Raw genomic sequence first — 144,179 nt, 5'->3', positions numbered from 1 at the left:
CAGAGTGCACTATTAAATGCCCCCTTAACGCCACTCCAGAAATGACCTATGCCCCCATTTAACACACACACACACACCCTATACCCCATTTAACTAACTAACACACACACACACACACACACACACACACCCTATACCCCCATTTAACTAACACACACACTCTCTCTCTCTCTCACCCCCCCTCTCTCACCCCCCTTCCCCCGCTCTCTTACCCCCCCTCTCTCACCCCCCTTCCCCCGCTCTCCCCCCCTCTCTTACCGGTGCTTCCAGCCGGGGCAGCGGGTTGACGTCGCCTTCTGCTGCAGCCGGAAGGAGGTGTGGCTAGCAGCGGGGGTTTTTATGCGTCCGTCGCGTATACTTTCCCCGGCTGTCAGAGATCTGAGTTCCCCGCACCGGAGCGGGGAACTCTGATCTCTGACAGTCGGGGAAGGTCTATGCGACGGACGCAGACAACCCCCGCTGCTAGCCACACCTCCTTCCGGCTGCAGCGGACGTTGTCTACGCAGATCGCGTAGACGTCAACCCGCTGCCCCGGCAACACTGCAGGAAGCACCGGTAAGTGTGTGTATGATGGGGGGGGTCGGGTGAGACAGGAGGATCCAGGTCCCCTGCAGCGGTGCGGGGGATCTGGATCTTAGTCTCCTAATCAGACCTCTATTTGAGGTCTGATTAGAAGACGACCCCGATTAGAAGACGAGGGGTATTTTTCAGAGCATTTGCTCTGAAAAAAACCTCGTCTTATAATCGAGCAAATACGGTATTTCATTTTAAAAAAATAGTTGAGGGTCTTCAAATGTCATTTGAAACTAAAAGGAGAACCCCCATTAAATATGTTTGGGTTAAAAATGCCATTATTTAATATTTGTGTTATTTGCTCTAAGAGCAAGGAGCAGTGCACTAGAGCAAGTACACCAGATCTCACTGGAGGTGGCACATTAACAAGGGGGGGGGCTGCCTTGGGAAAATAAAATACATAAAGATGGTGGCTGGCAGGCTGGGGACATAATTACACATCAGGGGGGGTTAATACACATTTGTATGGGGGCCATTATAATAACCATTACAAGGGGTTGGTGCATCAATACACAAGGGAGGGGGGCAGGCTTGGGGCATCAAATAAATCAATACACAAGGGAGGGGGGCTGGCTGGGGGCATCAAATAAATCAATACACAAGGGAGGGGGCTGGCTGGGGGCATCAAATAAATCAATACACAAGGGTGTATAGCAAAAATGCACAAAGGAGGGTGGCTGGGGGGGCACAAATACACAAGGGGCAATACACACAAACAGAGCAATGTGGAAAGCATTTTTATACTAGTAGTATAAATATATACTTAATAATATTAGTAGGTTATCCCATCCTGGTGTGGGGGTCCATGTGGCAGCAGAGCCTGCCCTGTCCTGATATGTGTTTGGTCATCTGTTTCCTGGCACTTTACTTGCTGTAGAGGGTTAAATAGAACTTTGTAATTTGTATTTATCCAGATTTTGTGGTCACTTCAGAGGACAAAACTTTCTAGGCCTAGAAATCAGTGAGAGGAAAAGTAAAGGTTTTGTGTTATTTACTCTTATTTCAGTCTGAATATATTATTAAAAGGAAACGTAGATGTTGGTTCAGAGTTTGTGAAACTCAGTTCTTGATTTCATTATACAGGACGCTATTCCCCTTTGGTTTCACAGGCCTTCTCAGACCAAGTGGTACTCAGCTTAGTTATATGCAGCTGCATGCATTGTGTTATCTGTAATGAGGTGTTCATTTGTTCATTTGGTGACGCAGTGCTAAGATGGTTGTGATGCATTAATGCATTAATATTGTTAAGAATAATGCTATCACTGTTTTGTTGCGCTGAATAAAACTGGACTTTTTCATCTAAAATTTTTTGCAGTAGCAAATGTTTGATTCCATTATGTCTAATCTTAATTTGTTTGGGCCTTTTAACTTTTTTGATTTCTGGGATTTTAATAATGTGATAAAAATGATTTATAGTTGTTTGGATGTCAAATAGTGTGTATAATTCTGTTGATCTGTATCTGCTATGTTTCCATACATTATTTATGTATACATGCAAATACAGGGTTTTTTTTGTCTAATTCAGTTGCATGTGTTGTTTCCATGTGTTGTTTATTTGATCTATACCTGAACTACAGGGTGTAAGTAAAAGAGCGGTATGCTTTAGTGAATGAGGGGACAAAGGGACTCTGGGGATGATTACAGGATAGAGGACCTCTCAATGTCCCGGTGCAGTCAGAAGGAGGGAACACTGCACTGACTCTCACTGTCTTCCCCTGATCTGCAGTCAGTGTGGCAAATATATTTTTTTCGGTGTGGTAGCGGAGGGAGTGATTGCATGCAAGGGAGCGCTGAGCAGGACCCAAGGAAATGCTTGGGTAGGGTCCAATTTTTTCACTATAAAATATATTGGCAACAGGGTCTAATGTTTATATATATGTATATATATGTATTGGCAGCAGGGGCTAATATTTATTTATATATTGGCAGCAGGGTCTAATATTTATATATTGACAGCAGGGTTTAATATTTATATATATTGGCAGCAGGGGCTAATATTAATATATATCGGAAGCCGGGACTAATAATATATACCGGCAGCAGGGTCTAATATTAATATATATCAGCAGCAGGAGCTAATATTAATATATATCGGAAGCAGGGGGTAATAAGTGCATATTATGTAGTTAAAAATGCACGTCTAACGTGTATATATATATATATATATATATATATAGTGTATATGTACCATTTTATAATTGGCCCCCCTACTTTGGTCCCTGGCCCCCCATGTGCCCCCCCTAAATATGAAAGCTGGAGACGCCACTGCTACAAATCTCAAGATCATTGGTCTGTATGATCTGTTGCACACATTACTTTAAAATCTAGCACTAAAAGTGCAAATGGCAAGGCATGATTCAAGCTCAAGTACAAGTTATCAAATGAAGTGTCATTGATTACAAGTAAGACAGCCAAGACAACTCGCAGGGCATTTTACACTAAATTTATAGCCTTGTCAACACTATGATTCTCACCATTCTAACATGTTATGTTAATACCAAGGATTGCACCTCCAACTCATGCAATGTAATGTAAGTTTGTCCAAATAAGAACATGAATGTTTGTGGTCTGCACTTTCAGGTGAAGTCACAAATGACATGCCTTACCCCTCAAATGAATTTGAACAAAGTCTTACTGAAAATGACTAATGACCACTCGGCAATAAACTACACACAACCCAGTTAATTCATTAATAACAAGATAGAACGGAGTGCCCTGACTGTGAAGGGCCATAGACTTGTGATTGCATGTCTGTCATTTACCAGTATATACATTTACAAAGAACAAACTTATTGACAGATATTTGCAAGGAAGTTTGATTTTTGGTCTTAGAATCAATAGGCCAGCAAAGTGGAATTAAGGATGTTTGCACAGTTTCAGAAGCATTCTCCATCCAGAACCATCTTGTCCTTTATATTTTTGCTAGCTCCCAACAAAGTCTAGCATGTAGAAAAAACTCCAATTACATGGACTCACCAGCCATCATATGAACTTTAAAGCATAATATAGCTGTGTGGTCCTTTTTAAATTCTCATGTTGCATGTATTCTCCCTTTCCCTTCTCCCACTCCCAGCTATATGCCATTCAGGAGATGTGTAGCCAGCTCCAACCCTGGTTTAGAAAATGCTGCAGGTGCATGTGGGGAAAAGCACACCTATTGATTCTAATTAAAGCACTTTCTTGACAGTTATTGACTGCTTCAAGCAGCCAAAAGTTGCAGGAATAGTCAGACCACGGACGAGTGCAGCTGCAGAAGCTTCTGTGCCAGGTGTACTCACAGAATACTTTATTATGCATTCGTCTATAGTGGGCATAGACATTAAAATATCCATTTAAATCATGTTTTGGGTCAGTCAAAAGTTATACTATTGGAGCAGAGAACCACAAAACCACAGGAGCTACAAAGGGGTTCCACGGTGGTTCCACAGCTGACAGTTGGTCATGAGGTGACATCTCAAGAGAAGATGTCCTTTGTACACAATTTCCAAACATGGATATGAGGATTTGTTGTAGGAGGTAGGACAGATGCAAAAGTAACCATGAGCACACAGCACCCTGCAACCTTTAAGGTAAGTTCTAAAACAAAGTAGGCCTACTCATTCCTAGTTAGAAGACTGGAGAGACCACCACTGGACCCCGGAGAACTAGAAATGTGTTCTCTGGAGTAATACATTAAGCCTCACCATCTGAAATCTGATGGACAAATCTGGGTTTGGTGGATGCCAAGAGAATGCTACCTAATAGAATTCATAGTGTCTACTGCATACTTTGGCGGAGGAGGTATGATGGCCTGGGGCCGTTTTGCAGGGGTTGGGCTAGGTCCCTTAGTTCTGGTAAAGGGTAATGTTAATGCTACAGCATACCAAGACATTTTAGACACTTGTATGCTTACAACTTTGTTGGAGAAGGCCCTTTTCTATTTCAGCACAACTGTGCCACTCTGTACAAAAGCAAAGTCCAAAAAGAGATGGTTGGATGAGTTTGGTGTGGAAGAACTTGACTGACCCACACAGAGCCATGACCTCAACCCCCAACTGGAATGGAGATTGCGAGCCAGGCCTTCTCATCCAACATCAGTGCCTGACCTCACAAATGCTCTTCTGGATGAATGGGCAAAAATTCCTACAATTCTTCTACATATTAATATCTATGTATTTAGAATGCAATGTCATAAACGTAATGGTCAGATGTCCCAATACTTTTGTCCATATAGTGCATATGAGATTGTTGGTCATCCCATTCCAAAACCATGGAAATTAATATGGAGTAAGTTCCTTTTAGCAGCAATAACAGCCTCTTTTATGGGAAAGCTTTCCACAACATTTTGGAGGTTGTGATTGTCAGGATTTGTGCCCATTCCATCAAAAGAGCATTCATGAAGTCAGGCACTGATGTTGAATGAGAAAGCATGGCTCATAAAAGGCATTTTAATTATCCCAATCATGTTCAGTGGGTTTAAGGTCAGAGCTCTGTGATAAATGTGGAGTTCCTCCACACCAAACTTGTCAAACCATGTCTCTGGAACCTGCTTGGGCACAGGGTCACAGTCATGCTGAAATGGGAACGAGCCTTCCATAAACTTATGCCGCAAAGTTGGAAGCATGCAATTGTCTAAGGAATGTTTGTATGCTGTAACATAACCCTTCCCTGGAGCTAAGGGGCATAGCTCAAACTCTGAAAAACAGCCCCAGACCACTATCCTTCTTCCACCACTGTGCATTTTGCTTGATAGCATTTTCCTGGCATCCACCAAACCCAGATTCGCCCACCAGACAGGAGAACGCTGATACTGTATAGGCAGGTCTATAGTGACATGGGGTTTATAGGACTCTTTTTCAGTCCACTTTTTATTTTTCTTGACCAGGTCTTTAGACATTTGAAAAATGTAAGATATTTTTTGATTGACACCATTTATTTATTGTTGAAAGTTGAAAACATCAGAGTAAATGAGAATACATACTTTATATTCAGATGATGGGGTAAAAAACTAAAAACTATGCGATTATTGCCAACGAGGTTGGGGTACTATGACAAATTGTTGGAGTTTTGTCATTAGTTTCTAAATGATGGAGACCTTTACTTGCAATGGGCTCCAATATGGCCCCCACATATGTGAATATTTGTCAGACTTTGAGGAGAAATGTATCTATGCCATGCTATTGTATCTTTTATTGGTATTTTTATATCAATGATGTGTTTGCTGTGTGTGTGGGGGGATACATTGGAGAACCTCCAGGAGTTCTTTGCAATTCTGAGGAAATTAAATTGACACACAGTCTATCTGCTACCGGTTTTATGGATACTATGATAATAGAATGTGAGGAGACTCGAACCATGGAACTGGATATGAAGCCTACCAAAAAGAATAATCTTTTGAGATGTGATCCTTCACATACTAAAAGACTCTTTCATTCTTTACTCAAAAGCTGTTTTTTGCAGATAAAATTTATTGTCCCAGATGGTCAAGTATAAATTCATACATTACATGATATGCCTAAGATATTTAGTGTAAGCAGTTATCCAAATGAATTGATTGATGAAGTAAATGAAACAGTTACTACATTGGGTAGAGATTGTCTATTACGTAAAAAGTGAATCCCCTGATAATATGTTGGTATATATATGTCTGATTATAGTACCCATAGCGTACTCTATAAATACTGTCCCCAATTCACTAATGCATAAAGCACTTTCGAATCCAAAGCCAAATTCACAGTAGTGGATTCAAGAGTCACTTAAATTGGCTTCCAAGTACCTACATAGGTTACCTGAAAACCGGACATCTCTTCTAGTGAATTGGTTTTTGTCCATCAGTTGTGGGCTTGCCCACCTGATACAATGTTAGACGTCTTTCAATAGATGTCTTGTGGATGATAATGGCTTGTAAGTATCAGAAATAGTAAGGTAAAATGTTGGTCCTTTGTGAGGCTTTGTGTAAAATGTTTTTCCTGAAATCATTCATGTGGTACATTTGTGATTCTCAGCTAACTTTATACATGCCTCAGGTTGAGACCTGAGAAACACTGCACTATTGTGAAAATAGCAATGTATTGTATTTAAGCTAAAGGCATCATGTAATGTTCTTCGTAGATATTATAGACCCATATGTGTCTTTTTACACCCTTTTAATGAATGCAAAAAAACAGAATGTTGCAGAATCTTGTAATACCTTTTTTATTGGACTAACAGTATTTAAAATAATAGACGAGCTTTCGGGAGTCCTCCCTTTGTCAAGTCAAAAGCATTTCTGACCAAGCAAGTGAAAAACACAGTTTAAAACAGTTTAAAACTGACCAGTACATGTTCTGATACAGGGTTAAAACAGGGGTTAAAATAACAAGATAGAGAATTTGCAGACAAAAAACTAAGAGGGTCGTAAATAGTAAATAGTGGCATATACTGCACAGATAAGGCTGGGGGGGGAGCAGGGGTGAGCATGTAGGAGAGAGAGGGAGAAGGGAAAAAAAAAAAAAGGCACAGGTTATAGGAAGTTTTGATAATGAGCTAAGAAGCTCAAATCCACATTAAGTCCTCTGTTTTTACAATCATAAAAATGTATCATTTTGGCTTCAAATGTCTTTCTTTCTTGGGTGTTTTTGAAATGACCTCTCAGTGTTTTGATTTTGAGGTCATGTATGGAGTGACCGGTTTGGGTAAAGTGGTGCCCAACTGGGGTGCAAAAGTTTTCTTCATCATGATGGTTGATGGAGTATCTGTGCAGATTCATCCTTTTATTAAGTTGCTGGCAGGTTTCACCGATGTAACACCCTATAGTACATTTGGTGCATTGAATCATGTATACAACATTCTGTGAAGTGCATGAGTATGATCCTTTAATATTGTGTGTCTTGTTGTTGTGGGTGGCTGTGTTGCTGGTACAGATGTGTTGACAAAGTTTGCATCTAGCTTTGTTGCATGGTTTGCTTCCATTATCTGTGTGTGTTGTTTCAGTATGTAGTTTGCTACTCACCAGCTTTTGTTTGAGATTCGCTGGTTGTCTGAAGGCCAAGATGGGGGGTTCAGGGAAAATTTCTTTTAACACCTCATCCTCTGCTAGCATTGGTTGCAGATCCTTGATGATTTTTCGGATTTCTTCTAGGGCAGGATTGTATGTGGCTACCAAAGGTATGCGTGAGGATGTTTGTTTGTCTCTGTATTGCAACAGGTGTTCACGTGGGGTTTGTAGCGCAGAGTTAATTTTCTTATTGATTATCCTGGGTTTGTATCCCTTTTGTTTGAATGTCTCAGACAGTGTTTTAAGATGCATGTCTCTGTCATCAGTGTTGGAGCAGATGCGGTGGTACCTGGTGGCTTGGCTATGGATGATGCCTTGCTTTGTGTGGGATGGATGGAAGCTGGATTTGTGCAGGTAGTTGGATCGGTCTGTGGGTTTTCTGTACAGGGATGTATGTAGTGTGTCCTTGTTTATTGTGACAGTTGTATCCAAGAAGTTTACACTTTCTGTGGAGAAGTCCATTTTGAGTTTGATAGATGGGTGAAATGTATTGAATGCGTTATGGAACTTTTTGAGGTTTTCTTTTCCGTCCGTCCAGACAATGAAAATATCATCAATGTAGCGATAATATTTGTAGGGTTGGCCTTCAGACAACCAGCGAATCTCAAACAAAAGCTGGTGAGTAGCAAACTACATACTGAAACAACACACACAGATAATGGAAGCAAACCATGCAACAAAGCTAGATGCAAACTTTGTCAACACATCTGTACCAGCAACACAGCCACCCACAACAACAAGACACACAATATTAAAGGATCATACTCATGCACTTCACAGAATGTTGTATACATGATTCAATGCACCAAATGTACTATAGGGTGTTACATCGGTGAAACCTGCCAGCAACTTAATAAAAGGATGAATCTGCACAGATACTCCATCAACCATCATGATGAAGAAAACTTTTGCACCCCAGTTGGGCACCACTTTACCCAAACCGGTCACTCCATACATGACCTCAAAATCAAAACACTGAGAGGTCATTTCAAAAACACCCAAGAAAGAAAGACATTTGAAGCCAAAATGATACATTTTTATGATTGTAAAAACAGAGGACTTAATGTGGATTTGAGCTTCTTAGCTCATTATCAAAACTTCCTATAACCTGTGCCTTTTTTTTTTTTTTTTTTTTTTTCCCTTCTCCCTCTCTCTCCTACATGCTCACCCCTGCTCCCCCCCCCAGCCTTATCTGTGCAGTATATGCCACTATTTACTATTTACGACCCTCTTAGTTTTTTGTCTGCAAATTCTCTATCTTGTTATTTTAACCCCTGTTTTAACCCTGTATCAGAACATGTACTGGTCAGTTTTAAACTGTTTTAAACTGTGTTTTTCACTTGCTTGGTCAGAAATGCTTTTGACTTGACAAAGGGAGGACTCCCGAAAGCTCGTCTATTATTTTAAATACTGTTAGTCCAATAAAAAAGGTATTACAAGATTCTGCAACATTCTGTTTTTTTGCATTCGTATACACTGGACTAATACGGCTACCCCAAACTACAGTACACCCTTTTAAAGAACATCTAGCAATAAAAGAAAACAAAAAGGACAAGACATAGGTTCCAGCATATTTAATGAACAAATGCTATCAGGTCTTTGATTAAGTTTAAATTGGCATAGAATGCGTGAATGAATGAATAAAACAAAAAAAGGCATTTTAATCGAAACGCTAAGCCCTGTTTTCATCGGCATACTTGCTACCACTACAAGACTTGTTACCATATATATTTGGGGGGTTACACTTTTTGTATTTGTGGTTGCGTGGTTAAAGTTCTGTTAAAGCTAGCATGGGCTTGTGATTCATATCTTGAATGAGCCTGTCAACATCTTTGCATACTTAATTGCTATATTAAGCTTCAGTTTGGAAAGGTTGTTGGAATGTGTTAAGAAAAAGTCCAATCCTAGTTTTCTACTGAATGAGATGATTCTAAATCACACAGCACCACAGTAATGAAAATAGGAATAATCATGTAAAACAAAGTAGCTACGTTTGTGATTAGATTTCTAGAGGCTATCTCTATTTTTCTATTGTAATTATCTAAAAGAAAATGCATGAGATTAACATTATTCGTTCCAGAATTAGTCAACCATATCAATTTTAAAAGCTTGAAATTTCTGATCAAAAACCACAACCTAAATATGAGCATTAACACAGTAGAGCTAGATTTCTTTTTAGCATTCTTATGCTTTGATTCCTGCTGTATATGACTTCATGGGATCATTCTCCCACTCAGCTAGGGAGAACAGTTTGGTGCGGGTTTCATCATCAATAGGCCATCCCCAGGCCTCGAAAAATGGAACGAGGTTTTTATCCACAGCTTTTGAGAATGTCTCCACCCACAGATTCATCTTCTCATTTTTGTCCTTGGGGACATTCGAGAAAGTTTGATACTCTGAGAAAACACTTTTGAACGGGTCCCAGCCAAAGCCCTCTTGTAACTGGAAAAATAGACATAGATATTTATAGTTACATAAAAGTCTTGGATAAACCATGGAGTTCTCAAAACTGTTTCATATGATTGCAGTTGGGCAATACCCTCTGGAGGATATCCACTCCCAATATTTTAAACTAGAAGGCCTTAAAATACTACTTGAATTCATTGTGCTATGATGTACTTTAAGGATGTTTTAAAACTATTACATACTTTTTTTTTTATAATTTGAATGAAACATTTTACTAGTGGTAAATGTTATGCCAAAGGCATTTTCACTAAGACATTAACCATGTTGCAGCATGAGAAAAATTCTACTTTCTGATGCCGGGACAACTGACATTATTTAAACTAGCCACCTGTACCAAAATCAGGAGGCCAGAAAGCCAGTTCGCCAATATGACAATAAAAGAGAAAAAAGTCCTCGAGGAGCCAAACTGAATTCAATATGAGCTACAAAACTAGTTTTAATTGGGTCATTATTCAATTAATCAACATATTCTGCTCCACTAAAAGAAAAAGAAAACAAACCTACAAACCTATGCTTTTTAACAGCTAATGGAAATAACTATTGCTTGTACTTCATTGCAATGCTTGTGATAATTATGGACAACATTTTTTGTGTGGCTGTGACAAATGGCGTAACACGGTATAATAGTAATTTCATTTTTCTTTTATTCCAATACTCGTGATCCATTTAAAGTAATATTATGTATTCATGAATGTGTTACCTGAAGATAAGTTTCCAGTGCAGTCCACACAGACCATTGGTCTAAGATAGCTCCGTTTTTCAGATAGGCTTTGATTCGTTCATCCCTGCTTTTTGGCTGTAGGCTATTATGAGCTTGATCTCGTGGGATTCCCAGGACGGTTTCATGTACATAAACAGACCATAGGTTACATGTGGCCTCCGTGGTATGTGGGGGGAACTCCCAATACCCTTTCTGCTGATTGTGCCCAAGCTCATGTGCAGACCCCCATACTCCGGATTTCTGGATACTCTGAAGGTCAACCATTCCCTTTGCCGATTCAAAGTGACACATAATGGGGTAACCAGAATGCATAAAACCTGTAGTAATAAAAAAAATATCCAAAATACAATCTATTCCAGTCACAGAGGACAGGAATTTAACAGAAGCTGTTAAACATTATAGGCACACACTCAATACTGTATGACTTTAGATGGATCTGCCTTGAATCTGTATGCTCCTAGAAAGCTTACAGTAGAGTGATACTCAAAGAAGCATATCAGAACCATTTGGGCTATTTGGACTGTCCCTTTCTCTAGTTACTGAAAGTCCTCAAAACTCAGCATTGTGTTAAATATTATTCTCCCATGTATGTCTTGATTCCTTCACTGTATTAGTTTTCACCACTTCCGCTGGAAACTGAGTCAATTTATCTATGACTCTTCTTTGAATGAAAACCTTCTTACCTTAAATCTAAGCATCTGACCCTCTAATTGTAGACTATGACCTCTTATTCTAATATTTCTACTGTTCAAATCTCTTCTACCAATATAAGTTAAGATCAATCAGTCTTTCTTTGTCATTTGCATGACAACTAAGCTATGCAGCGCTTTAGTATCAGTACCGAGCTGTCCAATTATATTTGATTTTGATGAGTTACAGTTCCAGACCAGTTATTGTATTACCATAACCAACCATGTTTCTATCTCTATAATAAAACAGATCTGGGTAATCTGAGTAATGCAGTATGTCATAGCATTGCTTTCAAACAGAAGAGCTCAGTAATAGCTTCAACTGCTTTTTAAAGCTAAATTAACAGAAAAACGCCAAATTACCTTCAAAGTAAAATACGCTGTTGAATATAATATATTTTTGATTGAATATAATTGATTGATAACCAGTGTCATGCCTTAGAGGCAATTTTGCTGGAATTTTTCCCTTACATCCTTGAACCAATTTTACTGGCATTATACCGCGATTAGTCCTTTAGGCTAAAAAAAAAGTAAATACTGTGCATTACTGCAAATGTCAGGTAACCTACATGATACAGAACGCTGTTATTATTTTTTTTTTTTTACAGTAACATGGATGCCATGTCACATTGGTACCCTCCTGTACATTTAAGTTTTGCCATGAGCTGACTTTAAGTAAGGTTGGAATATATTTGTCCCAACCCGTACTTCGTCTGGAACAATCGCATGTCGGGTTTCCTAGAGCTACAGCTGAAAAGGCAGTCAGGGTGAAAATCTTCATATTCACATAGGATTCATTGCTTCCCTCAAGTAAAACAGTTTGTACCCCACAAACATTGTTTACAAGGAGATTTTTGAAATTTAAGAATTATCATTCTGTCCAATATGTCCACAGTACTGTTGGCTTTATTATCTAGAAAATAATAATTTAAAGCATTTTCAAAGATGTGGGTGTCAATCAACTTGTTTGTTTTGTCTTCTTCATATACTTTTATGGGAAGAAAAAACTAATAAATGTTGAGTTAGGTGACTGGATGTGGGTCACATCTTGTTTGTTACTAATAAATTAATTATTCTATATAGTTAATATTATTAGTTGATGAATAGCACTTGCACCAGACTCCCAGTGACCTATCTATAAGACATTCCATTTGCATGACATGTCTCTTTATGATAGATTGACATTGACAGTTGCACTTGTTTGTTGTGCTGTTTTATCTTAAAAAAAGTTAAATATGCAACCCAAGTAAGTGAAACGAAAGACTATATATCTTAAATGGATAAGTCAAGGTATTTACCAATTGAGATTTGCACATCTGCCACAATTCTCTCTGGGCGTAAAAACTTTAGAGGAGTCATTGCAAGCTCAGCAACCGCTTTCATGATCTTGTCCCACATAGACATAAGTGCTTCTGGGTCATCTAGTGAGCGGATTGAGTCCGAGGGCACTGTCAGAATCAGGTTTTCACCAATTAACTCAGCCCATGGAGCTGGGAGATTACGGATGTTTTGCTGCCAGTCTGAGAGGTTGGTCTGGCCTGAGAGAAAGTAAAAATCAGTTGGATTGATACTTCAACACAATAATGTATCTGGTAGTCATTTAAAGCAACAAGGCAACCACAATTAATTAGCATATATTGGATCTAGCATGAAACTAATACAGTATATTCCACCACGGTTCGAGAGAAAAAAAGAACACAGTTCAAGAGAAAAATTGGGCTCATCTACAAGTTTTTTCGAACTGATTTTGAGCATTATTGGTAAACCACATGTTTATATAACCAGGCTCATGTTCAGTGAGACTAAATCAAGAATACTCCCCCATTTGTTTCCATTTTAGATATACGGTAATTAATTTGTTAAACAATGTGTACACAACCTACTTTATAAGACCACTTTCTATGCACATTATTGTGACCCTTATGAGCTGTAAAACACTTAAACACATCCATTCCCATCAAGAAAAAAAGGGCACAAAGTTCCAGTTAGGCAATCTGCCCCAGCAATGCTCAGGAGCTATGGGAAAATGTGTTATAAAATAGCAACTTAAAGTCCTCATTCTGTCCATGCAATACAAATTGTTACATGTTTTAGTATGGAGAAGAGGTCTTTTGAAAATGTGACAAAAAAAGACTTCTCTTTAACCAATAAGAAGTGGATATTTTTACCATTGCACGCTATATGATATTGCAAGATTATCTGATATGGGCATGTACATAATCATCAGAAACTACGAGGCTTTAAAATACATGACAAGAAAATTGCAGATTTTAATTTGTCCTTAGAACAAACTATATTAAGAAATACAGTGCCACAAAAATTTCAAACTTACCTTTTATATATGTTGGAGCTGGTTCTGCTCCATACACTTTAATGGGAACAATACCCAGAGTGCACTTTGATTTCACAATGATGTAGAGGAGTCCACCCCAAACACAGGATGCTAAAACCTTCTCACTAAGCACAGATGTTTTGTTTACAACCACTGGGGCTCGACATAAATTGTTTGCAGAACTCAGGTCATCTGTTTGACAGCCAATCTGCACCTAGATGACACCACATGTATATAAAGCTGCATATGTGAACTGTGATTAACATTTGGTACATTCAGTGCCTATGGAAAGTCAAAAGGCATCATTCACAGACATCATCATAAATTTGATAAGTACAAGGTTGGATTTGCCTCTAGGTGTCTCTATGTACAAATACTGCTCCATGGCACAGTGAAGGCAAGTTTCTTTTCCTACTATTTTTGACCAGGCTTCCTGTATGTCAGGCACCCAAAATTCTTAGCAAGAAGTATGATTTTACAGTGGTTATGGAACAAAGGTAAATGATTCTGGTAATGACAAATAGAATATAGTCTATAGCTATAGAACAATTAAGATGTGTAGCAGGACCTCATCAATGGTTTCCTATCCATGCTTCCAAATGAACTTGAAGCATATGAAAAGTTAGAATAAAAATAAACATTTTTGGTCGGGTATATTTCTTCTACCCTACAATCTTATTTCTGCCTCTTTGCCTTTCTGCTCATTTCTTTGTTATTCCCTTAATCACTTCAACAGCTAGGCCTTTTGCAGTCTATCTCCCTTTCCAACCATCCAACTCCAGCCAGGCCCAGTCTTGGAGGTAGGATGGAGAAACAATAATTCTCCTGATCTGTCCATGTTTGGTTATTGATACAATGCACCCTTTGAGATTTTCAATTCAGTTTGGTATTGCTACCTGAAGACCTTTTCCCACAGCTGAAGCTGGAAACACAATTACTACTGTTTTTCCGGGAGGCAAGTACAGCCCAGTGCTTCTCCAGGCATCATCACCTGGGAGGGAAAAACAAGATTAGCAAATATGATACAGTCACATGTTCCATAGATATGTTTTATGTATATTGTGCATGCATTATATATGCTATGTGGCATTGTACAGATAATTATTTAGATGTAAATATACAATATATTGACTGAGAAACATAAAGATCAATCCCATGTAGAGTCTAAAAATGTCTGACACGACAACAGTGAAACACTTTTCTTGAGTACCTAGTGTTACCTGGATTTGTAGCATCTATCTGCACAGTAGTTGATGGCTGGTCTTGAACGTTGTCCAACCTCTGGCTGTTTTCTAGGCTTAGACAGGAGACATCTTGAGCCAAACTGAGGATCAAAGCTTCTTTGGAGTCACTTTTCACAGGACATTCTTTGCTAACATTGGGTATTGCACACCCCTGAACAAGACTTGCAAACCTTTGCTGTTGGCAAGAAATGAGAGGGCAAGCTGGCAGCTTCAAGTAACTTGAGATATCTTTTTGAAGGTTTTGCAACCAGGACTTCAGAGGAGGTTTTATTTCTACCCCACTTTCTAAGTCCTTCTGCAGCTGGCAGAATGCTTTGGGGAAGTGATAGCAGCTTGCAGCACCCTCAGGGTCTAATGTCTTATAGATACCTTGAGGGACAGTCCTCCCAAGGATACTAATTCCAAACTTATTCAGAATTTTATTTCCTGGGTAATTGGACAATACACTTTCTACTGATTTTCCATAAGACCAATACCAGGCATGGCCAGCAATTAGGAGGCCTCCACCCTCTGCTACAAACTGTTGGATGCTTGCTGCCTCATTATCACTGTAGGAATCACAACAGTAGATGCTGAGGTCAGGGACTAGGTTTGATATTTTACAACTGATGCTTTCTTGTTTCAAGATTTGGGCAAATTTTGCCAGTTTATTACGAACTCCGATGGTTCCCTTTTTGCCTGTGTCAAGCCATGATATGGCATTTAGGAGCAATTTTTTGAGTTCTGGTTTATTTAGGTAACTTTCATGTGTCCCCACAACCACACGTCCTCTTCCATAATATGCAGCAGCAAAAAAACATTGGTTTTTGTCACTCAATCCAATTGGAAATGTCAAAGGTCCATGAAGTAGAAGCTCTGAGGGGACAGCTGAACCACTGATGTCCACATTGGACACACCTTGAAAAAGATGCTTCAAATCCAGTGAAAAGTTCAAACTGTAAGAGAAAACACTTAAATGTTGATTAGCACTTTATACACTGTGTATAGATAGTTCGAAAGAACAGAACTTCATAAGAGATCTCACAGCTGTGCATAGTACATTCATTGCTGAGGTGAAACCTATAGTGGTCATACCTCGTAAAACATTTCACCTCCTACAAATACCAGAGCAAATCAAATATGGATTAAGTTGGAGTAATGTGCGATTTAATGGAAAAATTGTGCAGACAATGTGATGGAGAATTAGCAGAGTCACGCACCACTCCTCAACCAAAGAAAGGTCTGAGTGATTGTGGAACTGCATCAATATTCTATTTTTACTTTAAATTCATATTAAAGTATTTTTTTGCATGGATTCCAGTGCATTTCATTGCATTAAAATCTGGGAGCTATTCTTTACATTTGTGAAACTCTGTGTTCGGTAAATAGAGAGGCATATATGATGTATAAAGTATATATGTGTATTATTATTCTCAAAGTGTGTCTGGCTGAAATGTGCAATACTTATTTACATTAAAAAATATTATAAATAGTAAATTCCCTATTCAAGATTTATGTCAGAGGTGCAAATGAAGCTAGGAATAGTGCATATATACTCACTCTGTATAAATTGGGTTCCATGGTATATTTTCACTAACACTGAAGTTCCCTTTTTCTCCACATTTATCAGTGAAGTAAACACCAGACACCGATATTACTTGGTTTCCGGGAAATTTCTGCAAAATATTTTCATCTCTGTTGCTGTCTGCCCATTTTAAGGGCTCCGCTCCAATTAGTAGACCTCCACCCTCCCGCAGAAAGGATATAATGTCTTCAGTCTGGCTGTCATTATTGTGAATAGTGCATAGAACACCTAAGCCCTGCTTGAGATCATAGCTGGTTTGGACACTGCATCCTGATGCGGAAAGACTCTTTGCCAAAGTTTCTAGGCTATTGCCAACTCCAATTACTGCTCCAGGGGATGGATTCAACCAGGACACTGCATTCTGTAAGAAGTGTGCAAACTGGGGATTCTTCAAATACGACTCGTGGGCCAAAACCACTACCCGGCCCTTCCCATACCGAGATGCAGCTATTAGTACATCTCCTGCAGGAGTCACAAGCACAGGGAATGCAGAATCTCCGGTAAGAAGTAGTTTGCAGGGATCACTGTCTCCTGTGAAGTCCAGGCTTGTGATACCCCGAACCAATGAACGATAATCTTCATTAAATGCCATTTTCTCCTATTGTTATGAAACAAAGTGATTATATCAGTCAAAGGTAGCCGATAACATGGACGGAAGGGCAACAGCCCCATAGTTTAGTTTGATTTAAAAAAGCTTTTATGTGTGTTTTGCTTGCAGATTGTCTACCTTGACAAGGACTTAATGGATCACATTTTATCAGCTTTATTAGTTATGCACTAATGGAAATTTAGGAAAAAATGGTATCTTAACAAGCCTCTGATATTTGTTATTTGTCTTTTTTTAAGTCCTATCTACCATAATTCATTTTACTATTCCTGAAGAATTTTGAGAAAGCTGCTTGGAATTTACAACCTGCTTTTTTTTTTTTTGACCAGCACTGACAGCATAGAGTTATTGGATTGCTGACAGAGGGCTGGCGCTACCTATAGGTAGATGGCGGCCTAGAGCAATGTGAGGGCACCTCCTGTTTGGCGCAAAACACAGCAGATTCCGCTCAAGGGGAAAAAGAAAGGGGAGAGATAATGAGAATGGGGGATAAAAAAAAGAGTAGGGATAGGGAGAAAAGAAAGAAGAGAGATAAAGAGAAAGGGGAGAGATAAATAGAAAGAGAAAGAAAGATACATAGAAATGGAAGAGATAATGAGAAACAGGAGATTTAAAAAAAAAGGGGAGAGATAAAGGGGGTAATGAGAAACTGTTTGTATAATAGGGCACAGATGTCTAAAACAAGCAAGTGTGTTGATGTAAGGGACATTGTAAGCTAGGATGTTTATGTGTAGGGGCAAACATGAGTGTGCATGTGTATCTATGTGTTTATGTGCAGGAGTATGTTTTTATGGGCAGGTATCTTTAAGAGTAGAGTATATGTGTCTTCTCACAGTCTATCCATTACTGTTACTGTTTTGGGCCTAAAGGGTATATAATGAATAAAGAGTGCATATGAGCCAGTATGATAGGAGCCCTGACTGAGAGGAGACCTGAGACTGAGAGGAGGCCACTGTGGGTGCAATGTAAGTGGTGGGTAACTCTTGTTGATGCAATCTGGGCAAGTCCTTTGTGCAGTCTGGTTGCTGGGACACATTCTTCTGTGTACAATATGGGTGCTGGGGCAAGTCCTATTTGTTTAATCTGACTACTGGACAAGACCTGCGGATTTAACCTGGGTGCTAGGCAAGTCCTGTGGATGCAATCTGGCGTCTGGGGAAAATTAATGTGTATGTGTGTGTGTTAGAGAGTATGATTAAGTGTGTGTAATTTCTGTAAGTATGTTTACATATGTATGCCAGAGATTATGTTGGAAGGGGGGGCAAGGAGCAAAAAAAGCTAGGGGCAAAGATGGCACAAACATACTCTTTGGGGTTAGGATGGCACTGATAAGATGCTTGGGGGCAGAGGCACTCACAAGCTGTTTGGTACTGTGTGACAATTTGCTTGATGAAGTTGGGGGGCCCCAGGGCAATTTTTGCACCAGCGCCCTGTGGTTTCTAGTTATGCCCCTGGCTGGGACAAGTCCTACATGTGCAATCTGGGTGCTGGAGCAAATCCTTCAAATGTAATCTAGGGGCTAGGCAATTCCAGTTGATGCAGCCTGGGAGCTGGGGCAAGTCATATGTGTGCAATCTGCATGCTGGGCAAGTCCTGTGGATGCAATCTGAGTACTGGGCAAGTCCTATGTTTGCAATAAGAATGCCAGGGCTGTGCGACCTGTGATCTATGCCTACAGTTTTAGGTTTTCCATGTATTTTTTTATTTGATCTATGCCTTCAATGCTCAGTTTTCCTTGTGGTTTTCCAGTTATTCAGTTGCTCTATACCTGCAATGCTATGTTTACATGTGTTGTATATTTGATCTACACCTGAACTTCATGGGGGAGAAAAAGAGAGTTGTGAAACAGTAAAGGAGGGGACAAAGGTGGTGATGATGGGGGAGCAGCAGTACGAGGGTGGCCAGCACAGGGCACCTGAACACCTAAGCTGCTGCTTCCCAACATTAAGGAGAGAGGCAGCGGTGTAAGTGAGTGAGCTCCCAGAAATTATCCTGCTGGTTTTATATATATATAAGTCCTCCAGCATCCAGGCGCTCCATTTTGTAATAAAAAATGTCAATGCGGGGGGGGGGGCATGTGTATGATGTGTTCACATGACTCCGCCCCCAAGGGTGGTATACAAGGGGCTGGCAAAATGAGGTTTAGCCTAAGGAGGTAAAAATTTGTGCACCAAACCTACTGACAGTCACTATTCTAGCAATGTGATTTCCACCAAGACTGAAGGGAGATTTAAATGGATCTGGAACAATGAGAGGACATTGCTTCTTTGGCTTTCTGTTTCAGCTGACTTGGTCTTAGCCCATCAGCTGTTAGATGGCCAACTGCAGATTTTTTTATAACAGGTTAAATATCTCTTTAAGTTCCAAATGTTTACCTAAAAAGCCACTAATGACCATCCATACTGGAACTCTTTGCATACATGAGGCTCTTCAAGGAAACCAATGATATTCTATATATATATATAACGTGGCATTCATTGCTGGTTATTAATAAGATGACAAAAGTAGCCATCATTTTAGACATTCGGAGTAAACATTGACTACAACTAAAATTGCAATAGTCTGAAAGCTTAACAAGTACAATGATATGATTGTAAGAAATAATTACAGGAAACCTGCTATGCCAGCTAGCTAGATTTCTTTATATCCGAGAACAAAATATTTCATATGGTCTTAATTGCACATGGTGAAGTGCATTAATAACACAATACCAAAATATTAAGAATGTTAAGTATCTGAATAAACAAGTAATTTGACCAATTCAGTAGCATTTTTGTGTACAAGGTACAGCAATGTAAGAGGTAGACTGTCTGCCCTGTATATAAAGAGATATAAGCATATTAAACCCAGTGTCCCGACCTTCTTTAATATCCTTAGCATATGTTGATTATAACAATGTTAACTTCTGGCTCGTGCCCCTTAACCTCCTAATCAATCGTAAGCTCAGAAGAGCAGAACCCTCTTCTCCTCCTGTATCAGTATGTCTTAATGTATGTTAATGGAATTGTCAATTTAAACATCATTGTTATTTTCACTCATTCTATTGTAACAACACTCTATAAATAAAATCTACTAGTGAGTTTCCAGGAGAGTTGTGGTTCCAACTCACTAGCTTCATTATGCATTATGATGGGCCATCTCTGTCACGTTTCTCTTACAAGAATAGTTTTCTTGAAGGAGAATCTAACTTGAGTTAGTTTTCCTTAATGCATAGTGACCTTGTAGTGAACTCTTCTGCAAACCTTCTCTTTTAGGTGTAAGATAATGTATATGCTAAAACACATATAGCATTCAATATGATCCCTACCACAAAATCATGCAAGATCCCTCAATGGCTTGATAGCCCCAGCTACCTTCCAAACATACTAGTGTTATTTCCGTTCCCAGTTCTGGGGATACCCAGCTGTATTACGGAGGTCCATAGAGAGTAAGGTGAAAACAGCAGTGATGCAGACAGTGAAAGAGGTAACATGGGTTACATACCTGTTGCTGTGTGTCAGTAATGCAGAAGAGAAGAGGAGATGGAGCTGCAGTGAGCACTTTGAGAAACACAGAGACACAGGTGTTTTATAAAGAGATGGGATGTGACATTGACACCCAGTAGGGTGGTTATCTTCTTGCTGGAGGCATGTGGGAGGTAGTTAGGGAGGGAACAGGTAAACCAAATATTGAAATTAGGACAGGAGACAGCAGCACATACAGCAAGACAGCAAAAACGTACGTTGTTGGTAAATTCTGTTATGTTGTCTGGAACAAAGAGGCATTTAAAATCCTATTAGGTCGGTGCAATCAGTATATATGATTTCCTGAGGCAATTTTAAAAAAAAACCAGAAGCATTGTTATGTATGTATATGATATATACATAAGCGGCCCCAATGTTGTAAAAAATATGAAAAATGTAATTCACCAGATTTTTGTATTTAAAAATTGTTGTATTTAAACACACTATTTAAAATACACTAGCAACTTTGGAACACTTTTTTTCTATATTTCAGAAAATACATTACATACTTCGACAACGACTAGCGTGAGCAACTTGGGCATCAATAAGAACCTGTAAGGCAACTTGTCCCTACTTCATGGGGAAACTCAAACTGTACAAATTAGTAGCACTTTACTTTTCTTTATAATTTTTTTATTTATAATGGTAGGAAAAAAAATAATACTTCCCATTAAAACTGAATTTATGCATGAAATAATGTAGTATGATTACCTTGCTATGGTGTGAGCAGTGAAATACCAGCACATACAAGAGTTAAGCAAACATTATCTCATGTTTTATTCTACCGTAACCATATTTGCTGGATCATGAAAGTTGGGTCCTCATTAAAGGCACCATCCCTGGGAGCAAAATGTTATCTGAGGTAGAGTGACCTTCCCACTCAGGGCCGGCCTTTGGGGTGTGCGACCTGTGCGACCGCACAGGGCGCCACACTCCAGGGGGCGCCGCCGCGGGAGGAGCAGGCTCGCAAGGGAGCAGTATCGGAGGTCTTTAACAGACCTCCGATACCGCTCCCTTGTGATCCCCGCGGCAACAGCTGCTGTGCGCCGGGGTTTGCTGTCAGATCCCGGCGCACAGCACTGAAGCCGCGCCCACCGGTCTCCGTGCCCTCTGACCCGGAAGAAGAGAAGACAGAAGAACTAAGAAGAAGAGCGAAGAGGAGGCAAAGAAACTGAAAGAGGAAAGGTAGGAAAGCATAGAGTGACAGTGAGAGTGGATTGGTGTATATGTGTGGATTAGTATATATGTGTGGTTTGGTATATATGTGTGGTTTGGTATATATGTGTGGTTTGGTATATGTGTGGATTAGTATATATGTGTGGTTTGGTATATATGTGTGGTTTGGTGTATATGTGTGGTTTGGTGTATATGTGTGGATTGGTATATATGTGTGGATTGGTGTATATGTGTGGTTTGGTGTATATGTGTGGATTGGTGTATATGTGTGGATTGGTGTATATGTGTGGATTGGTATATATGTGTGGATTGGTGTATATGTGTGGATTGGTGTATACGTGTGTGGATTGGTATGCGTGTGGATTGGTATGCATGTGGATTGGTATGCGTGTGGATTGGTGTATATGTGTGGATTGGTAAATATGTGTGGATTGGTATATATGTGTGGATTGGTATATATGTGGATTGGTATATATGTGTGGATTGGTATATATGTGGATTGGTGTATATGTGTGGAGTGGTATATATGTGTGGATTGGTATATGTGTGGATTGGTATATGTGTGGATTGGTGTATATGTGTGGATTGGTATGTGTGTGTGGATTGGTGTATATGTGTGGAGTGGATTGGTGTATATGTGTGGATTGGTGTATATGTGTGGATTGGTGTATGTGTGTGGATTGGTGTATGTGTGTGGATTGGTGTATGTGTGTGGATTGGTATATATGTGTGGATTGGTGTATATGTGTGGATTGGTGTATGTGTGTGGATTGGTAAGGGTGTGAGAGTGATGGGTGTTATGCTGTACCATTTCCAATGTATTTTTCATTATATAATTATGCTCTAAAGTACATCATAACTCCCATCACTCTATACTGTTCCATACAGTGGCAGAGCTGGGAGGCAGAGGCCTTGCACCCTCACCGCAGGACTTCTGAAAGGTAAGTGAACTTCAAAGAGGGAGAGGGTAGATAGTAAGGAGGGGGTAGATAGGGAGAATGGAGTGAGACGGGGTACATAGGGCAATCATACTCCTATCATGCCAAGTAGTCTACGAGTACATCCTGGAATCTGCGGGCATGATAAGAATGTGATTGCTGTTAATCATATATATTTATATATATATATATATATATATAAATATTGTTATTTAATTGTTTTGTTATGTGTTATGGTGTGGGGGGGGTCATATTCGGTTTCGGACAGGTAAATGCTGCACTTTTGGTTTCAGTCCAGAATTCGTTTCGGTGCATCCCTACTACTAAGCCAGACAATGAAGTGGTAGGCCTACACAACATCAATGTTTGGCGTAGTATATAGTGATTGGGGTTTTGTTACAAGTTTTGATTCCTTTCTTTTTTTGGGATGGGGGGGGCGCCAGACGAGTAGTCCGCACAGGGCGCCAGAACACCTAAGGCCGGCTCTGTTCCCACTAAATTCCAGAAAGATCTTTATAAAATTTTCTTCCAACAGAAATACATGTAGAAAGTCTTGTGACTTTCTCTGTTCAAACACAACATTGAGCTAATGCTAATGTCCTACTTATCTAATAAAATAATTTCCTCTATAGACTTTTAGTGTGTCAGGCTGGATGATTGAGGCCGAGATATTTTATTGTAGGTATGATACGGTCAGTGAAAAATGTGTAAGCCCAATCAACCTCTCTACTGGACATACAGGTATATATATGAATATATATATATATATATATATATATAGGTATCCAACATTTTTCACTTAAGCAAGCTATATGAAATATTCCATAGAAACACTCTTTAGAATACTGAGGTAAGCCTGTATTTATTGCTACAAGAGAGCTACTACTTCCTCTTTTCAGCCCTCCTTTTGCTTTAATTACCCATACTATTCCTTTAGAATGTAAGGTCTCAAAAGCCCACTGTTCCTGACTGGAACTTTTTATAAGTACCAAACAGCTAGATGGCAAGCTCTCTGGATGTGTATGTATGCATTAATGTATATTTGCAATGTGTGTTAACTGCCCCACTAAACTTGTGCAGCGCTGTGTAATTTGTTGGCGCTTAATAAATAAAAAGATAATATACCGGTATATTCGACTTTTGTGACCCCTAGTGTAGAGAGATGTCTTCTAAAAGACATCCAGGCACACCCCATTGTAAGGACATTCAGCTTAAGGACACACTAGAGTAAGGACACAGTTGCAACACAACTATTCCCCTGTTTACGTATGCTCGCTTTGCAAGAATGAACATATGACAGCATGACACAAGCACGTCAGTTCATCTTTGGAAAAGTGGTGGAAATAAAAGGCAGAGCCTTACTCTAAGTATATTTTCTTTTACATACATGCTCTGGACCCCATTGTGTACTTTAATATGGGTTATGCCTTTATAACCACATTCAAAAGAGATGGAAAACTACAATATAATATAAATGTACTAATTAAATGCCTTGTTGATGTCAGAGGTCAGAGGAGAATGGGCAGACTGGTTAGAGTAGTAATTCAAATAACCACTCGTTACAACCAAGGTATGCAGAATACCATCTCTAAACGCACAGCACGTCAAACCTTGAAGCAGATGGGTTACAGCAGCAGAAGGCCACCCGGGGATGCCAATCCTGTCAGCTGAGAACAGGAAACTGAGGCTACAATTTGCACAGGCTCACCAAAATTGGACAATGGAAGACTGGAAGAACGTTGCCTGGTCTGATTCCAGCTGCGACATCCAGATGGCAGGGTCAGACTTTGGCATAAACAATATGAAAGCATGGATCCATCCTGCCTTGTATCAACGGTTCAGGCTAGTGGTGGTAGTGTAATGGTGTGGGGGACATTGTCTTGGCACACTTTGGGCCCCTTAGTACCATTCGAGCATTGTTTAAACACGACAGCCTACCTGAGTACTGTTGCTGACCATGTCCATCCCTTCCTACTTCCAGCAGGATAATGCACCATGTCACAAAGCTCATATCATCTCAAACTGGTTTCGTGAACATGACAATGAGTTCACGGTAACTCCAATGGCCTCCACAGTCACGCACATTTGGGGTACGGGTGATCCGCATCATGGATTTGCAGCCGACAAATCTGCAGCAACTGCGTGATGCCATCATGTCTACACGGAGCAAAATCTCTGACGAATGTTTCCAGCACCTTGTAGAAAGTATGCCACGAGGAATGAAGGCAGCTGTGAAGGCAAAAGGGGGTCCAACCTGTTACTACCAAGGTGTACCTAATAAAGTGGCCAGTTAGTGTAGATTTTGCTTTTGTGACACCTAGTGGCTAAATGATATATATTGGAATATTTATTCACTCAATATAAAGTAGCGTAAAGGGGTGCGGGACCAGCACGATATTTGTTTGAGATTCTCTGTATTCATTTTAACACTTGCATTTCAGTCAATACCATGAAAGTTTTGTTATAGGAATTTTAGCAAGACTTCTGTGAACTTAACTGCAACTTAATCATGGTTTTGAAACAAGAGTATTTAAAAAAACAATTGCTTTCTATGAGTTCAATTGAAATTATTATGGGAGTTATTTTGCTTTATTCTAAATTTAATATGAATATAGGCTACTATACATTATTATATTACATTATTATAAATGTAAGCAAAGCTGTAACTTTGGACTCCAGCGCTTACCGTTTGAGTCTCTGGAAATGCTCAGCGCTCCATTGTTTTTTCAGCCATCTTCCAGGCAACATTGGAGTTCAAGCAATGGTAAATAAATAAGTAAATATAGGTGGGAAGATTGCTAAGCACCAAGCATTTCTAGAGATATCAGACATGCCATGTGGATTGTTATGAATTATGTGGTCTTTCTGGCAATATGTTCTCCTTTGGCAACTGAAGGGCCCTCCCCACCTGAGAGATCACCTGGACATTGAGTGCATGTTTGGGCACTGCTGCTGAATACTGTTGTTTGTCACATAGGGTATTTGCTTACACACCGGGCATGAGCTGCGTTACTAAACAGTGTAAGTCGTTAGTGTAAGTCTTTAGTGTTAGAGCGAGTGCTAATTTATGGTGTTGGGGAGCGTGTATGTATGTATTAATGTATGTGTGTTAGAGTGAGTTTATGAGCATTAGTGTGTGATGTTAGCGTTAGCGTGTGGTGTATTAGTGTATAGTGTTAGAAGTGTGTGCTGATGTATGGTATTAGCATCAGTGTGTGAGTCAGCATATAGGGTCTGAATGAGTACATTAGCGTATGATGTTAAGAGTGTCAGGGATGAGCCTAGAGTTAGTGGTGCAGAGGAGTGTGTGTCTATGTCTAAGTGTATTTTGTGGTAAAGTGCTGCCGTATACTGTTGTGTGTGGGGTGGCAAGTGTTTGGGTGCTAGGTTGGGTGCATGTTGTGTGCATGGTGGGGGGAAAACTTTAAAAAAGACAGAGAGAGGGGAGACTATAAGGGGAAATAGGGTAGAGGGAAGAATAAAGGATAGAGAAAAGGGAGTGAGGGAAAAGAGAGAAGAGAAAAATGAGAGAGCAAAAATATGTTGCATGTGATTTCAATGATGGACACATACTGTATGGTGGTCTCATAATAGCACAGAGTACATTGATTCCACCTTTCAGCTACTGTGCATCCGATAACATCAAAGGAAACCTTCCAATTGATATTAATGTAGATTGTTGCCACAGCGGAAGCTCATTACAGCCAATGTGGTTTAGCTGGCAGAGTATTTCATGTGACAATTATTGTAATGAAAGGTAAAATATATGCTTGGATAAGCTATGCCCATGTAACTCCTAATTCAGTGCCATATATTTAGTAAAGGAGTAGTGTACAGGCTTTCTTATAGGCTATGGATTTAAGGTATTGATTTTTTATTGTTTGATCTGCACATTTCAGTGTAGACAGGCAAACCCTGCCTTTTCCAGGATGGTTAACGCTAGTTAATTGCTAATCTTAGATTCCAAATTGCCTGTGCCCTTTCTTGCTCTTGAAAACATAATATCTGGAAAAGCCATTGCTTCTTTGCTTCAGACCTACTCGGTGGAGGAGCCCAAAAGGTGTGGAGGCCGGGTGCATAGTACCAAGGTTCTCAAATGGCTAAAAACATTGATAGGGTGTATAAAGTAACAAGAAGGCTAGGCATTGTACAGTATACTTGCTGACTGGATGCGTTTTGCCCTTTTCATGTTTTTTTTTCTCTGCAGTCTGGTTTAGTATATATTTGTTGGGCAGGACTGGATAGTACATGTTGCCTCCCTGAAAGGATGCTTCATTTATGGGCCAATAGTAGAGGACTAGTAACATTCAGTACTGGGCAGTCCAATGAGAGACTGAAACAGGCAAAACACTATTTAACAAGTGAAAAGCACACCCCACGCAACCCACCTAGGAAGTGTACCTCTTGACCTCAAGGGACACTCTTTCTTAAGCCTTCTATTTATTTTTTTTGCTATTGAAAATTTTATTTTGAAGAATACCTTAAATTCCTTTTTAGCTTTTAATCAAAAAAAATTTGCAATTTATTTTTAAATGTACTACTAATGTAGTTGATTGACAATTTGTACTTGTTGATTAGCCAGTTGTATAATTTTACAAAGAATCAGAATATTGACTAAATGTATTGGCATTAGCTAGAGATATGTTTCTGTTTAGGCTTCTGTTTTTATGCTTTGATTCCTGCTGTGTACGTCTTCATGGGATCATTCTCCCACTCAATTAAGGAGGACAGTTTGTTGCGAGTTTTATCCTCAATAGGCCATCCCCAGGCCTGGAAAAACGGGACGAGGTTTCTATTCACTGCTCGTGAGAATGTCTCCACCCACAGATTCATCTTCTCATTTTTGTCCTTGCTGACATTCGAGAAAGTTTGATACTCTGAGAAAACACGTTTAAACGGGTCCCAGCCAAAGCCCTCTTGTAACTGAAATAAGACAAAAACAAATGACTTATAACAGAGTCTTCTGTAAATCATGGATTTATGACACCTTACAATCTACCACCAGGAACGAGCACGGCCACCTGTGATGATGCGAGGGATCCTAATTTATTTTACTCTGAGAACAACAAATATTATGGTGCAGTCCAGGGCCAGACTGGCAATGACAGGGCAGCCATGGCACTTTAAGGCCAGTGGCTGTCTGATGATGTAAGTGTGGCTGACGGCTGGATATGCGCAGCTGCATGCTATGTTTTTTGCTCATGCAGCCGCTGCATGCAGCACGTGCCCTGCCACTGGTTAAGCATAACAGGTTAGTGTGTGGCTTTTATCGGCCAGCAGCCCACAACGCATTTGCCTGGTGTGCCAGATGGCCAGCCTGGGCTTGATGCAGTCCATGAAGATATGCTGAAAATTATCTAAATTTGCATAGTAGATGATGCTGTCTGGTTGAGCAGTATAGTCATTTTTGGGGGTACGTTCTCACTGCTTTACTTTTTGCAGTATAACTCTAATGCCAAATACCAAGGTAAGGTTCTATTTTAAAATAAATACATGGTTTGTGAAAATGTATGTAATGTATTCATATGACTGACTGTGCTGCAAGTGCGTATAATGTAACATGGGACCAGTACTCGGGCAGTAAAAAAGTGAATATGGTATGTATAAATCCATGTTCTGCTGTTTCTGTGCACATTATTGTGATAACAGGGCTGCAGAACACTTGGGACACACAATATTTTTAATGAGGAAGTGGGCAGGGAGTGCAGTGACGCCGCTACAGTTTCCCCGTAGTGACCTGGAGACCCAGAGAAACGGTCCTTAGTCGAAACCTGGAGAGGTCCCAGGTATTCAGATATGTATCCTAAAAGTGGTCTGCTGTCTGACTTCCCTATGTGGTGATCACATAGTGTCAAATACTATCTGTGTAACAACACTCACACTGCACACTTTTACATTGTCTTAATGCTGACTCTTGCTGACAGATACCTGAAGATAAGTTTCCAGTGCAGTCCACACAGACCATTCGTCTAAGATAGTTCCATTTTTCAGATAGGCTTTGATTCGTTCATCCCTGTTGTTTGGCTGTAGGCTATTATGAGCTTGATCTCGTGGGATTCCCAGGACGGTCTCATGTACATAAACAGACCATAGGTTACATGTGGCTTCTGTGGTATGTGGGGGGAACTCCCAATAACCTCTCTGCTGATTATGACCAAGCTCATGTATGGGTCCCCATAGGCCTGATTTCTTGATGCTCTCAAGGTCAGTCAATGCCTTTGCAGATTCCATGTGGCACATGATGGGGTACCCAGCATGCATCCAACCTATACCAATAAAAAAAACAACACTCAAACTACAGTCTATTCCAGACACCCAACACAGGAGAGATGGTTAACTTAAGATAGCCCCTACAAAGCTGCTGTGCATCTAAGCATAAACAAAGGGTGCCATAGAACTCAATACAGTAGGAATACCCAAGCTTCAAATAAAGATGACAAACTAAATGTCCAAACTGCATTGCCAGTGCTCACACAGAAGAAATAATTGTCATGACAACACTGCTTGTGATTGTAATATATCTTTGAGAATCTATTAGAAGACATTTGGAAAAATATATTTTGCAGTGCATCTTATATATCTTTGCATTTAGACGTGGTATATAGTGGATTAAATGAGAACTTACCAGCTGAGATCTGTACATCTGTTACAATTCTCTCAGGGCGCAAACACTTTTTAGGAGTCGCTGCAAGCTCAGTTATAGCTTCCATAAAAGTATCCCAAAGGGACAATAGAGATTCTGGGTCATCTAATGCGCGTATTGACTCTGACGGTACTGTCAGTATGATATTTTCCGCAATTAACTCAGCCCATGGAGGTCGGAGATTACGGATGTTTTCTCTCCAGCATGTGAGGTTGGTCTTGCCTGAAAGAAAGAATAGGTTGGACTCTTATACCAACAGGCCAAGGTGACAGGAGGCATTTCATGATGCTTCCACAAAACAGAAACTTGTCAGGGACACCAAAAGATATTGTAGCCAACAAAAAAATGATATACTTTGCAACAAAGTAGAAGAAAGTTGTTATCAACAAAGTAGAAGAAAGTTGTTATCAACAAGTCTATACACTATCAATATGTCATGATTCACAAATACATGTATGTATTACTAATTGCTAATCCCCTCTGCATATTCTAGTTTCTCTTAGCTTTTGCAGTTCCCTATTTGAGGATGATGCACTGAATACTATAATACTCATTGGCATTCATTATTGGATGTTCTGGTATATAACATTGGCTTCTGGTATATAACATTGGCTGAACAAAACTCTAGAAAATGGCTTGCAAGCACCATTAAATAACAAAACGAATATTTCCCCCCAAAAAATAACATACAAAAAGAAAAATGCATAAAACAACATAACTCAGGAAGTTATAACACAAAATAAGTCCAATGAGTCATCCTCCCCTATAAATTGTTCACCACACAATAATGGAAGGTAATGATATGAGACTTAACTAAAAACAGTTTTCTCTTGATCTGGCAATGTTCAAGAGAGGAGAAGAACAAGTGGGTATTCACATGTATCTAAAAAAGCATATTACTTAGCATAAACTGTTTTGAAAACCCCTGCCATAAATGAGAAGCAGTTATACTAATTGTAATCAACTAGTGACATTAAGGCTTAATCGTTAGAACGAGACTTTTACCAACAAAATAACAGATGCTGTTTATAACCTAATTTGGATTTTTCTGGTTTATATACAATGCAACACATCATAGTTCCGGACTTACCTTTTATGTATGTTGCGGCTGGTTCTGCTCCATACACTGTAACAGGGATCATTCCCAGCTTGATCTTAGCATTGACAATGATGTACAGGAGTCCACCCCAAACACAAGATATCTTAATCTTCTCACCAAGAACACACATTTTGTTCACGACCATAGGGGCTCGACAAAACTTGTCTGCAGAGCTTAGGTCATCTGTTTGACAGCCAACCTGCACCTAGATAACACCACAATTATTAAGACAGGCACAATGTATTAGGGGGGACTAAAATTTAGCCAAAATAAACTCGTGCTCTATAAATATAAAAATATTTTCCAATAACGGAAAACTAAAAAAAAAACTCAACTAAATATTTTCAAGACCCTTGGCAAACACAGAACACCATAAACTTCTCAGGCCCTGTCCTTACTTATTGTTTCAACAATAAGCAAGGACAATTTAATGTTACAGGGTACTTTCTATTGATTAATTATCATGCTACAGAACAATTGTTAAAGGAAATTCACTTTAATTGTGGAGTAATAAAATGATCTTTTCAGGACCACTTTGACTTTTGATGTAAATCTATTGTATTGATCCAAGCATTAAAGATTGCTACCTACCCTTTGAACGTGATTGCAAATGAAAAATATCTATAAAACAAACTTTAGCTAGGAATATTTTTAATCTTGTACATCAATATTTTATCTGCCTCCCACCATTATCGTTTCATCTTTGCTTCCATGCCATCTTAAATCCCTTCCATTATACAAATTCTAGTCTAATACTAATCTTTTTACCCACAAAGATTTTTTAACTCCTCGACCCCAGGCTTTTGCAACCTTACTCCATCCTCCTCCCATTTCTTTCAAGTCTGTTTCCACTCCAGCTCCAATCCTCCTTTCTAGTCCTACAAGCTTTCATTACACTACATTCAAAAACTCAAGATGTTCCTTTCGTCTTCTTCACCATGCATTTATTTATACTACCATTTAAAAGTCTGGGGTCACTTAGAAATTTCCTTCGGTTTGAAAGAAACATAAATATTGTCCATTAGAAAAAATGGATCAGAAATACAGTGTAGACATTGTTCATGTTCTAAATTACTATTGTAGTTGGAAATGGCTGATTTTTAATGTACTCATAGGCATACAGAGGACCTTTATCAGAAGCCATCACTCCTGTGTTCCGATGGCAGGTTGTGTTCACTAATCTGAATTTAAGTTTAGATGGCTAAATGATCATTAGAAAGCCATTTTACAATTATGTTACACAACTTGAAATGCCCTTGTTTTCCATGAAAACAGCTAAGTGACCCCAAACTTTTGAGCGTTAGTGTATCTGTCTACTTTAACCTCAATAGGAAAAGGTTCTCAATCCTGTCAAGTAGCCCAGGACCCCGCTCTCCTGCTCTCTTCAATGCAGTATGCCAGTTGCAGCTCCATCTGATATTGTTTTGAGTTATTACCTGAAGACCTTGCCCAACAGCTGATGTTGGAAACATAATAACTGCTGTTTTTCCAGGAGGCAGATAAAGTCCAGTGCTTCTCCATGCATCCTCACCTGGTAAAGTATATCAACATTACTACATATGGATATCTCAAAGTGACACAAAAGAGCTATGTAATGGAAATGTGTGCCAAAGCCTCCAAAAGTGAGGAGGACACTGTATAAAAAGTGATTTCAGTGCAAAGTATGAAAATGTGACATATCAGCATAGCAACCAGTTGAATGAACCAATCCAATGGATGCTGTAGTAGTAAAACCACTTTCCAAAGTTTGCACCATAATCGCTTTGAATAGATACCACCAACAGAAACTACTTTTTATGCAAATGTAGTAAAATGTTACCTGGATTTGTAGCATCTATATGCACAGTAACTGAGGGTTGATGCTGAAAAGAAAGGTCATCCAGTGTCTGCTTGTCCTCTAGATTCAGGCAGCAGACATCCTGAGCCAAACAAAGAATTAAAGCCTCTTTAGAGTTACTTGTCACGGGGCATTCTTTACTAACACAGGGGATCACACTTCCCCGCACAAGACAAGCAAACTTTTCCTGCTGGGAAGAAATGAGAGGGCTGGCTGGCAGCTTCATGAATCTGGAAGCATCTTGTCTGAGCTTCTGCATCCAGGAGCTCAGAGGGGGTTTTATTTCTGCCCCACTTTCTAAGTCCTTCTGCAGTAGGCAAAATGCTTTGGGGAAGTGATAGCAGCTTGCAGCACCCTCAGGGTCTAATGTCTTATAGATACCTTGAGGAACAGTCTTCTCAAGGATGCTAATTCCAAACTTATTCAGAATTTTATTTCCTGGGTAATTGGTAAGTACATTTTGTCCTGACTTTCCATAAGACCAATACCATGCATGGCCGGCAATAAGGAGGCCTCCTCCCTCCGCTACAAACCGCTGGATGCTTGCTGCCTCAGTGTCACTGTATGACTCACAACAATACACACTGAGGCCTGGAACTAAATTTGATATTTCACAATTGATACCCTCTTGCTTCAAGATTTTAGCAAATGAAGCCTGATCCTGATGAACACCAATAATTCCCTTTCTCCCTATGCCCAGCCATGATATGGCATTCAGCATGAATGTTTTTAGCTCTGGTTTAGCTAGGTAACCTTCATGTGTCCCCACAACCACACGTCCTCTTCCATAATATGTAGCAGCAAAAAAACACTGATTGCTGTTGCTCAATCCAACTGGAAATGCCAAAGGTCCATGAAGCAGAAGCTCTGAGGGGACACTTGAACCGCTGATGTCTAACTGGGGCACACCTTGACAAAGATGCTCCAAATCCTGGGAAAAGTTGACACTGTAAGAGAAGACACTCTGGTAATACAGTAATAATTACTCCACAGACTACATGTAAAAAAACAATCCATTAGCCGTACTAAGCGAATGCAGAATAGTAAAAATCGTACAATGAAGTAGAATCACCAGCATATATTATTTTCTGAGGATGACTTAATAGCTGCAACTCTTTAGGAGGTTTCACATTCATGTGACATGAGTTATATCTTAAAGTCATGTCTAATTAATTTTATTGAGATGGGCATTTTTTAGCATCATGATTATAAAGACCATTTAAATTATTATTTTTAATTATACATTATAACCTATATATTGGGAATATCTTGCTAGGGTTTGGAATAGCCCTACTGAAAGTGTGGGTACATTGGGTACAAAAGTTAAAGCTAAAGAACACGCAAAACTCTTTGGCTGATCCCACATAGAGACTATGCTGGGAGTATTAATTGACTATTATTAATATTATTATACAATTAGAATACTTAAGTGTACCCTAAGAAAATCACTCCACTTACAGTTTTGCATCCAATTTACCAAAACAACTTCAGATTTTTAACCTGATCATATCCATGGGAGTATATTCTGTGTTAGTGGCCTAAAATAGCTGAAGAGATCACATCAGGGAGGCATGAAGCACAATCAACCTCACTAATCAAGAGTAGTGGTTTATAGATCATATTCACTCCTTTGTGATTTGTGGTATCTTAGTTTGGTTTGGTAAATTTTTTAGTTAGTGTGGTCCAGTGTGCAATGACTAGTAGAAAGCTATGCCTTTTCATATACCTACTAAATAAAATATGTAGTCATAACTCTTGTTGTACAGTCTGCAGACTGCTTTTATTATTTAGAGATATTGGTCCTGGTTTGGGTAATTCAATGTAAAAGAACATGTGAGTTATGGAGATATGGCTGTGTTACGTGACCCCGCAGTAGTCGAGTGGCAGCACTGATGTTGTGTGTGTTTGTCTATATGTATGCACCCTTAGTATATGATGTCAGAGTGAGTATGTGTTACTGAACGGTAATAGAGTATGCATGTTAGTGTATGGTGTTAGCATGAATGTGTTACTGTATGTCATTACAGTGAGCATGTAATAGTGTATAGTGTAAGCATGTGCGAGTGTGTGGTGTTATCATTGGTTATATGTATGTATGTATGTTAGTGTGGATGTTAATTTTCACAATGTCTATGTTACACCAGTTGGTAGGTGTGAAGTTAAATAATAAAAACTAAATTTAAAACCTAAAGATCGGTAAATGATATTCAAAATCCAGAAACAAGAATTACATAACAAAAATTACATAATAACAGTATTTAGATATCAATCACTAACAGTAATTATACCTTACAGGTATACAGTAGTAAAAATGAAGAAATGAATGCGCATATACTTACTCTGTGTACAATGGGCTCCACGGTATACTTTCACTAACACTAAATGTTCCTTTCTCTCCATATTTACCAGTAAAGTAAATACCAGACACTGATACTATTTTGTTTCCAGGAAACATTTGCAAAACATTGTCACTGCTGTAGCTGTTTGCCCAGTGCCAGGCCTCTGCTCCAATTAGCAGACCTCCACCTTCATGCAAGAAGGATATTATCTCCTTAGCTTGATTATCATCATAGCCAGTAGTGCATAGGACTCCAAGACCCTGCGTGAGACCAGGAGTTGTTTGCACATTCCATCCTGAAGCAGAGAGATTCTTTGCCAGAGGTTCCAAACTGTTGTGGACTCCAATTACTGCTCCAGGGCATGGACTTAGCCAGGACACTGCATTCTGCAAGAAGCCTGTAAACTGGGGGTTCATCAAATAGGACTCATGAGCCAAAACCACCAGTCTACCCTTCCCATACCGAGATGCAGCTATGAGAACATCTTCTGCAGGAGTCACAAGAATAGGAAATGCGGAGTCTCCATTAAGAAGCAATTTGCAGGGTACGCAGTTTCCTGTGAAATCCAGGCATGCGATACCCCGAACCAGTGAACGGTAATCTTCATTAAATGCCATGTTCCCTATTGTTAAGAAACAAAGTCATCAGATGAGTGGAAGGCAGCAGAACAACTGAAACATAGAATCTGACAGCAGATAAGAACCATCTAGTTTTTCTTGACTCAAAATTCCCTAAACATATTTCAATGAAACACTCAATAGGCAATGGTATAAGTTTACAAAAAAATTTCAGTGTTAGTGTATGTCTTTTACATTTTTTTTATCATCAAAATGATATTTTTAAAATGCCACCCAAATGATTATTGGGAAAAAGCTAAATAGATCAGATCTCTCTCTTTTAAGAACCCTATTGAGCAGAGTGGCAACATGAAGGTTGATTACCCAATAGAGTGATCTTCCCCCATGTTTTGTGCCAGATGGCTGACGCACCACAATATACCACTGAGTTCTTCTGGATTAATAACATGTTCTACTAGATGGACTCTGTGCCATTTTCCAACTTGATTAACTATGTAACATACTTTGAAATAGCTCTAGCTTTTAAAAAGTTCACATCTCTTAACTGGACGGAGACAAGATAAGAATCATTTGCCTCATCTAGTCTACCCAGTTTTCATCATGTAAGGATTCAGACCTTAATCAATACCTAGTATCATCTCAGGTTCAGGATAGCTTTATTCTTATCATGTGCATTTTTAAATGCCCTTGCTGTATTTGCATCTACCACTTCTGCTGGGAGGCTGTTCCAGTAATATAAATCTCAGTAAAACAAAACTTCCTTACATTACATCTAAGCCACTAAGCCTCTAGTTTTAGATTGTTGGTATTGATTCTCCACCTTGTGCTATACATCCAGTCATTTGTTTCTTTCACATCTCCCCTCCCTCTTCTTTCCTCCAAGCTATACATATTCAGACTTTTTATCTAAATAAATACTTATTTGGTGACATCCTTGACATCAATGTGTATTTCACTACATTATCTTTATGTGGCCATGACAAACATTTTTCCACTTTCTGTAGTAATGTTTAGCTGTAATGCAACTAATGTCTGTTTCTGTATGTGTGTTTCTAAACTCTTAGCACACAAGAAGCAAACCATTCATACGCCATATAATACGTTCATTATGAAGTAAGGCAAGGAAAAGTAACTTTTGGATCCTTCCTGTTTTAAAAATGATTTTTTTTTCTATTAGAATTGACAAAACATCCTTTAAGTGGTATGAGTCTTATAATGCCATAAAAAAAGAAATCAGGTAAATAAGAAAACGACTGCAAAAGAAAGTAGGGTAAATCAAAAAGTGGTTTTCAAATACATCAACGGTAAAGTAATGTAAAAAGAAAATGACGCACCCCCTAAAAACCTTTTTAAAAAAGTGGGTACGCTTACTAAAGGTGGCAAGCTGAAAGAAAACTACTGGTGTATTGTGGTGTGGAAGATCTCTGGCACAAAATGGAGGAAGATCACTCTGTTGGGTAATCAACCTCCATGGCGTGCCTCTGCTTAATATGGTGCTTACAATAGAGATCTCTGATCTCCACAACTGGGCCATGAACACTAGAGGGGATAGCCTTACATAGCACATTGTACTGGTGCCGCCTGTCCTTCTGAGAGGAGAACTAGGAAATGGCGTCCTGGAAGGTGCTACTTAAAACCTGTCCCAGATATATCATCACCACTGAAGAAACTGATGGCAGACATCTCGCAAATTATCTGTCGAAATACTACGTTGAATACATTGAAGATAAAGAGGAGGCTACTTCCGGAACTAAAATAGCTTCATTTTAATTTTGAAGGATTCTTTTGTATCTGGAGATGGGGGAAATCAAATGTGATGTCACTAAATCAAAACTTTATGTAATGTCCCCACAGAAGGATTTAGAAAAATAAGAGACTGGGTAATCAAATTATTAGATAAAGATTAGATAACGTTGTACAACAAAAGAGACATTCCAAGAAAGAGGTTCTACTCTACAGACAGGTTTTACAATGTTCATTGTACATTATAATAATATTTCCAGACTTTTACCCACGCTCAACTGAACCAATGCTTAAATTCTACAGCTGGAAATAATAATACAAAATAAACGCTACATAATTTGATACAAATGCACTTTTTTTTACCAATAATTTCTCTTGTTAAATATTTGAGTAACGAGGCATGAGTACACACTTTGCATGCATAAAACCATGTATATGTTTCTTGGTTTACAGTCCAATAAATGTACATTGAACCCCTATAACACAAAAGTACTGATCATAACTTTGAGATAACCCACTCTCTAAGTTTCTACTCGTTACTCACAGGTTACTCTGACCGTTGCTTACCTATGTTATAAAATCAAACACCTGTAAGTGAAAACAAATAGCTCATACAGACAGACTAAGGCGTAACACAGGATACATACAAAATACATACGTGTAATGCCAAAGATGAGACGAGATTGAACTGCAACCACAGCTGTACAACACACAGTATTTATGCAGGGAAGGGGTGTGGCACTGACAGCTCATAAAGTAGTTGCATCCGTGCTGGAGTAGGCAGTACTGTGGGATGTGGTAAGGGAGGGAAGAGAATAGCAAGATATGGAGAGATGAAGGACAGAGTATGATGACAGAAAGGGTACAGCACGTAGATGCGAGATTGCTGGAAAGGGCCCTTATACTATCTAAAATAAGAAAGCGTTACAGGATAGGTAGCTCAACAATATAGAGGGTAGGACCAAATGAGAACTGGTATTGAGATAAGGTTGTGTACCCTTTACAACCTAAAGCAAATGGATATATTTATAGAAACCAACTATATGAAATTTGTACATATTTCACACAAGAGACATTATCTCTTGATGTTATAATCAACTGCCTTGAGCATATTGTATTATTTTAATAACCAGTTTTTTTTTTTCCTCCCCATTTTATACCTATTTTATCATAGATCTTATAGGAAAGTTATTTTATGCAATTTATTTTAGCGTCTAGCTGCAAGGGCCCTGCAGCTGACCCTATTTTTTGTATTTATTTTTTTGTATTTGTTTTAATAAATGTATCTATGTTTCTAAACCACTACACACAGTTTTACTGATTTACTGATACTTTTAAACATTCTATATCATCACACACACAACACCAGCTGTATTCTAACATACCATTCAGGGACCTTATTAGAGAACAGTAATAGTTTTTATACCCAAAATAAGAAAGCAATGAGGTTTAAATTCAGATTAAAGCGGATCTGTCACCATGATGGTTTTTCACATAAGTGAATTAATTCACTAATAGTACCTTTTGGCTTGTACTGTTTGCTTATCAGTCACTGTTTGGGAAAAACAAATTATTGAAAATTTACCTTAAAACTGAGGTTGGCAGCAGCCAATTAATAATTTCCTGTCCAAATATACCGTATCTGCCTTTCCCTCACCCTGCCATTTAAATATGGAATATATAAATGAACCTGAGGCTAAAATGGTATGTTATATTAGTAACAAAACACATCAGGAATAGTTTACAAACCTTAACGTGTAGACACCGGAAAAGCAACATATGTACATATGTTGAAAAGCCCCTTAAATACCGGGATTTATAACCCTAACCCGTCCGGCTTTCCTTTAAATACCACTGATTCCTCTTTGTATGAAACTCCACTTACACATGTGGCTTAAGACAATATGTTTATTAAAATAACAAATACATGTATGTGAGTATCCAGAGAAGCGTCTGAAATACAAGGTTCTATGACTCTAACTACACTATGCTAGTGACTCTGTGTGTACATGTAATGATGGGGTGTCCCTGTCACCTTGATGTTATCCTAAGACTTCCCCCACAGTGAAGTTGATGGTCTTCAGGGCAAATTCAGGGTGGGTCTCTGGAATGTTGATATTATCTCCTGTCTCCAGCTTGTCATCTTCAGCTAGTCATCAGCCCAGATACAATCTCCTGCAGTTATTTTGTTGTAGGAGACAATGTATAGAGATTGTATCTCCTGTTTGTTGTTCCCACCTGGTAGAGAGATAGCCCTTTGATGTAGGCAATTCCTGGACATTCCGGTTTTGCCACTAGTGTAATTCCTTGAAACTGGTTTACTCAAGATGAACCCCACTGTGTTGGGAGATTAATATTTGTTACAACATAAATTAGAGAACTTTCAATATGCAAGTACTCGTGTTAAACAGTAAGAGTATGTAAGATTAGCAGTTTTAAAGCGGGTTTAAGATAAAGTAAGTACATAATACTTACATAAATAGTGCTTTAATTAAAATAAATGGGCAAGATAGTGGGAGTTCCCCTTTAAATCCCATAATTGTAGTAAAGAAATAGAAAGATAAAACGGTACATTCTCATAAGTATGGCATTCTTTTTTTTATCCCTGGTGTTTCTGCTTGTAAGTGGAGGGGTGATAGGAGTTGCAGTTCATAAACCCCTTTTTTTTTAAATACATGTATTTTTAGAAATGTATTTGTCTGAGCGTGCCTTTTGCAAGGGCACAATGGCCTCTCCTGGAATTGAATATGGGAAGCCCACAGGGGCTCACATATAAAACCCAGAAAGGCATGTATGAGGTGCCGCTGGGTCCATTACTAAGCACAGCCACAGTTGTAGGAGCGCTGGATGTACACAGGCTGGTAGTCACCCAGTGCTACTCTTTGGGCTTTTTTTCAGTAAAATGTTTTAATTGGTTTTACAAAAAAAAAAGAAAACATAGATCGGCCATTAACACTAAATGATGCCTTCACTTGGAGGCCAAACAACAATATTCAGTATTGACTTGTAATGTAATGTTAAACATCATCTCCCCGTTCACAATATACAGCTCTTTGTTTCAATACCTTTCTCAATCCCCACTTGGAATTCCCCTCTCTCATATTCAACGCATCTCCTGGCTTTTCTATTTGTAACTCCTCCTAGCTGTACAGAGTATCTCTGCTCCTGTGACTGCAGGCAACTTGGAGCCTTGCCTTTTCCATTATGTCCAGGGACAGATTACAGCACACCTATCAATTAGCTAAAAGAAGACAGCGCTGAGACAATATACAACTTAAAAAATATATATATTTTTTTCTTTTCTTGTGTTTTTTTATAATAAAAAATATATATTTTATTATAAAAGAAAAGAAAATTATATATATACACAGGCAAATACGGTAATAAATGAAATGATATATATACACAGGGTCAAATAATGAATGACACAGCTTGTACAAAAATGTAAATGTCAAGCAATCATATCACAAAAATATGTCCAAAAAAAGGAAAAATAAACATACAACAAAGTTTTTAATGTTTTTAAGTTTTTAATCATGCGCCTTTTCTGCAGCTAAAGAAGTCTTTGGAACGAAACGCGTCCTGCATAACGGCGCCAAGCCTGGCCAGGCGTAACCAAGTCAACAGTGAGTTTTATTCTCAATTTTATTTTTAAAACTTTGTTGTATGTTTATTTTTCCTTTTTTGTGATATGATTGCTTGACATTTTCATTTTTGTACAAGACGTGTCATTCATTATTTGACCCTGTGTATATATATATCATTTCATTTATTTTTTGCCTGTGTGTATATATATATATATATATATTTTGTCTTTTCTTGTGTTTTTTTTATAATAAAATATATATTTTTTTATACTTGTATTTTGTCTCAGCGCTGTCTTCTTTTAGCTAATTTTCTGCCTTTATAGATTTCCCCAAACAAGTGGAACTCCTTAAATCCTCAGGACTAGCTTCTTTACTAACTATAAGTAAAAATATTGAACACTATCTCCCATCTTCCTCTTTTATCTCTCCTCATTGATAGATATAAGACCGGTAATTACTTTTTAAATTCACATATTTTGTTCAGATTTAATTACTTTAACTACGTTTATTCTTTTGAGGGGTAGTAGTTTATATTTCACATGAGTTATTATTTCACTAGATATTAATTTATTTTTCTGTATTTTATATTTGTCTCTTTTACACATTATTTCTTTATTTTTGGAATATCAGCGCTGTATTTTTAGTTTCTTACAGATATTAATTACTCACTTGAAAATGTACCACATTGTCCCCAAACTTTGTTTGCCTCAACCAATTTATTATGGTGCAGATTATAGCACTGTTTTCCCACCAACACTACCAGACATCTTTGGATGCAATCTGAGTACTGGGCAAGTCCTGTGGATGCAATAAGAGTGCCAGGGCTGATCCTTAGGGTGTGCGACCTGTGACCTGTGATCTGCAGTTTTAGGTTTTCCATGTATTATTTATTTGATCTATGCCTTCAATGCTCAGTTTTCCTTGTGATTTTCCAATTATTCAGTTGCTACAGCCGAAATTCATGGGGGAGAGAAAAAGAGTTGTGAAACAGTAAAGGAGGGGACAAAGTGACTCTGGTGGTGATGATGGTGGAGCGTCAGTACGAGGGTGGCCAGCACAGGGCACCTGAACACCTAAGCTGCTGTCTCCCAACATTGAGGAGAGAGGCAGTGGTGTAAGTGAGTGAGAAATTCTCCTGCCGCCTGAACAAACCTATGCCGGGCAGCTGCTGGTTTTATATATATACCGTATTTGCTCGATTATAAGACGACCCAGGCAGAGTGGCGTATAGAGGGTTAAAAAGGCATTTCTGGAGGCAGAGTGGCATTAAGGGGGTTAAAAGGCATTTCACAGGGCACCCTGCCTCCAGAAATGCCTTATGCCCCCCATTTAACACCCCCCCGCCCCACTTACCGGTACTTCTCAAATGCCTATTAACCCCCTTAATGCCACTCTGCCTCCAGAAATGCCTTTTTAACCCTCTATACGCCACTCTGCCTCCTGAAATGCCTTAAACCTCCCTATATGCCACTCTTCCCCATAATATGCCTTTTAACCCTCTAAGTGCCAGAATGGCATATAGGGTTAAAAGGCATATCATGGGGCACAGTGGCATATAGGGTTAAAAGGCATATCATGGGGAACAGTGGCATTTAGAGGCTTAAAAGGCATATCATGGGGGCACAGTGGCATATAGGGGGTATAAGGCATTTCTGGGGCAGATGTGCATAACTGGGGGGCAGGTTGGAAAATAGAAGGAAATAAAACCAAAATATTTTTCTCAATCATAGCTTTTATTAAAAAAATAGTTTAAATGAATTAACATTTACTGGTAAAACTTTTTTCCTATAAGGTCGTCTTATATTCAGGCTTTTTCTTTTTTTCCTAAATTAATATTAAGATTTGGGGGGTCGTCTTATAATCGAGCAAATACGGTATATATTATATATGTAACGGGTTCACCAAGAGAGCTGTAGTAACTCCCAGAGATCACCCACATGTATCCTCCTGTTGTCCCCGGAATAACTTCCAGCACCAGCCAGCATGCACACCTTGGAACCCTGCTATGTGTACCCAATAAGTAGACACACAACTACCTTGAATTGAGTACAGCAGGGATGAACAGTTTATTGATGTAAGACAGGGACTCATATAGCCACAGAACTTAACTAACATAAATTAACATAGATAAACAGGTACATGTAGACAACCAAACCTTTAACCCCTTAACGTCCATTGCCGGGTCAGACACGTCATGCAAAACGGTCACTTAACGACCTATGACGTGCCTGACATGTCATGAGACTTAAACGGTGTTGCTGTAATGCCTCGATGTTTATTATTATGAGCAAATGCTAAAATTAGGGCTGTATCTTCCCAAAAATACTGACATGGAAAATTTTAAATAAAAGCATTTCAAATACCCAAGGGGTGTCTAATTTAAAAAAATGAATGGTTTGATGGGGTAAATTGGAGTGGCCGGGCTCAAAGATAGGGCATGTAGCATTTTAACCCCAAACACCAGACAAACCCATACATGTTGGGTATGACTGTACTCGGGAGATGTTCCTGAACACACATTGGGGTGTTGTTTGATAGTGACATATACCTGGAGCTATAAACTTATACCTAAAGTACAATTTGTGTGAAAAAAATACCAAAAAAAATACTATCACAAAGTGTGGCAAAGGCTGGTGGTAGAATCTGATGCATGGAAAGGGTTAAATACTACCATTTTAAGTACCTTGGGGTGTCTAGTTTTCAAAAATATATGGTTTGATGGGGTAAATTGTAGTGGCCGGGCTCAAAGATAGGGCATAGGCACAGACTGACCAAAATAGGGAAAAAAAAGCTACCACAAAGTGTGGCAAAGGCTGGTGGTAGAATCTCATGCATGGAAAGGGTTAAAATATTAGCATTTGAAATACCTTGGGGTGTCTAGTTTTCAAAAATATATGGTATGATGGGGTAAATTGAATTAGCCGGCTTCAAAGATGGTCCTATTAGGACATGGGGACAGAATGACCAGATGTAAAAGTTCCAAGTTAAAAAACGTGCACTTCCTAAATGTGGGGTATGACTGTACTCGGGAGATGTTGCTGAACACATATTGGGGTGTTGTTTGAAAGTGTTGTATACCAGGAGATGTAAATCCATACCTGAAGAGCAATTTTAGCGATAACAAACACAAAATAAATTATTACCACAAAGTTTGACAAAGACTGGTGGTAGAATTAGTGCATGGAAAGAGTTAAAATTCTAGCATTTGAAATACTTTGGGGTGTCTAGTTTTCAAAAATATATGATTTGATGGGGTAAATTCCGTTGGCCGGCTTCAAAGATACCCGAAATGGCACATGGGGGAAGAATTACCAGATCTGGAAAAAATGGATTTGAAATAGCAAAACGCTACTTGTACTTAATGCTCCATAACGTGCAGAAAAAAGCAAAAAAACATAAAAACATTGGGTATTTCTAAACTCAGGACAAATAGTAGAATATATTTAGTAGGTTTTTTCATTAGCTTTTTTGGATGAGTAAAAGATTTTTGGGGTAAAAGTCAGAAAATGTGGGTTTTTTTTACATTTTCATCATATTTTATTACTGTTTTTATGGGAAATTAGATAATATGATCAAAACAATGGTATCTGAAGAAAGCCCTTCTTGTCCGGAAAAAAACAACATATAATTTGTGTGGGTTCACTAAATGAGTGAGGAGAAAATTACATCTAAACACGAACACCGCAAAAGTGTTAAAACAGCCTCGGTCCCAATGGTACAAAAGGTAAAACACAGCCTGGTCCTTAAGGGGTTAATCCCCTTTAGCTACTGAATATCCCCCTGGCAGCCATCCTGTTAATGGGATTAGTTGACACAATGGAATTCCTGCCTGTGCAATCTCTGTTTGGCAGCCAGGCTGGAGCCTTCTCTGACTACCTTGGGGCCTTGTATGACAGGTCATTCTGTCACAATATATATATATATGTATAAAAAAATGAAAAATGTAATTCACCAGATGTTTTGTTATATTTAAACACACTATTTTTCCTGGCTGGGGAGGATCAACGTACTAAATTCCTACTATATTCCTAAAATATTATATGTATTAAGAGCAAAACCTTTGAGAGTTCCCTACTCCATACTTTCTCAAATTCAAAGCTTGATCTCAGTATACGCTTGGCAAAATAAGACTCCTAGAATCGCTTTTAAAAATTTAACCAGAAGTATTCAAACAGGAGGACTTGCGCTGCCAAATATAAAAGAGATTCATGAAACCTGCATGTTAGCTCATACTTTGGCATGGGATAAATCACAAAATGACAACACTGCTTGGTTTGAAAAGGAAGCAATAGACCCTATACAACCTTTCAATATTATTTGGTTAAATCACAAAAGATCTAAATATGTAAATTGCGACAATGCTGTGATTAAGGATTCAATAATAACTTTAGAAAAGTGGAGAAAGTATATGAAAATTGATAAGGGCCTCCTATACTCAACCCCAATCGAGATATTAACAACTTACATAAGTAATTTAGATCTACAAAATTGGAGGAGATCTAATATAAAATATATATCTGACATGTACGATACAAATACTTTATTAACTTGGCTAAATGGAATCTATCGGGTTCTGATATTTTCAATTATATACGAATAAAATATTTTTTGCAATCAATAGGAATCACGAGATCCCAGAGAGTGGAGGAATTTCTAAATAAACATCATAAATCAAGAATAATTCATAAAATAAAAGTACTAAAAGATAGTCTTTTATTAGAAGAACCTCTATCAAATAAAGAAAAATGGGAGAAAGATATTGGAGGAATTTACCAATTGGAGGAATGGTTGGAACCATATAATCAGATTAGGAAATATACACATTGCTTAGGTATGCTTGAACTACAGTACAAAATTATACACAGATGGTATAGGACACCAGTACAAATAATAAAATATAATAAAGATATATCTAATCGATGCTGGAGATGCGATAAGGAAGAGGGTAATATCTACCATATGTGGTGGGAGTGTGAAGAAATAGGGAAAATTAACTTATCTCTCACGAATCATTAATAATATATTAGGATGCAAACTTGATATAACACCTCAAATATTTATCTTCCATATGGGACTATCAAATTTTAATAACGTACAAAAAAATTTGATAATCCAACTTTTATTAGCTTGTAAGCTAATTATAGCAAGAAATTGGAAGAAGTTTGGAATGATATCATGTGATGAATTAATCGGTCAGATTCAATATCAGTGCAAAATGGAAGAGGGTTTCTATATAAGCATATCTAAATATAAGAAATATTTAAAAATTTGGTCTCCATGGATGAAATATGCACATTCTGGGTAAAAAAAAAACCCCAAAAAAAAACATATATATCTAAAAATAAGTAGAAGTCTCAAAAACTATAAACGATACCAATTTTATATATTTGAGATGAATGGTAATAAATGTGACGTGGAAAATATTAACAGACGATAACTTAGTGTACTTAGTTTTCCTTTTTTGAAAGTATAATATGTTCTTAAGTAACAATATTATATAACTGTAATAAGGAAGCATTATTAATATAATGTACTAAGTTATATATTTTATATTTTGTATGGAATATTTATATGTATGTATGTATTTTTGTATGTTTTCATAATAATAAATTAAAAAAAAAAAATTAAACACACTATTTAAAATACATTAGCAGTTTTGGAACACTTTTTTTCTATATTTCAGAAAATACATTACATTCTTCGACAACGCCTAGCATGAGCAACTTGGGCATCAACAAGAACCTGTAAGGCAACTTGTCCCTACTTCATGGGGAAACTCAAACTGTACAAATTAGTAGCCCTTAACTTTTCTTTAAAATTCTTTTTTAATTAAATTTGTATGAAAAAATACTTCCCATTAAAACTGAATTTATGCTAGAAATAATGTAGTATGATTACCTTGCTATGGTGTGAGCAGTTATCTCATGAGCAGTTATCTCATGTTCTATTCTACTGTAACCATATTTGCTGGATTATATTTGCTGGTCCTCATTAAAGGCACCATCCCTGGGGGCAGAATGTTATCTGGGGTAGAGCGACCTTCCCGCTAAATACTAGAAAGATCTTTATAAAATTTTCTTCCAACAGAAATACATGTGGAAAGCCATATATTTTGGGTGACTCTCTGTTCAAACACCACATTGAGCTAATATCCTATTTATCTAATAAAATAATTTCCTCTATAAACTTTTGTTAGTGTGTCAGGCTGGATGATGAGGCTGAGACATTTTATTGTAGGTATGATACGGTCAGTGAAAAATGTGTAAGCCCAATCAACCTCTCTACTTGACATACAGGTATGTATATCTATATATATATATATATATATATATATATATATATATATATATATATATATATATATATATATAGAGAGAGAGAGAGAGAGAGAGAGAGAGAGAGAGAGAGATAGATATATATATAGATATATATATATAGATATAGATATATATACAGGTATCCAACATTTTTCACTTAAGCAAGCTATTTTGGCTTATGAAATGTTCCATAGAAACACTCTTTAGAATAGTGAGGTAAGCCTGTATTTATTGCTACAAGAGAGCTACTACTTCCTCTTTTCATTCCTCCTTTTGCTTTAATTACCCATACTATTCCTTTAGAATGTAAGGTCTCAAAAGCCCACCGTTCCTGACTGGAACTTTTTATAAATGTACCAAACAGCTAGATGGCAAGCTCATGGGCAGGGTTCTCTTCTCTTGATGTGTGTGTATGCATTAATGTATATTTGTAATGTGTGTTAACTACCCCACTAAAATTGTGCAGCGCTGTATAATTTGTTGGCGCTTAATAAATAAAAAGATAATATACCGGTATATTCAACTTTTGTGACCCCTAGTGGCTGAATGGTATATTACACTGTATTGTAAAGAGACATCTTCTAAAAGACATACAGGCACACCCCATTGTAAGGACATTCACCTTATGGACACACAGTTGCAACACAACCATTCCCCTGTTTACGAATGGACGCTTTGCAAGAATGAACATATGACAGCATGACGCCAGCACGTCAGTTCATCTTTTGAGGATGTTTTGTGTCTTTTGAGTGTTCCGTGTTTTGTGCTGGAAATAAGACTGAGCTTTACTCAAAGTATATTTTCTTTTACATACATGCTCTGGACCCCATTGTGTACTTGAATATGGATTATGCCTTTATAACCACATTCAAAAGAGATGGAAAACTACAATATAATATAAATGTACTAATTAAATGCCTTGTGTATGTCAGAGGTCAGAGGAGAATGGGCAGACTAGTTCGAGTAGTAATTCAAATAACTCGTTACAACCAAGGTATGCAGAATACCATCTCTAAATGCACAGCACGTCAAACCTTGAAGCAGATGGGTTACAGCAGTAGAAGGCAACCCCAGGATGCCAATCCTGTCGGCTGAGAACAGGAAACTGAGGCTCACCAAAATTGGACAGTGGAAGACTGGAAGAACGTTGCCTGGTCTGATGAGTCTCGATTCCAGCTGCGACATCCAGATGGCAGGGTCAGACTTTGGCATAAACAACATGAAAGCATGGATCCATCCTGCCTTGTATCAACGGTTCAGGATAGTGGTGGCACTTTGGGCCCCTTAGTACCATTTGAGCATTGTTTAAACACGACAGCCTACCTGAGTACTGTTGCTGACCATGTCCATCCCTTCCTACTTCCAGCAGGATAATGCACCATGTTACAAAACTCACATCATCTCAAACTGGCTTCTTGAACATGACAATGAGTTCACAATAACTCCAATGGCCTCCACAGTCACCAGATCTCAATCCAATAGAGCACATTTGGGGTGCGGGTGATCCGCATCATGGAGTAACTGCGTGAGGCCATCATGTCTATACGGGCCAAAATCTCTGAGGAATGTTTCCAGCACCTTGTAGAAAGTATGCCACGGAGAATGAAGGAAGCTGTGAAGGCAAAAGGGGGTCCAACCCATTACTACCAAGGTGTACCTAATGAAGTGGCCAATGAGTGTTGATTTTCCTTTTGTGACACCTAGTGGCTAAATGATATATATTGGAATATTTATTCACTCAATATAAAGTAGCGTAAAGGGGTGCGGGACCAGCACAGTATTTGTTTGAGATTCTCTGTATTCATTTTAACACTTGCATTTCAGTCAATACCATGAAAGTTTAAAGTTATAGGAATTTTAGCAAGACTTCTGTGAACTTAACTGCATCTTAATCATTGTTTTGAAACAAGAGTATTTAAAAAAACAATTGCTTTCTATGAGTTCATTTGAAATTATTATGTGAGTTATTTTGCTTTATTCTAAATTTAATATGAATGTATAGTAGCAGGCTACTATACATTATTATATTACATTATTATAAATGTAAGCGGAGCTGTAACTTTGGACTCCAGCGCTTACCGTTTGAGTCTCTGGAAATGCTCAGCGCTCCATTTTTTCACCCATCTATCTATAAATAAATAGGTGGGAAGATTGCTAAGCACCAAGCATTTCTAGAGATATCAGACATGCCATGTGTATTGTTATGAATTGCGTGGTCTTTCTGGCAATATGTTCTTCGTTGGCAACTGGAGGGCCCTCCACACCTGAGAGATCACCTGGACATTGAGTGCATGTTTGGGCACTACTACTGAATACTGTTGTTTGTCACATAGGGTATTTGCAGGGCCGGCCCTACCTTGGAGCAGAGTAGGGCAACTGCTCCAGGCGGCACTTTTGAAGGGGCGGCACTTTGCCCCAAGCCCTTTTATTTTTTTTTTTTAAGTGGAAGAGAGAGAGGGCGCCGAGTGGTTTTCGCTTACCAAGTTATCAGTACCCGCTCGGCACTCCTCTACGAGCCCTCTAGCTCGGTCTCGGTGCCGGCTTGTGATGCTGAGCGCGGAAGATGACGTCATTTCGAGCAGGGAGACTCGCTGCAGGACTGCTGAAATGTAAGTACAAAGAGGGGGGACAGAGTAGATAATAGGGAGGGAGGGAGAGTAAGGGTAGATAATAGGGATGGAGAGGAAGGGTAGATAATAGGGAGGGAGGGAGAGGAAGGGTTGATAATGGGGGGCGGCAGTGGAAGGGTAGATAATGGGGGGGGCAGCATTTTCAACTTCGCCCCAGGCGGCATTATGTCTTATGTATTTGCTTACACACCAGAGCTGCGTTGCTAAACAGTGTACATCTTTAGTATAAGTCTTTAGTGTTAGAGTGAGTGTTAATTTATGGTGCTGGGGAGTGTGTAGATATGTATTTGTGTTAGAGTGAGTTTATGAGTATTAGTGTGTGATGTTAGCATTAGCGTGTGGTGTATTAGTGTATAGTGTTAGGAGTGTGTGCTGATGTGTGGTATTAGCATCAGTGTGTGAGTCAGCAAATGGGGTTTGAATGTGGCTCTCAACCCTGTCTTCAGTGGGTCGCAGAGGGTCAGGGCCGGACTGGAGGCATACCGGGAAAATTTCACTTTCCTGGGGCTGCCTTACACATTCTATCAGGGATAGGCAGAAATGAACTGAAGAACACTATAGTAGCACATCTCACAAAGCTGCAGAAACATTTTCAAGACTACTTCCCAGAGCAGCACAGGGATGACGGCTGGATGACGCGATCCCTTTGGAATTGATTTGGAAAGCGTCATGTTGCTAAGCAAGGAAGAGAGTCAGCTTGTAGAGCTTTCATGCGATCAGATGCTAAAATTTTTTTTTACTGAGCTAACCCTCTTCCAGTTTTGGTGTAATGTTATCGCTGAATATCCTTCCATCTCAACCCATGCCATCAAAGTTTTACTACCATTCAGCACAACTTATCTTTGTGAGAGTGGCTTCTCAAATCTGGTTCAGTTAAAGACAAAGCATAGAAACAGAATGGACATTGAACATGACCTCAGAGTTGCTTTGTCTACCATCACCCCAGACTTCAAAAAGCATACCCAGTTTTCCCATTAGATCTTCCTCATATGTTTCTATGGCTGTTTGTTTATCTATTTATTGGGTTTACTGCACACGCTGTTTTATGGAATAAAATATAATGATGAGTGATGAGCCTAGAGTTAGTGGTGCGGAGGAGTGTGTGTCTATGTCTAAGTGTATTTTGTGGTAAAGTACTGTTGTGTGTGGGGTGGCAAGTGTTTGGGGGTGTCAGATTGCAAAGATAGTGTTGGGTGCTCGGCATCAGATACTGTTGTGTGTATGGTGGGGAGAAAACTTTCAAAAAGACAGAGAGAAAGGAGACTATAAGGGAAAATAGGGTAGAGGGAAGAATAAAGGATAGAGAAAATGGAGCGAGGGAAAAGAGAGATAGAAGAGAAAAATGAGAGAGCAAAAATATGTTGCATGTGATTTCAATGATGGACACATACTGTATGGTGGTCTCATAATAGCACAGAGTACATTGATTCCACCTTTCAGCTACTGTGCATCCGATAACATCAAAGGAAACCTTCCAATTGATATTAATGTAGATTGTTGCCACAGCGGAAGCTCATTACAGCCAATGTGGTTTAGCTGACACAGTATGTCATGTGAAAATTATTGTAATGAAAGTGAAAATATATGGATAAGAAGCTATGCCCATGTAACTCCTAATCCAGTGCCATATATTTAGTAAAGGAGTAGTGTACAGGCTTTCTTTATAGGCTACAGTCAGTGTATTGGCACAGGATGATACTGTAACTGTATTTTTCCCCTCATTCAGGGTTTCAATTTTTTTCTTTGGTTTTCTGAATGAGTTTATTATTTTAATGATCTGGAATCGACATAAAATGTATCCATTGTAGCCAATATCTATCTGCATACCCCATTGTCTTATTGAGACAGGCAAACCCTGCCTTTTCCAGGACGGTTAACGCTAGTTAATTCCAGATTTTCCTAGTCTGGACGTCAGAAAATATAGATTTTATTAAAGACAGAGGCGACTTTTATGCTTATATCTTTCTTTACTTTCAACAGCAGCAAATGTAATATACAAGTTAGTTAGAGAAAAAAAATGAACAGGTAGGTGTAACCAAACATGCTATATGCATAGGTAGTCCATTAGCCAATCAGGTCTGGTAAACAGGTATAGTGGCAGTTGAACCTTATAGCTCCTCCTCTTTCTTGATGCAAGAGGACATGTCTTAGTAGAACAACGAGAAGAAACAATTCCTGAAGAGAAAACTGGAGAACTTGTAACGATGAAGTAGTATTTGTCCGTCTCAAGCTGAGGAGAAAAAACAAACAGGGAGGGTTAAAGGGTGGGATAATAGTCACCTCCTGTCTTTAATAAAATCTATATTTTCTGACGTCCAGACTAGGAAAATCTGGAATTTTATGGCAGACAGGAGGCTCCTATTATGCTGGTTTAAAGCATAAGTATAACTATAAAACAACACTAGAGACATGAGGTTGAGGTCGGTAATAAAACGATTTAAATGTAGAAGCCGATGACCAATCGGCTGCTTTAAGGATGTCATTTAAGGAGCCTCCTGCTTGTAAGGTTTTGGTAGACATAGCACCTCTAGTGGAGTGTGCTCCGAATTTAGAGATGTCAATACCAGCCATGGACATAATAAGTCTGACCCACCTTGCTAGGGTGGCAGAAGTAACTGGCGCGTAGGTTTTACAATAGGAGATTAGTAACTGTTGAGAAGACGAACTTCTAAGAGTATGAAAGCGAAGTTCATATATTTGTAAACATCGAACGACACGATGGTCAGGAAAACAGGGATAAAATACCTTTTTAAGGTTAGTTTTGGTACGTCTGGTTATAATAAAGTAAACACCATCAGGGGAAAAAGTTCTGTTAGATATATCTAGAGCTTTAACATCCGACACTCTTTTAAAAGAAATTAAACATAGTAAAACAGTTAATTTACAAGATAACATTTTAAGAGAGAGTGAATCATTATCATTCCATGAATTAAATAAATCCTGAATAAGATTAACATTCCAAGTGTCTGTGTATTTTGGACGTGGAGGCCTCTGAAATCTGATACCTTTCAAAGTTTACAAACCAAAGGGTGTTTGCCTATAGGAAAAGAGTTAATATGGGAATGGTAGGCAGAAATGGCAGAACGATAGAGATTCAGAGTCCGGTAAGCTTTACCGGAGTCAAATTCTAAAGAAAGGAAATTTAGGATTTGAGAGATAGATGTTTGAACAGGATCCAGATCCTGTTGCATGCACCAACGAACCCAAAGTTTCCAGGCTGATCTGTAATTAGATCTGGTACCTGGGGCCCATGCTTCTGACAGTAGTCTTTGAGTAGAAGCTGAAAATTCTGGATTCGGTTCGAATGGCCTGAGATCAGCCATGCTATCAATGTCAACTGTTTGTCTAGAACAAGAGGGTGTGGGTTCCCTGATGGGTCTAATAATATCGATTGGAAGGTCGGGAGGATCCGTGGGAAGTCTATGGCCATGTTCAGTATCTGGTTGAGCTGGCCACCATTGTCACGGACTGGGTCCAAACAGATGACGGAAAGGACCCAGCGCACCCAAAGATTGTGTGCAGGAGTTACGGTGCAGTAGTGGAGTTGGACAGGGCCTGGTTGCAGGGTGACCGCACTCACCTGGGTGTTGAGTATCTAGGGTTGTGCAGCCACATACCAGCACCCTCACATAGCAGCAGATGTAGTCCAAAAGGAAACAAAGTGATATCCTGCAGGCACCCTGGAGCAGGCATGAAACATAACAAGACTCATGTGCGGGATGCTGCAGGCTGGGAGTATGGAAGCTAAGCAGAGAAATATAGCAGAAACATAACAAGCAAGTGACAGGGAGACCAGGAACGAAACATAACCAGACAAGATATACATTATTACTGAGCACAACAGTGAACAAGGCAGGACACCCCGCTGCCGGGGATACAGGACAGGACACCCCGCTGCCGGGGATACAGGACAGGCTGACACACATAAATACAGAAACTAGCCTAGGACTGTATGATAACTATTGGAGATTCCATCACATCTTATGGCAATAGTATGCTTAGCCCACCACTATGCCAAAGTACTCCAATGACGGTGGGTCCTAACACTAATCCCTGCTGACAGTGATACGAAACAAACTAAACATGAAATCCACACACATAGCACTGAGACATACCTTTAGACTGCAGACTGAGACAAACAGAACATACGGGAGGGGCACACCTTATAAAGGATACAAAGCAAAAGCAAAGAGCTGAAGCAGAAGCAAGGAATGGGAGATCAGAACAGTGCAAAAGGAAATCCAGGAATGGATTGAAGCAAAACAGGGAAATTGAAACAAGAGCGAGATATGCAGCTCCGCAGCCTGGGAAGGACGTGACAACCATGGGGTGATCAGGATTAGGTGAGATTTGTGCATGGATACTTAAACAAGAACTCTGGATATTAGAATGAATGGGGGAAATGCATAGTTGGTTCCCGATGGCCAATCCTGAAGGAAGGCATCCGTCCCAAGAGCTTCCGGATCTGGACGCCAACTGAAGAAATGTGGGAGATGTTGATTGAGGTGAGATGCAAACAGGTCTGTTTGACATGTCCCCAAAGGCAATTGAGTTGATCGAGGATCGAGTCGCCAATCGCTGTAGTCTACTAGGAAGCGGGAGGTTTTGATCTCGTACCCCCTAGTGTGTTGATGTATTGGACTGCGGTAATGTTGTTCATCTTGAGTAGGACACAACAATTTGTTTTGTTTTTGATGAAACTCTTGAGGGCAAAGAATCCCGCTAGAAGTTCTACATAATTGATGTGCATGTGGGATTATGAATGTGACCATTTCCCTCCTGTGGAATTTGCACCACAGCGAGCTCCCCAGCCTATACGGCTGGCGTCTGATTCTATTGTTATATCCGGGAAGGAACTGAAAATAGTTTTCCCATTCCATGATTGAACATGATTCAGCCACCAAAGAAGTTCCTCTTTGGCCTCCATATCTAATGAGAGCTCGTCTGAGTATCCCAAGCCCTCTCTCAGATGTCTCGCCTTTAGACGTTGAATGGCGTGATAATGTAGGGGAGCTGGAAATATGGCTTGGATTGATGCAGAGAGTAGACCCACAATCCTTGACACAGATCTTAGGGAGATTATCTCCTTGTTGAGAATAGATCTGATTTCTTTCCGAATGGTTTTTAATTTCTTTGAGGGTAGACTCAGATTTGCTTCCTGAGAATTGATGATGAACCCTAAGAATTTTACTTCCCTTGAAGGGGTCAACATGGATTTATTCTCATTTATGAGGAAACCCAGGTTTGTCAGTAATGAGATTGTCCAATTCATATGGAGGTGAATGGTATGAAGGTCTTGAGACATGAGAAGGATATCTAGATAGATGATAAGTCTCACTCCTCGACTTCTTAGGAGGGCTGACAGGTTTCAAGATTTTTGTAAAGCACCATGGTGCTGAAGAAAGGCCGAAGGGAAGGCAATTGAATTGCCATTTTTGACCTTCCCATATGAATTGAAGAAAATGTTGATGTGAAGGATGAACTGGAACAGTCAAATAGGCATCTGTCAGGTCTATTTTTATCATCCAATGGTTTTGGATTAATAGTTCTCGTAAGAAATGAATTCCCTCTATTTTGAAATGGTGGTACTGAACAAAATTGTTCAGTTGTTTGAGATTGATGACGGGACGATAGCCGCCATCTTTCTTTTTCACAAGAAAAAGGTTGCTCATAAAACCTGGGGAGGAAAGGGCAACCTGAATGATAGACTGTTTCTGAATTAGGTCGAGAATCTCCAAACGAATGAGATTTTCGTCCGCTAGGGAGAATTTTAGAGAAAAGGGTAGAGACATCTGTATTGGTGTTTTGGAAAAGTCTATTTTGTAGCCGGTGACAGTGTCTAGGACCCATGGGTCTGAGGTTATATAGGTCCAAATATGGGAAAAAAGTGTTAACCTGTCCCCTAAGGTGACTGGTTAAGAATGAACAGGAAGATGGCTTACCTGAATATGGTCTGGATCTGCCTGATCCGCGTTGTCCTCTTGGCTTCCATGATCTTCCCCTTGAGGGGAAGAAAGGGGAGGTATGGTAGGATTCAGAGTGTGGGCGGAATCCTTCTTGAGAAGGGCCTTTAGAGAAGTATTATGAGATGGATGATCGGCTGGGAAAGCGGCCCCTGCCTTTCCTAGCCCTTCCAACCTTAGGGTTGAACACCTTCTTAAGGTTAGATCGGGCCTTGTCTAACTCAGAGAAAACCTTTACGTATTTATTGATTTCTTTAAGAAAGGCTTCTCCGAAGAGGTAACCATCGGCTGATGGCCCTGGTTCTTTATGGGCTATGTTAGTTAGTTGAGGGTCCATTTTCATTAATAAGGACCTGCGTCTTTCACTGGCCAGTGCAGTGCTAACATTTCTAAATAGGCATACAGCCCTTTGTGACGAGCCTCTCAATATATCTGTATTAACTGGGGTTCCAGAATTTGTGGATTCTTCCTCTAGCTCGCAAATTTTTGACAAAGGACCCAAGAGGTCAAGAAGTTTATCCTGGCATGATCTCATGGATCTGTCCAGGCCTTTTTTAGGGTTCTTCCCTGTTTTGCATAGATATTGGACTATAGTGGGATCTATGTCAGGGGTCAAAGCAACTTTTTAAGTAAGTTAGGTCTTGGGCATTCCGCCCGTAATTTGTTGCGAGCAGCCTTATCGAGGGGCTTTCTAAGCCATATCTCTAGGTATTCAGCCAGATGAGATGATGGCACCCATTCTGATGAACGAGGGTGTTTAATATTAATAGGATCAAAATAGGGTTTGCCTTTAGCGTCTAAGGCTATGTCATCGTTAGACTCACCAATTGGTGTAAGGTCAGCCTCATCAGAAAAGGAGTTTGAGGATATTTCCTCTATAGAGGCACCCAACTCTGAGTTAGAATCCGAACTTTCATCAGAAGAGGTTCTGTATGAGTCTGGTTTGGTACATGATCCTTTTTTATTCCGTTTTTCTTCCTCACGGATGGAGGGTTTTTTGTGTGATTTAGACACACTTTTTGTATTGCTGTGGTGTGACAGCAATTCATAATTTGTATCTTGATCTCTATCCTTGTTTTGGGATTTAGTGCGCTTTGTGTGATGGATAGGATTGTCAGAGCAGTGTTTCCTCTTTTCTGAGGCTTTGCCAGGTTTCTTAAAACCTTTAGCCAGGTCTTTGGGTGACTCCTCTGCAGACCAGAAACATTCTGGGGTAGCAGGAGTGTGAAATGACCTTTCCCTAAGAAGGGACACAGATATGGCATCTGCCATAGATTTTGATAGTGTTTCCTGCATGGAGGACATGGCCGTAATAACAACAGAGGAAACAGATTTATTAAGTGACTCAGATAGTTTGTCACTGTCAATAGTATGTGCAGAATGAACAGTGTCACTAGAGGTCTTTTTGCTGATTTCTTTATTGGCGATAATGCTGATAAGGAGCCAAAAAGAAACAGTTTATAACAATAATTGTAAAGTATAGGTAGGTTGTAGAGAAAGCTAGGTAAATAGAAACAAATTGCTAGTATTTGAAGCAAATTGCTACAAGTGAGCCTGTTTGTCTTGCTGAGGTACTGTGAGGAAGATGGGCGGGGACGCAAAGCAGCTGATCACCAGCTGAGTGTAAATTAAGGGCGGGAAAATGAAAAGTGGGGATGCTGCGAGCAATATGGTGTTTGCGAGCAGCAGAAATATCCAAATGGACGCTTCTACCACACTGCGGCCACAAACAAGTAAGGGAGACAAAGTGAAATCAACTCCTAGAAGCTAATATAGAAATGAGAGGTGCGTCCCGCCGATGCCCGTGGCGCCGAGGCACCCGAGGGTGTAAGAGAAATAAATTATAAGAAAATAAAACTTAATATATAAAAATTGGAGAATATAATACAATAATAAATGATATTTAAACAAAGTGAATAAATGTAGGAATAATCAGTATAATATCTCATAAATATACAACAATGAAGGAGAGTAAAGTAATTGTACTTAACTGTCCGAACAGCAACAAAGAAAGAGGAGGAGCTATAAGGTTCAACTGCCACTATACCTGTCTACCAGACCTGATTGGCTAATGGACTACCTATGCATATAGCATGTTTGGTTACACCTACCTGTTCATTTTTTTCTCTAACTAACTTGTATATTACCTTTGCTGCTGTTGAAAGTAAAGAAAGATATATGCATAATAGGAGCCTCCTGTCTGCCATAAAATTGCTAATTTTAGATTCCAAATTGCCTGTGCCCTTTCTTGCTCTTGAAAACATAATATCTGGAAAAGCCATTGCTTCTTTGCTTCAGTATATATTTGTTGGACAGGACTGGATAGTACATGTTGCCTCACTGAAAGGATGCTTCATTTATGGGCCAATAATAGAGCAATTTATTTTTAAATGTACTGCTAATGTAGTTTGATACATTAGATTGTAGATTGATAATTTGTACTCGTGCATTAGCCAGTTGTATGATTTTACAAAGAATCAGAATATTGACTAAATCAATTGTATTGGCATTAGCTAGAGATATGTTTCTGTTTAGGCTTCTGGTTTTATGCTTTGATTCCTGCTGTGTACGTCTTCATGGGATCATTCTCCCACTCAATTAAGGAGGACAGTTTGTTGCGGGTTTTATCCTCAATATGCCATCCCCAGGCCTGGAAAAACGGGACGAGGTTTCTATTCACTGCTCTTGAGAATGTCTCCACCCACAGATTCATCTTCTCATTTTTGTCCTTGCTGACATTCGAGAAAGTTTGATACTCTGAGAAAACACGTTTAAACGGGTCCCAGCCAAAGCCCTCTTGTAACTGAAATAAGACAAAAACAAATGACTTATAATAGAGTCTTCTGTAAATCATGGATTTATGACACCTTAGAACCTACCACCAGGAACAAGCACGGCCACCTGTGATGATGCGAGGGATCCTAATTTATTTTACTCTGAGAACAACAAATATTATGGTGCAGTCCAGGGCCAGACTGGCGATGACTAGGCAGCCATGGCACCTTGGTGCAGTCCAAGGCCAGTGGCTGTCTGATGATGTAAGTGTGGCTGACGGCTGGATATGCGCAGCTGCATGCTATGTTTTTTGCTCATGCAGCCGCTGCATGCAGCACGTGCCCTGCCACTGGTTAAGCATAACAGGTTAGTGTGTGGCTTTTATCGGCCAGCAGCCCACAACGCATTTGCCTGGTGTGCCAGATGGCCAGCCTGGGCCTGATGCAGTCCGTGAAGATATGCTGAAAATTATCTAAATTTGCATAGTAGTAATGTATTCATATGACTGACTATGCTGCAAGTGCGTATAATGTAACATGAGGTTGTACTTAATGCATGCAACATGCATATAACACATCATTTCAAATGACCAAAGAGGCATTTTGGTTTTAGTGGATCTGGTTAGAAGCATGGTTAAAGACCAGTACTCGGGCAGTAAAAGAGTGAATATGGTATTTACACAATTTAATGTATAAATATTCTGCTGTTTCTGTACACATTATTGAGACAACAGGGCTGCAGAACACTCAGGACACACAATATTTTTAATGAGGAATGAGGGCAGGGAGTGGGGAGTGCAGCAATGCCACTCCAGTTTCCCCATAGTGACCTGGAGACCCAGAGAAACGGTCCTTAGTCGAAACCTGGAGAGGTCCCAGGTATTCAGATATGTATCCTAAATGTGGTCTGCTATCTGGCTTCCCTATGTGGTGATCACATAGTGTCAAATACTATCTGTGTAACAACACTCACACTGCACACTTTTACATTGTCTTAATGCTGACTCTTGCTGACAGATACCTGCAGATATGTTTCCAGTGCAGTCCACACATTCCACTGCTGTAAGAGGGCTCCATTTTTCAAATATGTCTTAATTCGATCGTCCCTGTTGTTTGGCTGTAGGCAATTATGAGCTTGATCTCGTGAGATTCCCAGGACGGTCTCATGTACATAAACAGACCATAGGTTACATGTGGCTTCTGTGGTATGTGGGGGGAACTCCCAATAACCTCTCTGCTGATTATGACCAAGCTCATGTATGGCTCCCCATAGGCCTGATTTCTTGATGCTCTTAAGGTCAGTCAATGCCTTTGCAGATTCCATGTGGCACATGATGGGGTACCCAGAATGCATCCAACCTATACCGATAAAAAAACAATACACTCAAACTACAGTCTATTCCAGACACCCAACACAGGAGAGATGGTTAACTTAAGATAGCCCCTACAAAGCTGCTGTGCATCTAAGCATAAACAAAGGGTGCCATAGAACTCAATACACTAGGAATACCCAAGCTTCAAATAAAGATGACAAACTAAATGTCCAAACGGCATTGCCACTGCTCACACAGAAGAAATAATTGTCATGACAACACTGCTTGTGATTGTAATCTATCTTTGAGAATCTAGTAGAAGACATTTGGAAAAATATATTTTGCAGTGCATCTTATATATCTTTGCATTTAGACGTGGTATATAGTGGATTAAATGAGAATTTACCAGCTGAGATCTGTACATCTGCTACAATTCTCTCAGGGCGCAAACACTTTTTAGGAGTCGCTGCAAGCTCAGTTATAGCTTCCATAAAAGTATCCCAAAGGGACAATAGAGATTCTGGGTCATCTAATGAGCGTATTGACTCTGACGGTACTGTCAGTATGATATTTTCCGCAATTAACTCAGCCCATGGAGGTCGGAGATTACGGATGTTTTCTCTCCAGCATGTGAGGTTGGTCTTGCCTGAAAGAAAGAATAGGTTGGACTCTTATATCAACAGGCCAAGGTGACAGGAGGCATTTCATGATGATTCCACAAAACAGAAACCTGTCAGGGACACCAAAAGATATTGTAGCCAACAAAAAATTATATATTTTGCAACAGAGCAGAAGAAAGTTGTTATCAACAAGTCTATACACTATCAATATGTCATGATTCACAAATACATGTATGTATTACTATTTGCTAATCCCCTCTGCATATTTGAGTGTCTCTTAGCTTTTGCAGTTCCCTACTTGAGGATGATGCACTGCTTGGTTTTGTTGGATACTATAATACTCATTGGCATTCATTATTGGATGTTCTGGTATATAACATTGGCTTCTGGTATATAACATTGGCTGAACAAAACTCTAGAAACAAGAATTGTAAAATTAGAAAAATGTATTAAGAGATACAGTATTTAGTATTAAATAACAAAAACAATATTCCCACAACAAATAACACACAAAAAGAAAAATGCATAAAACAACATAACTCAGGAAGTTATAACACAAAATAAGCCAAATGAGTCATCCTCCCCTATAAATTGTTCACCACACAATAATGGAAGGTAATGATATGAGAAGAAACTCAGAACAGTTTTCTCTTGATCTGGCCATTTTCAAGAGAGGAGAAGAACAAGGGGGTCTAAAAAAAGTATATAACTTAGCGTAAACTGTTTTAAAAAGCCATAAACGAGAAGCAGTAATACTAATTGCAATCAACTAGTGACATTAAGGCTTAATCAGTAGAACCAGACTTTTATCACCAAAATAATAGATGCTGTTTATAACCTAATTTGGATTTTTCTGGTTTATATACAATGCAACACATCATAGTTCCGGTTTTACCTTTTATGTATGTTGCGGCTGGTTCTGCTCCATACACTGTAACAGGGATCATTCCCAGCTTGATCTTAGCATTGACAATGATGTACAGGAGTCCACCCCAAACACAAGATATCTTAATCTTCTCACCAAGAACACACATTTTGTTCACGACCACAGGGGCTCGACAAAACTTGTCTGCAGAGCTTAGGTCATCTGTTTGACAGCCAACCTGCACCTAGATAACACCACAATTATTAAGACAAGCACAATGTATTAGGGGGGACTAAAATTTTGCCAAAATAAACTCGTGCTCTATAAACATAAAAATATTTTCCAATAACTAAAAAAAAAGCTCAACTAAATATTTTCAAGACCCTTGGCAAACACAGAACACCATAAACTTCTCAGGCCCTGTCCTTACTTATTGTTTCAACAATAAGTAAGGACAATTTAATGTTACAGGGTACTTTCTATTGATTAATTATCATGCTACAGAACAATTGTTAAAGGAAATTCACTTTAATTCTGTGAAAATACACTGAAAAGAATACAGTGGAGTAATAAAATGATCTTTTCCGGACCACTTTGACTTTTGATGTAAATCTATTGTATTGATCCAAGCTTTAAAGATTGCTACCTACCCTTTGAACGTGATTGCAAATGAAAAATATCTGTAAAACAAATTTTAGCTAGGAATATTTTTTATCTTGTATATCAATATTTTATCTGCCTCCCACCATTATCGTTTCATCTTTGCTTCCATGCTGTCTTAAATCCCTTCCATTATCCAAATTCTAGTCTAATACTAATCTTTTTACCCACAAAGGTTTTTTAACTCCTCGACCCCAGGCTTTTGCAACCTTACTCTCCATCCTCCTCCCATTTCTTTCAAGTCTGTTTCCACTCCAGCTCCAATCCTCCTTTCTAGTCCTACAAGCTTTCATTACACTACATACAAAAACTCAAGATGTTCCTTTCGTCTTCTTCACCATGCATTTATTTATGCTACCATTTAAAAGTCTGGGGTCACTTAGAAATTTCCTTCAGTTTGAAAGAAACATAAATATTGTCCATTAGAAAAAATGGATCAGAAATACATTGTAGACATTGTTCATGTTCTAAATTACTATTGTAGTTGGAAATTTATTTAATGTACTCATAGGCATACAGAGGACCTTTATCAGAAGCCATCACTCCTGTGTTCTGATGGCAGGTTGTGTTCACTAATCTGAATTTAAGTTTAGATGGCTAAATGATCATTAGAAAGCCATTTTACAATTATGTTACACAACTTGAAATGTCCTTGTTTTCCATGAAAACAGCTAAGTGACCCCAAACTTTTGAGCGTTAGTGTATCTGTCTACTTTAACCTCAATAGGAAAAGGTTCTCAATCCTGTCAAGTAGCCCAGGACCCCGCTCTCCTGCTCTCTTGAATGCAGTATGCCAGTTGCAGCTCCATCTGATATTGTTTTGAGTTATTACCTGAAGACCTTGCCCAACAGCTGATGTTGGAAACAAAATAACTGCTGTTTTTCCAGGAGGCAGATAAAGTCCAGTGCTTCTCCATGCATTCTCACCTGATAAAGTATATCAACATTACTACATATGAATGTCTCAAAGTGACACAAAAGAGCTATGTAATGGAAATGTGTGCCAAAACCTCCAAAAGTGAGGAGGACATCTTATAAAAAGTGATTTCAGTGCAAAGTATGAAAATGTTACATATCAGCATAGCAACCAGTTGAATGAACCAATCCAATGGATGCTGTAGTAGTAAAACCACTTTCCAAAGTTTGCACCATAATCGCTTTGAATACATACCACCAACAGAAACTACTTTTTATGCAAATGTAGTAAAATGTTACCTGGATTTGTAGCATCTATATGCACAGTAACTGAGGGTTGATGCTGAAAAGAAAGGTCGTCCAGTGTCTGCTTGTCCTCTAGATTCAGGCAGCAGACATCCTGAGCCAAACAAAGAATTAAAGCCTCTTTAGAGTTACTTGTCACTGGGCGTTCTTTACTAACACAGGGGATCACACTTCCCCGCACAAGACAAGCAAACTTTTCCTGCTGGGAAGAAATGAGAGGGCTGGCTGGCAGCTTCATGAATCTGGAAGCATCTTGTCTGAGCTTCTGCATCCAGGAGCTCAGAGGAGGTTTTATTTCTGCCCCACTTTCTAAGTCCTTCTGCAGTTTGCAAAATGCTTTGGGGAAGTGATAGCAGCTTGCAGCACCCTCAGGGTCTAATGTCTTATAGATACCTTGAGGAACAGTCTTCTCAAGGATGCTAATTCGAAACTTATTCAGAATTTTATTCCCTGGGTAATTGGTAAGTACATTTTGTCCTGACTTTCCATAAGACCAATACCATGCATGGCCGGCAATAAGGAGGCCTCCTCCCTCCGCTACAAACCGCTGGATGCTTGCTGCCTCAGTGTCACTGTATGAATCACAACAATACACACTGAGGCCTGGAACTAAGTTCGATATTTTACAATTGATACCCTCTTGCTTCAGAATTTGAGCAAATTTAGCCTGCTTCTGATGAACGCCAATAATTCCCTTTCTCCCTATGTCCAGCCATGATATAGCATTCAGCATGAATGTTTTTAGCTCTGGTTTAGCTAGGTAACCTTCATGTGTCCCCACAACCACACGTCCTCTTCCATAATATGTAGCAGCAAAAAAACACTGATTGCTGTTGCTCAATCCAACTGGAAATGCCAAAGGTCCATGAAGCAGAAGCTCTGAGGGGACACTTGAACCGCTGATGTCTAACTGGGGCACACCTTGACAAAGATGCTCCAAATCCTGGGAAAAGTTGACACTGTAAGAGAAGACACTCTGGTAATACAGTAATAATTACTCCACAGACTACATGTAAAAAAACAATCCATTAGCCGTACTAAGTGAATGCAGAATAGTAAAAAGGTTTTAAAGACAGCTGGACATTGGTTATAGACAATGAAGTAGAATCACCAGCCTATATTATTTTCTGAGGATGACTTAATAGGGTGTGGGGACATTGGGTACAAAAGTAAAAGCTCTGTTATAACACACAGAACTCTTTGGCTGATCCCACATAGAGACTATGCTGGGAGTATTAATTGACTATTATTAATATTGTTATACAATTACAATACTTAATGGTACCCTAAGAAAATAACTCTACTTACAGTTTTGTGGTACATCCAGCTTACCAAAAAATCAGATTTTTAACCTAATCATAGCAATGGGAGTATATTCTGTGTTAGTGGCCTAAAATAGCTGAAGAGATCACGTCAGGGAGGCATGAAGCACAATCAACCTCACTGATCAAGAGTAGTGGTTTATAGATCATATTCACTCCTTTGTGATTTGTGGTATCTTAGTTTGGTAAATTTTTTAGTTAGTGTGGTCCAGTGTGCAATGACTAGTAGAAAGCTATGCCTTTTCATATACCTACTAAATAAAATATGTAGTCATAACTCTTGTTGTACAGTCTGCAGACTGCTTTTATTAGTTAGAGATATTGGTCCTGGTTTGGGTAATTCAATGTAAAAGAACATGTGAGTTATGGAGATATGGCTGTGTTACGTGACCCCGCAGTAGTGGAGTGGCAGCACTGATGTTGTGTGTGTTTGTCTATATGTATGCACCCTTAGTATATGATGTCAGAGTGAGTATGTGTTACTGAACGGTATGCATGTTAGTGTATGGTGTTAGCATGAATGTGTTACTGTATGTCATTACAGTGAGCATGTAGTAGTGTATAGTGTAAGCATGTGTGAGTGTGTGGTGTTATCATTGGTTATATGTATGTATGTATGTTAGTGTGGATGTTCATTTTCACAATGTCTACATTACACCAGTTGGTAGGTGTGAAAAGTTAAATAATCAAAACTAAATTTAAAACCTAAAGATCGGTAAATGATATTCAAAATCCATAAAGAAGAATGACAATCACTAACAGTAATTATACCTTACAGGTATACAGTAGTAAAAATGAAGAAATGAATGCGCATATACTTACTCTGTGTACAATGGGCTCCACGGTATACTTTCACTAACACTAAATGTTCCTTTCTCTCCATATTTACCAGTAAAGTAAATACCAGACACTGATACTATTTTGTTTCCAGGAAAATTTTGCAAAACATTGTCACTGCTGTAGCTGTTTGCCCAGTGCCAGGCCTCTGCTCCAATTAGCAGACCTCCACCTTCATGCAAAAAGGATATTATCTCCTTAGCTTGATTATCATCATAGCCAGTAGTGCATAGGACTCCAAGACCCTGCATGAGACCAGGAGTTGTTTGCACATTCCATCCTGAAGCAGAGAGATTCTTTGCCAGAGGTTCCAAACTGTTGTGGACTCCAATTACTGCTCCAGGGGATGGACTTAGCCAGGACACTGCATTCTGCAAGAAGCCTGTAAACTGGGGGTTCATCAAATAGGACTCATGAGCCAAAACCACCAGTCTACCCTTCCCATACCGAGATACAGCTATGAGAACATCTTCTGCAGGAGTCACAAGAATAGGAAATGCGGAGTCTCCATTAAGAAGCAATTTGCAGGGTACGCAGTTTCCTGTGAAATCCAGGCATGCGATACCCCGAACCAGTGAACGGTAATCTTCATTAAATGCCATGTTCCCTATTGTTAAGAAACAAAGTCATCAGATGAGTGGAAGGCAGCAGAACAACTGAAACATAGAATCTGACAGCAGATAAGAACCATCTAGTTTTTTCTTGACTCAAAATTCCCTAAACATATTTCAATGAAACACTCAATAGGCAATGGTATAAGTTTACAAAAAAATTTCAGTGTCAGTGTATGTCTTTTACATTTTTTTTATCATCAAAATGATATTTTTAAAATGCCACCCAAATGATTATTGGGAAAAAGCTAAATAGATCAGATCTCTCTCTTTTAAGCACCCTTTTGAGCAGAGTGGCAACATGAAGGTTGATTACCCAATAGAGTAATCTTCCCCCATGTTTTGTGCCAGATGGCTGATGCACCACAATATACCATTGTTCTTCTGGATTAATAACATGTTCTACTAGATGGACTTTATGTAATTTTCCAACTATGTAGTATACTTTAAAATAGCTCTAGTGTTTAAAAAGTTCACATCTCTTATTATTATTTTTATCTTTTATTTATATAGTGCCAACAGTTTACGCAACGCTCAATAAAATACATAAATTCAAGGGATAGGACAAGACAAGAATTGCCAGACTAAGACAATCCGATACATTCGGTGGAGAGAGCCCTGCTCGCAAGCTTACAATCTAGAGGGAATGGGGTGACAAACATAAGGCACAGAGAAAGGGTGAGAGGTAGCGTGGTGGTTGTATCAATGACAAGGAAGTTCTAGCAGCTAAGATGGTATGCTTCTCTGAAGAAGTGAGTTTTGAGATGTTTCTTGAATGTTGGGAGCAGTAGCGTACCTTGCGGGGGGCGGGCGGTCCGCACCGGGTGCCGCTCATCAGGGGGGTGCCAACTTGCCGGCACCCCTCCAGAGACGGACAGCAATGTCCGCCGCTGGAGGAGAAGGCTCACAAGGGAGCGGTATCGGTCTTTAACAGACCTCCGGCTCCCTTGAGTGATTTTAAGCCTGTGGAACCGGCTTAAAATCACTCAAGGGAGACGGAGGTCTGTAGACCTCCGATACCGCTCCCTCGCGATCTGCGCGACAACTGCTGCTGTGCGCCGGGGTTTGTTGTCAGATCCCGGCGCACAACACTGAAGCCGCGCCCACCGCCGTCCGTGCCCTCTGAACCAGGAAGAAGACAGAAGAAGAGGAGCGAAGAGAAAGAAAAGGAGCTGACTGCTGTAAGAAGAAAAGAGGAAAGGTAGGAAATCATTCAGTTAGAGTGACAGTGAGAGTGGATTGGTATGTGTGGATTGGTATGTGTGGAATCTGTGGATTGGTATGTGTGGATTGGTATGTGTGGATTGGTATGTGTGGATTGGTAAGTGTGAAATCTGTGGATTGGTAAATGTGGATTGGTATGTGTGGATTGGTATGTGTGGAATCTGTGGATTGGTATGTGTGGATTGGTATGTGTGGAATCTGTGGATTGGTAAGTGTGGATTGGTATGTGTGGAATCTGTGGATTGGTATGTGTGGAATCTGTGGATTGGTATGTGTGGATTGGTAAATGTGGATTGGTATGTGTGGAATCTGTGGATTGGTATGTGTGGAATCTGGATTTGTAAATGTGTATTGGCAAGTGTGGATTGGTATGTGTGGGATCTGTGGATTGGTATGTGTGGAATCTGTGGATTGGTATGTATGGATTGGCAAATGTGGATTGGTATGTGTGGAATGTGTGGATTGGTAAATGTGGATTGGTAAGTGTGGATTGGTATGTGTGGAATCTGTGGATTGGTATGTGTGGATAGGTATGTGTGGCATCTGGAATGGTAAGTGTGGATTGGTAAGTGTGTGAGAGTGATGGGTGTTATGCTGTACCATTTCCAATGTCTTTTTCATTATATAATTATGCTCTAAAGTACATCATAACTCCCATCACTCTCACACATTTACCAATCCACACTTACCAATCCACACTTACCATGCTGTTCCATACAGTGGCAGAGCTGGGAGACAGAGGCCTTGCACCCCCACCCCAGGACTCCTGAAAGGTAAGTGAACTTCAAAGGGGGGAGAGGGTAGATAGTTAGGGTGGGGTAGATAGGGAGAAGGGAGTGAGATGGGGGGGATAGGGGGTAGATAGGGAGAAGGGAGTGAGAAGGGCTAGATAGGGCAGAAGGGGGTGAGAATGGGTAGATAGGGAGAAAGGAGGGTAGCAAGAATATTGAAATAAAGAGTCAGAATGAGAGAGTGAAAATGAATGGATTAATGTGTGGATGAATTGTGTGAATGAGTGAGAGAATTAATGAATTTGTGAGAATGCATCAATGAATATGTGTAAATAATTTGCGTGAAAGAATAAATTATTGTGTGAATGAAAGTGAATTAGTGAGTGACTGTAAAAGTGGTTGTGTTAATCATAGGTGTATAGTTGATTTGTCAAAAAGGCAAAGATGGTATAAGCAGGGTGTTTATGGGACAAAAATGGCACAGGCAGGGTGTTTATGGGACAAAGATGGCACAGGTAGCGTGTTTATGGGACAAAGATGGCGTACACTCGGCTGTTTGGGAACAATGCTGACTCATACTGGGCTGTTTGGGGGCAAATATGGCACGTCCTATGTGTGTGTAATTTGGGTGCTGGTCAGGTTCTATGGGGGCAATGTGGACGCCGTTTTTTTTGGAGGGTTATTAAAGAAAGCACTATTATATGTTCAGTAAATGTTATTTAAACGTGTTTATTTTACTTATAAGTTATTAATTATTTTTTTCAGTTTTCTTGTTGTTTACAGTTGTTTACATGTTCTTAACATAATTTTGTAGATGTCTTTAGATTTGGGGGGGGGTGCCACTTACAGGATCCGCCCCGGGTGCCAAATACTCTAGGTACGCCCCTGGTTGGGAGGGAGGGTGAATGCTGAAGGTTCCTTGGGAGTAGATTCCAGAGATATAGGGCAACTCGAGTGAAATCTCTTAACTGGACAGAGGCAAAGCTATTGATAAGAATCATTTGGCTCATCTAGTCTAACCAGTTTTCATGATGTAAGGATTCAGACCTTAATCTCTACTTAGTATCATCTCAGGTTCAGGATAGCTTTATTTTTATCATGTGCATTTTTAAATGCCCTTGCTGTATTTGCGTCTACCACTTCTGCTGGGAGGCTGTTCCACTTATATAAATCTCAGTAAAACAAAACTTCCTTACATTACATCTAAGCCACTGAACCTCTAGTTTTAGATTATTGGTATTGTGCTATACCTCCAGTCGTTTGTTAAATGTTTCTTTCACATCTCCCCTTTCTCTTCTTTCCTCCAAGCTATACATATTCAAATTCTTTATCTAAATAAGTAATTATTTGGTGACAACCTGGACATCAATGTGTATTTCACAACAGTATCTTTATGTGGCCATGACAAACATTTTTTCCATTTTCTGTAGTAGTGTTTAGCTGTAATGCAACTAATGTCTGTTTCTGTATGTGTGTTTCTAAACTCTTAGCACACAAGAAGCGAACCATTCATACGCCATATAATAAGTTCATTATGAAGTAAGGCAAGGAAAAGTAACTTTTGGATCAACATCCTTCCTGTTTTAAAAAAGACTGTTTTTGTATCACAATTGACAAAACATCCTTTCAGTGGTATGCGACTTATAATGCCATAAAAAAAAAAATCAGGTTAGCAGAAATGGTAAAAAAAGAAAACGACTGCAAAAGAAAGTAGGGTAAGTCAAAAAGTGGTTTTCATTAAGTTGTAGGGGACCTAATTCAAGTGAATGTAATGAACAAAAAATGTTTACAAACCAGAGAATAAAAACACAACCACGTATTTTGGATGAATCAGGCCGTATAACTTGTAACTTATAACTGATACATGTAACCAAAAAACTTCAGCCCTTGGCACAAGCCCCAGAGCACATACTAACTCAAATCCTATTGCCAACCGCCCTATAAGCCAGCTGGCATAACTTAAAATTCCAGTTCACCCCATTGAATTTATAGGGTAACCATACCCTAATAAAAGCCACGACAAATACATTTTTTTATTATGATTATTTTTTTTAAAACAATAAATATAAAACATAAGGGAGGGTGGGAGGGCGCATTTTCATTAATTCCTCCATCTTCAGCTTACCACTTCGCCACTGCTCACCAGCCTCAAGGACAGTGCAGTATCGGCTCAGCGGTTCGCCAGGTAAGTAATGAGCCCTCATGAGTCCTCTATTTATAGTTAGTTTACTACCTAACTTATACCTGTCCCCACATCTTCATGTCAGCCTGCCCTATGGTTGCAGGCTTTATCAAATACATCAATGGTAAAGTAATGTAAACGGAAAATGACGCACCCCCTAAAAACCTTTTTAAAAAAAGTGAGTATGCTTACTAAAGGTGGCAATCTGAAAGAACTCATTGGTGTATTGTTGTGCGGAAGCTCTGGCACAAAATGGAGGAAGATCACTCTATTGGGTAATCAACCTCCATGGCGTGCCTCTGCTCAATAGAGATCTCTGATCTCCTAAACTGGGCCATGAACACTAGAGGGGATAGCCTTACATAGCACATTGTACTGGTGCCACCTGTCCTCCTGAGAGGAGAACTAGGAAATGGCGTCCTGGAAGGTGCTACCTAAAACCTGTCCCAGATATATCATCACCACTGAAGAAACTGATGGCAGACATCTCACAGATTGGCGGTCGTAATACTAAGTTGGATACATTGAAGATAAAGAGTCTAGACCTTAAGGAGCCTAAACTTCAGTAACTAAAATAGCTTTATTTTAGTTTTGAAGGATTCTTTTGTATCTGGAGATGGGGGAAATCAAATGTGATGTCACTAAATCAGAACTTTATGTCATGTCTCCACAGAAGGATTTAGAAAAATAAGAGAGGGTAATTAAATGGCAGATGTGTTTTGTTTGTTCACCAGATTACACAACGTTGTACAACAAAAGAGACATTCCAAGAAAGAGGTTCTACTCTACGGACAGGTTTTACAATGTAGTAATTGTTAAAATATTTTCAGACTTTCACCCAACCTCAACTGAACCAATGCTTCTTCAGCTGTTAATAATAATACAAAATAAAACGCTACATAATTTGATACAAATGCACTTTTTTACCAATAATTTATCTTGTTTAACCGTAACCGTCTTGTTAAATATTTGAGTAACGAGGCATGAGTACACACTTTGCATGCATAAAACCACGTATATACTGGGTTTACAGTCCAATAAATGTACATTGAACCCCTATAACACAAAAGTACTGATCATAACTTTGAGATAACCCACTCTCTAAGTTTCTACTCGTTACTCACAGGTTGCATTGCTGGCTCTGACGGTTGCTTACCTATGTTATAAAATCAAACACCTGTAAATGAAAACAGGATACATACAGGATACATACGTGTAATGCCAAAGACGAGATGAGATTGAACTGCAACGACAGCTGTACAACCCACAGTATTTATGCAGGGAAGGGGTGTGGCACTGACAGCTCATAAAGTAGTTGCGTCCGTGCTGGAGTAGGCAGTACTGTGGGATGTGGTAGGGGAGGGAAGAGAATAGCAAGATATGGAGAGAGGAAGGACAGAGTATGCGAGATTGCTGGAAAGGGCCCTTATACTATCTAAAATAAGAAAGCAATGAGGTTTAAATTCAGATTAAAGCGGATCTGTCACCATGACAGCTTTTCACATAAGGGAATTAATTCACTAATAGTATCTTATGGCTTGTACTGTTTGCTTATCAGTCACTGTTTTGGAAAAACAAATTATTGAAAATTTACCTTGAAACTGAGGTTGGCAGCAGCCAATTAATAATTTCCTGTCCGAATATACCTTATCTGCCTTTTCCTCACCCTTCCATTTAAATATGGAATATATAAATGAACCTGAGGCTAAAATGGTATGTTATACCTTAACGTGTATACCTTAACGTGTAGACACCGGAAAAGCAAAGGGGGACATATATAAGAGAACTTTCAATATGCAAGTACTCGTGTTAAACAGTAAGAGTATGTAAGATTAGCAGTTAAAAGCGGGTTAAAGATAAAGTAAGTACATAATACTTGCATACATAATGCTTTAATTAAAATAAATGGGCAAGATGGTGGGAGTTCCCCTTTAAATCCCATAATTATAGCAAAAGAAATAGAAAGATAAAAAGGTACATAAGTGTGGCATTCGTTTTGTATCCCTGGTGTTTCTGCCTGTAAGTGGAGGGGTGATAGGAGTTGCAGTTCATAAACCCCCTTTTTTTAAAAATACATGTATTATACAGCCATAAGTCTTACGGTTGTAGAAGCGCTAGATGTACACAGGCTGCTAGTCACCCAGTGCTACTGACAAACAAGCTGTTGGGAAGCAACCGTTTGGTAAGTAATAGCACTGTTCTTCAACTATTGCTCTTTTGGCTTTTTTTTCAGTAATTTTTTTTTATTGGTTTTACAAAAAAAAAAGAGAACATAGATCAGCCATTAACACTAAATGACAGAGCCGGCCTTAGGTGTTCCGGCGCCCTGTGCGAACTACTCCTCTGGGGCCCCCCCTCACTTCCCCCCCTCTGCCCCTTCAAACTACCCCCCCTGCCCCTTCAAACTACCCCCCGCCCCTTCAAACTACCCCCCTATGCCCCTTCAAACTACCCCCCTATGCCCCTTCAAACTACTCCCCTCTGCCCCTTCAAACTACTCCCCTCTCTGCCCCTTCAAACTACCCCCTCTCTGCCCCTTCAAACTACCCCCCCTCTGCCCCTTCAAACTACCCCCCTCTGCCCCTTCAAACTACCCCCCCCTCTGCCCCTTCAAACTACCCCCCCTCTGCCCCTTCAAACTACCCCCCCCTGCCCCTTCAAACTACCCCCCCTCTGCCCCTTCAAACTACCCCCCTCTGCCCCTTCAAACTACCCCCCCTCTGCCTCTTCCTTCAAACTACCCCCCCTCTGCCTCTTCCTTCAAACTATCCCCCCTCTGCCTCTTCCTTCAAACTATCCCCCCCACGGAGAGTAAGGGGCGTCGAGCGGTTGCTGAGAACTTCACGAGCAACCGCTCGGCGCCCCTGCCCGGGACAAAAATGAAAACATTGTTGGTTTTTTTAACTTTATTTAGCATCCTCCATGTTAAATAAAGTTAAAAAAAACTTTATTTAACATGGAGGTTGTTAAATAAAGTTAAAAAAAACCAACAATGTTTTCATTTAGGTGCAGGGGGGGGGGGGCGGCGGCAGCAGCAGCAGCGGCGGAGGACCCCGCGGCGGCGGCGGCAGCGGAGGACCCCGTGGCGGCTGCGGAGGAGGACCCCGCGGCGGCGGCAGCAGCGGCGGCGGGGGAGGACCCGGCGGCGGCAGCGGCGCCCCCTGGAGTGTGGCGCCCTGTGCGGTCGCACAGGTCGCACACCCCAAAGGCCGGCCCTGCTAAATGATGCCTTCACTTGGAGGCCAAACAACAATATTCAGTATTGAGTTATGTAATGTTAAACATCCTCTCCCCGTTCACCATATACAGTTATTTGTTTCAATACCTTTCTCACTCCCCACTTGCGCTCACCTCTCTCATATTCAACGCATCTCCTGGCTTTTCTATTTGTAACTCCTCCTAGCTGTACATAGTATATCTGCTCCTGTGACTGCAGGCAACTTGGAGCCTTGCCTTTTCCATTATGTCCAGGGACAGATTACAGCCCCCAGGCCGCCCGAAATCTAATCTAAACGGCCGCTAGGTGCTGATGCCGCCGGCCGGCGCTACTTTCATACTTTTTTTCAAAATTTAATATGGCAAGCCGGATCGGCTTTTAAATGAAAAAAAAAATAGTATTATGCAGCGCCGGCCGGCGGCATCAGCACCCAGCGGCCGTATGCGATGGCCGCCAAGTGATGGGAGCTAGTGATGTCCGGATCATGAACGAATCGTTCATTTGATCCGGTTCTTTTTAGTGATCCGGATGAATCGGTTCACTAGACTGAACGATTCTTTTGTAGCGGTTCAGTCTGTGAATCATGCAGCTGTAACCTGATCCTAGAGCTGTGAGTCATCTGCAGAGCACTCAGACACAGACTCTGGGGTCAGGTTACAGCTCATTAATTCACACAGGAACGATGACTCATAGAGTCAGAGAGTCGTTCAAAGAGTCGAATGAACCGAAGAGTCGAATGAACCGAAGAGTCGAATGAACCGAAGAGTCGAATGATCCGAATCTTACAGGGATCCGGATCTTACAAGGATCCGAATCTTATAGATTCGAATCATTCAGAGAATATTACTGATACCATACTTTTATAAATAAATACATTAATAATGTTCACACTGCCCCCAGGATTTAGATTCCCCTGAGTTTGCCCCCATTTACCTATAACTGCACCTACAGTTAACTTCATTAAATTAATTAAATTAACCCTCAGTCATCAGCATAAAATTAACCCTTATACCCCATCAACCATAACTGCCCCTGAAATTAACCGTAAAGATCCCATTAACCATAACGGCCCCTGAAATTAACCCTAAAGACCCCATTAACCATAACGGGCCCCTGAAATTAACCCTAAATACTCCATTAACCATAACTGCCCCTAAATTAATTGCATATACTCCAGATAAATTACCTAATAAATTGGAATGGTTGATGGGGTCTTTAGTGTTAATTTAGGGGAAGTTATGCTTAATGGGGTGTTTAGGGATAATTTAGGGGCAGTTATGCTTAATGGGGTCTTTAGTGTTAATTTAGGGGCAGTTATGCTTAATGAGGTGTTTAGGGTTAATTTGGGGGCAGTTATGCTTAATGGGGTCTTTAGTGTTAATTTAGGGGCAGTTATGCTTAATGAGGTGTTTAGGGTTAATATGGGGGTAGTTATGCTTAATGGGGTCTTTAGTGTTAATTTAGGGGCAGTTATGCTTAATGAGGTGTTTAGGGTTAATTTGGGGGCAGTTATGCTTAACGGCGTGTTTAGGGTTAATTTAGGGGCAGTTATGCTTAATGGGGTGTTTAGGGTTCATTTGGGGGCAGTTATGGTTAATGGGGTGTTAAGGGTTAATTTTAGGGGCAGTCATGGTTGATGGGGTGTTAAGGGTTAATTTTAGGGGCAGTCATGGTTGATGGGGTGTTTAGGGTTAATTTAATGGTGAGGGTTAATTTAATTAATTTAATAAAGTTAGCTTAAGGTGCAGTTGCCGGTAAAGGGGAATGTAAATCCTGGGGCCAGTGATTATTAATGTATTATTTATAACAGTATGGTGATATTCTCTGAATGATTAGAATGCCAATGAAGGCAGAGAGTCGTTCAATGATCCGGATCTTACAATGATCCGGATCTTACAGTGATCCGGATCACTGTAAGATTCGGATCCTTGTAAGATCCGAATCTTTGAACGACTCTCTGCCTTCATTGACATCACTGGAGGCAAGGGGGAGGATTCATAATGAAAGGGGCGGGGCCAATCGTTAGTGTGCCTGCACGGAGTTACTGGAAAACAGTAACTCCGTGCAGGCACACTGAGTGATCCGAAGATCCGGATCATGAATCGGATCATTTCAGTGAACGAATCGAAATGATCCGATTCACTTTAATGATCCGAACTTCCCATCACTAATGGGAGCAGTGTGAGGGGTGAAAGCTCCGCCCCCTCGCACTCACCTTTCACCCCTCACGCTGCTCCCATCACTATGCGGCCACTGGGTGCTGATGCTGCCGGCCGGCGCTACTTTAATACTTTATTTATTTATTTTTAATATGGCAAGCCGATCCGGCATATTAAATAAATAAAATGATTAAAGTAGCTCCGGCCGGTGGCATCAGCACCCAGCGGCCGTTTAGATCAGTTTTCCAGCAGTCTGATGGCCGCATAGTGATGGGAGCAGCGTGAGGGGTGAAAGGTGAGTGCGAGGGGGCGGAGCCACTTCACGTGACTTTCCCCCCAGGCCTTAGGCTGCCAGCCCTCCCCTGAGCACAGCTATCAATTACTTACTTGGAAATTTACCACATTGTCCCCAAACTTTGTCTACACGGACACAACTCACATAATTAGCATAATTTAGCTCCACCAAGTTATTATGGTGCAGATTATAGCACCATTTCCCCACCAACACTATCAGACATCCTTGGTATGAGCTAGATACGTTTGCAGGGTTGGGTATCAGTATAAGTACAAATATAATAAGACCTGGTGCAGATATGCTCCAGTCAGAGAGCTGTGTCTATGCCATAGAACAGACATTAGTTCCAAAAACTAATTATATTGGGGAGTAAATATATTGGGGAGTGAAATTCCAGATTTTCCTAGTCTGGACGTCAGAAAATATAGATTTTATTAAAGACAGGAGGCGACTATTATGCTTATGTCTTTCTTTACTTTCAACAGCAGCAAAGGTAATATACAAGTTAGTTAGAGAAAAAAAAAAAATGAACAGGTGTAACCAAACATGCTATATGCATAGGTAGTCCATTAGCCAATCAGGTCTGGTAGACAGGTATAGTGGCAGTTGAACCTTATAGCTCCTCCTCTTTCTTGATGCGAGAGGACATGTCTTAGTAGAATAAAAAACGAGAAGAAACAATTCCTGAAGAGAAAACTGGAGAACTTGTAACGATGAAGTAGTATTTGTCCGTCTCAAGCTGAGGAGAAAAAACAAACAGGGAGGGTTAAAGGGTGGGATAATAGTCGCCTCCTGTCTTTAATAAAATCTATATTTTCTGACGTCCAGACTAGGAAAATCTGGAATTTTATGGCAGACAGGAGGCTCCTATTATGCTGGTTTAAAGCATAAGTATAACTATAAAACAACACTAGAGACATGAGGTTGAGGTCGGTAATAAAACGATTTAAATGAAGAAGCCGATGACCAATCGGCTGCTTTAAGGATGTCATTTAAGGAGCCTCCTGCCTGTAAGGTTTTGGTAGACATAGCACCTCTAGTGGAGTGTGCTCCGAATTTAGAGATGTCAATACCAGCCATGGACATAATAAGTCTGACCCACCTTGCTAGGGTGGCAGAAGTAACTGGTGCGTAGGGTTTACAATAGGAGATTAGTAACTGTTGAGAAGACGAACTTCTAAGAGTATGAAAGCAAAGTTCATATGTTTGTAAACATCGAACGACACATAATTTAGGATGGTCAGGAAAACAGGGATAAAATACCTTTTTAAGGTTAGTTTTGGTACGTCTGGTTATAATAAAGTAAACACCGTCAGGGGAAAAAGGTCTGTTAGATATCTCTAGAGCTTTAACATCCGACACTCTTTTAAAAGAAATTAAACATAGTAAAACAGTTAATTTACAAGATAACAATTTAAGAGAGAGTGAATCATTATCATTCCATGAATTAAATAAATCCTGAATAAGATTAACATTCCAAGTGTCTGTGTATTTTGGACGTGGAGGCCTCTGAAATCTGATACCTTTTAAAAGTTTACAAACCAAAGGGTGTTTGCCTATACGAAAAGAGTTAATTTGGGAATGGTAGGCAGAAATGGCAGAACGGTAGAGATTCAGGGTCCGGTAAGCTTTACCGGAGTCAAATTCTAAAGAAAGGAAATTTAGGATTTGAGAGATAGATGTTTGAACGGGATCCAGATCCCGTTGCATGCACCAACGAACCCAAAGTTTCCAGGCTGATCTGTAATTAGATCTGGTACCTGGGGCCCATGCTTCTGACAGTAGTCTTTGAGTAGAAGCTGAAAATTCTGGATTCGGTTCGAATGGCCTGAGATCAGCCATGCTATCAATGTCAACTGTTTGTCTAGAACAAGAGGATGTGGGTTCCCTGATGGGTCTAATAATATTGATTGGAAGATCGGGAGGATTCGTGGGAAGTCTATGGCCATGTTCAGTATCTGGGGAAACCATGGTTGAGCTGGCCACCATGGGGTGATCAGGATTAGGTGAGATTTTTGCATGGATACTTGAACAAGAACTCTGGATATTAGAATGAATGGGGGAAATGCATAGTTGGTTCCCGATGGCCAATCCTGAAGGAAGGCATTCGTCCCCAGAGCTTCCGGATCTGGACGCCAACTGAAGAAATGTGGGAGATGTCGATTGAGGTGAGATGCAAATAGGTCTGTTTGACATGGTCCCCAAAGGCAATTGAGTTGATAAAAGATTTGGGGATCGAGTCGCCAATCGCTGTAGTCTACTAGGAAGCGGGAGTTCCAGTCTGCTATTGTTTTGGATAGACCTGGAAGATATTCTGCTTTGAGGGAGATATTCCTCTCTAGGCAGAAGTGCCAGAATTGTTTTGCTAGATCGGCTAGAGGTTTTGATCTTGTACCCCCTAGTTTGTTGATGTATTGGACTGCGGTAATGTTGTCCATCTTGAGTAGGACACAACAATTTGTTTTGTTTTTGATGAAACTCTTGAGGGCAAAGGATCCCGCTAGAAGTTCTAGATAATTGATATGCATGTGGGATTCTGAATTTGACCATTTCCCTCCTGTGGAATTTGCACCACAGCGAGCTCCCCAGCCTATATGGCTGGCGTCTGACTCTATTGTTATATCCGGGAAGGAACTGAAAATAGTTTTCCCATTCCATGATTGAACATGATTCAGCCACCAAAGAAGTTCCTCTTTGGCCTCCATATCTAATGAGAGCTCGTCTGAGTATCCCAAGCCCTCTCTCAAATGTCTCGCCTTGAGACATTGAAGGGTGCGATAATGGAGGGGAGCTGGAAATATGGCTTGGATTGATGCAGAGAGTAGACCCACAATCCTTTCCACAGATCTTAGGGAGATTATCTCCTTGTTGAGAATAGATCTGCTTTCTTTTCGAATGGTTTTTAATTTCTTTGAGGGTAGACTCAGATTTGCTTCCTGAGAATTGATGATGAACCCTAAGAATTCTACTTCCCTTGAAGGGGTCAAAATGGATTTCTTCTCGTTTATGAGGAAACCCAGGTTTGTCAGTAATGAGATTGTCCAATTCATATGGAGGTGAATGGTATGAAGGTCTTGAGACATGAGAAGGATATCGTCTAGATAGATGATAAGTCTCACTCCTCGACTTCTTAGGAGGGCTATGACAGGTTTCAAGATTTTTGTAAAACACCATGGTGCTGAAGAAAGGCCGAAGTGAAGGCAATTAAATTGCCATTTTTGACCTTCCCATATGAATTGAAGAAAATGTTGATGTGAAGGATGAATTGGAACAGTCAAATAGGCATCCTTCAGGTCTATTTTTATCATCCAATGGTTTCGGATTAATAGATCTCGTAAGAAATGAATTCCCTCTATTTTGAAATGGTGGTACCGAACAAAATTGTTCAGTTGTTTGAGATTGATGATGGGACGATAGCCGCCATCTTTCTTTTTCACAAGAAAAAGGTTGCTCAGAAAACCCGGGGAAGAAAGGGGAACCTGAGTGATGGCCTGTTTCTGAATTAGGTCGAGAATCTCCAAACGAATGAGATTTTCGTCCGCTAGGGAGAATTTTCGAGAAAAGGGTAGAGACATCTGTATTGGTGTTTTGAAAAAGTCTATTTTGTAGCCGGTGACAGTGTCTAGGACCCATGGGTCTGAGATTATATAGGTCCAAATATGGGAAAAAAGTGTTAACCTGCCCCCTACGGTGACTGGGGAAGAATGGAGAGGAAGATAGCTTACCTGAATATAGTCTGGATTTGCCTGATCCGCGTTGTCCTCTTGGCTTCCATGATCTTCCCCTTGAGGGGAAGAAAGGGGAGGTATGGTAGGATTCAGAGTGTGGGCAGAATCCTTCTTGAGAAGGGCCTTTAGAGAAGTATTTCGAGTTGGATGATCGGCTGGGAAAGCGGCCTCTGCCTTTCCCAGCCCTTCCAAAAACCTTAGGGTTGAACACCTTCTTAAGGTTAGATCGGGCCTTGTCTAACTCAGAGAAAACCTTTACGTATTTATTGATTTCTTTAAGAAAGGCTTCCCTGAAGAGGTAACCATCGGCTGATGGCCCTGGTTCTTTATGGGCTATGTTAGTTAGTTGAGGGTCCATTTTCATTAATAAGGACCTGCGTCTTTCACTGGCCAGCGCAGTGTTAACATTTCCAAATAGGCATACAGCCCTTTGTGACCAGCCTCTCAATATCTCTGTATTGACTGGGGTTCCAGAATTTGCGGATTCTTCCGCTAGCTCGCAAATTTTTGACAAAGGACCCAAGAGGTCAAGAAGTTTATCCTGGCATGATCTCATGGATCTGTCCAGGCCTTTTTTAGGGTTCTTCCCTGTTTTGCATAGATATTGGACTATAGTGGGATCTATGTCAGGGGTCAAAGCAACTTTTTAGGTAAGTTAGGTCTTGGGCATTCCGCCCGTAATTTGTTGCGAGCAGCCTTATCGAGAGGCTTTCTAAGCCATATCTCTAGGTATTTAGCCAGATGAGATGATGGCACCCATTCTGATGAACGAGGGTGTTTAATATTAATAGGATCAAAATAGGGTTTGCCTTTAGCGTCTAAGGCTATTTCATTGTTAGACTCACCAATTGGTGTAAGGTCAGCCTCATCAGAAAAAGAGTTTGAGGATATTTCCTCTATAGAGGCATCCGACTCTGAGTTGGAATCCGAACTTTCATCAGAAGAGGTTCTGTATGAGTCTGGTTTGGTGCGTGATCCTTTTTTATTCCGTTTTTCTTCCTCACGGATGGAGGGTTTTTTGTGTGATTTAGACACACTTTTTGTATTGCTGTGGTGTGACAGCGATTCATAATTTGTTTCTTGATCTCTATCCTTGTTTTGGCATTTAGTGCGCTTTGTGTGATGGATAGGATCGTCAGAGCAGTGTTTCCTCTTTTCTGAGGCTTTGCCAGGTTTCTTAAAATCTTTAGCCAGGTCTTTGGATGACTCCTCTGCAGACCAGAAACATTCTGGGGTAGCAGGAGTGTGAAATGACCTCTCCCTAAGAAGGGACACAGATATGGCATCTGCCATTGATTTTGATAGTGTTTCCTGCATGGAGGACATGGCCGTAATAACAGCAGAGGAAACAGATTTATTAAGTGACTCAGATAGTTTGTCACTGTCAATAGTATGTGCAGAATGAACAGTGTCACTAGAGGTCTTTTTGCTGATTTCCTTATTGGCCATAATGCTGATAAGGAGCCAAAAAGAAACAGTATATAATAATTGTAAAGTATAGGTAGGTTGTAGAGAAAGCTAGGTAAATAGAAACAAATTGCTAGTATTTGAAGCAAATTGCTACAAGTGAGCCTGTTTGTCTTGCTGAGGTACTGTGAGGATGATGGGCAGGGACGCAAAGCAGCTGATCACCAGCTGAGTGTAAATTAAGGGCGGGAAAACTAAAAGGGGGGGATGGTGCGAGCAATATGGTGTTTGCGAGCAGCAGAAATATCCAAATGGACGCTTCTACCGCACTGAGGCCGCAAACGAGTAAGGGAGACAAAGTGAAATTAACTCCTAGAAGCTAATATAGAAGTGAGAGGTGCGTCCCGCCGATGCCCGAGGCACCCGAGGGTGTAAGAGAAATAAATTATAAGAAAATAAAACTTAATATATAAAAATTGGAGAATATAATACAATAATAAATGATATTTAAACGTAGTGAATAAATGTAGGAATAATCAGTATAATATCTCATAAATATACAACAATGAAGGAGAGTAAAGTAATTGTACTTAACTGTCCGAACAGCAGCAAAGAAAGAGGAGGAGCTATAAGGTTCAACTGCCACTATACCTGTCTACCAGACCTGATTGGCTAATGGACTACCTATGCATATAGCATGTTTGGTTACACCTGTTCATTTTTTTTTTTTTTTTTTTTCTCTAACTAACTTGTATATTACCTTTGCTGCTGTTGAAAGTAAAGAAAGACATAAGCATAATAGGAGCCTCCTGTCTGCCATAAAATCAGCAATTATTAAGGCCTACATGTTGCAATTAACATTATGTTGCTTTTGAACTATACACGAGGCGTTGTGGCCATTAAGCATCTACTGAGATTGACCCTTTAAATACCTAAAGGAGATGGAAGCAAGAAATATGAATCTTTAATGTCAAAATCTGATTCCATTTTTACATGGATTACATATCTATTACATGTGTTTGTAATCAGGATTGCATGACCTTATGGTCATTTATAGGGTTAAAGCAAGTGCCTATTTAAGACAAAAGTTGCCAAAAATGTATAATTTTTCATAATTGCTTGAATTATAACCTATGTTGAATCGCCAATATACAAATGCCTTCAAAATATATGTGACTAGCTCCTGTATGTCCTTGCAAACCAAGGAGTGATAAAGGTTTTAACCTTTACAGCAGTAAAAACGGGTAGATTCCTGTTCCCCTGGATGCTCAGTTTTTGAAGGAGCGTGCGGGGCAGGGGTAGGGGCGCGCGCGCTTAGAAGCAGTCTGGCTGCAGACGGAGGAAGATGCTGGAGGCACGACGTTGGATCCGGTTGAGTTACTCCGTCGGGGTCCGGTACACGGACCCTGACAAGGTGGGGGTTAATTTAGGGGCAGTTATGGTTAATGGGGTGTTTAGGGTTAATTTAGGGGCAGTTATGGTTGATGGGGCGTTTAGGGTTAATTTAGGGTCAATTAATGGATGGAAGTGATGAGGATGAGTATGAATTTTATGATAATACTTTTTTTTCAAATTCCGGGCCCCAAAATTAAGGTGCGTCTTATACACGGGGAAATACGGTATATATATATATAAATAAACCAATCCCGTTCCCGGGATCAAAAAATACCCTTATTATAACCCCACCCTAAAACATAACTTAATGTTTTAGGGTGGGGTTATAATAAGGGTATTTTTTGATCCCGGGAACGGGATTGGTTTATTTGTAGTTGTAACTTACCCTTGTCCCCGCTGGGGCATTATTTTGGAATGGTATATATATATATATTTTATATTTAGCCCTATCCACCAATTAGTAAGCCCCCTATTATGTATAGATGCATTATTTTGTTTTTTTTATTTCTGTCTCCTCCCTTCAATACCGACATAGCACATGATGTACATGTTTTTTTTTACATATATTGGATGAGTGTCCTTCGCATCATGAGTTATTATATTCACTTGGGTATGCTGTTCGTCCATCCTCTTAGTTGCTTTTCTTCTTGTCTATTTGATCATTTGTTTCTTTTCTCTACCTTCCTCCTTCTGTGTTCCGTGGGACACCTTTTTCATTCCCTTTCTTCCTTCTTCGGCACGTTCTCTTCTGTTTGTCATATGAGCTCTAACTGTAAGTATCAGTTCTCTCCTAAAGACAATTTAGACACGGCCGGGGAGGAGTGGTCATCCAGGGATAGAAGCCCCGAAGTACATTACACACGAGCACTACGTCTGACGGAATGGGACGTTACTTGACGTCACCACGTAGAATACAGAAGTGAGACAAGCGGATCACGGGACGAGATGAAGCCACACACTTCAAGCAAACAGACTTTTACAATACCTCCTGAGGATGCCACATACGGCAAAACGTGTAGAGGATTTGTATATTGACTTTTATATTGACTTTTTAATTTTTTAAAATGTCCAATATATTTATATATTTATATTATATTTATAAAATAGATTCTTAGGGCTAGTCCCTTAATAAAATTATATATTGCTTTACTATCGGCTATTTATTGAAGGCTGTCCCTTATAAAGGGAATAAGGGCATTTCTGGTGGGGATTTATACCCCTGGAATCATTCCTCTTCATTTGGTACACATTTGGTGTACAACTAATGGTGTGAGTGCATCCATTTTTTATTTACTGTACATTGTCAGATTATACCACACTATTGTGGCTCTTTTTCCTTTGATTTATACCATTGATGAAAAATATTACAACAGTCTACACTATTATTATTTTTTCTTCTTTCATTTGATCCCAGAAAACACCACAGGATTTGTATTGTATATATATATTTTTTTATTTAGGGTTTAAGAAGCTTTTTTATTTACAGCTCACAGAGAAGGCACAAACCTGTCAAGCATAAAGAATATACAATTAATGTACAGCAGGACTGTGAACAGGGCATACAGCGAGTACTGTGCACCACTCCCTGTTTACAGATAACTAATCCCATTTGCTTTCATTTGTTAAATCAATATCCATTGTTATACAAATGAAGTTATTTATTATAAGATGTGATAATTTTGGGTGGAGGCATTGAGATCTTTATCTGCGATAATATAGGTGGAGGCATACAGTGTTCAGACTACTAAGAAGATGGAATAGGAATATCCACTAGATGTGCATAGAAATCATAATTTTTGCATAGAGATAAATGTGGCCTGATATGGAAGCACCCAAAAAAATATATACGCTGCTCTACTCCAATAGATATGCATGGGTTGTTTTCTAAATTAAACATTAAATTCAGATCTAAGTGAGGTTGTGGTTGGATGAAAATTGTTAGCTCGCCTCATTGACTACGTATTATGAAAGTACAACACATATGCTCTTCCAGGATATGTCACTGGGGGTTTCATACCATGTTATGTTTTATATACACATACATTATAAATATAAATGCCAATTCAGGTAAAAAGTTTTATAAGTAGTATCTCCGTAACGTTAAATACAAAGTACCCATCCACATAGGTTACATTATATCTCCTATGAATTCTTCTAGATGTCGGCACAGTGTTTTTCATATAATCTACCCATATAGCCATGCCCAATGCCACTGTAACCAAGTATGCTTCTGACTCATTTAGCCACTGTGAAATGCACCTACAGATAATATATGATATAATATGTTTGCTACACAAAGCTGGATCATAATTGTGAGCATAAATGTGTTTATACATGTATACGTTTCCTTACATGATCTTACAATTATTCTCAGTTAATAATTCATACTCTGTGCCTCCATCGATATCACTTGCCTCACTTTTTTACTAATCACAAACCATTCCACCTCTCACATATTTAATAAGTTGTATCGTTTTGTAAAAAGCAGTGTTCTCCAATCACAAAGCATATACAATGCCCATTTTTTGTCAAGTACTTCCTGCACACACTTTCACTACCAGCCCACCACGTCACATGCTGCCACAACTGTTTCACACGCTATGTCTCCGGTTGTTTATCATAGTCATTATGTGGGTCAGGTCCAAGCTTTTCATCATCACATCCATAAATTCTTCATCCTTCCGAGCACCTTCAACAAACTCTTCCAAAGATAGCTCCCCTGTGAGGGTCAAACAATAACAGTTGGTGACAGTTCTTAAAAGGTTAATATTTACTAAAGGGCTTCTGATTAGCGGTGTCATTTTCAAGGCAGGATAGTCAGAATTCTCCTAGGAATGCGGCAATATGTGGCCATGCAGTAGTAGATCATCAGCCTCCATCATGTGTACTTTTACACTGTATTATGCAGTTTAAGATATTTTTGTAAGCCAGGTGGTGGCACTATATGAGTCAGATTTCCTTACATAAGGAAGGGCGGCTGGCTCAAGATAGATATTTAGCTGATTATTTAGCTGATTAGCTGAACATTTTCTTTATTAATACAATTATGTTAACTTTTATTGGTAACTACTTTCATTTGGATTTGGTTATACCCTTGGGGTAATATGGAGGTATCCATTTTTTTGTTCTATGTTAATGGGAGATTACATAAATTCTGTATAATTGTATTTTTACTTTAATGGTCCTTACCATCTCCATTGATATCAATCCTGTCAAAGACCCGATTGGTGAATTCCTCAGGAGTCATATCATGATCGCACCCATTAATTGCTCGCACTGCCTAACAGTGAAACAGAGAAAACCAGGTATGAATACAATGAAGTATTTTTTCTGGATATACAAAATTTTGCGGCTGACTCTGTAACTCTACAACTTCATACAATCACTTGCAAATGTAACAGGTGAACAATGAATTGATTACTAGATATTATTAAGTTTTATACAAAATAATTCTTTTGCATCAAAAAACTAAGAACTATACTAGAAAACCTGGGACAGCTTGTATATACCTGTATATAATAAAGCCACATATTAGTAGTACAAATTATGAAATACTCCAGTAGTAAGGGAAAATATCTATAATGTGCCTAAATGTCTACGGCTGAATTTTACATAATAAATATTAAATGAATTGTCAGATATATATATATATATATATATATATATATATGGAAGCAGAAGTGTAAGGGTATATTTGTAATTGCATTTAAATGCACATTTTAGGTTACTGGGTCAAAACTTTATTAAGATGTGATCCACCTTTTAATCTCTTATGAGATTAACTCTCTCCTATTAGGAACAGATTACTTATGGAAATCCTGTTAAAGTGACAGGACAGCTGAACAGTCACCTTGAGAATGTCTGACTATAAGGAATTTATTAAGAAGGTGGTGTCCACTGCATTAAATGTTTGTGCATATCTTTTTTTTAGAAAAATAGACAGATAGATAGATAGATAGATAGATAGATAGATAGATAGATAGATATATAGATAGATAGATAAACAATATAGGACTGGGGATGATATGGATTAAGGATAATCTAGCCAGAGAGGAACATTTTCAGTGTCAGTTTTGGTGGCCAGTTTCAGTTAAAGTCATACAAACACCTCACACTTCGAAAAGAAAATCTAAACAATGGTTTTGTCAGCTTTTTTTTAGAAATGCCAAGGTGTAGGTGAACAATGCATCTTGTGAAAAATAATCGTGTGATAAATACATATAATTTGATATTTTTTTTAGAAATCCCTGAACAAAGAAAGAACAATTTGAAAGAATTTAAGTCTCTTAGCATTGATCGCCACATTGGGAGTATTCATGTGGATCTTGAAGAGAAATTTCCTTTGACCCGTTATAAACATACATCACCACCTGGAACCCATTCATTTTATACAAAGGCTGTGGCGTTAACCCTTGGGCTAATTTATTTATATAAATAATTATTTTTATAGATTTTTTCTATTTGCTAAATACCATACACTTAATGATTATTTTTAATGTCATGCTTATTTTAAGGGTGGTACATAACTCTAAATGTATTTTTTGGTTGATTGATACACTGTTTAAATCACTTGGCTACTTTTTATTGTGATGAATGAAGTTATATTGCTATAGTGGAGGTTGGAGATTGGAATGGTTTTGTTTTCCTAATAATGGGCTTCTAGGCAGAGCCTGGCTAAGAATTATTTATTTTCATGTTGTGCCTATTTTCAGAAGCAGCTTTTCCAAATGATGTACTGATGGCAGGACATTGTAGGAATTTTTGGGAAGCCTCCAAATCAGCAGGAATGGCTTCGAGTTTTAAAGTTTGTACTCAATACAAAAATATTGCAGTAGATAACCTTTCATTGCCAAGATACGTCTGCCGGTCATGCTCTTACCTTAATAATATTGAGCAGCTCATGACGGTCAATGCATCCATTCCCATCTACATCATAAAGCTTGAAATACCAGCGTAGCTTTTGTTCTATCTTCCCACGAAGCACCAGACTGAGAGCAGCAACATACTCCATGAAATCAATGTAGCCATCCTACGTGACACAGGACCAGATAGGTTGCTGACAGTGGAACACATGGCCATAATAAGAATTTATATTGTGATATAGGGTTAGAATAATAACATATATATTTCTGGGATTATTACAAGGAAGTTTGGCAAATTCTTGAGTAGTATTTGGGATTGCAGACAAAGTCTGTGTTAATATAAGGTATATGCATCATAGTGTCTTGATTACAACCCTGGATGAAAACCTAGTTTGTCCAATATTTTGACTAAAATTTAGTTTTAATTATTGGTAGCCACTAACATATTGTTAAAAAAGGAAATTTCAACAAAATAATGCTGGCCTGTTTATAGGACTGTTAACTAGAAATACTAATTTTATTTATCAGCGATTTTGCAATGGGCTGATACACAGAGGTATTACTGAACTGTGGGTGGTACACGAGTTGGGAAGAGGTTCAGAATCTGCTGTCGTCCCATAAACTACAGGCACACCCCACATTAACGTACACAATGGGGTCCAGAGCGTGTACGTAAAAGGAAAATGTACTTAAAGCGAAGCACTAACTTTTCCCACTTATCAATGCATGTATTGCACTGCAATCCACAGGTAATTTTAACCACAAAACACAAAATGCTCTAAAGATGAAGTGACATGCTGGCGTCATGCTGTTATGTGTCCATTCTCATGAAGCGAGGGTACGTAAACAAGGAATTGTTATGCTGCAACTATGACCTTACTCGCGAGTGTCCTTAATGTGGGGTATGCCTGTATGCATTATTCATGAGTAACACCGTCTTAATCACACAATAAACATGGTAAGATTGGCCTTTTATAATGGATTGCTAATAGAGTGATAATTCTTTAATCTTAAAATAAGTCACTGTTAAGTGAATAAATACCTATTTTGACAGTCAAGTTTAATGACTTGGGCATATTGATAAACAATGTAATCATGTTGTGTAACTGTGTCATAACAGGCAGACTAATTAACTGGCAGAATGATAATTAAAAAAACACGCTGATGTTAACTCAATTGAAGAATAGACAAATCGCAGTCTTTAATATATATAAAAAGCACAATGTATACCTCAGCAGTTTTTTATTAAATGGATTAAATAAAGACTATTGCCTGTGATATCTTATGACAGCCCATCATGGTAACACGTATCCCTTTCTCTACATCTCCCTACTGTTCTCTTTGGAGGTTAGTATTTTGAATAGAAAATCTTACCTTGTTCATATCAAAAGTGCGGAACATTTGTTCAATGTAGGTGTTGGCATCTCCACTTAGGCCCCGTAGCCCAAAGAACTGTTTGAACTCATGCAGTGTGAGCTGACCCGAGGGACATTCTGTCATGAACTTCTTGTACCAGTGGTGGATTTCCACTGCCTGCAAGTCATCTACAGTGCTGGTGCTTGTATTACCCATTGCAAAGTTCTTATTTTCCTTTATGACGACAATGTTTTCTCTTCCTAAATTGGCACTTCTGTTAAAATGTTTTCTAGTCAGTTTAAGGCAGTGACCATATAAATATATGTGTCTCAGGTATCTGCCTTTCAAGTGTTTCTTCTGCTGTGATGGATTCTTCCCTGTCGGCCCAGTTTCTTGGAATAATTCTGACTCCCTTGAGATTACTTATTTTCTCACAGTGAGATTCACTATAATTATTTTAGAAGATATCTCTATCCAGAAAATTAGAAATTTGTAGGGAGAAGTCTGTATTCTGAGGTCTCTCCGTTAGAGGCAGTCCCTTCAGCACAGATCCCCACTTACTTCTTCTCCTGCTCATTGCAAGATGCCTTTTAAAGTGACCCCTGAGCCTACCGGCAGTCAGAGGGTGTGTAATCCATTTTGATGCTGTCTTAAGAAGGACATAATTCATGTCTGGGAACTGACTGTATGAGTGTCAAGGTTAATCTGGGAATTGAGGGATTATGGATATCATGTCAGGGTACCAATTGTGCCTGCTAACGTCCTCATAAAGAATAGTTTCTTAAACATAAACAAGCACTTTGTTCTAGTTGTTTAGCTGTGCATGTCTGTATGATATAATAAAGTTACCTGCATACTTATGCACTGCTGTTCTTTATAAGATTTCAGAATGTTGAGCTATAGTGTTTTTTTTAGTAAATAAATGTAAGGTACCGTAAACTGTTTAAAGAGAGAGCCAGCCACTACAATTTACATTATCATTATTGAGAAATGAGGTGAAGCCAATGTATTTTGGTAGAAGTTTGAGCATCAAGCTTGAGAAAGTGGAGCTGTTTTGTTAAAACGTTACTGCTGATCATTAATCATTACTGGAAAACGTGTAGGCATATCAGTTGGTGCACTCAATCAAGTGCCAGGACTCTTTCCACCCACCTTCCACTTGGTTTCTTTCCAGCCCTTCTTTTCAATGCACATCAGTGTTTCATTGCTACATTGCTAGATGGGCTGTGCAAGTGTGTAGATGCTGAAATGTGGAACATGGCTATCAAGTGAATTAATAAAACATGATTTGATTGTTGAAGCACCAACCTAAAAAACAACGCTCTTTGTCAATCATTAAAGTTGTAGAATATGCATCATACCGAGGCATATTATTTAAAAAAGAAATATGCAAGAGGGGGCTTTGCAGTTTGAAAAAAATAAAAATAGGTAGAAGTTTGACGTTTATGATGATAAATAGTAGAATAGTAAGATAAAACTATAGTTAAGCCATTTTTAATGTAAAAGGAACAGATACAGGTCAAAAAGCAAGTGATCCTTGAATGTTTGCTTTTTGGGTTCTGTGACTAAGACATGGACTTAAAGTTTCATATTAGTATTATAATTGACAGAAGACTGCATGTTTTCCTTAATGGGCAGACAGCTTTGTCAATCCAATAAAGACTCGTACCTTATAACATCTGAAATCTGTGATAGCAGTCTTTGTGGACTACTGTATTTTGGTTAAGATCAAGTGTAGTACCTGTTAGAAGTGGAAACACTAGATCCTCTGGTTGAGGTAATTCTGCGCCCACCAGGATGTCCAACTTGGCACACTCTTGATCTGGTGCCAGCAAGAGCCCAGAAATTTTTCGACCCTTCAAAGTATACCTGCCTTTTAACTGGCAGGTGGAAGAATTTTGTTTTTACTGCTAAAGACAGAGGCCTAAAGGGACCTTTTTTATTTTAGCTTTCCTCGCAAAGACTTTATTTTATTTAGGCACTGATTTTGTACTATGTACACGGAAAACTCCATGGTGGAGATAGGTCCATGAAAAGAACATCTATCTTTGAAGACTTAATTCAAGGAGAACCAAGGAATACAGACCTCTGTCTGGTGAATAATGGTAGAAAGGATTGTACCTCCCTTTGGGGAGGGGTACTCCAGAAGATTAAGATAAAAACATAGACACATAGCAGAGATACTGGTGTAAAGGACCAGCTTCACAACCCCCAGTGCTCTGACATAGCGTGTGAGGACCTTGGAGGAGCAGGAGAGCTAGCTTGTATGTTTTCAAGTGTAAATAAGTATGTTAGTGTGTGAAAGTATATTGCTGTATGTAAGTAAGGATATTAGTATGATACTGTGTGTGTAGGTATGTTGCTGTGGGTGTGTATGTTATTATGTGTATGTTCTTATGGCAGTATGTAACGGTGTGTAAGTATCTCTCTCTCTCTCTCTCTCTCTCTCTCTCTATACATATATATACTGTATATATAGTGTTATTGGGTATGTGTAAGCGTATATTTGTGTGCATGTATATAAGAGTGTGGTGTTAGTATGTGTGTGTGTGTGTATGGTACTGTGTGTGTTACATAATGGTATTACCATGAGTGTGTATATCCGCATGTAGTGTTAGAGCATGTGTGTACTGTAAGGTGTTAATGATGTTAGGGTTCTATAATGGCTGGCCTGTGTACAATATCAACATTTTCTTACACAAACCATTTGAAAATTAAACAAAAGAAAAAGTTAAATGAGCTTCATATAAATTGTTAATCATAAAACCTGCTGACAAAGGGCAGGAGTTATCCTGATGGACAGAGTTAATAATTATATAAAGTTATCTGGACAACTGAAAGATAGTTCTGAAAAATTAGGACCCACTGGAGAAGAGAGAATAAATAAAAATCATTAGAACTAGCTGAAATGAGGTGGATCTATAATCTTGATTCTTCGAGGTCTTAATTCTTAATTATTTTTTATGTTTTATCATATTTTGTTTGTGGTTTCTTTTATATATTAAAAATATTAAGAATATGGTCTTATTGGAACAATAGAAATACATTCTATGTTTTCCTGGTACTGGAGGTTAGCAAGGTTACTTTGTTGTACATTTTTATTTTACTTGGAAAATTGTTCTTTTTATATATAGACTACCATGTACAGATATTGTACCCTTTTTTTCTTATTTTACTGTAATAGGATATGCCATTTGAATATAGAGAATTAGATGTGTGACAGGAACGACCCGTACCCCGACTGGGTACACTCGCCGAATGTTGCTTCCTCTGCCCCATGGCCAGCGGGCCACCAGCGATTATCCCCTTTACCACCAGACAGAACCAGCGTTGCAGAGAGAAGGGGCTGCTTTACCACTGTGGCTAGCCAAAGCTGAGCTACACCGTGGGGCTATTGTCCTGAAAAGGACAATAAGTGATCATAGCAGAGGACACAGCTCTTCAGGAACCTCGGGGGCACTGTAATATACGGAAGTATAGCAATACAGCACTCTACCGCCCTCATAAGGACAGCACCGAGGCTTACCTCAATAACAAGACAGGACTCGTAGTGAGGTAAAACAGGAAGTCTTTATTTGGGAAACACACAGGCTTATATACGGTCCAACATAGGAAAAAGGCCATAAACCATGTCCACATAACCCTGCCCAGACAGTCCAGCACCATACTCTGGCCACTGAGCCCCGCAAGGTCTGTACAACCTTAAACCTTCGTTTTTGGGGTGATCCTGAACGAGCGGCGGTGATGTCAGGGTACCGATGGATAGCTCGAGGTCCTGAGGATATCCTGTCCAAAAAGCGACGTGATCGGTCGAAGGGACCCCGAGCGGCAGCAGTTCAAAGTTCCACCGGGATGAACCGCGAGGTACCCGGGCGCAGGTTCCGTAACTGCGTCGGCTAACCCCAGCTCTCCTGGAAGTCCCGTCGGCCGGGAGTCTACAGTCGGCTGCCTCCCTGGACCACCCCTGGTCGGCACCCCCACCACCCGTGGGGTATCTCCATACAATAGTGCTGTGGTCGGGCCAATGGTGTCTGGGTTATCCAGGGTTAAAAGTCTGGGGGCAAGACATGTGGCACATGGATAGGGTAGGACATGAAGGAAAACAAAGTATACACAAATAAACACCACATATATGGGGAAAATACATAAATCACCAATAATTAATATATCCAAACATTTTAACCCCGGATGGTCACAACCACTACTACAGATGGCACCGATTAACCCGGGGCCGTCACAACATGGATCCTCTTTTGAATTAGCGTTGGATGGAGATGTGTTTATGCTGTATACGTGAATATTCAATGGTTGAGATACTCAATGAGAGAGAAGTCTTTTCCGGCATACGGCTGCAGAAGAGTCTTTTCCTTTATGGGTACTTACCAATTCTACTCAGCTTCACAGTGATCCATGAGCACGTCTCTATACTGAGATGTGTTTTAATATTGTTAAACAGCACTTTGTTTAACAAACCCTCCTTTTCTCATTATCTTTCCTCTTTTTTTATGGCCTCTCTAATTTCTCTTTGGCGCTTTTCCTATTTCACTTTAAGTGGGAGAGATATTCATATTCACTGTATATTGAGCAAGACAATGATGGTGGTACAGCATAACTCCCACTGCTTTATACTGAGCCAGGCCTCTGAGCTTCCATTTCTGCAAATTGGTCAGGGACTTCATTGCAGCTAAATTGATGTTCACTACTAATGGAACCAGACATTGAGGGTGGTACAGCAGAACTTACATCACTATATACTGAGCCAGAAACTGACAAATGTACAGCATAACTCCCATCACTATATATTAAGCTAGACAATAATGGTGGTACAACATAACTCCCATCACTTTATACTGAACTAGACTTCTGAGCCTCCATTTCTGCAAATGCCGAAGACTTCATCAAAGTTAAATTCATGTTGACTATATATTGAACCAGACATTGACGGATGTACAGTGTAACTCCCAGCACTATATAATGAGCCAAAAACAGACACTGGTACAGCATAACTCCCATAACTATCCACTGAGCCAGACACAGACAGTGGTACAGCATAACTCCTATCACTATATACTGAGCAAAACATTGACAGTGGTGCAGCATAACTCCCATCACTATATATTGAGCCAGACATTGACGGTGATACATCTTCCATCACTATATACTGAGCCAGACATTGAGAGTGGTACAGCATAACTCCTATCACTATATACTGAGCTAGACACTAACTGTGGTACAGCGTAACTCTCATCACTACATACTGAGACAGACATTGGCAGTGGTACACTATATCGCCTACGACTTTATACTGAGCCAGGCACTAATTGTGGTACACTATAACTCCCATCACACGCTTACTAATGCTTTCTCACAATGTCTTCCAACCTTTCCAGTGTCTCTGTCTCCTTTCCTGCAGCTCCTCTTTTTCTCCCTCCTCTCTTGTGTTCTGGTCAGCGAGCGTGGCTTCAGTGCTGAATGCTGGGATATAATATATTCCGACGCTCAACATCAGAAGGAGGCATGCATCGCAAGGGGGCAGGATACCGAGGTCTGCTCCCTTGATTTGGGGCTTATTAGAGGGAGATCCCTAATCTCCCCAACCAGCCTCACTCCTCCAGCGACAGGCAGTATAACCCTCTTCTAGAAGGGCTTACACCCGAGGTAGACCGCTCCTTCCCCTGATGCACCACTAGCGGACAGGCCCCCCAACCCTTGTGGACCCTCAGTCAGTGGCCAATATGTCTGTCTGCCCCTGTTTTCCTGTATAATTGCTCCAAGGCCCAAAGGTCCTTCATTTTTTTTTTTACTTTTACATTCAATTTTATTTTTCATTTTTTTATTTTATTTAAAATAAACAGAGAAACTCTGTAGCTGCTCTGTCACAGGTCCAGAGTTTTGGATATTTGTTATGTGGCAATGCTTTCTCCATGACAACTTGCATGTCATGAATTATTCCAAACAAAAATTTCCATAATTTCAGAAAGAAAAACCCCTTTGTTTTTATTCAAGTTGTACCTACACGCTACCAAGAATCTATACAACCAAATGGAACAATATTCACGAAAACAAAGGTTGAAAAGTTAGACTTTACAAAATACAACAACTTTCAGACTGAACGAATCCTTCTCGGGTGTTGTGTGTTACCTTAAAAAGCCACGCCTCTTATATGTAATTGGCTGGAAACAGGTCATGCCTCCCCTATACCGATTGGTAATCTATCTACAGCCCTTTCGTGAGGTAATTTGTTTTACTCAGGAGACTTGTATTCGTATTGGCCAGATGTTCAGGAATAAGGCGGGACATTTGTTGCACCTGGTTCCGATTGGTTCTTCGTAAACACGTTGACGCTGGCACGCCGGCCGAAAACCATGGTTCACAAATATTGATTGGTGTGATCTATGTGGAGAGGCGGTGCTTCGGCTAATCCGGAACTGCCGTGTTGCTGATGTGGCCGGAGGAGGAGTCGGGTACCGAGAGGCACGGGAAAAATAACGAAGATAGCGAGATCTCGGTCAATTAGTGTGCAGGAACATCGAGGGCTGAGAGAAAGGTAACCAATGATGATGATGGACTTAGACTTTAACTGTGCTTTGGACGTGTTAATACATGCCTCTCACTGTCCTGCTCTGAAGGATGCCTAACCATTGGGCTCCACTTATTTCCGTTTACATCTATAGTCAATGACACCCTCATGCATCTCCCTTACTCACTAAAAGTGATGCATGTAATGCTTCTCACTACGGAAAATGCCCATTACATATCTATAGAATGAGAACACTGGATAAGTGGGATCACCACTGAGTTCTGCTGTAGTTATATAGTAACTCTCATCGATCTCTTGTTTTTGTATTATTATAAAAAGAGTAAACTTGTTTAGAATTATTAAAGGTTCTACTTTGAGACGCTGGATTTGTGTCAGTCTCTCAACACAGTAAAACAAAAGGCCCTCCTCAGCATCCTTAGCTTGGACACTGCATCTGTGGGTTCAGTGCAAAATCCAACTCCAAAGGCGAGGAGAAAACGGGCAAACGGGATGAGCCGAAAGTCCTCATCAACCATCAGATTCTACGAGCAAATGTACAAACAACTCTTCATGGAGTGGGTTCAGTGTTTTCGGGGATTTTGATGTTTATTCATGATGGGAGAATAAAGTAAACTTGGTTTGATTATCTAATTACAGAAAAAGAAAAAAAAATTGCCCCCTTAATGCATTTTAAAACTTGCTTAATCAAAGTGGACATCCTATCACAAGCTTGGTTTTGCCCAAGTGATGCCCTAGTGATGTTAAACTTGCCCCCCCGATTTATTTCTTTTTTTTGTATAACTGAAGATATTTGGTTTCAAGTACAAGGTTATCTCTGCTCCAGCATAGAGGAGCTTCTCATGAAGTTACTTGGGTTACCGAACTGTAAAAACATAAGAAATGAAAAGGTGAACGGTTCGCTTTAATATATGGACAGGGAGTAAGGTTTTATATGTGACATTGTCACTTGCTTATTGTTATTTATGTAATTGGGTGAGGTATTTAAAGTAAGAGTATTTTTATTTACAAAATGTACAAATATATTTCTTCCTATTAATAATGATTTTGACTTTCCAGACTGTATGAAAATATGATACATTCATACCCACTTGCCTTTGCAATCATGGCCAGGCTGGCCATTGGGCACCCTGGGCAAATGCCAATAACCCCTCCCAACCACTGTCATTACAATCAGGTGGCTAATGAAGTAATGTAGCTTGTGGCCACCTCCTGGGTACAAGTGAGCACACGGCACACATCCACACTTGTGATTTTTTGGCTACTGACCTTAAAGTGCCCGTTTTAAGTTCCAGTTTGGTTCTCTCTGAGGCTGTCAAACGTAATAGTTTGTGTTCAATGGTTTTAATGTAAGCGGGTTCTTTCAGAACTTCAATCACCTGCGACTTTATTCAAAGGATTTTTGTTCCTTTAGGCTGGATTCTGCTCGTGATGTTCAGCCGACTTTCAGGTCTCGCTAACACGGTCTTGCATGAACTCTCTGGTGATGGAGAGGGAGCTGAAAATCCAGAGATTTCGGTGAGTGAACTTTTACTATTGATGCTACAATAGTCCACTACATCTAAACAAGAACGTCCAGTAATAGAAAGTAATGCGTGTATTAAACCATAACGAATATTTCATGTTTAGGTATTTTAAGTAACCTGGATGTGTGTTTGGTTTATTTATGTACAAGTATTTATTCCACAAATTAAAGTTTGTATTCTCTAGTAAATAAATGGAGGAATATACCCTTAGATATATTGAAATTACTATTCAGCTTATAAGTGTGCTATTCTGTACAAGAGTTTGCATCTTCTTGTTTTGAGCCAGCTGTGTAACATAATTGCAAAAGGGCTTTCTAATGATCAATTAGCCTTTTAAGCTTAAACTTGGATTAGTGCACACAACATGTCATTGGGACATAGGAGAATGGGCCCCTGTACACCTGTGAAGAGATTTCTAAAAATCAGTCTGTTATTTCAATGGACAAAATGTGCGTTTCTTAGAAAAACAATGAATATTTCTAAGTGATCCCAAAATTGTAAAAAAAAAAAAAAAAAAAAAAAAACCTCTCTCTCTCTCACCAGAAATAGTCCATTATGACCCAGAAAACATCCTTATATACAGACTGTTTACAGTGCTAACCAAAAGGAATGTTTTCTGTTTCTTACAGGATCCCAAGGGGGAGTCTGGTTTACAGGAGGACATGTCAGAGGACCAGAAAGAAAGATTGGCCCACTATGAACAGCTTGTGGTGCAGCTGAAGGAACTGATCCAGCAGAAAGATACAGACATACAGCAGAGAGACGCACAACTAAAGGTATATTGTTGTACATAATTCTGTATAGGGATAAAATCCTTGTACTTTATACTTTAAGGGTCAACCAGCCTGATGATAATGGATTGTACCAACATCATCTGTATCGAATCATGTTGGACAAATATGTTTGACTGATAAGGAGTCAATATACTACCAAATTATTCCTCTTTCTTTCAATGCTGTAAACATTTTCATGATCACCGCAGGAGTAGAAACTCAAATTAGTTTTTTTTTTTACATTACTCCCATTGCATCTACCTCAGAGCTTTATGTAAATTTAAATATTTTAGAAAATTTCTTATCACATGGCTCTGGCAAGCTCTCATTGGTTCCCGCGGGGTTGTTTTTTTTTGGCACTGGGAACCTGGCCAATAGCTCTGGAGCATACAAGGTTGCTTTACCAACTTCTGTTTAGTTTGCAGGTTTTTTTTTTAAATTACCAAGTGAAAGAAAAAAAGGGGCAAATACCAGCAGGAGGTGTAGTTCCTACTAGCTTAGTTTCCAGTGATCTAAGAGTGCATCGCTTTATCACAAAGCTTCAGTTATAACAAAGGCTCTGAAAACACTTTCATTATGGGCTCACATCCTTTTTGCAATATTTGCATATCCTGGAGAAAGTAGTTTTATACTGTTTGGCTCTTGTTTTTTGCTGTTATTCTCAGGGAGCTTCCTTCTTCACATGTGGCTTTATTTTCCTGCATATAATAATAATCTGTGTATAGCTGGTAACATATGGAGACATGTACAGAATAAACAGAGCTCAGAAAATGGTCCCTTTTTAAGTAGAGAGGGGAACGTAGGATTTTTGTCCTAGTAACTTTTTATTTCTACCGACCTTGGCTTTTAGTGTCACCTTATTGAAGTGATGATCTTGCTGTAAGTCTTACTGAAAAAGATCTGTGCCTTATATTGCAGCTTGAACGGGAGTCTTCAGATGCTAAATTTGCCAAACTGAAGCTTCAGGCAAAGGCAAAAGTGACAACTTTGAACAAGCAAATTGAAGAACTAAAGAGGACTGCAGCTAATCAAGTAAACACCTTGTTTGGGTTTTTTGTTTGTTTTTACTTCACAAAGAGAGTAGTTGAACAGCAGTGAAAAGTAGTAGAGGTTAACAGAGGGAGAGAATTTAAACATGCATTTTACAGTAGGAAAACCATAACAAATATTAACTTACTATGCCTATTATGACCGAGGCCATAATGTTCCATCAGATTCTTTAGTATCTTTTTTATGATATAACCCATGTGATGACCTCTCAAAATCTAGTAAAAAATATTTTTTATTCATAACTTTGTTCTACAGTATAACCATGTTTAAGAAAACATTTTAAGGTGACAATGTTAATTGACCTTTGATTATTTGAATAACCCATGGCAGCCTTAGACCATGTCCTGAAGTTTGTTGTGTCTAATTTTTTTTCATCCTGTTCGTTTTCTTTTCGTTTTCTTGCTCTGGCACCTGAGTAATATCCACCTTATTGCCTGCTGTAAATGATCTTCTACTTCTCTTGTACAGGTTTACCAAGATGGTAGTGGGGAGCCATGCATACAGGGGAAGGTGGAGATTACACAGGACATTGAGGAAGAGAGAAAGAAGCTGCAGGATACTGTGTCTGATCTAACACGACAGCTCCAGGAGAGACAGGAGAGTGTCAATGAGCTTACAAGACAGCTTCATGAGAGTCAACAAAGTGTAAATGAGCTCACGAGACAGCTCCATAAAAGTCAGCATGATGTCGCCGAGCTAACAAGAGAGCTCAATGACAATCAAGAGACTGTGAGACAACTACATGAAAGGCAGAAGACACAGGAAGCAGAGGTAACAATCATTTCGTATATGACACGAATATGATATATTCTGCCCTGAACACTGCAGATGTATATCTTGATATTAGGTGTGTGTGTGTGTGTGTGTGTGTGTGTGTGTGTATATATATATATATTGAATATTTTGATTAAATTAAGTAATAAGGCAAATGAGCTGGGCGCATACATTAAATTTACTGGAATGATGAAAAATAAATCTATGCATATTAAAGAAGGTGCAATCAGAAATAAATATTTATTTAAGTTACATTTCTATTATACTAAAATATCACTGATTGCCATCGACTACCTGTAGTGGAGTTTTTAAATAAAAAAGGAAAATATAAGTACAACACTAAACAATGAAACTTAACTTTTAATTCTACACAAAAAAAGGGGGACACCAGGAACAAATAAGAAATGTGAAGTCTATATAGCACTCTTCCTTTAATGTAAATGAGGAAGACAGAATACAATGTCCCCATTGTATTAAAATTAAAACATAGGCAGAGGAGGGGTATGTATTGGTAACGGTAAATTCACATTTACCTACTGTGCCTGCCTAAAAATAGATAGCAGTAGTGAGAGTTAATGCAGTGTCTAAAGTTCAGTAGTGTGGGGATATTTACGGAAACAAATAATAGAAAAGGGTATAGTACATATAAAGCAAACCACAGACCATGATTATGTACAAATGTAAATTTTTGAATTCATCGTAATCCATGTGGGAATACTCAAATTAACTGCAGAAAACATTAACAAAAAAAATTGTTATTGGGGGACTAAATATCTCCGGGTTAGCATCTGACAGCCCACAAGACCTTGAGACAGTGATAATCGGTCACAGAAAGTCCAATTTATCTTTATTTTCAAAGATGCCATAATAAGTGAGTCGAATAAAAAATATGAGGGCAATTTGGATAGATACATTGGAACCTATGATTTGGCTTGGCCAGTTGTTAAGGACATATTAACAAATATTGGCCTATTTTATGTTCAGACCTTTTCTTGCATCAACTTGTCTATTCACTGTTTATGCCTCCTCCACAGAAAATAACGTGGCATGAAAATACGAAATGCCTAATTACTAAATCCTGTCTTGTTAGTGTGCCTTAAGGTGTGGACTGGGAACCCTTGGATTATATCACCTTATGTATCACGGCACTTACAGTACTGGTTTGTTCTTATGTTACAGACTCAGCATTTGCAAAGAAAATTGGAAGAGCATGTTGAAACTCTTAGTTCACGTACACAGATGTTGGAGATGTTGGAACAGGAACTACAGAGTGCGGAGGTCCAGAAACAGGTAACATTACACAGAAGATCAAAATTACTTTATAGAAAATGTATTTTTTTCATTTCCATAGTTTGTGTAGATGCATACTGGTAATTGTTGTATTAAAGTTGAAACAGACATAAGTTATTGTCTAGTAAGTGCATTTGGATTCATAATAATGGAGAAGTCTCCTGTCTCCGTGCCACACATCTCTGCCTCTTATCTTGCGTCTTCTTGTTCTCCTGTCTCTTTAATTCTTCACCTGCTGCTCCAAAAAGTCTTCTTTCCTCATCCGCTTTTCCGTGGACCTCAAGGTGAACATCTGCAAAATGGCAGCGCTTTTGGGCATACCCTCTCCCCCGTTCCTCCAATCAGGGGAGAGACTGCATGGAAGCATTGCCATCTTGGAGAAGTTTACGGGAGGTCATGTCCATGGTGATGCGGACGAAGAAAGGAGACAGAAGAACAAGAAGATCAGGACGATGCAAGAGAAGAAGCGTGGCTACACAGCAAGGAGACAGTGGCATAGAATTGGTCAGCGGAGAAGTTAGGGAGATGATTTGAGAGAGAGTGAATGAGAGAATGAATATGAGAGTGTGAAAGAGAGCCTGAAAGAGCATATGAGGGTGAGTGACAATGAAATTTGTTTCTGAATGTAAACCCCCCCCTCCCCATTTTCGTACAAAATGAACGGGCAGGAAACAGAATTTGTTGTCCGAAAAGCAAACTAACGATTTGTTCGAATCAGTTTTGGTCCGTTTGCACAAGTCCTGACCTTAAAAATACTCTGCTGGATGAATGGGCAACAATTCTCACAGAAACACTCCAAGATCTTATGGAAAGCCTTCCCACAATAGAGGAAACTACTATAGCTGCAAATGTGGGACCAAATACATATTAATGTCTATGTATTTAGAATGCAATGTCATAAAAGTCCCTGTTGGTGTAATGGTCAGGTGTCCCAATTCTTTTGTCCATATAGTGTATATTCTCACCCTCAATGCCCCTTGACAAGTTTGCAGTATGTAAATTTGCATTTCTATATAGAATTTAATTACTTTATTCATATTGATCTTGTCCTTCTTAAAAATGTGTTGGCACACAATAATTGTTGTGTAATACCTGTTCATTCAATTTGACGATGGAAGGCTTTTTGTTCACCATAAGCCATTGCCAATTTACACTGATGAGATTTAATGTGATCAAAACAAATTATATATAGGAATCAAAATGTGACTTACCTTGTATCCTTATTTGCATATCTGCATCTAGAATCAAAAGTGTATTGTGTATTAATTTTTGGACATACACATTTTAACATAAGTAAAGTTTCTTGTATCTGCTGCACTGGCTGTCTCCAAGCTTTAACAATTGTAGGTGTATGGATTTGTATGCTATAACCTTAAAGCATATGTTTAACCTACCTTTTTTATATAGTTTAATTAATTACTAATGCACACTAAAATAAATGTTACTTTCTCAGGTTCTCTCTGAACAGTTCCGGCAGATGGAGAGGGACCTGCTATCTCTAAAAGATAATCTAGACATGGAGAGGAAAGAGAAATCTTGCCAATCTGCTACATTTGAGGAACTCTTAAAAGAGAAAGACCTTTTCTGTCAGAGACTCAAGGATGACCTGGAAAAAGAAAGAGCTGCTAAACAAGAATTAGGTAGATTGGATGATGAGTTAGGAAACATAAGAACTGAGTTGGAAAGAGAAAAACATGCACACGAATTGTTGAAACAAGTTACGGAGGAGTTGAACGGAGTGAAGGGAGCTCAGGCTGAGCTGCAAAGAATGAGACAGGAGCTGCAGAGAGAGATAGTAGCTCAGGAGGCACTTCAAGAAGTTGTTGAAGAGTTGGAAAGGGTGAAGGGATCACAGGACATGCTTCAGAGCACAACATGTGAGCTGAACAGGGAGAGAGATGCTCAGATGATGTTGGGGCAAGTAAGAGAGGAGCTGGAGAATGCGAAGGGAGCCAATGAAGAGCTGAAAAGGATGCATTATGAGCTGAAGTGTGAACAAGAAGCACAGAAGAAGCTGAGAGAAGAGCTAAGGAGTGAGCACACTGCTCAGGATGAGCCTGAAATAAAGAAAGACGACCTTGAGAGAAGTGAAACTCACAAAGAGATGGAAGTGGTGCAGATGGAGCTGGAAAGAGAAAAACAAGGTTGTGATGAATTGGATAAAGTTAAATTGGAGTTAGAAACACCGCATGCAGCTCAGATAGAGTTACAGAAAGTAAAAGAGGAATTGGAAAAGGCAAGAGGTGTCCACGATGAGCTTAACAGAGTAAAAGAGGAGTTAGCGAGGTTGAGGGGAGCTCAGAGTGAACTGGAGGGATTGAAGAAAACACTCACAACAGAAATGGAAGTTATGGGTGATGCTGAGAGAGTCACTAGGCAATTAAAAGAGGAGAGGTCAGTAAATGATCATCTGGACAGAAATAAAAATGAACAAGCGAGAATCCTCCTTGTTGAAAGTGGTGAAAAAGAGGCCCCTGAGAAAGGTACGGGTTTTGAAGAAGTACTGGAAAATGAAGATCAAGACATTAGGAACGTAGACAACCAAAACACTGAAACTGAGTTTAATCTGCACCAGGACGACAAAGTTTTAGAAGAGACAAAAATGTTTGGAAAACCAGTGCGGCTACAAACGTTGAAAATGAAACAAGAAGAGAGTATATCAGGTGAGATTCAACCTTGTTTTTATATGTTTATTTTTGGCCACTTGTGGTTTAACATGGTATGTTTCGTATGTGTTTGGTAAAACATCTGCGTTATTGGTGAGCTGCCAGCCAGCTATGTCCTGATAAGCTATGTTACATCCTGTTATGTCCTGTTCTTACATCTTTCTCACCTTCTGTTTTCAGTATGTCAAGTCACCTTATCTTCTGAGAGCCATCACAACTCAACAGATGGGCAATCTATACAGGTACATGGCATGTTTGTGTTAAATTAATGTACATATTTTATATTTTATTAATAAACATGTTTTAAGAACCACTGTGTGATAAGCACAGAAAGCAACTTCATTTTTAGTATTGAGAAAATTAATACATCTGCTCGCAAGTATTAATGATGTCACTCATTCATGATGTCATCACAGACTTGCTGCCATTCAAGTTAAATTATAATGCAAACATAAGCATATATATATACTTAATTTTAATACAATATGGAGTGTGTGTGTGTGTGTGTAGATGAAAAGGACACTTTGACTGAGTAAGTCTAAATGTCTTGTTGTAGATGCTGATGCCTTCTGATGCTGAAGACTTTACTGTTGCTGTTGAAGGCCTTAGGGAGGAGCAGCTCTCCATTCTTATGATGGACATCAGGGATACACATGAGGAGATACAAAAGATGAAAGGGCACCTTACAGAAGAAAGCGGGTCAAATTATGGAACATCAGAACACACAAGAAAGGAGTTGGAACAAGTGACAAAGTTTCACGGGGAGGAAACATGCACCGCCACTAATATTTCATTCAAAATCTCAAATGATTTGCATGAAAAAGATAAGACAAAGGTTTGTGAGGTAGATGGTGCTATCGGTGAGAATGCGTCTTCTTCCCAGTGCATAGCGTGCGAAACCAGAGATTGTAAGATCCTTTCGCTTGAAAAGCTTGTAACCAATCTTGAAGTCCAAATGGAGGCTTTAGCCTTGGAAAAGGAAGTATTGACCGTGAAGCTTGAAAATCTGATGCAAGAGCAAGAATTCACAGAAGGCCTGCAGAATTCTGGTATAAACCTAGAACAGCATCAGATGAGCAATTATGAGAGTCACAACATGCTGATAGAGCAATTACAGAGCACGGAAAATGAGTCAAAATCAAAAGACTTAAAAATCACAGCTTTGCAGAAGGACCTGGATAATCTACAGCTAATTTTGTCTGAGCAAGACTCCCTTTCAAAACAACAAGCAAGACAACTGGATGAGGAAACGGTCCATGTGGCGAGACTGCAAGAAATGCTGGACCATAGCCAAAGAAAAGAAGAGAGACTTTCTGAGGTGCTTGCTGCTAATGAGTGTGAAACGGTTTCACTCCAGGATCTGCTTACTCAGAAGACCAGAGAAATAGAAAATTTAAAATTGGCTCTTTCAGAGAAGGATCAACAAATTGCTGAAATAAGTCACAGTTTTTCCGATAAGATGGTCTTCTTAAATGAAGAAAAATATTCTATGGATAAAGAAATTAAAGCACTGAAAGAACAGTTGAACTCTGCAAGCAGAGAGCAGACTGAGGGAGGAGATACATCAGAAACACCAGGCAAAGAAAATGAGGTAGACCTTCAGCTACAAGACTCTCTTTCAAAACAACTAGCAAGACAACTGAATGAGGAGACCATCCATGTGGAGAGACTGCAAGAAATGCTGGACCATAGCCAAAGAAAAGAAGAGAGACTTTCTGAGGTGCTTGCTGCTAATGAGTGTGAAACGGTTTCACTCCAGGATCTGCTTACTCAGAAGACCAGAGAAATAGAAAATTTAAAATTGGCTCTTTCAGAGAAGGATCAACAAATTGCAGAAATAAGTCACAGTTTTTCTGATAAGATGGTCTTCTTAAATGAAGAAAAATTTTCTATGGATAAAGAAATTAAAGCACTGAAGGAACAGTTGAACAGAGAGCAGACTGAGGGAAGAGATGCATCGGAAACGCCAGGCAAAGAAGATGAGGTGGACCTTCAGTTGAAATGCATTGTCAATGAGAAAGGCCAACTGCAGGAAACATTGCAGATAATGCAGAAGGAGAAAGACGAACTTCACGAACAGCTGGAAACACTAAGACTCTCTAGCATTAAGGACCAAGAATTGATCAAATCTCTTCAGGAAGAGAGAGGAAGATTGCAGATTCAATGGGAAGCCCAGGAATGTAAACACCTGGCAAATCAGGAAAAGTTGCAGATTCAGATAGAATCATTGAGACATGATTATGTGCAGCAGCAAAATACAATGAAAATACATCTTGAAACACAAGAGGAACTACAAGAAAAATTGCGTATACTGAAAGAGGAGCAACTACGTAATCTGGATAGCATACAGCTTTTGCAGACAGAGAAGAGTGAATTACAACATCAGCTGCAAACTACTATTAACAGTCCATTTGAAGCAAAAGAGGGCATTGAGTTGCAGCATCAGCTAGAAAGTCAGAGGAAGGAGAATGAACATCTTAAGAAGAAGTTGCAGGCTGCCCTAGCCAATAGAAAAGAACTTTTGAAGAAGGTGTCAAAACTAGAGAAGGCGCTAGCGAAAGGTGCAGCAGTGCTGGAAAAAGAGTCTATTGGTAGTGGCAACATTGCTGAAGTTAAAACAACCGAGCAAAATGTAGCTGAAGAGTTCCTAAAACAACAACTTTCTGAAAAAGAATCAGAACTAGAGAATGTCAGGAGAGAGCTGCTTGAGAAGAGTGCAGCTGAAGAAAGTCTTCAATCACTAGTTGAAGAAATGAAGGTGAATTTGAACGAGAAGATCAAAACAATTGAATCTCTAAAAACAGAGAATATGGAAAATCTTTCTGTAGTTCATTCGTTGTCTGCACCACCTCTGTCCTCTGACATTAAAGACATGGCGCAATACGTCAACCCAGAACCTATAGCTGATAGCAGAATGGACCTTGAGAACAGAATATTAACTCTAGAACAAGAAAATGAGACCTTGCAACGCAAAATTCAAGATGCTGTGAACTCTAGAAGAGACACAATCAAAAAGGCAAAAGAAAAGGACAGACACCACCGTGAACAACTGAAGCAACAGAAAGATGAGTTCAGTCTGTTGCAGGAGAAGTATAATGCACTAGAAAAGAATCAAAATATACTGTCAGGGCGCTTAGAGATCCAGCACGAAAAAGAAACACAAAGTGTAAGTCACAATTCACCAGATGAGATTCCAAGCAAGGAGACAGAATTTCAGTCCTCAAACGTTACCGTTTTAGAGAAAGGTGGTGAAGACTCTAACTGGGGTAATGACTGGGTGGAGTTCACTCAAGCAGAGGTTAAAGATACTCTTGATACTGCTGCAGCCAATGATCTAGAAGCTTATAAAACACAGTTAAACCTTTTCAAAGCCCAAAGAGATGAACTGGAATGCAAGACTGTGGACATGGAAAATCAACTTACTCAACGTTTCAAGGAGATTTTACACCTACAAGAGACCGTGGAGAATTTAACCAGGCAATTAGATGTTGAAAGGGAAAAGCATTGTGAGTCTGAAAGACAAGCTGTTACTCTGAAAACGCAGTTGGAAAATAAATTAGCAGAGTCCTTCCAGGTATTGGAATCAGAAACAAAGCAAATTAAAGATCAGTTATATGCTAAGAATGAAGAAATTACGCATCTTTGTGTAACTCTAGAAGAAAGCTACGAAGCTCTTAAAGCATCCCAGTCATGTGTTTTGGAGAAAGACAATTTGATTATAGCTCTTACAACGCAACTGGAGAATCAAACTAAGGAGTTTATGGACCACAAAAGCAAGCTTGAAATGCAGGTTCTTGAAGTTCAAAAGAAACAAGATGAGGGTGAAGAAGAAGAGTCTAAGAGCAAACAACAGCTTCAGAGGAAACTACAGGCTGCCCTAATTTCTAGAAAGGAGGCACTTAAAGAAAGCAAGACCTTGAAATCAACACTTAAAGCAATGAAAGAACATGAAGAAGAGCTTTCCAGAAGTCTGTTAGCTGCAGAGCGTTCAGTTAAACAGCTGACTGCAGAAAATGATGAACTGAACAAAAAACTATCCAACCAGAAAGAAGAAAGAGAGAAGCTTATTGCTGAAGTTGATAAATGTCTTATGGAAAATCAAAACCTTGAGGCTTCATGTGAAAGTTTAAAACTTGCACTTGTTAACATCACACAAGATAAGGAGCTGTTACAAAAAGAGTTGGAATCCATGCGTATGTCACAGGAAACGCAGAGCTCTGATTGGCAAGAAAAGCATTCTGAACTACAGAAAGAGTACGAGACCCTACTACAATCCTATGAAAACGTCAGCGATGAGACAGACAGAATGAAGCGAGCTTTAGAAGCCGTAAAGGGAGAGAAGCAGGAGATCTTTAGTAAGATGAAAGCCGTGGAAGCAGCAAAGCGAGATATTGAGAAGCAACTGGAAGAAGCAGAGCAAGAGATAGAGGGTATCAAGGAAAAGATGAGAAAGTTTGCCAAGTCTAAGCAGCAAAAAATACTTGAGCTTGAAGAAGAGAATGAAAAACTGAGAGGAGAACAGCCTCCTTTCACCGTGGAACAGATAGGTCAGCTGGAACAATTGCAGTCAGAAAATTTAGAACTAAAGGCTCAAATTGAGAGAGTGCACACAGAAAGAAAAGATTTAGATACCCAGTTAGAAACGGTCCAGTCTGAAAAGGCTGCTTTAGCTCACGAGAATGAAAATCTAAAAATTCAGTTGGAAAATGTTGAATTGAAATTGCAGAAGACCCTTGAAGAGGCTACAACCGATATCATGCAAAAGGAAATTATTGTAAAGGAAACAGAGTGTTTGTCTTCGCCGTTGACCAAAAAGCAAGCTGGAGAAGTTATAATTAACAATGAGGTTTCTGAAATAAACACAGAACAGGAGAACTTGCAGAAAATATGCCAACTGGAAGGTCTTATAGAACAACTTGAAAACGACGCCAGAAAAAGGGAAGATAAAATACAAAAAATGAAAGAAGGCATCAGCGTGTTAAAAGAGGAGAAGACAAAAGCTGAGAGCAATTTGGCAGCTGCCCAGGATCAGGTGATTAAACTGAAGGAAGAGATGGTGGAACTGGAGAATAAACACCAGAAAGCCAAGGATGATGTGGAAGAGATAACGAGGCAAAAGAGCATCCTAGAGGTAGAGAAGGATGAGTTAGAAGAGCGTCTGATGAATCAGCTTGCCGAACTTAATGGAAGTATTGGAAACTACCAGCAGGATGCTATGGATTTACAGAGTAGAAATGACAGCTTACAAAAAGAGTTACACAATGTTCAGCTCCACCTGGAGGAGGAAAAGCGGCAGCTCGAGAGACAGAAGGCAGAAGCACTGTCACAAGCACAGAAAGAATTTGTAGAAAAGTTGAAGTCTGTACAGGGAGAGAAAGGAAGAAAAAGTCAAACAAAAGAGCTACAAGAATTGCTGAAAGAGAAACAACAGGAAGTACGGCACCTACAGAAAGATTGCATAGGGTACCAGGAGACCATCAGTAGCCTGGAGAGGACCATCAAAGCTATGGAGTTTGCCAGTAGTGAATACGAGAAGGAAAAGTTGGCCTCAAATGAGAGATTAGCTAAAGCCTTGGAAGATGCCCAACAGGCACAAGCTGAACTAAAATCTCTCCGCATATCGCTTGATGATGCACGTAATGAGACAGCAAGGGTCTTAACCGAAAGTATGAAACTGAAAGAAGAACTGCAGGTAGCAGGAGAGGACAATGCTTTAACATTAAAGAAGAAAGACGAGGATCTGGAAAACAGATTGGAACAAGAGAGACTTAAACACACAAAAGAAATGAGGAATGTGCAGGAGAAACTTAATTTGCTGCACAGTGAGAAAGAGCAACTGGAGGGATCCATCAGCAACTTGCAGAGTGCTCTGGAAAGTAAGGGCCTGGAGATGAAGGAGATGCAGGATAACTTAAACCAAAACATAGCTAAGCTGGCAGCCTTCACCCGTAGTATGTGCTCTTTACAGAATGACAGAGATCGCATCATAGATGAGTCTAAAAAATGGAATAAAACTTTCACTGATACCATGCAGGAAAAGGATAATGAAATCACCGAGAAGGAAAAGACTTGTGTATCTCTTAGAAACCAACTTAAAGAGATAACTGCAAAGGTTGAGGAGCTACAAATCCAAACAACCAGGTAACAATTATTTTACATTTTCAAACACATACTCCTGTGTAATAGTAAATATATATTTAACATACAAAGGTTCTTCATTAATGTTAATTAAAATGGACAAAATCGACTAGAACTGTCACAGGAAATGAAAAATGTATATGGAGCAATGTATTTATCAATACTTAAAGGAGAAGCCATTTTCTCTCTCTCTAGTGATTAGTGAAAAAATGTGTGGAATCCACATCATAGCCTGTTGTAAGTGGTTGGGTGAGATGAGAACATATGCACAGAGCATACGGCTTCTAAAACTATAATAGATAAGATAAGATAGATGTATTCAAGTTATTAAATATAAGGGCCCGCAGTAATAAATTGGAAACAGCCCTGTATCTTCCATGTATAAAACTTCTTTCAGTAAACTTGTTCACGGAGGTGATATAATTTAGAAGACATATTATGGTGTCTGTTTATATGTTTACCACTATATGCTTAATTTAAAACAGAAAATTAGATAATCCAATCTATTGGTCTTGTCCATTATATATCCCAAATTGATATCCCCAGAATGTACATTGAAAAACAGTTTATTGAGTAAAAGAAGCAAACCTACAGAATGGTGCATGCGTTCTTATAACTAGGGTTATAAAATGAAGCCACTGTCTTGTCCTCCTGGCTTCTGTACTGAAAGTGTCTTGTGTCAATTTTGTTATTTTTATTTTTCATTTTCATAGACTTGAGCTGGAAAATCAGGAACTGTCTGCAGCTTTGCAGAGTGAATCCGAGACTAATCAAAAGAAACAAGAGTCCATATTTGAGGAGAAGGCCATACTGTCATCTTGTCTGGAAGAAGAGCAAAAGCTGCATAGTGCCTGCCAGCAAGAGCTGAAATTAAAAAAGGTTGAAGCCGAAGAAAGATTAAGTCGCCTTGAAGCTATGGAGGACCAACTGAAGCAGCATACGGGTGAAAAAGAAGATCTGGTAGCGGCGCTCAAAACGTTGGAGATGGATATGCAACACTGGAAGCTGTCTACTGAGCAGGTTCAAAGTGACCTGCAAGCATCCAAAATTCTGACAGAGCAGTTGCATTGTGAGTTGGAGCAGAAGGAACGGGATGTAGTAAGACTGCTGAGTGCTCGAGATGAAGCAGTGAGTGCAGCTGTAGGCGAATTGCATGAGTTGCATGCTGCAGAGACCCGGGTACTTGAAGAGAGGCTGGTTAAAACTGAGCAAGAGAAAAAGCAAGTACAAGAGAAACTAGAAACCATCACTGCTGAGCTACTAGCCACTCAAGAGGAGGCTTCACGAGGTAAGGCTCAACTAGAGGCGATTACCAAGTCCATGTGCTCTCTGCAAGAAGAGCGAGAACGGGTGCTAGGTGATTACCAACAGCTTGAGCAGCGACACCTCAATGCAATTGTAGCCAAAGACGCTTTGATCCAGGAAGCTGCAAAAGAAAGTAATGAGCTACGTGAGGAACTAAGAGTTCATCGTAGCCATACTGATGACTTAAATGCACAGAATGCCAAGTTAAATGCTCAGCTGACAAGATACAGGGAAGATTTAAAGGAGCTCATTTCCCTTAAAGATTCGCAACTGAAACAATTATTGGGAGAAAAGATACAAGAAATAGAACAAATGAGGCTGGAACATAATGTTCAGGAGCAGCAACTAAAACTTGAGAAAGATCTTACACAGTCTCTACAGAAAGAACTAGAAGGAGTGAGTTTGGAAAAACTAAAAATCCAACAGGAGGTTGAAAGCCTGACACAATTTATGTCACAGCTACAAAGTGAAAAGGAGGAAAGAGAAATCAGATTTATGGAGGATGAGCAAGAGATACAAACACTCAAAGAAGAGGTATCACGGCTACTAAAGGAATCTTCATGTTTGAAAGAGGAGACCTCTAGGGTACAAGCAGAAGCTGAGAGGAAAGTACAGAATGCAGAGGAGGAACTGCAAAAGCAGCTTAAGAGTCTGCAGCATGACACTGGTATACTGCGCAATGAAACAGAGACTGCAGAGGAGAGAGTAGCAGAATTGGCCAGGGATCTGTTGGAAGCAGAACAAAGACTGCTACAGGCAAATGAAGACAATTCATCTCTTAGGGCCCAGCTCCAAGCCTTTGAAGGCTCCATGAGATCACTGCAAGATAGTCACGACTTTGCACATGAAGAGCTTCAGAGACTTGAGGAGCAGCAAAAGAAGGTGTCGGTGCTCCAAGAAGAGCTCGGCAATATGACATTGGAAAGGAACACATTGAGGGACTTGGTTTCGCAAAGTGAGGAGGAACAACTCAAAATGCAAATTCAGTTGGAAGACCAGGCTAGGTTGTTGCAGGCTCGAGAAGATGAGTTAAGTAGAATGACTGATGACCTTCAGTCTCTGCAAAACCAGCTGGAAACACTTTCTAGAACCATGGGAAGTCTTCAGGAAGACCGTGAACGACTGCGTTTAGAGCTGAGGAATTCCCGCGTAGAGTTAGAGAGGATATCGCAAAGCCCGGACATCAGCATCAGACAGGTATTTTATATTTTAATTGTACTGACATAAACATTTCAATGCACATACAAAGTTGTACATGTTCACCATTTAGCAGTGTGAAAAATAGAAGTATAAATGTGTATGTGTAATGTTGATACATAATGTGTTGATGCATAATGTACACATTCGTGCACGTACACACTGAATAGCTTTCTTTTTCCCTCACAGGTCTCTGAATCTAGTGGCAAGGATTCCACGCAGGCAAAGCTGCAAATCAACCAAGAGGAAGTGCAGAACCTTCAAACGCAGCTAACTGACGCACTTGCGCAGTTACATCACAAAGAGCAGAGGATTGAGCAGCTTAATGGCAAAGTAAGAGGGCACCAGCGTTCATTATTATGTGATTGGGTGTCAGCCCCCACAAGCTTCATAAATCAGAGCGTGTTTGTCATATGCGTGTTGAACCATTTTAATATACCCTAGCAAATGATATATCGTTTTTAGGGTTTTCGTATGAGGCCATATTTATATATGTTAGATTTTATTTACACTGAATGTTAAATATAAAAAAAAAAATTTTTGTATACTCTTGTGCAGTTATATTCTTTACTTTTTATTTTGTATTGCCTTGTCCAACATGAAGGCCACCAAACAGCACAAATTAATTTCTACTGCCCCAAGTCGAATACTGTATGAATGCGTTGGTGTTTCTATGCCCATTACTCACTGCCACCTGGCTCCCACAAGAGTTCTAGGTGGCCTAATGAGACCCCCTGACCATAAGCTTTAACCCTTCTATCACCCCCTGATCTTTATAAAAAAATAATAATATTTTAGTTGGTCTTTTGTTTTGGTTAGTTTGGTGGGTGGTCACAGGGAATTGGGCATAGTGTAGAGAGCTTTGGCTTTAAAGGAGGGAGAAAAACATATATACTTTGGTGTATAGTGTTATAGTAGTTTGGTGGGTGGGGATCGTGTAGGTTAGGGGAGAGAGAAAATATAAGGTTTTGGTGTTTTTTTTTTTTGTTACATTTTTATAATGGAATTCTTCTTCTATTTTGTCTTTGATGAAGCCACCATGACAGTGTCTGATATTAAGGCATAACCTGGCATGTCATATAAAGCTTTTGCCGTGGTTCCACCTCCTAGGTGTGTTGAACCTGTCCAAATATGTTAGAACCTGAAATCCCCCATTTTCTTGCGACTCCTGGCATCAGATGTGGTATTGATTCCCGTGAGCCAACTCATTTCTTAAAATTGTAGCTCAAGCTGATGTCTATGCTGCCAAGTGTCTGGCAGCTGAAACAAGGTAGCAGATATCAAACGTGGCACCCCACTGACTCCTGCAAAATTTTGGGCCTTGACCTTAATGATGGGTATTATAAGAAAACCCACCATACACTCAATATTGTATTATGACCAGGATCAAATAGTTGGATCTTTGAATTTTCCTTCATTTTAGTGATAATACCCAATGGACCCTAGAGGTCACAGGGGATATACTGTCCAGGCTCAGTAAAATCAAAACAGGGTATTAAGGTTGCTGTCTACCTGACCCAGGCTGCCATGTTTAACGCATATGAGTTGTTCAAGAAAGGTGACACTGGAAAGACCTACACTTAGAGTTCTAATTAAACATTTTTAGACATCCTGTTTGAGGAGTCCACTCGACACTTGAAAGACAAAACTGTCCGGCGTCTTACCAGCAGACATTTTCCTTGCAAAATCCCCCCACTGGTGCACAAAGAAGGACTCACAATAGATGAAGAGTCTGCTATAAGATACGAATTAGAATATTCCTTTGGAACTCCTTTGGAATATGTGATACACCAATTTTTGTTGAAAATCTGTAGCTCAAAGAACAACAAATGTAACCCCCCCCCCCATGTAACTATAATTTTAAAAACATCAGCATTTGCTCACTATGCCTGTAAACCTAGTGTTTCTTGCGCTGTATTGCTACTAAAAGAGTAGATATCAGCTTTTTATGATCAGGCAGTGTTGCAGGCACTTTTTAATTTTGTTTTCCTATTTTTATTTGGGGTTTCTTACCACAAATCTTTAATTATCTCCTGTCTACAGCTGTCTCAAATGTTTGAGGAGAAGAATGCTCTGTCCATACAGCTTCGGGGAAGCAGTCAGAACTTGCGAGATGCTCTCAACCAAAATGCGTCCCTCGAGAAAAAGCTTTGGGAACTGCAGCCCAAATCTCAGGTTGGTGGGGGGAAAAGGGTCAGTCATAGAAGAACTAGGGGTGCATTTTTCTACACATGTGAGGTTACAAAACTGAAGCAAACAGGTGACATTGACCTAAAGACATTGACAATGCAGTTACCACCTGTACTAATCTTTAAAAACCATCAGAAGAAGCAAGTAGGGTGCTGGGTTGTATAGCTAGAGGCATTAGTAGCAAGAAGAAGGTAGTGGTTCATAGATCTCTGGTCAGACCCCGCCAAGAGTGTTGTTTGCAGTTCTCCAGAAAGACATGCATTTTTTGAGTTTTCAGGCAAAGTCTACTAAAATGGTGAATGTTTTTAATGATAATACTCAGTAATGACTAAAGGATTTAAATTTTTAAAGATTGAAGGAGAAAAAAGGAGAGGGGAGATGTGATAGGAACACTTTAATATGTAAAGGGATTAGGCAAAGGACAGACAGGACATTTATTTTAAGAGTGGAAATGCTAGAACAAAAGGTAATAATCGAAAGCAAGAGGGTCAGAGGCTTAGATTGGATGGATGTTTTATTTTACTGAGGGGGTTTGCGATATGTGGTGTTCTATCCAGCAGAAGTGGCAGAAGTTAATACATTATGAGAATTTAATGGGGCAGGCATATGGTCCTCCTGGATCTAAGGCAAAACCGAGGACTTCTTGAGGGGAAGACTAGATGTGCTGAATGGTTCTTCTGCCTTCATATTCTATGGGGTAAAGGATAATCATTCTAAGTGTATAGACACGATTTTGACGAATCCCTCTATGCTTTTGATACCTTGTGATTGCACTTCTTTTTGTAACACTAAAATGCACTTAAGGGCTTACTGGGACTGTAAGCCCTTTTTTCCACAGACATGTATTGCGTTCTACAGAGCTATATAAATAATACATGGAAAGATTTAACATTATAGGTAAACTAATTGTGTTAGAAATTCACCTTTTCTGCTTCTATTTTTTTTTTTTTTTATAGGAGATGTCACTGAGCGTTTCAGTTCCTGGAAATCTCATGGAGAAGGAATACCAAACAGAAAGAGATTGGCAACTGATGGAATTGCAGCAACGGTGAAATTTATTTCTTGTTTATTACTAGGAGAATGCTTTGATGTAACATAACAAAAAGTTATGGGCAAATCTCACAATGCTTACATTACATTTATTTATGTAGCATCAGCAGATTCCGTAGTGCTGTTACATCCAGTGGAATAATTTAAAATCACACATAATAACAAACTGGTACAAAAGGAGAAGAGGGCCCTGCTCTTGTGAGCTAACAATCTAGTCGGTGGTTAAGGGGGAAGTGAAACAATAGAGAGAACTGCTTGCATGTGGATGTGGACGAGTTGATGGGGTCTGGATGATCTGTAAAGGTTGCTGGTCTTTCAGATGGGTTGATTTGGATGATGGCTGAGATTGTTAGGCGGAAAGATTGTGCGCTTCTCAAAAAAGGTGGGAGCTTTTGAAAGTCACATACGAGGGAGAAAGTTTTGACGTAACGGGGAAGGAAATACCACAGAAGGGGTACAGAACCGGTGCAGTCCTGAATACAGGAGTGAGGAGACGTAATGACAATAGAAGAGAGACAGAGGTCATAAGAGGAACCAAGAGAGATTGGTTAGGGGTGTATTTTGATAGGAGGGTAGATATATGGAGGATTGTCCGTATGTGTGGTTAAGAAGTTTGGAATTTGGGGAGCCAGTGGAGCAATTGGCACAATGGAGCGGCAGATGAGGAACATTGACAGAGAAAGATTAATCTTGCAGCAGTGTTGAGGACAGATTAAAACCGTGAAAGATGGGAGAGGGGGTAAACAGTTAGTGGAGAGTTGCAATAATCCAGATGGGATATCACAACGGAGTGGAATATTATTTTTGTTGTTTCTTGTTTGAGGAATGGACAAATTCTGGAGATATTTTTGAGGTGAAGGTGGTAGGATTTTGTGAGGAACTGGATGTGACACCAAGGCAGCCAACTTGGTGTGTTGGTTGGCAGACAAGGGTGGGAATGGTCTGAAATAGATAGGATTATGGGGAAGGAAATAGGTTTGTTTGGAGTGATGGAGGGTCGATTTATAGGCATGGAGCATGAGTTTGCAATGGGACCCCCATCAGCAGTACGTGAACATCTTTTGGAAGAGACGGGTCTGTGCGGAATGCCATGGCTGATGTGGACTGCATGGGGGTGGCGGACAGTTACAGGAGCAACCATATCTAAGTCTGAAGCTACTGTATGGTTATACAGAACTGTAACTGATTCAGGGCTGAAATGGAGGTGGAGATGCTTGGTAGAGTCTGTAAGCTCTAGGGTATTGTGGTCACGTAGGTATTGGTAGGTTTGTAGTGTTTTTTTAGGAAGAAAAGGTGTGGGAGGCATGGCAGGGTTATATGTTAACAGGCTCTGGGGAGACAGACATTAGGAAGAGTTCCGTGGGGAGGTACTCCATTCCGAGAGTCAGAGAGGAGAGCAAACGTAGTTTGGAAGCAGCAGGTGAGCATGGGTCATCAGTAGGTTTATTGAAGTCCCCTAGGATCAATGCAGAGATGGTAGAGGAAAGAAAGTGAGAGAGCCATGCATCAATGTGATTGAAGAAGAAAACATGTTGTGGTTTTCTCTTTCTTTAGGTATCTGGAGGTTGAGCAGTCAAACAGGGAATTACAAAATGCAAAGACAGAACTGGAAAGGCAATTAACAGAGGAGAGTCAGAGAGCAGATGACCGGGAACAGAAAATGGATAACATGAGAAGGTGAGTAACAAAAAGAGAGCACTTTACTAAGTGGGTGGAACAATACACATAAAATATCTATTTATCTATCCAAATATGTATTAAATACAAAATCAGAATCGCACACCAAAATAGTACAAAAAAAAACATCTTTACAAATCCTACCCTTGACAAAGGTGTTTGACACCCAGTGTGAGATCCCCCAATGTTTCAGACTATTCAACCTTTATATTGTTTTTGACAAGTTTGGGTGTGTAAATCTTTTTGACTTGCTTTGCATCATACTTTTTCAGCATTATCATCAATTTGATTTTTCCTTACGTTCCTTTTTGGTGTGCAACTTGATTCTTATTTGGCCTATATCAGGCTTTATCAAATAGACAACACCCAGAGCACACAATAGGAGCACACAATGATTTAAACAAAGGGAAGGATTTGCTAGTGAAAATAATTGGAAAATTGGTATAGTCAGAGAGCATGGAAATATTCACCTATAGACAGGTGAGTGGTCTGGTCTTGGAGAGAGGGGCCGCTCTAATCACTGTTGCTCTTGATCAGGTTTCAGTCACATGATTGGTCAGTCCCTCAGGATCTTGATGCATCTCATGAGCTGTCTTTGTTGATAGAAGACACATCAAGAGACAAGGTAAGTCATGAAACCTTCCATAGCTCCTGACTGCACAAAATCATACTTTATTTTTTCCTGATGTCCTCATCTTCTATTTCTCCGAGACCTATACTATCATCTGTCATTCTAAACCCACTACTTTTCTTTGCTTTTCCCTCAATCCATGTCTCAGATTTTCCCTCTTGCATGACATCTCCACATGTTCTCCCTTTTTCTTAATTAGCAACAATGTGCTCCATCCTTGTCCTTTTTTTAAAAAAAAATTACTTTAGCCCTTGTCACTCTAGAGCAGGGGTGGGCAATTAATTTTCCCATGGGGCCACATGAGAAATTGGAATGGTTTTAGAGGGCCAGACCTCTACAAACTAAAAACTCCGAAGCCTTGTCCATTTTGTTAACTTATGTGCTGTTTAATAAAGTTATTCAAGCCTACGTCATTGGTAGAGGTGCTTGAATAAGTAAGGCCTGAATAACTATTAGCACAGCACAGAAGTGAACAAAATGAACAAGGCTTCGGAGTGCATACCGTATTTTTCGCTCTATAAGACGCACCTGCTGATAAGACGCACCTAGATTTTAGAGGAGAAAAAAAAGGAAAAAATATTTTGAGCTAAAAAATGGGCTAAAATATTTATTACAATAACTGAATAAGCTATGAACACAGTAAGACACACGCAGTAAGACACACACAGACACAGTAAGACACACACAGACACAGTAAGACACACACAGACACAGTGAGACACACACAGACACAGTAAGACACACACAGACACAGTAAGACACACACAGACACAGTGAGACACACACAGACACAGTAAGACACACACAGACACAGTAAGACACACACAGACACAGTGAGACACACACAGACACAGTAAGATACACACAGACACAGTGAGACACACACAGACACAGTAAGACACACACAGACACAGTAAGACACACACAGACACAGTGAGACACACACAGACACAGTAAGACACACACAGACACAGTAAGACACACACAGACACAGTAAGACACACACAGACACAGTGAGACACACACAGACACAGTAAGACACACACAGACACAGTAAGACACACACAGACACAGTGAGACACACACAGACACAGTAAGATACACACACACACAGTAAGACACACACACACAAACACAGTAAGACACACACACACACACAGTAAGACCTCCCTCCCTAACCCCCCTTCTCAGTATCTCCCCTCTAACTCCCTAACCCCCCCTTCTCAGTATCTCCCCTCTAACTCCCTAACCCCCCCTTCTCAGGATCTCCCCCCCCGCCCCGGTCACTTACCTTAAACTCCTGTGTTGGAAGCGTGAGGCGTTTGTCTCGGGTGCCGGCGCTTCACTGCTGATCGCCGGCGTCTGACGTCATATGCCGGCGCCCAGCATAAAGCGCCGGCACCCGAGACAAACGCTTCCAACACAGGAGTTTAAGGTAAGTGACCGGGGCGGGGGGGACACCGGACTCATTGGTGAGTCACCAGGACACTCTTTGCGGGCCGGTCCGAGCTATTCAGCGGGCCGGATGTGGCCCGCGGGCCGTGCTTTGCCCAGGTCTGCTCTAGATCTTTGTGCATCACTCATATCTTTATTGTCTCGCTTGTATCCTTTTAGGTTCGGAGCTCAACTGTACGTAGATCCCTGCGTCACACATTCTGCTCTCGTACACGGACTCCTCTAGTGGCTGCGCTCTACATTTTAATAATCCATGTAGTATTGCTGCTCTGCCTCACTGGACACCTGTGAAAGCACTTACTGCACCCTGCAGGAGTCTCGCCGGAGCCCAGGCAGCACTGATGTTGAACCCTGTGCGTGGATTCCATTTTGAAATCATTCTGAATTGTACCGTCGCGCAAAAACCAGTGGGTGATGCTATAACCTCACTGCGCTCAGCAAGGGATGCCTCAGCTGAGTGACCAGAATTAAGAACTTGCTCTCAATGGTGACTTCCCTATGTTCCAAGTCACCTTTGTTGCCTTTTCTACAACCCAAAGTCTGACTATTTTTTCCCCATTTACCTATTAGCTTCTGCCTTGTGATTGCTCAAATAATAATGAATCCATTACAGTTTCAGTGCACCAAGTTGCATATTTTTGGATGGATGAGTGCCAGAGGTCCATGTGACTTGGGACTCTGCTGTTGTAGAGGTGTATAGATGCCTGGAGGTGCTCCATAACCATCATTAAGAATACTATTGCCTGATTTTTACTGAGCAGTGTGTGAGGTTTTGTTCCTATATGTATAGGTTGAATGTGCTATGTATGATGTCATCCTGCGTGTGTTAATTTATGGGTGTATACTATCCCAGTCTCAGGTTTCTCAATCACTGTAGTGGTTATGAGTATTCAACCTCTGATAACTTATTGATTTGTGATCTTGATTTCTGTGTCTCTGTTCAAACTTGTTTTTAAGCACTTTTCAATATAACTTGTAGTTTCGATTTAAAATTTCTAATATTGATTCATGCGACATTGATCCAGGGAAAAACAACTCATGGCACTAATTCTTATTTGTAATATGTGTTGCCAAAGGTTTAAGCATTGTGTACTTTGACTATTTGTAACACTACTTAGTTTGTATTTGCATGTGTTTAATTTAATTTCATAACAATAATATTCTAGTTAAAACATTATTCACAAATCCAAAAGCTACAGTTGGCTTGTGTTGCTTTCTAGTGCAGTTTATGTGACTCTCCCCCCTCTAGTATAGGGTGACCAAGTTTCCCAAAATAAACCAAATATATATATAATTATATATATATATATATATATATATATATATATATATATATATATAATTATATATAATTATATATATATATTTATTATATACGGCTACATTAAGAGCATTTCAGCCCCTTGTTAAAGGAACCACCTTGTCACCCCATGTATTAGGATTCACAGTACAGTTGCTGTGAGCTTGTAAACTTTCTCAATTGATGAAAGTTGCCAATAGCATGGTGCTGTTAAATCCAGGATTTCCAACAAATAGCCCAACAACAGTTGTGGAACAATGACTGATGCCTCGCCTGTGAAAATTTACTGCGGTTTCACAAAAGCTGATTATTTTGTCTACATGTTCTAAAGCAACAAAGGTATGCATATATGTTGTATGTATGTATGTATATATATATATATATATATATATATATATATATATATATATATATATATATATATATATATATAATTATCTGAAGTGGATTTTATGATAACTTTATGGTGATTTCTTGTAAGAGTTTCTTTATTCCAGACATATCATTCCAGTTGTTACTGCGACAATTCAAAATTCTTCTCCATTGTGTTTTGATGTTTCTGTTTGTCATCTGGAAAGCCCTTTCGCAACATCACATTCTTTTTACAAATGTTTCTTGCCACTAGTTAGGTAGTCACATTTTTATAACGGGAATATCTCAGGTTTGTCTCCCCAAAACAGTTGTGTTTTTGAGCAGGTGTAGGTTTTTTTCATTTTGTTTTGCTATTACATTCAAGCGGGCCTGATCGGGTAAATAAAATATGTATTAAGTATGGTTTAAAAAAAAAAAAGTACTTTGAAAAGATTATTTTTTGGGCATAATTGTTTCTAATTAAACAGATCCCAAGCTGTTCGGATGTTGTGTTTTGCCAACAGGATGCATGTTTAAACTGTTTCTTTAATTATTCCGTGTCTGCTCTAAATTCCTAAACTGTAAACTGTATATGCTTTTATGATATCATAGATTTTTTGTATATGTAAACCTTAATGTAGCCTGTAAAGGGTGTGTATATTATCTGCTCCTTTCTCCAGGGAGTTGGAATGGAGTAGTATCTACTTACTTCTGATTGATCACATGACTCTCAACCAGAATTTTAATTATAAATAAAATTATTTTTCAAATGAGATGTGTGACTTCATAATCATCCCAGAGCACTATTATTATTATTATTATTATTATTATTATTATTATTATTATTATTATTATCTGTTATTTATGTAGCACCAACAATTTACACAGCACTTCTTACAATACATACATTCAAGGGGTATGAAAGACTAGAGTTGACAGACTAAGACAAACCGATACATTGGGTGGAGAGATCCCTGATGATACCTTGTTATCGTAACTATGCTTTTGACTAGGCTTTGTAGAAGGGAACACATTATTTGAGTGAATTGAATACATGTATTTTTTAAAATTTTAATCAAATTTGCTTTAAAGGCCTTTACAAAAGGAAAAAGCTAATCATGTAGACTCTTGGCTAGATAGCCAATGGTGATTGTGATGTTGAATAATGGTAAATTACTCACAATAAAATGGCAAGAATAGCAAGACTCTGTATCTATCCCTTATCTCCTTAATTTAAAATATTTTTCATTTTAAAGATGTTTGTTTTGTAACCAAAAACAAACCAGTAAAGAGATGTTAGTAAATGCTACTCATAATCATTATTATATGTAAAGGAACTATGTACACTCATTATATTTTTCCGCCGCCATGACGACTGGAGGCCTATCTCTGCTCCCGGTCTTGTAGTTACCAAAAGAATGTATTAGTCTCTCAAGTGTTATGCCTACCTGTTGTAGTAATATTTCCAAGATGCCAACACGTGTCCAGTATGAACAGTCAGAATAGCAGAAAATGAAGGCCCTCTTCCTAAACGCTAACGGTCCTCTTTCCTTGTGCAAAGTTATAAATGTGGTGCAGTCTCCACAGCAACCAATGGGACATTTGTGTTGACTCTTTCAACTTTTACTAGTCAGCATTGAGATTGTTCTTTACAAGTTAATGTTGCCCATCATACACGTGTTTTGTTTTCTGTACTATATCAATTTCTGTAGTGGTCTCTGCTTCAGTTTACATTATACCATTCGTTTTTCCTATAGTTTACAAATGCATCTACAATGCTGTTTCGTCTAACCGCCCTTTCTTATAATCTTGTGCACCCGTCATTAGTTTATGTAATATGCATATAGTGGGGCTCTTGGAATAAAGTCCGGGATACTGTGTTTGAGAGGCATTCACATCTGAGATGAACGCGCTAAGTCGCTTGTACAGCAGGTTAGAGGCAGAGAGAGACCACAGAAGAGGAAGTAAGTTTGTAGAGACACAAAATGAAAGAGAGGAACTGTCACAGCAGGAAACTGGTGACGACAAGAGACCTTCACTCAGAGACATTGCACTGGAGAGACAGAAGGACATTTTACAGACTGATAACTTATAAGAAATTCCGTAAGGGTGAGTAACAGCTTTTATTATATTGGTTAATTAATTGGCAACATTGAAATGCACATACCTTCCACATCTTGTTTGAGACTTAAAGCACGCTTCTGTTTCGTTACGGCATATCGGTCTAGAGTATTAGCATATCGGCAAGCTCTAAGCTAGTTGCTTTAAAAACTTAATTCCAACTTTCATTTTAGTTATACATGTCTCAGGGTGATGGGGTTCAACAAACAATACCAGACAAGTACAAATACCCTCCTCTGTTTTTGGTAACTACACCACCACCGTTGGTATTTTTCACAGAATCACAACCTTAACCTGAGATCTTTCTAAATGAACGGACCCTTGTACTGTTTTTAAATCTTTTCTCATAATTATCAATCACAAAAAAATGTTAGGGTGACTTGCCAAAACGGTGACCAAACGGTTTTGATAATTAGGCATGAAAACCATTACTTATTAGGAGGTAAAGATATTCTGAATTAAACCATTTATATTTAACCAGGCAATTTACTGTGACATAACACAGTTTCCCGGTATGATTCGCACCAAAACTTAATTAGCGGAGAGTCCCCTCAAGTCCCCTCAAGTTTTTCTCGCATTTATTTTCTTTCTGCTGTCAAATTCAATTTACTTCCTCTGCCAGCACAGACTTGCCTCCGCCGACAGAGATTTCATGCTAAATAAGGAGAAATGTTACTTGGAACTGTAGTCTCCTCCTACGCACGTAAAACGCTTTGCACAATATGAGTATTCATTCAGATTGTTTAATGTCGTCACCTAAAAAGAAGCCAACTAAACTCACTTGGGCTTGGATGCTGTAGTAATTTACAGTAATTACCGGTACTTAACCAGAACTTGAATACTACTGATCAGTGCCGTTAAATATTCTAATACGTGTGGTCTTTCTAACTCTGTATAAAACCTCCAAAAAATAATCTACTGTATATTGAAGAAACATGTATCTTTTTTTTTTTTTTGAGAATACCAGTCAAAGAGAAACATTAAGATGTCGAAAAATCTGATTTTTAACTAATCTTTACATTTACAATCGACATATGACTTCTACAACTCAAAGACCTGCCCTTTGTCCCCACTCAGTTTAACAAATTAATTTGGATTACAAACATAAATGTACTTGCTCACGGATTATTGCTACATATTAAATTCAACAAACAGGGACACAAAACAAATATAGTCTTAACTATCTAGAAGCATTGGCTGATGATCAAGAAAAAAACAGGAGGAATATTAATATTTACAGTCCTAAAGCTGAAATTGAGAATATTAACCTCTCACAAATACAATTTCCATCAGATACAAAAGTCATTATAAAGCCATTGGATAAGAGAGGTAAAGTCATACCATATTAAATTTTATATATGAAAAAATGTGACCCCTCTATGAAGTATCTATCAAGCCTGATAGAAATGTTGATAAGAGAGTTAGGACAGAAATACATTGCAGAGGTGGAATATAAATATATGACCCCATTAAACCCCCTATTGCAGCTTTCTACTGTTTACCTAAAATTCATAAGAACAGTAGCACCCCCCCACACACATGGAGGCCCATTATTTCAGGGAATGAGACCACTTGTAAACGGTTTACCTTCATTCATATAAGACACTATTAACAAATAAAGACACATTCAGATCTCTGAAGATGGAAACCTTGCATGTCTATATGTCGAATCGCTATATAGCAATATTCCACGTACTATTGGCATTCAGGCATGCTGCTATTTTCTTGAACAAGACAGCATTTTATCATCTGACTATATATTGATATTACTGGAGTTTGTTTTAACCTACAACCTCTTTCTATTGAGGGCCAATCTGAACAATGTGTCAACAAAATGGAATATTGTCATTTGAAATGTATCCTACTAGTACCGATACATAGATTATATCTTTTTTCATTTGGACAAGATGACCACATCATCTTTCTATGTTTATAATGAATTGAATGAGGTTTTCATGAACTTGAAATTCACATGTATCCTTGTTAATAACGAGCTGATATTTTTGGATTTGAAGTTTAGTATAACTAGTAGGGGCATTATTGGAACTATCGGAAACCAACATCCACAAATAATCTACTGTCATCCTGAGGGCCTACACCAAAACATACCAAAGAGACAATATATATGGCCAAATAAAAGCCTCAGAATGCACATTTAAGAGCTTTTCAACATAATCCTCAGAATGATGATAGTGGTAATGAATGAAAGTGGTAAGAATGAACAGAAAGTAAAAACTAAGACAATACAATGTGTTGCGATCTTTGACACAGGTTGGAATAAAGTAAGAAGATATACTTAGAAGATATTGGGCCCATCTGACGGACAGATCCCTGGTTAACAGATTACACAATGTGTTAGTCTGACAGGAGCGCAAAGCTAAAAATTGAATAGGTTATTTGGTCCACAGTCACTACATCTCTGAATCAGTTACCCACGTCGGCTGGCACACATTTCTGTGGACACTATAAAGCATGTAAATATGTCAGACCCACCTAAGTGTTTACTAGCAATTGTCCAAAACAAACTAACTGTAGTACTAGTCATCTATCTAATACTTTGGATCACAATATATTGGAATTAACTGGTGCCTCTTCTGAAGATGGATCCTAGAACATGTTAATCAAGGCTCAATGATGATGGGGGGCAAAGGCTGGCCCTTATGCTGAAAACAGACAAGCTACTGTAGCTCAAATTGCTGAAAAAGTTAATGCTGGTTCTGATAGAAAGGTGTCAGAACACACAGTGCATTGCAGTTTGTTGCGTATGGTCAGCACATGCTGACCCCTGTCCACTGCCGAAAGCGCCTATACTGGCTAAACCTATATTGGCAAAGCGAGTGCCGGGTACGTCTTATTCTCCTTATTTTCCTGCCACGATTATCATTATCTCTTTTAAGATTTACTTACAGTAAACAGGGCCGGCCCAAGGCAAAATGCCGCCTGGGGCGAATTTTAAAATGCCGCCCCCCCGTTATCTACCCTTCCTCTCCCTCCGTCCCTGCCGCCCCCCCATTATCTACCCTTACACCCCCCCCCTTGTACTTACCTTTCAGCAGTCCTGCAGTCCTGCGGCGAGTCTCCATGTTCGGTCTCGGTGCCGGCTTGTAATGCTGAGCGCCGGAAATGAGGTAATCTTCCGGCACTCAGCATTACAGGCCGGCACCGAGACCGAACAGGGAGACTCACCGCAGAGGAGAGAGAGAGGGACACCGAGCGGGTACTGACAGCTTGGTAAGCGAAAACCACTCGGCGCCCCTTTCTCTCTCTTTCGCTTTAAAAAAAAAAAAAAAAGGCCGGCCCTGACAGTAAATTTTGATAAGCAAGGTAGTAAGAAGTTTTTATTTTGTGTTCTGCCATAACGGTTCTCAATTATGTGACCTGAATAGGGGAGATAAGTTATATCCTATACAAAGTGAGGCAGACCACACATTTTTGGATATAATGATTTACGTTTGTAGAGTTACCCCCTTGTGAGTCTCAGATAGGACATTTATTCTACCACATAATATTCTATCAAACACCTTCCCTAGAGTCTCAGCTGAGTGTATCTGTGAGACTCATCAGAGCACCCAGTGAAGTGAACACTCCCAGAGAAGGAAGTCTAATTTATACTGTAACATGGCCTACGAGCATTCAATAAATAACATCAACTGATCCCAGCTGACATAACTGAAAGGGTCAGAAGTAGCAAGGGTTAAATGAGCAGCTCCTTAGATGCTAATACAAGGGGAGGAAGTCGACAATCTGGTATTTAGGTCATCAACCACATAAAGTAATCTCACATAGTAGTCCATCTTAAGTGTCTTCCTGATTGCATCCTAGTGTCTAATCACTCATGTGTATCATTTGTGGCATCTATGTGCATTGTAAGTTTAACACTGAAACTGAGCCATATTCCAGTTGTACTTTGGTTATACTCTTTTCCTGTTTAATCATCAACATGACATGACTGGAGTCCTCAAGATACAAGATGTTATGTTGCACTGGGAGCAGTGCATAAATAAATATAATAAAAATGTGGGGGAAAACAATATCAAATGCGTCCCAATACTTTGTACCACTATAAGCATAAGATTACAAAAATCCCTCTGCCCCTTACTCAAAAGTACTATGTAAGAGAGTGATGTGGCCCTAATGAAAAAACAATGTGTGGTATTACCATAACTGGGGGATGTTGCGTGACATAAATTGTGTTATTTTTCCACAGTGGCACCCATTCAGAAGAATAAATTCTAAGTTCATGCTTTTCCCCTCCCACTTAAAAAAACAAAAACAAAAAAAAGAATAGTACTAAGAAATATTGTGTTCCTATATGACCAAAAGTACGTGGTCACCCTTCCTTATTATTGAGTTGAGGTGTTTCGGCCACACCCATAGCTAACAGGTATATAAAATAAAGTACGTCATCTCCATAGACAAACATTGACAGTAGAATGGCTTTAAACGTGGCACTATCATAGGATGTCACCTTTGCCATGAATAAGCTTAGGAATCTTTGCCTGCTAGTTTTGTCCCAGTCCACTGTAAGTGCAATTGCTGTGAAGCGGAAACCTCTAGGAGTAACAAAAGCTCAGCCACAAAGTAGTAGTCCACGCATACTAACAGAGCAGGGCTGCAGGGCTCTGAAGTGTGTAGCATGTATGCGTTGTCTGTCCTCTGTAGCATCACTCACTACAGAGTTCCAAACTGCCTCTGGAAGCAACATTAGCACAAACACTGTGTGTTGGAAGCCTTTAGAAATGGGTTTCTACAACTGGAAGTCTGATGGAAGAATCTGGATTTGAATGCATAGTGAATTAAATCTAAAAGTGACCGTGAAGAGACCTGGTCTACTCAGATTGTAATAATGTGTAATAAATGTAGATGCAAAAATACTTTCCCTTCATTTTCTTACAGCTGCCACCTTACAAACACCTCTCTCTAGGCGTTTACAAATTAAAGATTCGGTACCGTTTAGGGGCGCTCATGTAAGATAAAGGTGTTTACAAATAAAATGAATTGTATGGTGTCAGTTGCACTCACAATAGTGACGGGAAATTTCATGTGCTTCTCAATTCAGGATAGGACATAGCTGGAGAAGATATTCTGAGAACTGAGGAATACATATAAAGTGGATTTCCTAAACAATATATGTTGCTTATTTTAATCTATAAACATGATGTTGTTTTTTGGAAAGTAACATCCTGGGCAGTCTCTACATTCTGGACCATCGGACCAACTGAGTATTTACATTTACTACGAAAAGGGCAAATAATGTTGAAAATGGTAGCCTACCACATGAATTTCAACAAAATATTGCTGAAGTAGAATGAAAATCAGTAAAGCTGTGTCATTAGCAACTGCATCTCCTGTGTGTGAAAGAAAGGATTTACTGTTACCGTTAACTTCAATTAACTTTAGACCTCAACTGCTTTCATGATCTTGGACTATTTTATTTCCTTAGGTGATAGTGACATCTCCATTAATAAAATAAAAGCAATTAACTAGCAATGTAATACTCTCCTTCTGTAACCAGAATCGTGTTCCCTTCTTTGTATACCAGATGTGGAAGGCAGCAGTGGGACACAATGTGACGGTGGCTGAAACAGAATCTGACGACTGGGAAACAGACCCAGACTTTGTGGTGAGTTGTTCTATGGTAATATTCAGTGCCCCTGTTTCAAACATACCGCTTACCTACACTAGGATATGTGAGTCTTCCTGCACTGCACATGGCGCTGTGTACAACAGCTGCAGATCTATTGGATCATTTTGCTTTTCTGTGTTTCACCATATGGATCAGTTGTATACACAATGTGGTGTTATTAAGGAAAGCTTTTTGTTTTGATATATTGAAAGTGTAAAGTGATTTTTTCCCAGGCATTTTCTGTTTCTGAGCTTAGTTTAGTGAATCTGTAGTTTGAGATCTGATGTGACGTTGAGCTTGAATGACTTGATTTCCTTTTGTTTTTGTTATATCATTTTTGATCCCATGCAACTGCGAGACTAGCTAATACTGTGTACGGTAAAGAATGCAAAACAATCATTTTGCCCACTCAATTCCAACAGATCATGGACAAAGACCAATTAACCCAGCGATTTCTACTAAAATTTAGCATCCTGTCAGCACTCCATAAGATACAAATTGATACTTTTTATTGTCCAAACTGTGGGGTCTAAAGGGAGTTGCCAGGAGAGTTTGCAGGACAGTTGAGGTTTCAACAACTTGGCCTATTTTACATTATAAAGGTTGGGATGGTCCTGTTTAATGCATAGTTAAATCAGTGAGAATTCTTTAAAATATGCATTATACAGAGCCAGCTCATGCTTTATTTCTGGAGGAACCTGCCAATGTGTGTCAAAATGATGGAAAATGAATTTTGATGACATCCCTTTTTGGGAATATGCACTTACAAAAACCAATAACTTCACATTGACTATGTTAAGTCTTGTGGTACTTCCTGTATTTTCTGAGGTCAGGTATCCTGTTTCACAACCTATTTCCTGTTCCTGATTCGAACATGTTTAATGCCTGCCATGGTGAATTTAACTTAAGAAAGTACGTTTGTAATTCCTCAGACATAAAATATGACTTTTTTTCCTTAGGTTAAAGGAAACATCTGATCAAACCAGGGGCGTAACTAGAAACCTCAGGGCCCCGGTGCGAGAATCTCTTAAGGGCCCCCCCAACCCCCAACCCATCTATTCCTTTCTCACTATCTCCCCTCTCCCTCCCTACCCCCCTTCTCACGATCTACCCTCTCCCTCCCTATGCCCTCTTCTCAAGATCTACCCTCTCCCTCCCTACCCCCCCTTCTTAAGATCTACCCTCTCCCTCCCTACCCCCCCTTCTCAAGATCTACCCTCTCCCTCCCTACCCCCTTCTCAAGATCTACCCTCTCCCTCCCTACCCCCCTCTTCTCACGATCTACCCTCTCCCTCCCTACCCACCCCCTTCTCACGATCTACCCTCTCCCTCCCTACCCACCCCCTTCTCACGATCTACCCTCTCCCTCCCTACCCACCCCCTTCTCACGATCTACCCTCTCCCTCCCTACCCACCCTCTTCTCACGATCTACCCACTCCCTCCCTACCCCCCCTTTGTAGGTCACTTACCGTCAACTCCTGTGTTGGGAGCGTGAGGCGTTTGTCATATGCCGGCGTTCAGCGTGAAGCGCCGGCACCCGAGACAAACGCCTCACGCTCCCAACACTGCACTCTGGGCAGCGAGGCGGCAGCGGCGACGGCGGCAGCGGCGACGGCGGCAGCGGCGGGGAGCGCAGGCATCCTGGATTTCTGTCAGTCAGGGGGGCCCAAGAGTTGCCGAGCGGTTGTTTTCAGCAACCGCTCGGCACCCCTTGGGCCCCCCCTGACTGGCAGAACTCCAGGGCCCGGTCGCAGTCGCGACCCCTGCGACCCCGGTAGTTCCGCCACTGGATCAAACTATACTTTTTGCTTATTATTATAAAAAAATTGTCAAGGTTGGAGCATCAAAAAGCATGGCTAACATAATGAAAATATATTGTTTTCCTTTTCACACAATTTACCTAAAACCTACTATATAATTAATTAATCTCATTTAGTCTTAGGTTATAGATAGTATCCCAGCCCTAAGGATATTGGGCAGATACAATAGGTGTTAGATAGTATCTCAGCCCTAACAATAGTGGGCACATAGAAAAAATAATATGCAATTATTTAAAAATGTTTTATTGGTAGGCTAACCAAAAATTCCTTGAGCCACGGATTTCACAGATTTCTTGGATCTAACAGCCAGAAACATGTGCCAAGTCAAGGACAAAACATACATCTTCACCCTGTTCTTTTGATTACCTTGACTTAGGGCCTTTCTTTTCATCTCTGGAAGGAGTAGAGTAGAAATTGGTCCCTGTGTCATAACAAGGTATGTGGGAGTAGGTTCTCAAGCTGTCATCTCTCCATAAATGTATCCTGTTATGTATGTAAACGTGTGTCTTGATCTGACAACTAATAACAGAATCATTAGCAGCAAATGTCATTAGTGCTATTTTCAAAGAGCCCACTTTCGCTGAAGAAAGCCTTGGTGGGGTAAGACCTGGGAGCTGCTCTACATGGTAGGTGTGCTAAGGGTTTCTGTTATCTGCCCACTCAACATCCATATGAACAACTAGGCCCACCTCCACAGAACAGCCCAGTGCATATCTTAGAAGTTGTCTCAGGTTCATTGTGCTTTTACCCTTCATGAGATCTGAGATGTTTTTTTTCTCAGAATGACATCTCAGAAGAAGAGCAGCGTTGGGGAGCAAAAACTATAGAGGGTTCAGGACGCCCTCAGCATATCAAGTAAGCAAAACTTTGTGCATCTAACAATTTGAATTTTATATTGCTGTCTCATTTAATATATTATGCATGTCTTCTTTAATACATTTTAAACGATGCATACATGTCCTCTGATGGTATCTGAAACAACGTGTAACTTCTCTAGCAGTTATTAAGTTTGAAACACTTTTTACTGTACAACATCTATAACTATATGGATTTGTATACATATCTACTGCATCCAAAGCAGAATCAAGTTTTCATTTTGTGTATAAAATGCACCTACCCGTCTTGCACACTTTAATTTAATCCACCCCTGGTTTTTTTTCTTCTTAAGTATACGTGAACTGAGAAGCAATGTGTCTAAAGAACATGAGATTTTGAAGAAAAAAGAACTTCAAGATGGGCCCCGAGCATCATATGGATATGGAGGACAATTTGGGACAGAGAAAGACAGGATGGATAAGGTGTGTTTGAGGGAAATTACAATAGGAGCAATCTATTCTATGAAATAAAGGTCAGGTGCAGGTTTCAGACTGGTCAAAACCTGCTTTGGGACAGCTAGCTAGAAATAGTTAAATGAGGATTAAGGGATTGCTAGGTTGGGTAGGTCAGGAGACAACTGATTATTTCTAAAAACGGATAAAGGCAATAACTAAGGTCTTGTTTGGTTATTCCATTTCCCAGAGTGCGTTGGGTCATGACTACCGGGCAGAAGTAGAGAAGCATTCCTCCCAAACGGATGCAGCCAAGGGGTTTGGTGGAAAATATGGGGTGCAGAAAGACCGGACGGACAAGGTAAGTGACTATGTAGATGCAGACCTGGCAGCATTCTAGTGCCAGCCGTTTTTACTGTGGTATCTCTATGCTAATATCCAGGGTTTAAAAAGCTAGAATCCACCCAGTCTGCTTTCTGTCCATCTGTCTTTTCATTGTTCGGCAATGGATATTTATCAGATTGTTGTGCTATATGGTTAAGGTTTTGCAATGAAGTCCTTCCTGTTAATCAACAATGGTTTGAATAGTTTCCGTCTTATGCAGGTCTATGCCCATCTACTAAAATGACTTGCCTTTAGTGACGTTGTACTAGATATACTGTATCGCCTGTAGTTACAAAATAAAATCATAGATATTAAGCAATAGTAATTGTGCAGTGGCTCAATTGATATTAGAGCTACATGTAGGTTTGATTATCCAACTAGATTTATAGTGGCATTAAAGTGAAATATTTTATATAAGCCATATAGCTTAGCACCTGATTTAACTGATTTAGAATATGTATTTTGATGCAGTATCTTTATATTTCAGTCTGCAGTTGGATTTGGTTATAAGGCTGAATTACAGCAGCATTCTTCCCAGAAAGGTGAGTACTGCACAGCATTTACAATTCATAACATTCAACAGATTTTTCATGATAATCGATACGTCTGACCAAAGAGCCATACATTTCCTGCTAAAAAGTATATCATAATCTTATATATTGTTACACATTTACACATAGAAAGCAGTTTACTTTAACATTCACCAGAAGGTCTGATGTGAGGAGCTCCCACAATGGCACTTGTCAAACAAAAATGATACGAGTCAACTTACACCCATACAAAAAAATGGCACATAGTTGACCCCTAACCACCATTTAGAAATGAAATAGCATAGAAAGGCTTAAGGAAGTTAACGGTGTTTTTTTTATTTTTTGTATATAGATTATGCAACTGGGTTTGGAGGGCGTTATGGTGTACAGACAGACCGTGTGGACAAGGTGATACACTTATCTCTTATTTATCATTATGTAGAACTATAAAGAGATATGTACAGGTTAATAAAAATATGACATTCACGTTATATGGTAGTTTTAAAGCAAGATGGCTATTATGGTAGATGTTCTCCTTTTATACCAATTGGATGATGCCCCATACTCCCTGCCACTTTAGTTCTTTCAGCCATTTAGCCATGATGTGGGCATATTCTCTTATTTCCTTTGTATTTTTCTTCAGTCATCAGTTGGGTTTGATTACAAGGCTCAGTTACAGCAGCATTCATCACAACAAGGTAAGTAAACCATCCCTTTACAATGCTCACAATGAGACACAGCCATCAATTTACTCATTATAATTTGTCCATCTTTATCTCTCTTGGTATCTAGTCACAATTTCCGTCTCTTGACATAATATCCACCCATCATCACTTCAATAATCATTTTTCTATTTATTATATATCCTATAACACACAGGCATTATTTATCCTTCAATACCCACAATGTATCCACTGTCACCAGCTAATGATCTAACTTGCAAGTCTACACCAACTATTTAAACTCCATCGCTCATTCAGTACCTATCCTTCTTCTTCAGTACCTATCCTGGTCTACATTGAAGTATATGTATTTCACCAGTAGCTTGGGTGTCCTCAACTTAGATCATAACAATGTTAAACCATTTTAAAAACAGAAGAAGAGAGCAGAGATGTAAAAAGAAAAAGAAAGAAGACTACAGAAAGAATAATAAGTGAAAGGGAATCAAAAGAGGCCATGACTCTAGCGTTGGAGGTGGGAGCTGGGAGCTCATTGTTAGATATGCTGGCAAGTGTGGAATAACAAGTTGGGAACAGGAAAGGAAAAAAAAAGCGTTATAGGAGAGAAAAAATACATATTAATGATGGTACATCATTACATTTTAGGGTTTATTAGTGCTTTTTCATTGTGGTTGTTTGTTCTACTCATTGTTGTATTACAGATTATTCCAAAGGGTTTGGGGGTAAATTTGGGGTCCAAAAAGATTGTCAAGATAAATCTGCTCACACTTGGAGTCACAAAGAAGAAATACAGCCCCATCAATCACAGACAGGTACTGATCACAGATCCACATCCATGTAAAAACAAGTCCAGGCTAATGATTTCCTACATTGACAGTGATCTCTTGACAACCATATTCATTATCTAATTTTTAACAACTCAAGTTATAACAAGCATTGTATTTAATGTTTATCCATTCAGTTTCTTCCTTTTTTCAGATTATTCCCAAGGATTTGGAGGGAAGTTTGGAGTCCAGAAAGATCGACAAGATAAATCTGCTCACAGTTGGAGTTACAAAGAAGAGATTAAACCCCATGAATCACAGACTGGTAACATCTTTCCCCAACCAATTAACACCTAATTAAATAAATGAAAAAAACACCTTTACATAATTCCTTCCTTCACAACCAGCCTATCTTTACATCTTTCCATTTATTCTCTCCTGCCTGTGTCTTTTCCCATCTTGCGCACACATGTCCATCTCCCCATCTCTGTACATGTGCACGTCTTCATTCAGTTTCACAGATTGATGTCCTCTGTCTTCTCACCACTCAACACGGTTTGTCTTGTTCAGTGACCTATATGTGTGCAGCTACCTTTTCACCTGCTGTGTTCCGGCTTTAAGAACTATTATACTCGAGCAATATCAGACGATCATACATTTTACCTTCTAAATACAGATCAACAATGACAAGCTTTTAAAGAAAAATAAAAATTTACTAAATCTCCAACTGTACTATTTTGGGTGATACAAAACACAAACCTTTACACATGCAAAAATACTATTAAGTACAATGGCAAACTTATGACAATAAAAATACCATCAAGTACAAAATATGACAAATAATATATTTTTATATATTCCTTCAGAATTACAGTTTAGCCTCTTATGTCTTGAATTAAATTGTCTTCTTATATATTATCTTCATTCGCCTAGGAATGGCTTATTTCTAGAATAATGTTTTGTTTTGTTTCTAAATTTAGATTATGCCAAAGGTTTCGGTGGTCGTTATGGTGTACAGACTGATCGTGTAGACAAAGTAAGAGATTCACACAGTACGGTCAATTCATTATTTGCTAACACAGGAGCTGTCAGGCCAGTCTGCAACAAAGTTATTCTTTCAAGTCACTGACTTCACAAGGCTTTATCGAGCCCAGTGAGATTCCCCTGCAAACAGTAATTTGTTGGCCCGTATAATGTATAGTTATACCTTATTTCTTAAAAGCCCCCTAACTGATTAAAACATGCATTATGCAGGACCGGCCCACCTAGTATAAAAAAAAAAGCAGGTGCAGTGGGTCATAAGGTGCAGTGATGTCAGTCACTTAATACTGCAACTCTTCAGCAAACTTATATCTTTAAACACATTTGTGCAGTTGAACACTGATTTTGCAATTGTCTATTAATTGAGCAATAATACATTATAGTAATTATATCATTAGACACGCCATTATAGAGGAAGAATAGGTACAGAAATGTTGTATAAAGAGAGATTGGTATTGAGCAAGTAATAGTTTCTGTAACAATATGCAATATAGTCAGGTTGACCTATGTGTTGGCGACCCATCTTAGAGGAAAGTTCATGTAAAGGTACAGTAATTACTAATTAGTAAGGAACAAGTCTCAGAGTTACTGTATACCTGGTGAATTGATTTTGTACTTTTCCCTTTTATTTCCCTGGTCTGTTCTCAGTGTGCCTCAGGATTTAGCGAGATTGAATCTCCAAGTTCTGCTTACGAGAAAACACAGCCACTGGAAGCATGTAAGTTAATATTGTGATCAGTTTATAAACACTAAAGCGCTTTTGCTTTACTTTACATTGTGGATGCTGCTGTGAACATGATCTACAGGGAAATAAGCAACATCTCCCCGTGGATAATGTTCCTGCCATGCACAATGTACAGTACTGGACAAGGAGATACGCAGTATACACGTATATGCTATACATTATAGAATAGGGTAACACATTTCACCTGCATGGCTGGAAAATGTATACTGATGAGCTCAATTCATCTAATTGCAGCCTGGCTGGCAGGATGTATTCCTTATATGTCTGTTTGTGGGGGTTCAGGGAACCTGAAGTCTGTATGTTTTATGGCCCCTGGAATATAAATCCAGCATTGACATCTCATTTGTGTTAGATAAAGAGCTATATAGGCTATATATTACAGATATTGCTTCTTTGTGTTCATTTGCCTTATTGGCTGACTATAACATGTTTTTTTTCTCATATTGATATTTGTTATATTTGACATTCTTTTTTTTGTAGCTCCGCTTTATTTTAAAATAAATAAAAAAGTGAAATCCGCTATATTTTTACTATTTGTACGGATGACCTAACCAATGTACCAATATCAAAATATGTGAATGCTGTGTGTTTCAGTGACAAGTGGAACTCATGACCTCAGATCTCGTTTCGAGAACATGGCAAAAACTGCAGAAGAAGAGAATCATCAACGAGCAGAGGAAGAGAAAATAAGACGGCAGAAGAGGGAGAAAGAGGAGAGGGGACAGATAACACGAGAGGTACAAGCAAAGGAGGCTAGTAAACTAGTATGACCAGATGTCCTTTTACCCAAGATCCCTTTTTAAATGTAAATTAGATTTTAAAAGTGGTGTGGTATTTTACAATAATGTTAACATCATTATCAAAAATCCTAACCAAACAACTTATTTTATTGACCTTTGAATAATATCAGACAAAATGACTTAAATATACCACAAATTGTAGTAAGTGTATATACCCTAACTACAAAATGAAATAAGTAATTGTTTAGCAGTCTGTGCAATACTTTTCTTTATAAGCATTTTCAATTATTTACTCTATAGACTTTCAGAAAGTCTCACTGGGTGATTAAAACCGAGAGTCTGTTGTTTACCACAAGGCAATATTATAATGAGTAGATTGTCTAGTAGATTGGTCTAGCATAACAGAGCTAGGACCCTTTCAAATTCCAGCTATTATTATCTTTTATTTATATAGCACCAACAATTTACGCAGCGCTTCTTACAATACATATGTTAAAGGTTTATGACAAGACTAGAAATGACAGACAAAAACAAACCAATACATTAGGTAGAGAAGGCCCTGCTTGCAAGCTTGCAAGCTTGCAATCTAAATCATTCTGTTACCTGAAAAATTGTAATTGCTCTAAAACTTGTGTTTAATGCGATGCTCTGTTTGAAGAATCTGGACTGGCCCAGGAGCAAATGCCACCTTGTCCCCGTGTCAGTCCCACCTAATAACAAGGCAGAAGATAAATAGCTGTGGCTTTGGTAGACGTTTTGGGCCGATGTTTTCAGTATAGACTAAAGTAATAAAAGACAGTCATGGACAGGACTAATATGGATACGACTATGTGGCCTTGGCACTCTAAGGCCAGCAGCCACTAAATTACATACATGCTACCGGATGTATGCCGCCTATGGGTGGCAACCTAAAGTTGATGTCTAACACATGGGGCTGTGACATAGATATAGAGTTGCCAACTGTACAATAAATTTCAGATGTTGATGTTGTGGGGTGCTCACAATACCTTTTAGATATTGAGGGATATAGACATATAGTGGTTGACAATGAGGTGATGTAGAAGTAAACATATTTTACGGTTACATTACATATAGGATATTAGAATGTCACTCAAAAAATATTTGTTTTAGATTCCACAGAAAAGAGACCGTGATAATGAATTGTCTCAAAAACTCCCAGTACAGCCACCTGCCCCCTTACCTCGCAGTTCTGCTCCACTACAGCCTTCTAAAAAAGAGGTGAGTAGAAACACCAATGAAAAGATTATTCCACATGTGAGCGTGGTTTATTCCTTCCTCCTAACATTTAAAAAGGCCAGAGAGGGATGCTTTTATTTTGGCCATATTTATAGATATTTGTGTAACTGATTAACACTTTTCCTGCTTTTTAGGTGTACATTATTTTGACTTTTATGGATGTTCAACACTATGATACACTTTTATTCATCAAACATTCTGAGCTTCTAAGAAAGAGGGACTAAGGGACTTGTGTCCAAATGGGGGCTTTCTCTCCTAAACAGGGATATTTGGGAGGTGTGATTCATTACTTTTTTCAATGTGATCTAGGATACAGTGTATGAGGAACCCCCTTGTGTCCCACCTAAGCATCCTGGTTTCGGTGTGGAGTTTAATGTCCCCTCACCTCATATGGACCATGAGGAGGACATGTATGAAGACATTCCAGTTCCCCTTCTTGACATAGTGGAGGATTATGAGCCAATCCCAGATCTTCCACCTAGAAGAGAAGATGATTATGATGATGAGGATGACTATGAATGTGTCCTAGAACCTCCTGTGCCAACAGAAGATAACCTGTATGAGGGGCTTGCTAAGAAGGATGATAACCATGGAATGGGTGAGTCTTGCAGAAGTTTTAGATTCAGAAAGCTAAAAGACAGGTATATATGATTTCAAGAGTACCAGTAAAGAACATAGATTTAAATGAGAAGTGCTGTACAGTTAGGGCAGAATTGTGAACTGTATGCGCTACAAGGCAGGGACCTCCTTTCCTAATGTATAAATACCATTTGAATGCATACTCAAATCAAAATGTCGTTAGATTCACTGTACTAATTATATAACTGTACCAAATGTACCCCTTTTATTATACTATAAACCTCAAATGTAAATTTGTTGAGACTTTTGACTAAAATCATACACACATACATACATACAAATAGTCCTCTTGTAAATACAGTACCTCATAAAATTTCAAATGGGCTCTTTTTTAGGTGTATCATTAGAGGTGTGGCTGGACTAATGCCTATTGATAGTTCTGTATTATATTTACAGTATAATTATATTTAGTGTGAGTTTTAGAGCTGTTGAACACTGTAATACACCTATACCCAAGGAGGGAAAAAGGGACTTTGGATCCCAAAGAGGGGCTGTCTCTTTTAAATAGGGACACTAGGGATGTATGTAATAACATTTCACATAGAATCGTATCATGAATATTTTATTTTGAATACTAATATGGCTCTCTGGTATGTATTATATTTATTTCTGCTTTCAGCTCCTCCATGTCCCATGGGTGAGACACAAACATCAGGGATCTGTGCTGTAGCAATTTATGATTATGAAGGAGGTATGTAACCACCGTGTCTCCTTTAACTTATTTTTTTGGTTGCTTTTTGTCCTGTACAAATGCGCAGAGGGAGTAATTTGTACTGTTATTCTGCCCCCAGCTCCATGGCTTTGTGTGTTGAGATGCCTGCCTGCCTGCCCGCTTATCAATGCATTTGTGGGCAATACTCGAGTGTTGCCCTGCACAAAAGTTGTAGGGGGTCTAATGAGAAGCTTGTGCATACGCAATGAAAGAGCTTTGGTTTCAGTGGCAACACTTTCTTGCCAGTGACTGGCTACTTTTAGAAGCCAAAACTGATATAAGCTGTGGAGCAGGGAGGAGACATTCAGGTGCCACCTCTTCTAAAGGCATATGTGCTTTTCCATGTGGGTAAAGTAAAATTTATTTTTTATTGGTGGCGCTCTTTAGGACACCACACTGCCCCTTTAATGACTTTTAGCACAAGACTGTAATATTGTATAGCTATAGAACTGTATGTTGATTATCACACTTATATTTACGGTATTTTTTATGTTATCCATGTTTTTCTTAGCCTGGGTAAAAATTATAGGGAGCATTAAGTATCTAAGGACTTTCAATACCAGTGCTCACTCTTTTAGTAAATTAAACTGACCATTTATTGGATGCATTTTAAAACAGGGGTTAACAATAAAAGTAACCACAGCATTATCAACACACCACGGGTGTCTAGGGATGTAGATTGTAAAATGATAGTGAGCTTTAATGTTCTTATAAACAACCAAGGTACAGTTAAATAATGGCCTAGATTATTCTATTAGTTAATAGTCAAAATGGATCCTACCCTACAATATCTCGGTGAATGCCATCAAGACCAAGTTAATTGCAATTCCGAAAAGACAGTTGGTGAGGCGAATTAGAAAAGAGGGTAATAGTCACGAGAGTAAATGTAGATTAAGGTGTCCTCTGCGTATAGGTGGTATTTTAAGCCAAAGGAAGATATGAGTTATCCATACCCGGAGCCTACCCAGAGCCTTCCCTTGACGTCGTGGGCAGTCCCGCTGATGTTGGTGGGCGGTCCCGCTGACGTCAAGGAAGGCAGCGGGAAACACCCCCATTTAAAGGAAAAAATGGGCGGGGAGTGTCAAGACCCTGCTACCGCGACCCGGAGAACCGGAGGAGCAGCGCTCACCCAGCAGTCTCCGGGTCAAACCCCGGAGAGTTCCCAGGAATGCTTGTTGCACTGTATGTAGGCCATCATTGTGGCAAACAGTGCTTACACAGTACCCACTGATTCCTGTAAACTAAATTGTGCACATTCATGTCCCTTCTGAATATCCTTTTTTTTCTTTGCCCACCCAAATGTTTGCTCCTTTCAATAACTATTTAAATTATTTACCCAACAATACCATTTATAGTTTAAGGTCTAATCCCTCTATGATAACATTGATTGGCATTCTAAAAACGTCTGAAACAGCTGTGTTATGTTATCATCCATAGTGTAGGTGTCATTGTACTCTCTGACTGATATATGCAGCAATTTTGTTAAATGACCGACATACTCACCAGATGGTAGATGCAGATTTTCTGTTCCTGCAAAGTCATCTGTATGAATTCAGTGGTTACATAAGGATAGGCTTGTTCACAAAAAGGTGCAGTTTTTACATTTACTATTGTAAATCAATACTTTGCCCTGACTCATGTATGTGAATACAAGCTATATTATTAACATGGAAAATTGCCTGATAAACAGGGAAGAACAAGAAGTAGACTTACTAGTACTTCATGCTATTCCATAAACATTTGACCTGAGTTTTGGTCCTTCAACTTCTTATGTTCTGCTCAGTGTAATTCCGTTTTGTCTAAGCATCTTGTTTTAAAACCCACCACATCTTAATGTGCAAATAAGCACAGCACAAAAAATATACAACAAAAAGGGGAGCGCACAACTTATAAAGCAAAAAAAAAAAAGACATAAACATTCAGATTCCCGGATTGCTGCTAGAATAGTAATGACCAATAAGTGCACAAAATAAATCAAGACTCCGAAACTCTTAAGAAATTTCAGACACACATGCTCCAACACCATACACTTACACAAACATACATATACACTCCAACACCATGCACTTACACATACATAAACATACATGCATACATATATATACACATGCACACTGTAACAATATACATTTATACATATACATGCACACAATCACAGCTCACACATGTTCCCCTCCCTCCATTTTTAGCATCTCAGTTTTTTAGGAGAGCTTCAAGTTTATTTGCAAAGTTTATTACCTACTGTGAAAGTAATTTCTCTGTTTTAAATAGCTTTTGTTTTCAGTAATTTATTTAAAAAAAAAAGAAAAAAAATATTAATTCCCAGTCTGGTGCTGCTGTACGATAGCTACTTAGCTGGTGCTGAACAGATCTTTGCAAGGGTATCAGGGATCTATTACTTTAATGTTAAAAATTTATATAAGACCCTTTCATATTTATAATTTTTAAGGGCATGATGTGTGAAAGAGGAGAACTTTAGGAAGGGTATCATGTTTTGTGAGTTCCTCGTTACAGTGTGACATACAGGGAGAGGGTAGAGATAGAGACCATGAAATAATGGAAAAGTTGGGGAAATTTTTTTTTTTGGTAAAGGCATTTTAATCACAGGTACATACTCTAGTATATGGTAATACACCATATCTGGATGGAAATTATCTGTATATTTGACGAGCAAGGCATTGTTGTGGCTTGGCAGGCTGAAGGCCAGAGTCTATTGTGGAAAGCCATTGGTTAGGGTGATCAAGGATATGGGGAAAATACTACAACTGAGGCAAGCTTATGATGTACGTTGTGATTGATATTCAATATGTGTATAGTACATATTTTTGTGGGGAAGGGGTAAGTGCATCAACCCAATTAATATCATCCATTCATATAACTCCAATCCCTTACTAACAGTAAGTGACAATGTGCATGCACGTGTTAGGGAGGCAAAATAGAGGCTAGTGGGTGACATAGATGTTAATTTCTGAACTGCTAGTCTGAAAAGGCAAACCTTTTTTTAAATGAAGCTTTGCTGCAACCAGGGGTTTAAGATCTTAAAGGTTCATCAAGAGTGAGCTCAAATCTAGGGGTGGCTAATGTAACAGCAATTTAGGTTACTACTAATAGCAAGGCTGAGACTCATTATACAGGTAATGTACTTATGGCAAGTCCCAGCATAGACAATGCTGCAACCTGGGGCCAACAAGGTTGATTATGGTCAGCAGAATTTCATCCACTGCTTTCTACTCAACACCACAGATTGGATGTGGTTAAAACAGGGCACCTGACATACTAGGGAAATGTGTGCTGGTGACCAACGTACACTGTACACTTACCTTTACTACCACACAAACAGCTGATCAGGATCCTTAGTGTGTGGCCACAGCTGAATACGGGAGTGTAAAAGCATAGCACACATAATTTAATGAGTGCTAGCCTTAAAGTGTCAAGGCTGAATTTCATTCCCAGTTAGTCCCTAGGTTAAAAATAAGTGAGTAGGGCAGCTAATTTATTATTATAGACCATGAGTGACATCACTAATAGACACCAAATCCCAATATCCCTACCTACTGTGAATTGTTAAAATAAAATTAGATTATTTTCACTTTCTTTAAAGGTTACAACTTAATAATTGGTCTCTTTAAAGATTGTTCTTTGCTGCTGCTCAGAAATATAAACGATATTACAAGTTCTGAAATTTAACAAAAGGTTTGCTTGTAATGCCTAGTTAAAAACAGTACTATACTGCATTTGATCAGCTTGAAAACCTGGTAGGCATGATACATGTTCTCTTGTTTTTTGTTTGTTTTTCATAGGTGGAGATGATGAGATTTCCTTTGATCCTCAGGATCTGATAACAGACATTGAGATGCTGGATGAAGGATGGTGGATTGGAACATGCAGAGGGTGTCGTGGTCTTTTCCCAGCCAACTATGTAGAGCTTGTAGACAAATAAAATGCATTTTACACTATATGTAGCATCAATAAGCTTAATTTTTCCCTCAGGAATGTTTGGGCTCTAAGAGGTCCACTGGAGCAAATTAAGTATCTACACGAATCCCATGGAAAAGCAAAATGCAGCTTTCAGACTTCTCCTTGTTCTTATACACTATCCTCTTTTCAGCTTTGTATCTCATATAAATAAAGCTTATACGTTAAAGAGTGTGCTTGGTGTTCTTCCCATACATTTATTTTTCCTTATGATGTCCATATGCTGGCACAAACAGAGTAAGATCATAATGCAGACACAATGCTTGATAATGTATATGGACCAGTTACAAGGGAGATTCCAGATTTGCTGCTTTAGGCCTGGTCAGTCTAGGCCAAAATATGCTAATTGAGAAGGTTAAACCAATAACATAAAAACTGTCAAAAAATACAAAATTTATGAAAAAGGAGAAGGCACTGCTCTTGTAATCCTACAATATTTTAGGAAGACGAGGGGCAATGAGACAGATGGCGGGTTTATGCTTCAGCGAGTGATTTAGTTGTAGTGAAGGTCAGGTGGAGAAGTCAGCGGCGCAACACTGTCAAAGGTAAAGAGAACAGCTTGTTCAATTGGAGAGAAAAGTAATTTTTTGGAAGATTAGCGCTCTAAAGTCTAGTACATTATCTTGCACTCTTCATGTTTCTCACTAGGTGATGCTGTTGAACTGTCATTTCCAGATGATGCTAACATACATTTTCCAGTGATACTAATGTAACACCGTATCTATATACAACAGGTAATTTAGTTATTTTAATTCACTTAACACCACTGACCCTCTGGTTTCACAAATAAATCAATGTTGGTTACACCTGAGACAAAATATTTTTGTGAATAAATATTGCTGTCAAAGTCTGCTGAGACCCTGATTTTTAGTTGAATCATGTTAATTACATACATTGTGAAGCTTATCATCAAGTGTCAGAAAATGAGAACTAGCACTAACCATGGCTTCAGCAGTAATTATCTTTCAGTCCCCAGCATGATGAAGAGCTATCACTTGTAATCAAAGGCTAGGAAGGAATTGTCCATGCTCTATCAATGACAGATCATAAAGTACATAAAGTTAACATCCAGTGACAGAGGGACAGCAGCATTTTGGCATCAGCTGGCAGAGAAGACAGTTGTCAGGATATTAATATGGGTATGTGCATTTTGTTTCATTCATGCATTACATTGAGTTAGAGAAACACAAAGACAGATAAGTGAGCAGGGATTTATATTTGATATCTAAGGAAAAGAGCCACTCATCTTCTCATTTGGCCTGGGCCAGGAATAACCAAACCTGTCAATTGACTTTGGATACTTTGGGTGTTATGTGTGAAAACTTTTAATAGTGATCTTCGAACTATATCAACTAATGGAATGATCCATATGATTGATTTGACTTTAAGAACACTTTTCAAACTTTGCATCAAATTATTTTTTATAGTTGAATTGCCAACCCTGGTGTAGGCTGAACATTGTGGGCTGTTTCACAACAGCCAGAAATTAATCTATTGATCTATTGATTACTCTGCTCTAAAATGGCCCATATGGTTCTTACTAGGTCCACCTTGATTTTGCCTGCTACTCTGGAACATGTCTTTATTCCTCTTTCCTTCAGATGGGTACTGATGTGAAGCTA

The 144,179-nt window shown here is 39.3% G+C and overlaps 6 protein-coding genes across 9 annotated transcripts; 2 read left to right on the top strand and 4 right to left on the bottom strand.

The window, feature by feature from the left end:
- Positions 1–9,772: 9,772 nt before the first annotated feature.
- Positions 9,773–17,196, bottom strand: LOC128492145 (TRPM8 channel-associated factor homolog). The gene is made up of 7 exons (XM_053464602.1): positions 16,580–17,196; positions 15,017–15,975; positions 14,693–14,787; positions 13,797–14,010; positions 12,763–13,002; positions 10,755–11,092; positions 9,773–10,030 (listed from the first exon to the last, which is right to left on the bottom strand). Exons 1-7 carry the CDS (start codon positions 17,194–17,196, stop codon positions 9,773–9,775), a joined length of 2,721 nt encoding a protein of 906 aa, XP_053320577.1.
- A 10,075-nt stretch (positions 17,197–27,271) lies between these two features.
- LOC128491077 (TRPM8 channel-associated factor homolog) lies at positions 27,272–37,805 on the bottom strand. Of its 2 annotated transcripts, none has more exons than XM_053463248.1 (8): positions 37,726–37,805; positions 34,747–35,368; positions 32,390–33,354; positions 32,007–32,101; positions 30,562–30,775; positions 29,454–29,693; positions 28,757–29,094; positions 27,272–27,751 (listed from the first exon to the last, which is right to left on the bottom strand). In XM_053463248.1, the coding sequence occupies exons 2-8, from the start codon at positions 35,361–35,363 to the stop codon at positions 27,494–27,496; spliced, it is 2,727 nt and encodes a 908-aa protein (XP_053319223.1). In that variant the 5' UTR covers positions 35,364–35,368; positions 37,726–37,805; the 3' UTR covers positions 27,272–27,493. The 2 variants fall into 2 exon arrangements, with proteins under 2 accessions (XP_053319223.1, XP_053319224.1); XM_053463249.1 differs by having other exon boundaries at positions 37,635–37,736.
- A 20,153-nt stretch (positions 37,806–57,958) lies between these two features.
- On the bottom strand, positions 57,959–71,212 carry LOC128491076 (TRPM8 channel-associated factor homolog). 2 transcript variants are annotated; one of them, XM_053463245.1, is made up of 8 exons: positions 71,138–71,212; positions 65,162–65,783; positions 63,012–63,976; positions 62,629–62,723; positions 61,167–61,380; positions 60,058–60,297; positions 59,360–59,697; positions 57,959–58,367 (listed from the first exon to the last, which is right to left on the bottom strand). In XM_053463245.1, the coding sequence occupies exons 2-8, from the start codon at positions 65,776–65,778 to the stop codon at positions 58,110–58,112; spliced, it is 2,727 nt and encodes a 908-aa protein (XP_053319220.1). In that variant the 5' UTR covers positions 65,779–65,783; positions 71,138–71,212; the 3' UTR covers positions 57,959–58,109. The 2 variants fall into 2 exon arrangements, with proteins under 2 accessions (XP_053319220.1, XP_053319221.1); XM_053463246.1 differs by having other exon boundaries at positions 71,127–71,193.
- Positions 71,213–84,401: 13,189 nt separating this feature from the next.
- LOC128491003 (guanylyl cyclase-activating protein 1-like) lies at positions 84,402–89,123 on the bottom strand. Its single transcript, XM_053463163.1, has 4 exons — positions 88,362–89,123; positions 87,005–87,154; positions 85,315–85,405; positions 84,402–84,844 (listed from the first exon to the last, which is right to left on the bottom strand). The coding sequence occupies exons 1-4, from the start codon at positions 88,557–88,559 to the stop codon at positions 84,717–84,719; spliced, it is 567 nt and encodes a 188-aa protein (XP_053319138.1). The 5' UTR covers positions 88,560–89,123; the 3' UTR covers positions 84,402–84,716.
- A 5,667-nt stretch (positions 89,124–94,790) lies between these two features.
- GOLGB1 (golgin B1) lies at positions 94,791–118,918 on the top strand. The gene is made up of 16 exons (XM_053465201.1): positions 94,791–94,890; positions 96,296–96,399; positions 97,037–97,183; positions 98,099–98,212; positions 98,699–99,001; positions 100,184–100,294; positions 101,748–102,957; positions 103,141–103,202; positions 103,517–109,101; positions 109,812–111,600; positions 111,790–111,933; positions 113,644–113,775; positions 114,747–114,838; positions 116,395–116,517; positions 117,055–117,142; positions 118,763–118,918. The coding sequence occupies exons 2-16, from the start codon at positions 96,313–96,315 to the stop codon at positions 118,892–118,894; spliced, it is 10,119 nt and encodes a 3,372-aa protein (XP_053321176.1). The 5' UTR covers positions 94,791–94,890; positions 96,296–96,312; the 3' UTR covers positions 118,895–118,918.
- A 3,347-nt stretch (positions 118,919–122,265) lies between these two features.
- LOC128490412 (src substrate cortactin-like) lies at positions 122,266–142,726 on the top strand. Of its 2 annotated transcripts, none has more exons than XM_053462271.1 (17): positions 122,266–122,363; positions 127,918–127,998; positions 130,604–130,677; positions 130,991–131,120; positions 131,341–131,451; positions 131,962–132,016; positions 132,357–132,412; positions 132,648–132,702; positions 133,386–133,496; positions 133,663–133,773; positions 134,429–134,484; positions 135,138–135,207; positions 135,829–135,971; positions 137,106–137,213; positions 137,541–137,829; positions 138,490–138,561; positions 142,383–142,726. In XM_053462271.1, exons 2-17 carry the CDS (start codon positions 127,918–127,920, stop codon positions 142,520–142,522), a joined length of 1,662 nt encoding a protein of 553 aa, XP_053318246.1. In that variant the 5' UTR covers positions 122,266–122,363; the 3' UTR covers positions 142,523–142,726. The 2 variants fall into 2 exon arrangements, with proteins under 2 accessions (XP_053318246.1, XP_053318245.1); XM_053462270.1 differs by having other exon boundaries at positions 135,829–135,986.
- The last annotated feature ends 1,453 nt before the right edge of the window (positions 142,727–144,179 follow it).

This window comes from Spea bombifrons, chromosome 4 (genome assembly GCF_027358695.1).
Source record: "Spea bombifrons isolate aSpeBom1 chromosome 4, aSpeBom1.2.pri, whole genome shotgun sequence".
Taxonomy (NCBI): Eukaryota; Metazoa; Chordata; class Amphibia; order Anura; family Pelobatidae; genus Spea; species Spea bombifrons.
Note: the sequence above shows the minus strand (reverse complement) of the source record. Positions and strands in the feature narration are given on the sequence as shown.

Bases quoted from the DNA above. Each gene is read 5' to 3' on its own strand.
- LOC128492145 (XM_053464602.1), bottom strand. From the start codon at position 17,196: ATGGCATTTAATGAAGATTATCGTTCATTGGTTCGGGGTATCACAAGC. The intron at 14,788-15,016 runs GTAACACTAGGT...TTTCCCTCCCAG, and splicing joins GATAGATGCTACAAATCCAG to GTGATGATGCCTGGAGAAGC. The intron at 13,003-13,796 runs GTAAGTTTGAAA...ACTTTCTCTCAG, and splicing joins AGCTCCAACATATATAAAAG to GCCAGACCAACCTCTCAGAC.
- LOC128491077 (XM_053463248.1), bottom strand. From the start codon at position 35,363: ATGGCATTTAATGAAGATTACCGTTCACTGGTTCGGGGTATCGCATGC. The intron at 32,102-32,389 runs GTAACATTTTAC...ATACTTTACCAG, and splicing joins TATAGATGCTACAAATCCAG to GTGAGGATGCATGGAGAAGC. The intron at 30,776-32,006 runs GTAATAACTCAA...GGTGTTATCTAG, and splicing joins CTGTTGGGCAAGGTCTTCAG to GTGCAGGTTGGCTGTCAAAC.
- LOC128491076 (XM_053463245.1), bottom strand. From the start codon at position 65,778: ATGGCATTTAATGAAGATTACCGTTCACTGGTTCGGGGTATCGCATGC. The intron at 60,298-61,166 runs GTAAAACCGGAA...TCTTTCTTTCAG, and splicing joins AGCCGCAACATACATAAAAG to GCAAGACCAACCTCACATGC. The intron at 59,698-60,057 runs GTAAATTCTCAT...TTATCGGTATAG, and splicing joins AGATGTACAGATCTCAGCTG to GTTGGATGCATTCTGGGTAC.
- LOC128491003 (XM_053463163.1), bottom strand. From the start codon at position 88,559: ATGGGTAATACAAGCACCAGCACTGTAGATGACTTGCAGGCAGTGGAA. The intron at 87,155-88,361 runs GTAAGATTTTCT...TGTGTCACGTAG, and splicing joins GCACTTTTGATATGAACAAG to GATGGCTACATTGATTTCAT. The intron at 85,406-87,004 runs GTAAGAGCATGA...TTTCACTGTTAG, and splicing joins AGCTGCTCAATATTATTAAG to GCAGTGCGAGCAATTAATGG.
- GOLGB1 (XM_053465201.1), top strand. From the start codon at position 96,313: ATGTTCAGCCGACTTTCAGGTCTCGCTAACACGGTCTTGCATGAACTC. The intron at 102,958-103,140 runs GTGAGATTCAAC...TTCTGTTTTCAG, and splicing joins ACAAGAAGAGAGTATATCAG to TATGTCAAGTCACCTTATCT. The intron at 103,203-103,516 runs GTACATGGCATG...GTCTTGTTGTAG, and splicing joins CAGATGGGCAATCTATACAG to ATGCTGATGCCTTCTGATGC.
- LOC128490412 (XM_053462270.1), top strand. From the start codon at position 127,918: ATGTGGAAGGCAGCAGTGGGACACAATGTGACGGTGGCTGAAACAGAA. The intron at 132,413-132,647 runs GTGATACACTTA...ATTTTTCTTCAG, and splicing joins AGACAGACCGTGTGGACAAG to TCATCAGTTGGGTTTGATTA. The intron at 138,562-142,382 runs GTATGTAACCAC...TGTTTTTCATAG, and splicing joins AATTTATGATTATGAAGGAG to GTGGAGATGATGAGATTTCC.